The 144179-nt window shown below is 39.3% G+C and overlaps 4 long non-coding RNA genes across 5 annotated transcripts; all 4 read left to right on the forward strand.

Annotated features, from left to right (window-relative positions):
• Window positions 1–13496: 13496 nt before the first annotated feature.
• Window positions 13497–56972, forward strand: LOC135181267 (uncharacterized). Of its 2 annotated transcripts, XR_010304799.1 has the most exons (5): window positions 13497–13531; window positions 26607–26715; window positions 49118–49261; window positions 54710–54815; window positions 56875–56972. It is a non-coding gene; the product is annotated as an uncharacterized LOC135181267 (long non-coding RNA). The 2 variants fall into 2 exon arrangements; XR_010304798.1 differs by lacking the exon at window positions 49118–49261.
• Window positions 56973–103878: 46906 nt separating this feature from the next.
• Window positions 103879–113303, forward strand: LOC135181045 (uncharacterized). The gene is made up of 3 exons (XR_010304673.1): window positions 103879–104012; window positions 109053–109136; window positions 113212–113303. It is a non-coding gene; the product is annotated as an uncharacterized LOC135181045 (long non-coding RNA).
• A 4416-nt stretch (window positions 113304–117719) lies between these two features.
• LOC135181044 (uncharacterized) lies at window positions 117720–130949 on the forward strand. Its single transcript, XR_010304672.1, has 4 exons — window positions 117720–117802; window positions 118847–119142; window positions 121731–121814; window positions 130798–130949. It is a non-coding gene; the product is annotated as an uncharacterized LOC135181044 (long non-coding RNA).
• Window positions 130950–133976: 3027 nt separating this feature from the next.
• Window positions 133977–141814, forward strand: LOC135181043 (uncharacterized). The gene is made up of 4 exons (XR_010304671.1): window positions 133977–134141; window positions 134743–134918; window positions 136752–136914; window positions 141672–141814. It is a non-coding gene; the product is annotated as an uncharacterized LOC135181043 (long non-coding RNA).
• Window positions 141815–144179: the final 2365 nt, after the last annotated feature.

The following is a 144179-nucleotide window of genomic DNA, read 5'->3' on the forward strand; positions in this document are numbered from 1 at the left end:
TGTAAGTAATCTGATTCTTATAATCAGAGTGATAATTCTTCAAACTCTTTTATCTTGTATCCTGTCTTCCTGCTCCCCTTCCTTTGAAGTCATCTTCAGGTATACTCAAACGTTACTGTACTTGCAGTACCAGTGTCATGCTTAATACATCCTGGGGCCTGACTTTATCTTTACAAAGACAGACGATTCTTACCATCTGTTCATCAAATTACCATTGTCAGAGGATGGAGTTCCCAAACTGGGATGTGCTATATGGTGCATTAGAGCTGGTCTCTAAAATATGATCTCTTATTTGGAAGTAAGCAAGATAAAATAGTTTCCCTTTGTCACTGTACAGTAGCCTCATGTATACAATTCCTTTCATTTCTAAGGGAAAAATGAACTTAAGAATTTGATTTTAAATCTACTGAGTTAATGAAAACAAGCTTGTCAGTGTTAGCAGGTTACAGATTTGGAAAGGAATTTAGAGAGTACAGAGAGGGAATTGCCATCTGAGTAATTTCTATTCTTACAAGCACTATATGTAACACTCACGTTAGCCATGAAACTAACCCTGCTATTAACGTGGCCATGAGATGATCTGATAGTCTGTGTTTTTCAAAGTGTGAAAGTAAAAAGCTTCCTTTGAACTAGAAATCAATGGAGATAACATTTCCCTTTTCCCTTGCTATGGCCTGGACCTCTAACCCCAGAGCTGGAACCTAGGCTCAAGTAGTGGAAAGTCCTTGACTGGTGGCAGTGCAGAGAAAACCATCACCTGTTCAGTCACAAACAACACATAGGCTTACAGCACTGTTTGTTAAATTAGATCAGCTAATAGTTGCACAGCGGAGTTTCAAAGCTTCACAGCACAGTTAATGAAGGCTTTGTAGATGCCGCGTCCCCGCTGAAGCCTTGACCTTTGGGTTTAATATTTAATGTAAAAAATCTAATGCTGCTTGGACTTACCTGATTTTCAGAATAAAAAGGAGTAGAATTGCTAAGAAACGGGCACAAATTTTGACCTCTAGACCTGATCTCAACTTTGTTTACACCATTTAAGATTACTTCATTAAGCTAGTAGGCAAATATTCTGATTTGCAGGTACAAAACCAAACCTTAGATTGGGCTTGGAGTCCCGACTAAGTTTGATTTTTTGGTTCAGACTAGGACTTTGTGTGGTGGATTTATAGTGTGACTTAGTGCTAATCATGCTGTCACCTCCAGAACCCCAGGCTGATATCTAACCTGCCCATAGGCTAGACAATATGGAAAGGAAGGTTAGTTTTTAAACAAGATTTCTAATAACTCTCTTCAGAGGATGTGACACAGTAAGGTATGTTTGAAACATCAATACCAAAGCCAAACAAAAAAAAAAAAACAAACCATCAAAGCAGTTATTTGCAGTATCATTGCAGATATTTTAGACAAGTTGAAATATGTAAGATTAAGAGGAAATTTTAAAAAGAGGTAATTTAAATTTTAATGAAGGGATTCTAGCTCAGAAGCTAAAAAAAAAAAAATTAAAGATCATTTTGCACAGTAAAACCTCCTACTTTGCTAGCAGTTTCTTGTCATAGAGTATATGAAACCTTAATTTTTCAGCACATATATGTATGTATAACTTTATATATATGAGCATCCAAATCCCTTAATTTTCTTATCTTTCTTTCACTTTTGTAAGTGTGAGCTTATCTCAGTATGGTAGTGATACTGTCAAGTATAACACTGAGTTATTAATGTTCCCCCTCAGTGATCTTCATATAGGCTCTACCTTCTATTTGCCTAGCATGGGATCATGCTACCAGCAATGTCATGTATTAGGTATCCATAGAGTGTTCATCCATGACAGTGCCATGCAGATACCCACATTGCCTCTGCATGGGATATCAGAAAGCAGCTGCTATAGCAAGACAAGCGAGAATATGAGTGCCGGTGAATCTTCCTTTGACAGTTTTCTATCCCCTAGCTCTTGACAAAGTGGGTTTGTGCTGGACTACCAGACTGTGAATGATGGCAGCAGAGCTATAAGCACCGTGTTTGCTTCTAGATCTGCACAGGCTCCCCACCTTTCACTGTAGAGGTGACAATGAGCCACTGAGCAGGGAGTAACACTCCAAGGTGCTGCAGACATTTGTTTGCCTGAAAGACTCGGTGCTACCCGTGCTCTTCTGCCTTTTCACAGCCAGCCTGAGGCCTAACCATCTCACCTCTGACTAAAAACCCCCATGACATTTAGCAGAGAATGCTGCCCATGTGCATTCTCGGCAAGTCCACCGTAATTTAAGCTCATACCCTTCTATCCTTGCTAAAACCCCAAATCATTGCTTCTCTTTGGGGTACTGGAATTTCTTGTAGCAGAAGGGTATCTGATGGTGTCCTTCAGAAAGGCGCTTCAGACCACTTCCTTTACCCTGAGTCCTGTATTGCCAGAATTTTTTCAGCATAGTAAAACTATTTCATTCATTATCAGGAGCTTAGTCATCTGATTCTTGGTGTTGATGCTGCCTTTCAGAACAATGGCTGGCTGCCACTCTCTGCTTCTGCAAGAGAGCTCGGCTCAGGAATCTTTCTGTGTTTCTTTCTTTTTAATATCCTTGGCCTTGTCGTGGGAATTGATTTTTTTAAATGTCCACCTGGTATGTTTTCTCTTTGTTAGAAACACAGACCAGGTGTTAATTTGTAGCAACCTCACTGACTTCAGATGATAACAAGCTCAGAAAGGATGAAAAATCAAAGTGTGCCCCACCATGCCCAGAGGAGCAAAACTGTGTGGGGCAAATGTTCTGCTGCTGGAAAAAAAAAAGTACCTAGAGGGCACACTACTCCCCCCTTACCATTCCTTTAGGTACCTGCTCTTGTCCTGGTTTAAAATGATTGGCAAGACCAAAGGACCCCAGGGAAAGAAACAGATAACAAGAATAGCCCCACAAAGCTGTGTCATGCGTTAGTTGTCAATAAAACAAAACCAGGGCAGCACAGTTTTGATCACCTCTACTCCATTCTCTCTGACCCTTTGGGGAAACCTCAGATCACATGTATTAGCTACCAGGAGCACGGTAAGAGGTGAGCTGAGCTGCCTTTGCATGTGGAGACCAATGTGAATGCAAATGAAGAGTACTCTGATCAAAGCCTTCCATGATGGGAATATGAGATGTGGAGGATCCTTGGGTCTAAACACACTTTTCTCGGCCGAGCTTTCAGCCCAACACTCTCATACACATAGCTAAAAATAGCCTGAGGAGTTTTTGTTTTACTTTTTATGCTTGGAAAGGAAACAAGAAGTATTATGATCATGAGCATAAGTAGAAATGTTGGATTATAAGCTTCTTGGCCACAATATTAACAGCAGCACTGGTGCTAGGTCATGTTTTTCTGTTCTCTGTAGTACAAAGGACTTGTCCAAAGTATCCTTGTGTTTCTTGTCCATGTGAGAGATGCAGGCCTGTTGGCTAACTTTTATTGACTGAGCCTCACACAGAAAATGTGTAGTTTAGTTTTTTTCTCTTTGAAGCTGAGCCTGAGAAATACTTAGGTACCCTGTGTACAGGACAGCATGGCACACAGATAATGGGGCAAGCTGTCATCAAGGCTGTTAAATGCCAATCAGCTAAGCTGAATTCATACTAGGTCAGCTTAGTGGTTTGTTGACAATGCCTCTCATTACCTGACTGATATAGCTGCAGAGAGCTCTTCAGCAAAATTCACTATTATTACTTTATCCTGATTTTTTTTTTCTTTATAAAATTAATGAAGGGCAGAACTGGAGCCCAAACTTGCACTTTTATGTCAGTAGTCCATTCCCTCAAACTGTCCTGACTTTAAAAGACATTAAAAGGGCAACGAATCTCACAGAAGCTGATGAAGGTATTTAATATTTTGGCATAGATTTTCATGGTTAAATGATTAACAGAGATATGCAAATTACTGATGATCCAAGGTAACTGCACTATTTCTGCTTGCACTTTTGATGAGAGGTGTCACTGTGGGAAGGAAATGAGTCACATGTTTCTAAAAGGCCAGGAGAGACCAATTTCTGAACAGTGTGAGTACATTACTGGCAAGACCACGACAAGAGCATTAAACAGAGGAACAGATCAAACATGCAGGCAGATGAACTGCAGTAGCAAAATACAAGACACAAAGATGGACTTTCCCTCTGATCCGATGAGCTGCGTGTTTCTCACAAAAACAGCAGAGTGGGTGATTTCCTGAGGCTCACTCACAGCAAAGCAAAAGCAATAGTACTGTGGATTTCCTTGTTGTGTGATGTACATATTGACTTACTTTCAATGCAGAAAATTCTTTGTGACACTTTGTGTGGCAGAAAGACTACCTGCTACTTCTTTTCTGCTACGTCCAGCAAATTGTTATTTGCCTATGCAACTTCAAAGAGAAACATTCAAAGCCTTTAGAAGTTGTCATTACCACCATGGAGAACATAATGAAAAATTCTGGAAGAGCTATGATCATAGAGGATGGGAGAGAAAACTTGCTTGCTCTGGAGCCTGTGGAAAACCTGACACTAAACTTAGAGACACTATTAATTCTACATTGTTCTCCCTTCAGATATGCTGCCTGCAGGTTCCCTTGCCTCTCAGTATGGTCACTGCTTTCCATACAGCTGCCATGACTGAACAATGTACATACACATGTACTTCCTTTGATTTCACTTATGTTAAAATCTATAGCTTTTAGTTTTGTCCTGAGAATTTTATATTTAACACCTTCTGCACATTACCCAAAATACTGGGTCACAGAATGGCCATTCTTATGCTCTTGCTAGGAAAGCAGGCATCAAGATGCAGTGTTGTCAGTGATGAAAAAAAAAAAGAGATGAAAAAGCAAAAATAAGTATGCTGGAAACTGACTGAAGAGAGATGGCACACAAAAGAAATTCTCAAGAAGAACTCTCCTCAAGCTCAGGTGTTCTGGGCTCCTCAATTCAAGAGAGATGTTGACATACTGGAACGTGTCCAGAGAAGGCTAACAAAGCTGGTGAGAGGCCTGGAACACAGCCCTGTGAGGAGAGGCTGGGGGAGCTGGGGGTGTGCAGCCTGGAGAAGAGGAGGCTCAGAGGTGACCTCATTGCTGTCTACAACTACCTGAAGGGAGGTTGTAGGCAGGTGAGGGTTGGTCTCTTCTCCCAGACAGCCAGAAACAGAACAAGGGGACACAGTCTCAAGTTGTGCCAGGGGAGGTCTAGGCTGGATGTTATGAAGAAGTTGTTGCCAGAGAGAGTGATTGGCATTGGAATGGGCTGCCCAGCGAGGTGGTGGAGTGACTGTCCCTGGAGGTGTTCAAGCAAAGCCTGGATGAGGCACTTAGTGCCATGGTCTAGTTGATTGGCTAGGGCTGGGTGCTAGGTTGGACTGGATGATCTTGGAGGTCTCTTCCAACCTGCCTGATTCTATGATTCTATGATTTTTTTTAATATTGACTTCTGATAGAATACATTCAGCGGTTAAAAGAATGTGACAGGATTCAAGGGAAATATCCTGCCTATTTCAGGTACATGATGGATATATGTTTTGAATTCCATGACTGTTTATTAATCCTTTCTTCCCATAAGAGTCATAGAGCATTGACTTAAACTGACTGTGGAAGTGGTTTGAGGAATCCCTACAGCTGTTTGTTTAAAAGTCACAAAGCTACAGTTCATATTGCAAGGGAAGAATTGCAGTTGCCTTGTGCCTTCTGTATGCTCCAACCTTCCAGAAGCCAGGGAAATTTAGATGTCTAATAGGAAAAACAAAGCCAAAGTAAAGTACTTCAATTCCTGTTCTAGAAGCAAGTTGAAGTTAATTACTAATAAATATTTCCCTTGAAGTCTGTGGATATGAATTTGCCACCCTCAGACATTGACCTCATTGCCAAGGTGAACGTAACCCAGATAATTCATTGTTTATCTGATGGAATGCTGGAATGGAACTCTAATGACAATCTTTTCTAATTCCAATGGCTGTGTAAATATCATAAAAACATACAGTAAAAATCTGGCTTGGTTCCAGGCATGAAAATATTGTCCTTTGTGGTTAATCAAATGAAGAGAACGGGAAGACTCTAGTCTCAATTTTGAAAAAAACCCAAACATTTAGCAACAGGAGGCTACACTAATGTTCATTTTCAGTACTGCCCATACTGTTAAATCTGTGTTAACATGCTGCATATTGGTCCCTATCTCTGACTTTGATTGTTGTGCCTTTCATCCTATATCTTAGAAATGTTCCCCTGACATCAGATTTACCTCTTAGAATACAGTTCTTAGCCATAAAGTCATGTCAAAGGAGGACTGATAAAATAGAAGACAATTCAAATAAAATAATACATTCAACAGCAGATAACAGTTCAGATATATGTTTCTTATCTCTACATTTCTTCTTCTGCTGTGACTAATTTCTTCATCTTTTGGCCTGAGTTTTCCCCAAGCAGAGCTTATGGCAGTGCACATTGTAGGTGACACAAAATCCCCTGGTGGATTTTACCTTATCTGTCTTTTGATATCCATGCTATCAGATTGTGTCTGAGCTAGTTTTCCTATTCTAGTCAACTCAAATGCAGTCAATAGAATTTAGAGTATGATTGATCTGACCAAAAGTTTGACTACTTTAGGATGAGAGGAATTGAACCTTAAAGTCTTTTGAATTTTTGACCTTACCTCTAAAGGATATGAAGAGGACTCATGGCCAAGAATTTAGATGCACAAGCCTACACTGTATTGAGATGTATCCCCTCCCAATTGACTGTAATGGGTTGTCAGTCAGTCTTTGAATATACTGAGGGTCTTAGAATCATAGAATCAGTCAGGGTTGGAAGTGACCATAAGGATCATCTACTCTACACCCTACCCTAGATAGAATCATAGAATCAACGAGGTTGGAAGAGACCATTCCTACCACAACAAACAATAGCATACATGACTTAAAATTCTTTAATATTGACAACGTGAAAAAAAAAATAATTACTTGTATAAGTTTTGTTAGTGGGAAAGGGAGGACAGCCTCAGTTCATCTTTAGCAGTTGGGTTCATGATTTAAACACCTCTCCTGGGACAGTAGTAGTCTTATGTTCACTTGCCTTCTTTTGATGGTGTCTGTAGGTCACTTAAAGATGGCTCCTTTTGATGTTTCTTTGATTACTTTTGTTACCACTTCATGTTCTTGCTGGACAGCTCCTTTTTTAAAGTGCAGCAGAGACAACAGGAAGACAAAGAACACCCTGCTCAGTCTAATGATCCTTTTATTAAAAGGACAAGTAGATTTTTAGTGTAATCTACCATGGCATGAAGAGAAATAGAGCAATACACTATGCCAACCATCCAGTGTCGTATACTATGGTACTTTCTCCCTCTACTTTTACCTTCATGGGTTTTACCTAATTGATTTTGGGGACTGTAATCATTTCATCGAGATTCAGATGGTCATCTGTTTCTTAAGACCGACTTAAAGTTTTACTTATATAAAGTCTTACTTGTTTGTGAATGCCTAACACTTAGTATCATGTCTCACTTAGTGCCATGGTCTAGTTGACTGGATAGGGCTGGGGGATAGGTTGGACTGGATGATCTTGGAGGTCTCTTCCAACCTGCTTGATTCTATGATTCTATGATTCTAACAGATAGCTTTAACTTCAGTTGTGAAATTTGTCTTAATGTAAATAACTAATTGTACTTTGCTAGTTGAAACAGAAAGATTAGCACAGATAAGACACTGCCCCTTATAACAGAAAGGTTGGAAGATTAAGCCTGAGTGCACATTTGAACTTTAAGGAGTGGATCACAATGTAAACACATGATGAAGTATTCTCAGCAAGGGAATAGCTGTGTAACAATATTTTCAATCTGAAATATGGCCACACAGGATGTAAATGCAAACCAGGCTGATGGAAGTCAAAATCCCCTCCTTCTGAGAAGAACAAAATGACATTTGTGGAAGAAATGTTTCTGTTCCACTGTGAAGTGGATGATGGATGTACAATATGAAAACGACAGGGAAAAAATCCAGAAGGAGCTCTATACTGTAAATGCTCTTAAGTGCACTAGTTACATATGTATATTTAATAGTACATAAAGCAGGGACAAAATCATGCTGCGGAATTGAGTGCATCATCCACATCGGGCCACATCTGGAGGAAAGATCTTGAGGCTAAATGAGAACATGTCTATAGTTGTTGCTATTATTATTAAGAACCCACTGTGAGAACATTCTTTCTACACATTTTTCCAGTGCAGATATTCCTCCCCAGTCCTCTTCTCTATTAGAAACACAATGTCTGGATGGACTGATGGACTGTGCCAGTATAGTGGCTCTTACAGAATATGTTATGTTGATACTCAAAAGGCTCTGAGAAATCATAATGATAAAGTACAAGAACTTTATGTCTCTATCTGTGTGAAGGAAATATGTTGAGCAAATAGGTATGAGATTAAAAAGTAAGACTACCCAGGTAGATTTTCCTATGCAAAACTAGCAAGACTGAAGAGAAATACCTTCTGTGTCTCTAGGCAGGCTGTGTCACTGCAATACAGGAGCCATTATGTAACTAAGCAAGGATGATGGTGGTTAATGGCTAATTGAAATGGTCAATCTTCTGTTGCTTTATCTACAACATATTTTTGAAAGTGGTTTGATAATATTTTTTGCTTAATTAGAGAAGCCTTCTCTAAATCATTTTTGGTGGAAGCTGATTGACTACTGGTAAGAATCCTGGTCAAAAGGATTTAAAGATTAGTGAATATGCCCAGTCTTTCTGTGAGAGGTGCTGAATTTTTATGCATTTCAGTTTGTGTTACTGTGGCTACTTAAAACACTGCCTGGAAAAGAAAAAAAAAATAAAAACCAAAGAAGAGGTTGGGCAAATTCATGGGCAACACATCAATTAGGAACACAAAAGAAGCAACATGTCCCTAATCATTTGGCTGAAGAAGCTGAAGAAACATGAGGTGAACAGGCCACAGGATCTAGGTGGATTCCTTGTATAGCTTCTCCTAGTGCCCTGCAAGAAACAAACTGCTGAGCTAGGTTATTATGGCCAGCAAGGCTTTTCTTTTGTTGAATTCTCACTTGCTATCTTTTTCAGTAATTTTCCATTCAAATGGTGAGGAACATAGTAAGTGGCATCTGGAGTCCACTGGAGTGCTGTCTTTCTGGCATACTACTGAAGGTATTGAAGGTATGCATTGAATTTCCTGGGGTACTGCATAGGAGCAGGAATTTATGTGCAAAACTTGCTGAGACAATCTGGAGGACAGCTTGAGGAGAAGAGCCACTCTCATTCAGCGCCATCCAGGCAGAATCCCTCCTGTGAACTGACACCCACAGACACATCAAGGCTGTTTTCTGGAGGGACAGAACAGCTGTTTCACTGCAAAAGAAATTCCAAGATGAAGTAACAGTTACAACACTTACAAAACAGACAAGGATAGTCAGAGGACCAAGACACATCTCTGGGACCTGAGTTATCTGAGACTCTGAACATAACTGAGTTATGTTTCACCTACACTATTAGTCTACTAATAGTCTGAGTCACAGAAAAAGGATCCAGACAACTTGCAAAGAATTAGAGTCAGTGATAGTGACACAACTGAGTTCTCTCACCATTTAGTGACATGGGCTGGCATTTGGTTAAAACTGAGGCCTCTTTCTTCCATTGTCCTGCATGGTGCTGGGAATGAATAGGCTCCTGGGGTTGTGGCTTAAGGGGATAGAACAAAACCAAGCCTCACACAAAAACCCAGCACAAAAATCTGTGGCAGTTTAAAGGAGGAAGTGTTGAGCTTCCATTATGGGCTGCCTCCATGTACCAGGCAGAAGAACAAAAGCAAGCTCAGGTGAAAGCTCCAGCTCCTCATCATAAACATAGCAGGGTGAGACTGAAGCTGTTTGTAAATGCCTGAGACAGTAGGAAAGGAAGCCAGCAGGCAAGGGCCCCTACAAGGCAGCACATGGTGTCCTGCTCCTGTTTTTTCTCAAATCCACATGTTCCTGTGGCCTTGGTAAAAATGGTATTTAAGTGGCTAGTATGATTTAATTGTGTACATATCTTTTCAAACATTACCAATGTGCTCATTTTACATGCACTCTTTTTGTCCTTCATAGAGACAATTTTCTGCGTGGTCTTGTGGCTCTGCAGGAGCATAGGATTGTAAGGTCTGCAAATAAGCTTGCCTGGAGACAAAAGTTTTTTATTAAGGCTTTCCATGAGGCCTCACAACCTTCAGAATTACTATGAGACTAGTGTTGTCAGTTGACTCAGAGAAAAGTCAGGATGAGACTATTTGCTTCCTCATGTCTGATTTATTGCTCTATTTTTCAGACTGCTGCTCTCTTAGGTCAGGAATGACAATATGTGTTTCAGCATGTTTTTGAGGGAAGTAGAGGAACATCTCTGACTGTAACTGCCTACATATTCAATCTTAAATATTCAGTTCATGATCCTGTCCTGGTAAAAATTGCAGTGTAAGGAAGCCCTGATAGATCACTCTTCATTTTTCCTTCTCTTTTCCAGTAAAAAGTATTCTGCCTACAATACTGATTGAATCTCTAAAATTATCTGCTTCCTTCCTGACTTTATAGTTTCCTATTTGATGCATATTTGCTTTCATTTTTCTCTGTAGGTTTGAAAGCACTTGTCATGTAACAGTGACAAGAATTTGCAATAGATGTTAAGACCCTATTATTGTTTGAGTAACAGAGAAAGCAGACATTTATATACACTCTCAGGAAATAGTTATTCAAATTTCCCTTTTTCTTTTTTTTTTGAGTGCAAATGGTCATTTCTCTTCAGTAGGCTGAAGAGAGACCACAGTCAGATTTGACTGAGTTTCAGTTGGAAGCTTCACAGAATCACAGAATGTTAGGGACTGGAAGGGACCTCAAAAGATCAGCCAGCCAGAGCAGGATTACCTATGCCAGATTGCACAGGAATGCATCCAGGTGGGTTTTGAATATCTCCAGATATGGAGACTCCACAACACCCCTGGGCAGCCTGTTCCAGTGTTTTGTCACCCTCGCTCTGAAAAAAATCTTCCTCAGGTTTCCATGGAACCTTCTATGCCTCAACTTCCACCCATTGACCCTTTCCTGTCATTGGGCATCACTGAGAAGAGGCTGGCTCCATTCTCTTGGCCGCTTATATATTTATATACATTGATGAGGTCAACCCTTCATCTCCTCCTCTCCAAGCTAAGGAACCCCAGCTTATTCAGTCTCTCCTCATAAGAAAGATGTTCCACTCCTGTAATCATTTTTGTAGCTCTGTGCTGGACTCTCTCAAGCAGTTCCCTGAGGTCCTTCTTGAACTGAGAGGCCGAGAACTGGACACAATATTCTAGACGCAGCTTCACCAGGGCAGAGTAGAGGTGGAGGAGAACCTCTCTTGATACTACTAACCACAGCCCTTCTAATACACTCCAGAATGGCACTGGCCTTCTTTTGGGTATAGTAATGTTACATGTAGTGATTTCATAGAAATGTCTGAATTTGCTACACTGAAGCACAAGCTATGGGATGGAAAGCAGGCCTCTGAGCTGGGTGAAAGTGTGAGATCGAGGTGCCTCTGAAAGGAATGTAGTTTGTGTAAAACAAGATGCCTCAAGTCTAATCTAATTGCTTTATGGCCTTCATAGCTGGGTACAACTTGGTGCCTGTTTCCTTACCTAGATGCCATAACTGTCTCCTTAGGATTAAGTTGACACATTCTCTGAAGATCTAGATAATATAGTCCTGCTAAGTTGTTGTGTCTTGTTAGAAGATAAGAAATACATAACTAATGTATCCTAGCAATTAGTGTGTAATCCTAACACAAATATATGTAACCAATTAGAGTCTAACATGATTTGTAACCCTGTTGTGTAGCCTTCTCATAGAAAGTATATAAGCCCATGCTTGGGTGTAATAAACTGGAACTTGCTTGTATCAAGTTTTCTCCCCTTCTCTTACCCTATTACCCATGGTAATCAGCCTGTGGCAAATGGTGACCCCAACATGAACATATTGCTGGCTCATAGTCAATCTTCCATCCACCAGGACCCCCAGGTCCTCTTCCCTTTCACTGCTCTCCAGCAGGTCAGTCCCTGGCCTATACTGCTACATGGGGTTGTTCTTTCTCAGGTGCAAGACTCTACACTGATAAATCATACTCTGTTCACATGCAACTCAGGGACTGTCAACTTCTTAAACTTCAAACCAAGAAATTGTTCATATGAATTTTCTGGAAGATGAACTGTTTGATATTCTGGTGCATGTTTTAGTCTAGCCTTTATGTTGGGGGTCTTGTCTGCATGGCATGTTTTCTTGCAAGCTATTTACTATATTATTTATTTCTAACTCAAAATCATTAATGTCTTTGCTCTTCCACACTTCCTTGATAAAAAGTCTAACAGAGAAACTATGCTTTGTTTTGTGCTCAACTTTACCAGTTTTCTGATAACAAATGATTGCACTTGTAACAGCCCACCTTGTGGGGGGTGGTGTTTCAATAATATGTTTGCATGTCTGCATCCATACTTTGGAGAATCCAAACAGGGACCTGAGCGTTTGCAGTGGAACAAAGGAAGCATGGTAGCAAGTCATTGAGAAGCTTGGTTTTGCATGCAGAATCCCTGAATTAATAGAAGCGTTGATTTCTAGAACAAAAGCAGCTTGCTTTGCTGATTCATTTAGGAATGACTTTAAAAGCTTGCCTATTAGCTGCAGTAGGCTGTGTCCAGAGAAGAGCAACAAAGCTGGTGAGAGGCATGGAACACAGCCCTGTGAGGAGAGGCTGAGAGAGCTGGGGGTGTGCAGCCTGGAGAAGAAGAGGCTCAGGGGCGACCTCATTGCTGTCTACAACTACCTGAAGGGCGGTTGTAGGCAGGTGAGGGTTGGTCTCTTCTCCCAGACAGCCAGAAACAGAACAAGGGGACACAGTCTCAAGTTGTGCAAGGGGAAGTCTAGGCTGGATGTTATGAGGAAGTTGTTGCCAGAGAGAGTGATTGGCATTAGAATGGGCTGCCCAGGGAGGTGGTGGAGTGACTGTCCCTGGAGGTGTTCAAGCAAAGCCTGGATGAGGCACTCAGTGCCATGGTCCAGTTGATTGGCTAGGGCTGGATGCTAGGTTGGACTGGATGATCTTGGAGGTCTCTTCCAATGTGGTTGATTTTTTTTTTTAATCTTCCTTTCCTCTCCATCTCCTATTTTCCCATCTTCTTCCTTTTCTGTTTGCTTCTTTTCCTCTCCATCTTACTCTTTCCCCACATCTTCCTCCTTTCCCTTCCATTTCCTTCCTTTTCCCCAATCTTCCTCTTTTAATCTCTGTCTCTTTTTCCTCTCCATCTCCCTCCTTTCAGCACCACCTCCCCTTTTCCACCATATCTGCCCCTTTCTCACCTGACATTTCATTTTCCCCTTTTTCCCCCAAACCCAGAGCACCTGGGTTCTGTTGGGAGTCTCCTCCCACCCCAGGTGTGACCACTTTGCCCTCCCTGCCCACTTCCCTTTATAATCTGCCTCGGGAAAGGCAGAAGCCCCCAGCTTGCCCAATTGGGCAGAGGATCCTCCTCCCAACATCACTGGTGAGTCCTCATGGTGTTCACTGGGTGAATGGGAGTTGGACAAAGGCCGGGGGGCCTGGTGGCCCCCCGGCAAGGCAGGCTAGACAGTCAATGGTCACTCTAACATCACCCATGGGTGCTGGCTATTGATTTATTCAAATAGGAATACCAATCAGCTGCAAAATTTGCAAATAGTTTCTTAAATTGTGATTTTCAGTTGAAAAAAATGCAAATAAGGAAAGATTTCTCATTTTTAAGATAAAACTACTTCTTATTTTGAAACATCTCATTACAAAATTGAGTAATTTTATTCATCAAACCGCCCATGGGTGATATATTCCAGGTTGAAAAATGCATATCCCATAACTTAAAATTATTTGAGAATGAGGTTGTTTTGTCTACACAAAAAAAAAGAGGGGAAAAAGGAAAAAATACTTTTGCTAGCAAAGGTTTTTTTGGTTTTGTTTTCTTTTTTATAGTTTTTTGGGATTGGGTTTTTTTGTTTGTTTGTTTTTTTAGGTTTCTTAAGTTTTCTATAAAAACCTGACTTGCCTTTACAGGTTCATTCTTCTTTTATATATTGCCTTTTTGCATGGACTTCAGTTTAATTTTTATCTTGATTGCTCTGATTGGAAGTTTGTATTAAATTCGGTGATTTTTTTTTTTTTTTCCCCCCTTGTACTAAGAAATGTGATGAAACAAAGTGATATGGCCCAGGGTTCTTCTTTATACTCAAACTAGAATGAGAAGGGGAAAAAACAGATGTGAACTGAACTGGAAGAGAAGTCACAGTGGATGTATATGGAAAACTTGAACTGAATTCAAAGAAACCAGGACCTAAAAGAAGCTTTAAGCCAAATCTTGTCAAATCAGGCTGATCTTCATTATAAACATACTCAGTCTCATGATCTAAACATGATCTCACCCATACATGTTTAGGGAAGATGGAACTGACATTTTGCAACAGATTCAAACATTGTTCCTGGGCAGTTTTGAATTTGTTGGCCATTTGGAGGTCTGTGAGCTAGGTAGAACCAGTAAACATAGCGTAAAGCATATCAGACATATCCAATATGCAAATTGGCTATCAACAGAAACCATCCAAAATTCAAGAACATTATTACACTGAAATTGGGTCATTTTGTCATGAGAGAGCTCTAAGAGAGATTATATCATTTCCTGACATAAAAAGAAACATTTGCGTTCTTTGATGATAGCAGAGTTGATCGGTTTCAGAGTGTTTCGGCTTTCTGGCATGCCAGTAACATGAGGACATGTCATTAACCCTGTAATAAAAGAACCAGGCTTGATGAAACTTAACCTTCTAGAAACTCTGATTGAAAAGCAAAGTGTTCACTTACTGTTACTTGCCTTTGTATCTAGCAAGATATTTTTTAGGGGCTGAATTAGTTGTTAGTACTAGGAAAAGAATCCTCCTCTCTGACTTTAAAAAAAGCCTTTCTTTAAAGAAAACATCTGTATTTTAAGGAAGCGTCTGCAGAGAACATATATTGTACAACCTCATATCCAAAGAAATCCCAACTGCAGCATTGTAGATGAAAAACTTGAAATCAGCCCATGGGCTCTGAACTTTGAGTCTTTCTGATTGGCTTTGAATAACTTTCTGTCATTTTTGTTTCGTTCCTTGTGATTTCTAAATGTGTTTCCTTAGAAATGACCTTGGATTTTGATAGTCCTGTTCTAGGAGAAGGTTTTGTCCCTGTTTACATCAAAGATTAATATGAAGAAAGCTAAGACTCAATCTTTTCTTTTGTGAGGTGAGTTAGTCCCAGTTACGCGCTTATGCCTGTTTTCCACAAAACAAACTGCTCACAGTTTTAGTGAGAGCTAGATAAAATACAGCAGTTGACTTCTTAGGCCATTTAGGTATAAGTCTTTTAATACTCAAAATAAATCAAAATACAGTAATAGTTACTTCAAAATCGTTTGGAATACTGTATTTTTTTAATCTGCAATTTGAAGAGAGAGGAGGTGGAAGTGTGATCTACAGCCTGCCATTATTCTTCAATAATTTAATGAATCCAAAGTATTTGAATTCTCAAACTCCCTAATTTTGACTATATTTCACAATGTGATGTCAAATCCTTAGGAAGCCTAGCCCAGATGAATGTGATCACACAAAGGAAAAGGCACCTCTCCACTTTTGCTTGGATTTTGTTTATATGAGGTGTCTCAACCAAAACTCTTCCCAGCTGCATGCATGTTGTTCTGAAACTCTATATTCTAAGGCATTTATTTCTACTACTGCCTAGTCAAAATAATATGTGCACTTTCTGACACTAATGACTGATCCATAATTGTATCATAAATTTTTAATAGCTAATTTTTTTCCAAACAATTGATCTTAATGGGATAACCATTCTGACACTGTCTCTAATCTCAGCTGAAGAGAGGGAGAGGGGGAAAAATGCTTAATTTTCGTCCTTATGCCTGACATATTTCATGACCTAATCAGATTGGTTTTCTTTCAATTAATATTGGCTCTGCACTAATTTTTTTTCTATTTGCAGCTATTAATGAATAAATTTAATATCTGAATCACGTTTTTTTTAAATTGGCTAAAGGAATAAATGTATAGCTGCATTCATAAATGTATATCAAAGCTACATATTCTACCTTGGTCTGCATGCGAAATTTCCATTACCACTAATGGGAGATAATGTGGGTGTTTTGAAGGCAGAATGTACTCCATGTAGTATCCACTAACCTGACCTTTTCCTATTACTCCCGTTTTCCCTTCTTTGTACACTGTTTGCTACTGTAACACAGCATTTGAGTTTTAGGAAATTTACTGAAAGCAACAGCAAAATACCTTTCTTACAACAGAAAGATTTTGCAAGACACACAGTGGGTAGATCTGTACTAGGAGAGCAAATGTGGCAAGGGCATAGACCAAGGCATGTTTGGCCAGATGTAGATAACCTAAATTGCAGGCACTAATGTTTAAACAGATGAAGGCCTCCTGAATTTCTATTCCATGGTTGGGACCGCATATGATAACAAAAAAGGTCACGATTGCTACTAATGTTGATGGTAACAAAGCAATGTTGGTGCTGTGGTGGTGTAGAAAGATGTCCATGTGGCAGATAAAAAATACAGAAAATAGGGCCATGTTAGAGCCATATCTTAGGAAAAGCTAAATAAAAGTTCCTCTATGTCAGTGAGTTGTTCACAGTTTTTCTTACCACTAATAACATAAGAGCCTTTAAAACCCCCTAATTTTCTTCATGCATCCCATGCTTTCACTACACCTAGTGTCAGGAAGTCACTGAAGAGTTTGCAGAACTTTTACCTGTGTAAGAACCAGAGCTAAGGCAATTCTTCATTTTGTCTGTATCTAGTGGTTTTCTTGCTTTTAATGTTATCTGGTGTTCCTTCAGTTTCCTTGAGAGAAAACTTATGATAATGAAATGGATGAGATGGTAGCCTCATAGTCAAAAAACTTGGTGCAAAACATTCTGCAAGCCAATTTCGCAAGTCAGCTGTGTTCCCACTTGCACTGTGATGCGTGTATAGCATGATGACAAAAGAAATGCTAAGCAGCTTAGTCAATGAGAATAGCATTATTGGGTTGTGGGTTTTTCAGTGCTGTGAAATGGGCTAGAGGAAAGTTTAGAAGAAACATCTAATTAAAAGAACCCCAAACTCAAAATAACAATCTAGAAGATAAACCAATAAGAACTTCTCTAATAACAGGTGAGTTTGTCACCGGAATGTACACTCACCTGCTCTTTTACTGTGTCCCAGTTATTAAAGTCATCAGAAAGGGTCATGAAGATGTGTACTTGAAGAGGGTGGAGGAAGGTTCCAGGTGGCTGCTAGTTGCAAATGTAAAGTTTTGGGTACCCTAAATACATAGTTGCCCTGTGACTTCTAGTCAGGTTTGGATGATAAATGGGGTTATTTATTTTTGAAGATAAACAAATTTCCTATCAAGTGGTGATTAATAATCTCAGGATCAATTTGCTACAGAAAAAAATGCAAATGATATAAAGCACTGTTAGTATCCTTTAAGATGAGAAAGGATACCTAGTACTGAAATTGTCAAGGGTTAGGGCTGAGCCTGAAGCAAAATGAGTAATAGATGCTCTCTACTGGCCCCTAATCCCTTCCAAAGGGGAAAAGACAGGTAATAAGGAAGAAAGACTTATGGATTGGAAGAGAAAACTAAAAGAGCTTTAATGGAAACAATAACAATAAAATGAAATATATGCAAATAAACACAAAACCAATATAAACCTAGGCACCCTCATGGCAATTATGTCGCCATCACCACTGGTGCTGTGTTAGACACAAGGAAAGTCCCAGACTTGTTGCGAACCAGACTCAAAAGCCTGATTCTGCAACAAGATTCAGGCACTCATATGTCAGGATCAAAGGCAAAATGCATGCAGTCCTCCTTGGATGCTGTCCATTGAAGAGGAGAGCTTGGCCTTGTAATCCTTCAGTTTTGTACTGATTATGAGGCATGTGTAATGGAATCCATTGATGGCCAGTTTAGGGTCACCTGTCTTGCCCCCTTCTCCCCACAGGTACAGCCTTTTCCTTTCTGAACCCCTGATGTTGTACATGAGACTGGGCAGTGACCTTGGTCTCCACTGGAGCAAGTTTAAGCAAGAATCTTTCTGCACTCCAGTCCTTGGTAATGAGTCTGCAAAAAATTCACCACTAGCTTCAGATAGTGCATTTAGAGACTGAGATGAAAAGTAAAATCACCGAGTGGAATTAGTTCTATTCCAACTCAAACTAGGACAGAAAAGTTGAGGCACTGATTATGGATAAAGCACCAAGCAAATGGGAAAAATCAACTTAAGCCTTTTTGGCTCTAATAAATCTTCAGACTGTGGTTAAAATCTGTCGTGAGGTAGTACTGGATTGTGTTGTTAACTCCACCTAGGATTGATCTTTCCATCTCTTAGATATAATAAAGAAAGAATAAAAAAATAGGAGAAAAACATAGAAGTAGTGGTAGAAATATTGAAGTATTGTTTCAAAAGGTGGAACAAACAGCAGTGTATGCAGGCATCAGTGGAAGAGGGTGCTGGTACAATGATGCACTGCATAATTTATTTGGAAGAACTGCCAAAGGAAGGTGGCATTGTGATAGAAAAGTTCTTGGTTTGGAGGACTTAACTGGAGTTTTAAACCAGAAGAAAAAATTCCTATATAGAATCAACCAGGTTGGAAGAGACCTCCAAGATCATCCAGTCCAACCTAGCACCCAGCCCTAGCCAGTCATCTAGAGCATGGCACTAAGTGCCTCATCCACTCTTTTCTTGAACACCTCCAGGGATGGTGACTCCACCACCTCCCTGGGCAGCCCATTCCAATGCCAATCACTCTCTCTGTCAAGAACTTCCTCCTAGCATCCAGCCTATACTTCCCCCCAGCACAACTTCAGACTGTGTCCCCTTGCTCTATTGTTTGCTTTGGATCTGTGCCTTTCTTTGGTCACTTCATTGTGGTCCTTGGAAATTAAGTATATTTTTGCTTATAAGAGATAGACCTCATTTCCTCTTGAAATCTTGAGCTACTGTGGCATCACTCTCCAGGGGAACATATGCAAACAAGTTACAGTCATCTCTTGCCTAGAGTATTGTCATATTTCATTTGGGAAATTACATGAGGATATTTCATAAAGAAGACTACAGTCCTTACATTCCCCTATGTGAATTGCATGCCAGAGTGCTCCCATTAGACATCAAATGAAAAACATGTCCAAGAGATAACATACAAATATATATTCAATATCTCAACATTGTTCAGCTTTAAGTACCCCAAAGTCTTAATGTGTTCTCTTGGATGGAGACAGATGTTAATGTCAAGAATCATGTTGAAAGGATTATGCTGGTATTTTATATACATAAATGACACATTTTTGTATTGCTGCCTGTGCTCTTTAAGTGCTGAGGAAATAAATAACTTAGGTAGAGGATGTGATGCTTTTTTTATTGTAATATAGTGTATAATGTGCTGGGACCAAATATTGTTTTAATGAAAATAAAATATTCCCAGTTCTTCAAGTCTGCATCCATCATTTCTGATTCTGTTTGAACATTTTCTTTCTGCCTCTTGCATGAGCACCTCTCCTGCCCTGGGACAATTTTCTCAGCATAGAACTAACTTCCAAGGATTCATTTGCAAGGTAAGAGATGATCCAAACCCTCACACCTGCTTCGGACTCATTCAGTCATCTGTGTTAAAGTTTAAATGACATTTATTTGTCAGAATCACAGCTCTTGATGATTCTGTGAGGACTTTGAAGAAGGGGAGGTGCTCTACCATTGCTGCTGAAGGAATGTTTTATGTCTTCAGCAGAGGCTCCAGTAGAGTATAAAACAATATCTGGAGGACACCTAATTAATACAATAATGATCAAAGTCCATTCCACAGTAACTATGCTGGAATTTCTTGAGGTAAAGGGTCATCAAGATAGATAAGGATCAACCATGTCAGTGCTAGGAAAAAGGCACCACACAGGAATAAAACCTCTCCTCTGCCATGCATTATGTGACAGCTTGTTGCATGCTAAACAATGCCAAAATATGCTTAATTATCCATGGCAAATCTGTCCATAGTTTGGACTGACTGTTAAAGAAGGTAGGGGTTTCACCATAAGCACGTCTACAAGAAAAATCGTGGTTTGAAATAAAACATTTAGTCAAAATTTCATCTTAAGATGTGGAAAAGAAAGGGTCTAAAACCATTCAAAATGTCAAAGAGTGTCTCCAATGTGTATCACAGAATCACAGAAATATTCAGGTTGGCAAAGAGCCATCAAGTCCAACCACTAACCCTACCATACAAACTTCACTCCTAAACCTTATCCCCAAGCACCACATCTAAATGATGTTTAAACACCTAGGGTTGGTGGCTTAACCACCTCCTCGGGCAGCCTATTCCAATGCCTGACCACTCTTTCTGCAAAAAAGATTTTCCTAATGTTCAGTCTAAACCTATCCAGCCACAGCTTGAGGCCACTCGGCTCTTGTTCTGTTGCTGATTACCTGTGAGAAGAGACCAGCACCAACCTCTCCACAGCATCCTTTCAAGTAGTTGTAGAGAGCAATGAGGTTTCCCTTCAGCCTCCTCTCTTTCAGATTAAACAGCCCCAGCTCCTTCTGTCACTCTTCAAAAGATTTATTCTCCAGTACATGGCTTGCAGCATGAGAGGTGGTGCTGAGTTGTCCTACAGGGCAAAAAATGGGCTTAAGCATGTCCGGTCTGATGTACCTGCCTGTCTGCATTGCAGCCAGAGGCGGGAAAACAGGACAAAGGGAACCCAGACAGCCGAGTCCGGTTTGATCCGGTTGCCTGAGAGGGGTTTCACGGGGACCACGCCCCTGTCGCGTGCGAGGCGTCTGCGCCCCCCATTTTGGGAAGAGAACAGCCTGTGGGTTCTGCCATTTTGGGGTCTACTTGGGTGATTGCCAGAGGTGATCGGGTGATTGTGGGGCCAATGGGACCATTAGCCTCGGCCATTACCCTATAAAAGGGGGTGAACAGGTGAATAAGCTGCTTGTGTGCTCGTTCGTTCCTCGCTCGCCTGCTGCCCGCCCGCCCGCCGCCTCAGCCGCCTCAAGCCGCCTCAGTCACCTCAAGTCGCCTCAGCCGTCGTCTCAAGCCACCTCAGCCAGCAGCTAATTCCACTTCGCAGCCCACGTGGAATTCGCCACAGACATTAGGACTAGTGAGTATTCTTAACTCTTTGTTCAAGTTGCTAAAGGATTTAATTTACCTCACAAGCGGTGAATGAAGCCGCCAGACTCTCTGTTAAAGACATTTTCTGAAACCTGTCAAAATTCCATTGTATAGAGGCATTCTGTGAAATAGTTCTGCTAACCGCATCAAAGAACTTGTGTGGAGAGTTGTAAATAAGTTTGGGGGAATTATTTTGTGCATATTAATAAATTATTTAATAACTTTTAAATCGGCCTCATTGCATTTTACCCCAAACTCAGATTTCAACTAGCCCCCTTCATAACAGAGGTGACGGTGTGGCCAGTAGAACAAGGGAGGTTGTGGAAGTCTCTTCCAACCTGGTTGATTCTATGATTCTGTGTTTATTTGGACAGAGACTACAGCGAAAAGTGGGCATTGAAGGCCTTGTTTTAAGATTTATACTTACCTGTATTACATCTTTCACTTGATTTTTTCAGTTTTGAGTGCTTGCCTTTGCAGTGTCAGGGTTCTTTTGAAAGGGTGTCTGTGCATGAAGGAGAAAGAGTGAATCTTCCTAGGGTTTTAATAAAGAAAATAAAGAATCAAACACAAATTCCATCAGGTAGCAACTGGGTGGCGTGCACATGCACCCTTACAGGCTTGGTAATCTCGAGATCCACTGCACAGGCTTCTTGCCTCTTGAATTAATTGCTGGCTGAAATTCTCATGCTTTCTGCTGAATAGCACTAACAGACACAGAAATGTTTCAGACATTTTCCCACTGGAGGTGTATGGAATGTTTGCTGGTAAATGTGAGGTGTAGAACCTGTGGAGCTTCAAATAGATCTGTCCCATTTTGTCTGAGTGGTACTTGTCCTGATACATGATGTCACATCTGACTTCTAAACTCTTGCTGTGCTGAATTTTGTCCAGTTCATGTTGGACTGGATCCTCTGGCACTGAGCCTGGGCTTAGCAGTCACCTGGGAAAACACTGAGTTCACAGAGAGAAAGAAAGAGACTTCCTGGCCTCAAGAGCTGGCAGCAGGCAAGGAAACACAACCGGTGTGGAAGGAATTTTTATGCATGCAGCTGCCAACTGTCTCAGCTCTTCTCTGAGCATGGACAAAATCAGGAACTTTTTGGAAGTCTACAAATGAGAGCAAAATCATGCTTAGTCCAGAGTTCACTTTCCACTTGTTAAATGTTGACTGTCTACCACAAAACGTCTTCCAGTCAGTGCTATTCTAACAAAACATTGTAAGTTTTTTATTTTTCTGAGATGGACAATGAGTGAGTTCTACCTCTGAGAAGTGTCTTTTTTGAGGAATTAGTGAGGTATTTGGCATGATGATCTCTTTGAAAATTCATTCTAAGTTAGATACCAAGTCTGAAAAAAATTAGCCTGAGTGGTTGCAGTTTGAGGGAATTTTAAGCCACTGAAAATTAAAATTTATTAGGAGTGTTGGTAAATTTCAAGTGTAGGTGGTGTGAACACCTCCATTAATGATACACGTGGAAATTCAGCAGCTAGCTACAGCAAATGAGACTTGTGTGTTGTTGGAGGGTTGGGGTATTAATATGCATATGGAGAGAGTGAAAAAATAAAATGCTTCTTTCCATATTTTTTAATGAGACAGGATCATATATTAGCAAGGAGAACAGACATGCTTAAGAAATTAAATAGAACAGAAATAGGAACAACTCTAGCTTTATATATTCCCTTGACAAATCTCTCGAGTTTTTATGACTGTGTAATCCAGCTCCTGTCACAGTTTTCTTTCAGACAATTGGTTTTGTGCATAGTTATTAGTCTGATGCTGCTAATCTCTCATTTCTGCAGGAGTAAACTCAACTGCTTCTATCTGAATGCTTACAATTTCTTTTAAAAGGACTTAGTATTAAAGTGGGAGATCCAAATTTAAAAATGATGCTTGATCTTTTTATATATTCCAGGTGGCCTAGAAACTGGGCAGTATATGGGCAGTATTTTCCATCTTCATCTTGTAGAAGACAACTAATAACGTGCAAATTTGTTTTTTAATTAATTAGTCTGATTTCCTTCCTCTATATTAGTACAATTAAACATAATAGATCACAGAATCAGTCAGGGTTGGAAGGGATCACAAAGATCATCTAGTTCCAACCCCCCTAGCATGGGCAGGGACACCCTACCCTAGATCAGGCTGGCCACAGCCTCATCCAACCTGTCCTTAAACACCTCCACGGATGGGGCTTCAACCACCTCTCCTTGGGCAACCTGTTCCAGACTCTCACCACTCTCATGCTGAAGAACTTCCTCCTCACATCCAGTCTGAACCTACCCACCTCCAGCTTTGCTCCATTCCCCCTAGTGCCCCTAGATGTAGGTCAATGCATCTCCCATCTGCGGAGAGGGCAACTTGTTCCCCGAGAGGACAGGTTAGCCTCCCTGTGGAGCTGCCTGTTTTTCCCTGTTAATTATAGAGGAGGGTCTAGATGATTTATGCACACCAGGCAGACGAGTTTCAGATGGATGTATCTGATGGAGATGAGACACAGTAGCTGAAATTATCTTCCTTCTTTCTGTTAGCATGATATTACATAGACATCAATATTTTGTTGTCTTCTCAATGCTCCTATCAACAGTTACAGGCTCAGATAGTCTTTATCCTGGTTTAAGATCAGGTACTGAGTAGATGCACCAACTGAAAACCTGACCTCTGGCTATCCAGAAACCTAGAGGAATACTCTTTCTCTGAGTCCTCTCTTCAGCATTGTGTGCTTTTCATCACAAGACATTCCTTGCTCACCTACTCAAAGCATAGCTCTACAACATTGTCTGAAATGGCTTGTAGCCTTTGAGGCTTCAGTCAGATAAAAATGATGTAAAGGAGATGTGTCTTTGTAAGAAAAAACTGCCTTTGTGAGCAAATTTTCAGGTAGACCAACCTAAGCATAGTAAATATAGAAATGTTCCTACTCATTTTAGACTATGACTTTTTGTTTCTTTCCAGACTCTGCATCTTAGTTTTTCACATTCATTCTTTTTAACAGCAAAGAATAATAAGCATAGTTTCTTTCACTAAACAACAAACGATGCTACTCCTCTTCAGACTCCCTTTGTAGTTCTTTTGAATGCATGTATCAAAAGACTAAATATCTCCTTCGTTGTTGATATCAAACCTGATAACCCAGGAGCCACACTTTTTTCCCATCATCACTTTCAGATTTTTCTCTCAATAGTAAGGTCACTTTCACCACAAGAACTACATGATCCCTAGCTGGGACCTCCAAGGTTACTAATTGTTTGAAGGATTATGGCACTCTTAGGCAATCAAGCAGAGTATGTGACTATGTTTCAAGAGACTTTTGGTGATTCAGTCTCTGAGTTTCCTGCAGTCAGTGTTGTGTTTTCTTCAGAGCACATGAGATTTGTGACTGCTTTTCTCAAACCTTGGTTAAGCAAGTCCATAGGCTGATGGACAGATTATTGTCCTATCTAGTCTACTCACCACATGGCATCTGAAACACACCCTGAGAAATCATGAAATGGTTCAGGTTGAAAGGAATTTTTAATATCACCCACTTCCAATTCCCCTGCTATGGGCAGGGATAACTTCCAGTAAATCAGATTTCTCAAAGCCCCATTCAGCATGGGCTTGAACACTTCCAGGGAGGGGGCATCCATGACATCTCTGGGCAACCTCTTCCAGTGTATCATCACTCTCAAAGAAAAGAACTTCCTCCTTTTATCTAATCTAAATAGTCCCTCTTTAATTTAAAACTGATTTCCCTCATTCTATCACTGCATTGCATGATAAATAGTCCCTCCCCATCTTTCCTGTGGGCCCCATTTACGTAGTACTGGAAGGCAGGTATATGGTCTGCCTGGAGCTTTGTCTTCTCCAGGCCGTACAATTCCAACTCTTTCAGTCTGTCTTCATGTGGGAGGTGCCCCAGCCCCTTTATCAACTTCATGGTCTTCCACCGGATTCGCTTTAATAGGTCTATGTCTTTTTTATGCTGGGGGCCTGAGAGATGAACACAGTACTCCAGCTGGGGTCTCATGAGAGCAGAGGGGAGAATGACCTCTCTTGACCTTCTGTCCACGCTTCTTTTGATGAAGCCCAGGATGCTGTTAGCTTTCTGAGCTGTTAACATGCATTACTGGCTCATATTCAGTTTTTCATCCATTAATATCCCCAAGCCCTTCTCCAAATGGCTGCTCTTAGTTGTCTCTTTGTTCCTTAGGAGAAAGGCATTCTCTCTGCTTGTCCTGTTTTTTGTTCAAAATATGCCAGCAGAGGGAAGGCTTTTTTCCTCACGTTCTTCTGAAGTGTTATTCAAAGACCAAAAGCACTTATGGACATAATATTGTTAAGATAGTTCTCATTTCACTTTCCCCAGGCCTCTATTTGTCCACTGCTTGTCTTAGTCATATATAAAATGAGAAAGAAGGGTTGTCTGTGCTTGATTCATTTTCGGATGTGTCTGCCACGGCAGCGTAATAAATAACTTGCACATTTTGTATCCTTGAGATGAGAAATCAATCCACAGAGGCAACTTTTAGATATTTCATCTAGAATAAGTATCCAAGAAGGAGAAAGATTAAGTGAAATGGAGAAGCAAAGAACTTGTCTGTCGCCTGTCACCTTGCTTCATGTTTGTTGATTGGATACGACCAGAGGAAGCAGCAGCGTTCAGCTGCAGGGTTCTGTCTGGGTGGAAAGCAAAGGTGAATTCCCTGATTCACTACAAAAGCTCTCTCTATTTTTTCCCCCATTTGGATTATTGATTTCTCTGGCATGTTTTAAGCATCTCTTTCTAGCTACTGCTTTTTTTGCATCCCAGACTCTGCCTGCCCTCCTCTGGTTTTTCCACACTCTCACAGGCAAAGAACTAAAATGCTGAGATATCTGAACACCAGAAAATATTGTAAGAAAGAAAGAAGATGTGAGTAGAAAGGAAACTAAGGCAATAACAGGGAATGCAATGCTTTACCTTAGGGTAAGTAATGTGAAAAGTCTCTACTGAATTTAGGATCACTCCCCTGTTGGTTAGGCAGACCTTTAGTCTTCTACTGGTTTTTAGACTCCTCAGAAATCTCATGGTACATGACTGTGTAGATGAAGTCTTTATTCAAGGAGAGAACAGTGAACCAACACTTCAAGAGTCACTGTAAAATACTGTACAGACTATCCTGTCTTTCTGGATTGTTTTTTCTCATTCTTAAGATGTGTGTGAAAATTCAAAACTTATAGGCTTGTGGAAAACTCAAAATCAAAGAACAGTGCTTGCATGAAATCATGTCAGAGGTGTGATGTTTTCTCTTTCTCCCCCATACATCAAGATGAGGTTAAAAACTCCAATCACAAATGAGGGAAATTTTCCTCTCCAGTTTTTCAATATATTTCTTCATTTTTTTCTTCTAGTTCCTCCTGATCACCCAATGTAGCTGGGCCAAGAAGAAACAAGAGAAAAGAACTATGATGCCCACAACAATGGAGTGTTGCTAGAAATCTGATGTCTTGAGTTGTCATGGTAAGTAATGCTTCAAAGTAATCAGTGCCTAGAATGGACTGACACATACAAGCAAAAGAAAAATGCTAGAGACTCCTGTTTCCTATCTTCTTCCAATTTTCAGAGTGTTTGCTTAACGTATTCTTTGCATGCTATTCTAAAATATTCACACTGATGTTCAGGGAGTTTTTACCAAACAGTTGAAAGCTCTTTTGCGACTGATTTTGTCTAACTCATCTCATGAGTGCAATCTTTGCTGTTTGCCAGACTTACCTCCTTTATCAGAGAAAAATGTGGAAGCAGCATTTTGGAAATGTTATATAGGAAACCTTTGCAGTGTAGTTAAGTGCAGTGCAAAGTGGCTGAAAACACTGATCCCTAGAGTCACAGAATGGTTTTGCTTGGAGGCGACCTTAAAAAAGATGTATTTCTAACTTTCCTGCTATGGGCATGGACACCTTCCACTAGGTCAGGCTGATCAAAGCCCCATCTCACCTGTGCTTGAACATGTCTAGGGATGTGACATCCATGACTCCTCTGGACAACCTGTTCCAGTGTCTCACTACTCTCTAAGAAAATAATTTCTTTCTAATACTTAACATAAATATTGTGGCCTTCCAATATCTGAAGGGGGGCTACAAAAAAGCTGGGGAGGGACTTTGTAGGCTATCAGGTAGTGACAGGACTAGGGGGAATGGGGCAAAGCTGGAGGTGGATAGATTCAGGCTGGACACGAGGAGGAAGTTCTTGAGCATGCGAGTAGTGAGAGCCTGGAATGAGTTGCTCAGGGAGGTGGTTGGGGTCCCATCCGTGGAGGTGTTTAAGGCCAGGCTGGATGAGGCTGTGGCCAGCCTGATCTAGGGTAGGGCACCCCTGACCATGGCAGGAGGTTTGGAACTAGATGATCCTTGTGGTCCCTTCCAACCCTGACTGATTCTATGATTCCAAGTTTCCATTCTTTCAGTTTAAAGCCTTTACTCTTGTACTGCATGGCTACATGACCTTGTAAAAAGCCTCTGTCTTTTTTTGTTGCCTCCCTTTTAACTATTGGAAGGCTGCAATAAGGTCTTCTCAGCCCTTTCTCTTCTCCAAACCTTTCAGTGTATCCTTATAGGGGAAGTGACCTGACTCCCTCATCGTCTTTGTGACCACCCTCTGGACCTGTGCAAGTGAGTCCACATCTTGACATGTCTCAGGACACCTAGCTCTTCTCGAGGTCAGACATAATACTTTACAGACCTTTGGTAGCTGTAACACATTTGACACCTAGCTGGCATTCAGACACCTCAATACTAGCTTTTTTTATCATTACCTTTCTTTGAAGGGTAATTTGAACAAAATGATGTCATAGTGCTGCAGAAGTTACCAGCTTTTTCAGCATCAAGAGCAGAGAATTTCTTAAATTGTCCTCTAGTTAAAAAAAAGGTAATAATAAAATAGCATCTTAAACCCTTCAACACATTTATTGAGCGGTTTCATTTAAAGGAACTTTCTAATTGAGGGTATTTGTGTTTCACTTTCACATTTATAACTTCAGAGTGGTGTGGTCATTAAGAATCTACAAGTTTCCAGTCTATTCTGATTATATTTATTTTCTGTCTGTGTGTAAATGTTGCAGTCAGTTTCAGCCCCCTTCTAGATGCTGCACAAACTACACAGAATGCCAATCTCTAACGAGCTAGTTTATAATTTGAGATATATTCTGGTAATGAGTAAATTTCCCATTAGTTTGTATGAATCCCTGATTCATTCTGTAACTTCTTAATTTCACATCAGTTAATCATCTGATTATTAGTTTAAGATATTCACAGTGGAAAAAAAGGTTTTTAAAAAGATGAATAATTAAACCGGTTTGAAAAGTAGCTGTTCCTGTACAGTTGACAGGAACCTCTACTGTTGCTGTTACTGTGGGAGAGGGATTGCAAAATTTTCTGCTTTCTTAGAGGGAGAGGAAAAAACAATCTCTATTTGCAAACTCATCTTGTGTCCATTGAACTGAGTGCTATATTGGTAGAGCTCTTGTAATCTGTCTTCTGAGTTAATTTACTAAAAACATTGAAATGGACACATGGAGGGGGAGGGGGGAAAGACAGTGCAGGAAATCAGAAATTATTTTAGCTTTTCCTGTAGCAGGTTTCTTTAGTCAGTTATCAAAGTCCTCCACTATGCTGAAATAAATGACTACTTTGCAACAGAACAAGGGGACACAGTCTCAAGTTGTGGTGGGGGAGGCCTAGGCTGGACGTCAGGAGGAAGTTCTTCCCAGAGAGAGTGATTTGCCATTGGAATGGGCTGCCCAGGTAGGTGGTGGAGTCGCCATCCCTGGAGGTGTTCAAGTAAAGCCTGGATGAGGTATTTAGTGCCATGGTCTAGTTGATTGGACAGGGCTGGGTGCTAGGCTGGACTGAGTGATCTTGGAGGTCTCTTCCAACCTGGTTGATTCTGTGATTCTATTCTATAATTCTATGAATTGCAACTCCTTTCTCTGAGCAAGAAAGCAAGAAGCACAGTGTGCAGATGAAAAATAGGGAAGGATTGTGTCGGTGAAATCATGGCTAAGACCTGATCAGCAAGCTAACTGAAACTTAATCCCTGTGTGTTCATGCCTGATACTGCAGCCACTGGGAGTTAGTCTCACATTAGGACTTCCCAATTATGCTGTTAGCAAATGTTGATACTTTTTTGAGGGTAAAGAAGTGGACATTAGGAATAAAGCTCATGTACTAGACTACTTTTACTATCTGAAATTTCTTCTCTGTTTCACTAAAAGAAAGAAAAATGTTCAAACCTGCCCCAAGGAACTCATTTACTTTGAAGTATGGACTATTCAGCTAACATTAGTTTTGAGTGGGTTTTCAAGGGGCTCTCATTAGTTTGGATTCAATGGCTATTCTTTGCTTACTTTTGTATTCTAAGCATTCCCTTCTATGAGACTGACCAGAGCTTGCCCCTTTTTGGTGTCTGACATGCCCAGCTAGAACAAACAGAGAACATCTGGATCACCTATTTTACTAGCTGTGTATACTCCACTTCCACCCTATTTTCCATCTACCTAAAACTCACCCGGTGTTTTCAATTGATCTTCCTACTAATTTCATCCCTGAAGGCTCAAATCTGCATTCAGTGAAGTTGGTATGAATGTTATATGAGAAAGTTCAAGCCTTTAGACTGTGATTTAACAAGGCACTTAAGCACATGCCTGGCTTAGCACACAAGAACCTTCTCATTGAAAGCAGCAGAAAGATTGCTACCAGACTAATTGGGAACAAGAGTGAGCTATGAACCATTAAGCAGCTGCTGAATTCCACTGCAGCAGTGACCATATTTCAGTGATGGGCTGGGTGTGAGCCCTGTGAATAGTTTACAATGTGCCTGGGAACCTTAAGAATGAAAGCAGCTCGATACCAACTGCACCCAATATTAGAATTTACCAGTCTAGACAACATAACTGCTGGTCCACAACCACCACGAAGCTTATAAATGGGAAAATGGTATTTTACCTCCCCAAACTCAGGACTAATCAGTGAAGACTATTTGTCAAGAGTCTCAAGAAGTGGAAATTATTTTATGTGTCTCTCTGTCATCTGGTGGCATGGGACGTTAAAGCACTTACTTGAACGTACTTATACGTGCACAAACGCACGTTGACATATGGGATAGTATACATACCTCTCCTTAACCTAGCAGGGCAGGACTAGGACTTTGCTCTGATCTTTGTCTTCCAATGTTCCAGAAAAAAAAAAAAAGTAGAGAGAAAATACTTCCCAGTGCTTTGCCCCATAAAAGCCAGAAAATTTGATAAAGAATTCATCTGCAGATACTGTCCAGTCTCATTCCTCCAATGTACTATCTGGTATTCCTTTGGGAGGTATGTGTAGGTGAGTGTAATATAGTCATAGGTAAGTTGTGCTGTCTGGTATTCCTTTAGGAGGTATGTGTAGGTGAGTGTAATATAGTCATAGGTAAGTTGTGCTGTCTTCAAGCAGATGACTGCAACATATGTGAGAGGCAAACTGGTGGAAAATTTATTGTGTGATCATAGACAGGAAAAGATAATGCTCAGTTTTGTAGGTTGGTGCGATTCTCCCACTGCCTTTTATGCTTAGTTCAATGTATGATGCTTTTAAGGCTGAGATCCATACCCCTCAACCAACTTTATCTCTTGCTTGCAATAAAGCATCCTTACATGGTAGGGAAAACACACAGTGCTTTAGGCCACGGTTCAGTGAAGGGTTCTCATTAGTTAGCTGTGATTATACTGCCTCTTCCACCTTCAGGCAAACACGAAGTCATGACACCGCCAGCGTTGCACTGCTGTCCTCCTCCAACTCAGTAAGTCCCAAGAGACAGACTGTGACTCCAGGTTGCAAATGCATGAAGTATAGCCCAAACTCAGGTGATGTGAGGCTTGCACCAGCTACCCAAGCCCCGTACAATGGGATGGCCCTCTGGATTCATTTAGGACAGCTTTAGTGTAATGCAATATGGACTGCTGGCCATGTAATTCCCATTCCGTGCCTCTACATGTGCTAGGCTGGGGTTAGGCAAAATCATTTGGAAACAGTCACACTGCTGTTGCTGCTGCTTACCTCTAAAACTCTAAAAAGCTGTAGACTAAACCAGTCATTCACTGGTCTCTCTCTTAGTCATCGAGGACTATGTGTGCAATGTCCACAAAACAGTGTGGCAGCACTGAGAGAAGCTACTGTGCTTTCAGATCACACAAGAAATTGTGTCCATAAGTAGGCTGATTTTCTTCTTAGAAATTTATTACTCTTAGTGGTCATTTATATAGGATATGTGTGCTGCACCTCTAATACAGACCTTCTTTATCTGAAGTAGTAGCTAATGTCTGTATGTCCTTTAGTATGAATCAGCATAAGAAAATGGCTGAAAGGAATTTCTGATTGAGGCTTTTCACTCTAAACTTACACATTAAGACTTTTAGCTCTGCCTGACTACATAATTTGGTACTGTGACTGACAACTTCTGTTCAAACCTCTGTCTACCATGAGATACCTCCATGAATTTACTCCTTGTTTGGGCATATATAGGTTACAATAATACCATGGTAACTGCTTGAGTAGTTTGAAAAGTCACTTCTGTTGAATGGTTTCATATCAGGTGAAACTTGTAACAACACTAAAAAGCATGCAAAAGAAGCAATTTCAGAAGGATCACAGTATTACTCAGGAAGGCTTATTTAAAAGAAGAGGTAATGTGTTACCTTGAAGTGAAATGAAACTCTCCTTTATAGGGTTACACTTTGACACCAATAGAGTCAAATTGCTCATTGGTCCAAAAGCGTCAAAGCGGAAATTACTATTCATGATGTTCCTGAGATGAAAGCTGAGAGCTGGAGAAGAACAGAAAAATAAACCCCCAAACCCCAACTTTATCACTTCTGCAGAATGGTTAGACCAAAGAAAGCCATCCGCAAACATTCTTAAGGGTTTTGTTACTGGGAACAGCAGCAGCTGACTGCTGGAGGAGGCTGTGTCCTCAATTTTAAAGCAGAGCATTGTCTTATTTGGTCTTTTGCTTAATGCTGTACATAAAATGTCCAGTGCTTTAGAGCTTAGGAAGTGTTTAGGGGTGTTTGTCAAAAATTTGGACAGAAAGTAACATTTTTTCTGCTCTATTGACTTTAATGAACACACCTAATGTTTGCTTGCTAGGCAAAGAAAAGGCTGTTAATTGGCTTTACTTTGCACTCCTATAATTCAGAAGATAGAGGATATCTGGTGTTATAGAAACTATGTTTTCATGTGGAAATGGGAAGGTAAGGAACTATAAACTCAGAACAATTCCAAGTGAGCAAAGCATAAACAAAGTCATGGAGTGATGCAAGCTCATTGTAACTGATGAAAGAAACTGAGAAACTGGTCTCTAGTTGCGTCAGGAGCACCAGGTGGAAAAATAGAGCATTCTGCATAATTCTGATCACTTTGAGAAAAGCATTTCCTCATTTTCTCACTTTTCTCAATATGCCACCAGTTGGGCATGTCGAACTATGAGTGTTGAAAAGTTTCCTTGTTTCTCTGGACGACTTTCAAGTTCTTAGGCTGCCTCTGGTCGCTATTGTTCAAGTTTTGAGCCAGAATATTGTGCTTCTGCATCATGTCATGTGCTCTTATTTTTAGCTTATTTGGCAATTCCTGAAGTGTTTTTTTTTTTTTTCCTAGTTCTCCTAATTTCTTTATAATGGCATCTGTTGGGTTGGGGCTCAGTTTGGGAAAAACAATGACTGAGATTTTACTGTTTCTGAGCGTTCTAAGTGCGTGGCCCTGCACAGATAACTAGACAGAAAGTCACAATTTCACTATTCTATTGCTGGATGACTCGGGCTCTTTCCCAAAACATCATTAGACACTTACAAAGCTAGTTTTCTACCAAAATGAAGAGATGTGGGAGACTTTTGACATAAGACCTCAGACTTGGAAAGTAAACATATGAATATTTGGAAGTTTACTCCTGACTATGATCCAGTAAGTGCTGTCTTGTAACCTACCCATCACAAGTAGTCCTGTTAAATTGTGTTTACCTCACCATGAGTGAGCTGGGTTATGACCTCGGTATGGACACAAGTAATGAGTAATAAAAACAGGTGGAAGGAATGTTGAGACAGGGAACATCGTGATTGTGTGTGACTGCTATCTGAGGGTTTGAGTTTGTTTGTTTTTTTTTTCTTATATGATTAACCTGGTAAATATTAACTAATGGAAGCTAAGCTAACTTGAAATGCTGATACGGTCCCCTTTTCACTTGCTTATCACTTAAGGAGTAGTTACTTGAATAGTAATGATTTAATCTGTATCAGTTTATTTGTGGGTTTTTTGGTTGTTGTTTGTGTTGTGTTTAATTTTTTAATTTGCTTTTATTACTTTTGTAATAGTTGAATCGATACCAGTCTATTTGTGGGTTTTTTGGTTGTTTGTGTTGTGTTTCATTTGTTTGTTTGGTTTTCTTTTGTAATAGTGTAATCTGTATCAGTTTATGTTTTTTTGTTGTTGTTTGTTGTTGTTTCATTTGTTTATTTGGTTTTCTTACTTTTGGATTCTTTGAAACTGTGACATAGAGAAGCTTTGTAGGGCATGAGAATGGGAATAATATATTCTACTTCATCCCAGAAGTGTTCTCCAGGAAAGTTGCTCTGATGAGAGGCTTTGGCCTTTGCAATTTGGCAAAGGATGGGCTTGGTACACTGAGTACGTAGGCTGGATGTTAGGAGGAAGTTCTTTGGATTTGCCATTGGAATGGGCTGTCCAGGGAGGTGGTGAAGTCACCATCCCTGGAGGTGTTCAAGAAAAGCCTGGATGAGGCATGTAGTGCCATGTTCTAGTTGATTGGACAGGGCTGGTGATAGGTTGGACGGGATGATCTTGGAGATCTCTTCCAACCTGGTTGATTCTGTGATGATTCTATGATGAGTCTTTTGCTGTCTTTGTACAAACGTGGCCAAATTATGTGTGACTGAGCAAAATTCTATTCCACGACTGAGGCATTGTTAAAGATCAGGGGTGTCAGTTCCTCCTCTTGACAGAGCATGCCTCATCCCAACAGTGAATGAAAGCACACATTTCCAGGCCTACAAACCGAAGCAAGACTTCTTTAGAACTGGTTTTCCTTGGGTCTTTCTCCCTGGAACTGTGGTGGCAGTAGCCATGGAAAATTAAAGTGATTTTTTCTTCTGTCAGTATTCCCTCTGTTGATGCCGTCGCTGTGAGTGGGTCCAGCAGAACCAAGGTTATTAGTGGAGATGAGAACAAACTGTGTGGTACCTTTGTCAGAAGGAATAGATGGATCTCACTAAGAAGTCTTAAATATGAGAACACTGAAACTTCATTGGAGATTCATCCAGAATTTAATCTAGTTGCCAAAATCAGTGTGGGTTTTGGATCCAGAAAACTAAATGAATTTTTGTCACTATGTTTAGCTTTCCATCCTAGCACATGGCATATTGCTTTACAAACTACGCAGAGGAAGGCGTGGGTGCATTTGTCACCACTTTCTGGGTGAAAAGAGACTTCTTTTTATAACTCACACCTTTGTTACTCCGTGGAGAGTGAAAGAAAAAAAGGGACACTCACCTTTAAGAATTTCAGGGAGAACATGATCTGCAGCATTTGCTTCCTTTAGCTGGAGTTTCTCCAGCTCATCAAAGCCAACATCCCTTCTGCAAATAAATGCCAAGGGATCCTTAATTAGCTAAAATGATCAGCAGTCAAGACCTTGATTTTCACTTACTCTGAAAATAACACTGTGCCCCTTAGCACATTACTGGAACATTTGCACTGCACCAATAGAGAGAAAATAGTGCCAATTATTTAATCATACATTTCCTGCTGCTTCTTGTTAATACATTTCAAGTTGAGTTCATCTTAACAGCTGGAGAAGGGCATTGCCATTTCTACAGTTTGTGGTAAGGGAATTTATGCTTTCTTTGAAAATTATTTTGTAGGGCTGGTTCAGAGCTTTTGGATTTGTTCACTCAAACGTTAATACAGCAAACTCTAGTGGTCGGTATGGTGCAGTGGAAAGAGTGGAAAAAAACAGTCCTAATCTGTTATGATTTATTACTATCCACAGGTGAAACTAGGGCTCCACCCTTTGTGCTGTTTTTGTACACCACAGACTCCTGTTCTCAGCCTAACACTTTAACACCTGCATCGACTCTTTATGTCCAACAATAGTACAGCTAATAAAGGCTGAGCAAGATGTTTGCAGAAGTGGCAGTGAAGTGTTCTGAAATCTGCAAGAAGCTATAGGACCAGTGTACCAGCTACCTCTATGAGTGTGCCCACAGCAGTGTTCCATTCCTGCAGCTCCCAGGGACAGAATTCTCCCAGCTCCAGCCTTGCAGATCAGCTCATCTTTATTTTAGGTGTTAAGCCAAAATTAATCAGAATTTAGTGTCTTCAAAGTGTGCTCTGATCTTCAGATGCTCATTCAATGTGACTCAGTAGCATAGTAAAGGTGGAATGAGGACTCCTTAAAACAGCTAATTGTTGCATCCTGCAAGCAAGATGTCCTAGTGTCAGTGAAGGCTGTGTATTGGGTGCAGCAGGGATCAGAATGCTGTGGTAGAGTTGGACACAATGGGAACACACTGCCAAGGGCCAACTTCATGGCTCTGCACAAAGGCTTGTGACCTATTTTAGCAGTTTTGTTTGGTTTTGATTTTAACTGGCAGTATTAAAGTGAAAAAGAAACCCCAAAGGCAGCTATAATGAGAGCCAAATACTCTGGTGTGAGTGTAGTTCTGTCCAAATCAAGAGTGAGATCAGCTTAACTCAGAGCTACACATGTAAGCTATAGATGTAAGGTAGTTCTCTCCATATCTGTAACATGTCTACTGGAAGAAATACCACTGTTAAGCAGAGTTTGAACTTGAGGACACCATATCTGTCTTTTTGTCCCTTATGTTCCCAGGTTGGACAGTGCAAGATCAGTTTATTTTGGGAGAGGAGTAAGCATTGCAATTTCCTCTTGTTTTGGTGCTACAGTTTAGCAGCTTATCCCTTTTCTCACCAGCACTGAAGCATAGGAGCCATTTTCCATGATTTTTAGCTTTCATTATAGATATGAATCATAGAACAAAATCATAGACTCATAGAATTAACCAGGTTGGAAGAGACCTCCAAGATCATCCAGTCCAACCTAGCACCCAGCCGTAGCCAATCAACTAGACCACGGCACTAAGTGCCTCATCCAAGTCTTTTTGTTTTAACACCTCCAGGGACAGCGACTCCACCACATCCCTGGGCAGCCCATTCCAATGCCAATCACTCTCTCTGGCAAGAGCTTCCTCCTAACATCCAGCCTAGACCTCCTCTGGCACAACTTGAGACTGTGTCCCTTTGTTCTGTTGCTGGTCATCTGGGAGAAGACACCAACCCCACCGGGCTCCAGCCTCCCTTCAGGTAGTTGTGGACAGCAATGAGGTCACCCCTGAGCCTCCTCCAGGCTGAACACCCCCACCTCCCTCAGCCTCTCCTCATAGGGCTGTGTTCCACCAGCTTTGTTGGCCTTCTCTGGACATGTTGCAGTATCTCAACATCTCTCTTGAATTGAGGATCCCAGAACTGGACACAGTACTCAGTCAACCACACAGTAAATTTTCTTAATGTTTCTGCTCCACCCTTGAACAACTTATTGCCATGGAATCCTGCTAGTATAGTAAAGTTTTTGTGAGGATATCTTAAAGCCTCCTAGCACTACAGTGATTAGAAGAAGAAAACATTTTTATCCTCAGTTTACAGACATGAAAATACATAATTTTATTAAAAAAAAAAAACTTCCTCAGCATCATCACACAACTAGTCTTACATTGAGAGTTAAAATGAGAACACAAACATTTTGTCTTCCAGCTCTCTATTTATTTCCATGCTTAAATAAAAAAAAAAAAAAAGATTAAAGTAAGGAGTTCAGTTAAGGTTTTTTTCTGGAATGCTATATATAGAGAGTGCTTTCAAGTAAGAGGATTTTTTGTCTTTCTTTCTTTTGTCTTTTTTTTTCTTTTCTGCAGTAAACCTCTATTTCCTGCTTTCTTTGAAAAATTGTACTATGAGTTATCAGCAAGAGGTCACACATTCTACCATTCAGCAGGCGCTGCCAAACCTCTACGTGTTGCTCTTTAAAGCAGTATCTTGCGTGTTCCGTTTCGCACATGGCCTCTGGTACTTGTAGGTCATACACAAATACAGTGGTGGTCCTTCATGACCACAGGAGTTTCTAAATCACTAGGTTTTTCACCCTCTCCATCTGTGTGACTTATTCTGGTCATTTGCAAAGAATGAGCCTGGCATACTTGATCTCTTGCAGCTCAAATGTGCAATTGTTAGGTTTGCAGCTCTTTGAAGCATTGCTTGTAACTCAGTTTGGGGGGTTACTATGAAAGAGGTGTCTGCCTTCAAGTCCCATTAAGTGCTAGCAGTGTCCATGAAAGGACAACTATTGAAGAAAGTGAGTGTAGGGCAAAAAATATTTAATATCTGATAATTTTCCAGCCTCTACATCAAGTAAGTAATGATGCTGTTTCCTGATGTGAGTTGCACAGAGCCCAGAAGTAAAGGTATGGAGAAGGGAGGGTATAAAGGAAGAACTGGAGGTAATTTTGAGCAATAGGATCAGTGTATTTTCAAATCCTTCTGTGTCAAATTTGGACACAGAAATGACTGGATTAGAGAAAGTAGTGGAATTCACTGGTGTTCAGGGACCCTCTTTTGCAGGATGCTTAATGGCAAAAAGAAGATTAGTAATTGGAAGATTAGAACTGTAAGAACTAAGAACATCCATGCAGATTAAGAAGAACTGCAGGATTTTTAAGGCAATATTGACATATACTTCAATCTTAATGCATTCTCTTTCACAGAAAGTGTAAACGAAGACATGGTTTTGTGTTTGTTTTTTTTAGACTTCAAGTTATTCATCTCAACCATATAATTAACTTATAAAGTCACTACAAAACCTTGTTGGTTCAAGGGTTTCTAGCGTCCCTTGTGCTGCATGTTTGTAGGTATAAACATGGGCTATCTACATACTACCTCAGCACAGGTCAGTGTTGGTCCTGGTGCCTTTTAGCAGCTTGCAGAACATTTGAAGACATGGCTGGTGACATTTGCAAATGAAAAGCATGTGGACCCCAGTGGATTAGTACACTGGTCTCCTGCTTTAAGGTGTCAAAAGAATTGAAAGACTTTGTAAAAATGCAAGTGAAACCAAGACTTATTTGGTACTTTGAAGCACCATGATGTGATTGATTCTTATGCCTTTTTTTCTGTGATATTTAATCTTACTTACACAGGAAGTTTGCACAGAGCTACTGCAAATTCAAACTCACTTATCAGAGCAAACTGTACATCTGCTTGCTATGCGTGTGTGATGATAAGCCCATGAATTTACAAGCTGTATGTGTGTTCTTGGTTTCCTACATAGTACCTTAGATCCATGGTGGGGCTCTCATGCATTCACTCTAGCAAATAAATTTTCCACAAGTTTCCTACAAGGCCTCAAGTGAGATTAAAGTGTGTTATGTCTTTGGGAGAGAGCTTATAAAATTATGTATCAAAAGAGGTTTTGGAGAAACTCTTTTTGTCTGTTTTGATGTTGATACCTAGTTTTAAACACAGTAACACAAATAGGGTAAAATTTCACCCTCTGTAATGTTTCTGAAAATTTGTCAATTGACTTCTTATGTGTCTATGATTCTATGATTCCATCTTGAGATGGGACTATTGATTTTATAATCTGATCGATCATATCAATCATATAATCTGATCTCCTTGCACCTTTTAATGTCTTTTGCATCTTTCTTGATAAAAGCAAGCCTTCCAGAAAGGAAGCTCATTTTTACTTGAAAACTCTAACTTGAGAATAAACCATTGTTTCTTCTTAAAGTAGTACTCCATTAGTTCAGAACCTGTGCAATTCCAAAGTGCCCACTATTTTTCTTCTGGAGTTGTTCAGCATCAGCTTCTCTTACTGTGACTCTATGAAGGCTTATTTGGACCTGAGATACCTTGAGTACTGTGTCCAGTTCTGGGCTCCTCAATTCAAGAGAGATGTTGAGGTGCTGGAACGTATCCAGAGAAGGGTGACAAAGCTGGTGAAAGGCCTGGAACACAAACCCTGTGAGGAGAGGCTGAGGGAGCTGGGGTTGTAAATAGAGAGATTCATTCTAATTTCTAGTTTGGCTGAGTCTAATCTAGGTGATTTTCTTAAGTGTGGGGGGACGGGTAACACCCAAACTGTCACAATATGCAAGTGTTAGGATCTATACCTTCATCACTCTGGACTGGCCTTCACCACCCTGGCAGTTACGTACTTAGGAGCATCTGAGGCATTGTATACCTCAGCTTGATCTTCATCACTATTTGCCTGGGAACTACCTCCAACAGATACTGGTTCAATGTTTCCTTGGACCTCCTTCTGCTATTGGTGTACTATAAAAACTAAAAAAAAAACAACTAAACAAACAACAGGAAAAAAAGGCATTTATTGACGTGCTTTATTAGACTGTGAAGATTTTCTGAGAGAATCAATAGAAAATCCCTTCATTTTACTAATTAAAACAATTCAAGTGACTTTGTGACTATAATTTCAAGGACAGGCTTCAGTGAATGGCAGAGGCTGTTCTGTTTCCATAGCATAGAACATAGTAAAATCTTCATTCACAGTTTGTGTCACTAAATACCACAGCAATAAAAATGTAATACCCATTTGTTTAGCCATATGAAGAATCCAAGTAATTAAGTAGCGTGTGTCTTCTTTGCTCTTTACAGAAATACATTGTCAGATAAGTCTGTAGCTTGTTCTTAATCAGAAATGGCTCAGACTTGAAGCATAGTATCCTTATCCCTTGTAACTGGGATTCCTTTGTCACTGTCAGAATGCCCTTCCTTGGCTACAGTAAGCAGCTAAACAGGCCGTTAAGTAAGATCTGGTGTTTTATTTGACTTTGTAGGAGTAGTATCATCTCCATGTGGTCTGTGAGTTCAGAATCTTAATTTCCTCTTCTGTGCAAGAGCCTGTAATTCCCCCATTGTTTTTCAAATAAAGAGAAAGGAGTGTCCTTTAAAAAGTTCACTAGGATGAATCATGTGGTATCACTTTTACCTGACCACATCTTACATCTTGGTTAACAAATAGAAATTTCCCCAAGTCTAACCTTTCTCCATAGCTGAGGTAAAATACAGGGTACAAAACAGAAGTTACATCTGCTTTCCTTGAAAAAGAAGCAGACTTTGTAACCATCAGCTCTGAAGTAGAGGCGAAAAAAAGCATTTGTTGGTCCACCTTTCCGCTATTTGCTTCTACTGTACTTTCACTGTCAACCCAGAAGCTTCCTCCTCAGGAGACTCTTGATCTAGATCCCAATAATCACCTTAGTTTTCTACTCCCTTGTCTTGTGTTCAGGAATTTATCCTTTATTTTGCCTTGGTCAGTTGTGGTCAGTGATGTTATATTGATTCTTAGGCAGGAGAGGAACTTCTGAAATTAACCATGAATGGTACAAGTAATATCAGAGACAATTTGCAAAGAATTTGCTAAATGAAACAGATGGCAGGATCTGAAACGTATCTGAATGCTGCCATTTGAGGTAAATGCATTTTGGGATTTGCTTCTCAGGGGTTTGGACATCTTAGAGAAATATCATTGTTCTGCTTTTAGCTTAGCAATGCCTTCTGCTAGGAAGAATAAAGTTCCTTTACCCTGAGCACATAACTTCACTTCCTTCTTATGTATTTGGTAGGGAAGTCAGACAAGAATTTTCTCTCATGCATTACACTTTTCCCATAACTGCTTTGCACTTACCAGTGTTTTGATCTGAGAAAACAAAGGTTTAAGAGAGAAATTAACATCACAGTCTGACTACTAATTTACTTTGTGTTAGGAAACAGTTTCTTATTCTTAAGATCTTCAAAACAAACAGAAAGTCAATCCATTTCCTAAACGAGAAAGGAGACAGATCGCCACTCTGGTCTCTGCAATAAAAATGATGCTACTCCATGCAGGATAGTAACAGCCTGATCTTAATATGGCAAAAAGAACTCTACCACAGGAAATGTGTGCTTCTTTTGCTCAATTCATACTCTAACAGACAAAGGTGCTCAAAGTCTGAACTGATAGGTTTATTTGACAATGATTATCTACCAAAAGCAATTCATTAAATAATGTGGGGAATTTCCTCTTTACTTTCACTTCAAATTTACTCATAGATCTCACAGATGCAGATCTCTCAAACATCCAAGAATGTAAATTCCTTTTGGAAAATTAATTTCCCTTTTATTGTGACTCAGACTTACTCAGTCCAATCCAACCTATGCAAACGCACATGCAGTTTTATACTAGCATTTGCGAACAAGCTGAGTTTCTTTGGCTGTTTACTGAGACTTGGCAGTTCAGTTCCTTGAGGAAAAAGGGAAGAGATATTCAAGTCTATTTATGGCTTGATTTTCAGGCATGCTGAGTACCTCCTGTGGACTTTGAGTGCTGTTTCTCTAAAAATCAGGTCATCAATGTGATGCTGGAAGGAGAGAGCACAAGGGAAAAGAGAGGCTTTGATTTTCAAGCACAAATGTTTATATGATTTGGGGAAGAAAACAGAATGAATAAAGAACTCAATTTTTAAAGGCCTTGTTTGGAGCTAGAGCTGAACTCCATATTTCAGACTTAATTCACAACTTAGAGATGCCTGTGTGCAGAAAAACATGGATAGCTGTCTGTTGTCTAGAATAAGTTGTTAGAGATGTCCTCTCCCCAGTTAATTTGCTAGTGAATGACTAAGATATTTATATGTTAGCATGTGTCCATCACTGGCTGGAGAGGTCGCTCTCCTGTCTGCCGCAGCTGCTTGTCGCTGTCTTCAGCTAGAGGTTCCTGTCCTCCCTGCATGTTACTGAGCAGCTGCTTACTGGTACCAGTCTCTAAGTCATTCAATCGAAGTAGACCAGGTAATACATTTTAAAAAGTAGGTCTTTGACTAAAATGCAGCAGGCAAGCCACAGTCTGGGGTTTGAGCAGGGTTGTATTCTTTACCAGAGGCAATATCTTGCCTTACTTAGTTTTTCAAGTCTATTTTTGACCCAGAATTTCTCTCTCTGTGGCACTCATCATTAAAACACAGTGGCACAGAGAGCAGTTGTTACAAATCCAAACTAACTTCCCCCGCCCCCCTGAAACTTATGAGTGTTGGTTCCTAGTTGGGCTACACCTCTACAAAATACAATCACATTGCAACAGCACACTTGTTCATTATTTATTAGGCATTAAAAAAGATAGTATATACATAGTAAACTTTTATTCCTTCATCATCTTCTAAGGCAGGCTTAGAGGTCATACTTCCAAAGATACTTCAACTCACGGAGTTTTTTGGCATCTCAAAGACACTATAATTTTAGGTAAGTTGCATTGTATAAAAGAGTTTTATTAAAATGAAAGGAAAATAAAAAGAAAAAATAAAAGGAAAAGGAAAAAAAGAAAAATAAAAATAAAAAGAGAATGAAGAAAAATTAAAATAGTAAGAAAATTTTTTAATTAAAGAAAATAAAAATAAGAAAAAGAAAAAAGGAATAAAAAATAAAAAAATTAAAATAAAAAGAAAAAAAAGAAAAAGAAATTATTTTAATTAAAAATAAATAAATAAAAATAAGAAAAAAAAATAAAAAATAAGAAAGAAAAATAAAAGAAAAAATACTTTTAATTTAAAAAAAAGGGAAAGAAAAAGACAAAAATAAGAAAGATGAAAAACGAAAAATTAAAGAAAAAGATAAAAAAGAAAAAGATAAAAAGGAAAAAAAGAAAATATTTTTCATTAAAAAATAAATAAAAATAAGAAAAATAAAAAAAGGAATAAAAAGAAAAAGACAAAAATAAGAAAAATAAAAAAGAAAAATTAAAAAAAGAAAAAGAGAAAAAGAAAAAATAGAAAAAAGAAAAGAAAAGGAAAAGGAAAAAGAAATGCATTGTGCTTTAGGGCTATATACCTTTTCTATCTTACTGACCCTTGGAAGATAATAATAAAAATGTGATGGGCTTCTAATTTTCCAGTGTAATTTAATATAGACATATTCCTGCTAAAAACAGCTCAGGGATTTTTGTTCTTCACTATCTCCTAGATGTTCTTCAGTATCTATGGGAATTGAGTATTCGGATCCCTCCAGTAACTCTGGATTCCACCGTAAATATTTCAGTTCTGAGGCTGCTTTTGTAGGTCAAATTCCCTTAAATGGAACTGAAGCACTTGCTATCAAGGAAAAAAAGTTGTTTTATTTAAAAGAAAATTAGACTTTTTTGCCAGTTTCCTGCAAATACTTTAGCTTTTGGATTTGGCATAAAAGCTTGAGTGGATAAAACTGTTTCTGAATCTCTGACCTGCATCCCAATCCTGCCAAGTGCATTTGAAACATAAATTCCATTAAATGAGTGATGAGTGATCTTAAAGTAATAAATCCTTTCTTCAGCTACTGATACATTTTAAATAAAAAATTACTTTTATCTGGTTATTGGCTGAAATTGTTTTGAGTCAAATGTTGCAGTTCTTCTGGCTTCATTCATTGTTTTCCTCAAGGAAGACTTTCGGCCATCTAGGTGCCTGACCTGTAAGAATTAATGCAAAATGGATGTAATGACAGGCAAATTTCAGCAAGTCCAATATGCTTAGGAGGGCTGCATTCTCTTCCTGGTGGTGTTCTGAGAGACTGTGTGCTTTTGGAAAATTCAGTGCAATTTCCAATGTGCTTTTTTTCACTTGAAGATGAAATTCCAGATGTTTTTCCTCAAATATTTCCAGACATACAACACCTGGCAACACTGGACTTCCCAGCAGAATCCACTTTATTACCGAGATTTAGGCAAAATTCCAGACAAAGCCAAAGCCAGCTCTCAGAACAGTCTATGTCATGCTGATTTTAACTTGCTAGAGCACAGTTACCAGGCACAGCGAATAGTGCCAATCATTATAGGTGTTTGTACTTTGTCTTTACACATTCTTGCCATGAGTGAAACAGTTAACCGTGTTGTTACTCGCAGTGAGATCACCAGACTTCACTGTTAATGATTAGTGAAAAACAGAAAGATGGGTCCCATTTATAGTATGTCATTCTTGGAATACTCGGGCAGACATTCACATGCCAGTCTCTTCAGATACAGGGCTACACTCAGACCCTGTGAGAGCACAGTACTGTTGTCATAGCAAACCTGAATAATTAGAGCAGGTCTAGACACAGGCAAGAAAGTTGTGCTATTTGTTTTTAAAAACAAACCACACACACTTACTCCCCTAAAAAAAAACAGAAATCCAAACAGATAAAACCCCAACAAACCAAATTTGTAAATCCTCCAAGATATTAAAACAGGAATGAAAGTCAGAAAATCTAGGAACCCGGAAATTCAAAGTTGGTTTTACTGTCTTTTATAATTGTGGATAAACAATAGGTGGTTTCAGCTATTCTATTTAGAGAAGCACAATCACTTGCGTATTCACTACATTCATTTTCTTCTTGTTTCTTTTTTTCTTTTTCCTTTCCTTTTTCCTTTCCCTTCCCTTTTTCATTTTCTTTCTGTTTTCCTCTTCTTTTTGTTTTCCTTTTTCTTTGTCTTTTTCTCTTTTTTTCTTTTTCTTTCCCTTTTTCTTTCTTTTTTTCTTTTTCTTTCCCTTTTTCTTTCTTATTTTCTTTTTCTTTCTTATTTTCTTTTTCTTTCTCTCTTTCTCTTTCTTTCTCTCTTTCTCTCTTTCTCTCTTTCTCTCTTTCTCTCTTTCTCTCTTTCTCTCTTTCTCTCTTTCTCTCTTTCTCTCTTTCTCTCTTTCTCTCTTTCTCTCTTTCTCTCTTTCTCTCTTTCTCTCTTTCTCTCTTTCTCTCTTTCTCTCTTTCTCTCTTTCTCTCTTTCTCTCTTTCTCTCTTTCTCTCTTTCTCTCTTTCTCTCTTTCTCTCTTTCTCTCTTTCTCTCTTTCTCTCTTTCTCTCTTTCTCTCTTTCTCTCTTTCTCTCTTTCTCTCTTTCTCTCTTTCTCTCTTTCTCTCTTTCTCTCTTTCTCTCTTTCTCTCTTTCTCTCTTTCTCTCTTTCTCTCTTTCTCTCTTTCTCTCTTTCTCTCTTTCTCTCTTTCTCTCTTTCTCTCTTTCTCTCTTTCTCTCTTTCTCTCTTTCTCTCTTTCTCTCTCTCTCTCTTTCTCTCTCTCTCTCTCTTTCTCTCTCTCTCTCTTTCTCTCTCTCTCTCTTTCTCTCTTTCTCTCTCTCTCTTTCTCTCTTTCTCTCTTTCTCTCTTTCTCTCTTTCTCTCTTTCTCTCTTTCTCTCTTTCTCTCTTTCTCTCTTTCTCTCTTTCTCTCTTTCTCTCTTTCTCTCTTTCTCTCTTTCTCTCTTTCTCTCTTTCTCTCTTTCTCTCTTTCTCTCTTTCTCTCTTTCTCTCTTTCTCTCTTTCTCTCTTTCTCTCTTTCTCTCTTTCTCTCTCTCTCTCTCTTTCTCTCTCTTTCTCTCTCTTTCTCTCTCTTTCTCTCTCTTTCTCTCTCTTTCTCTCTCTTTCTCTCTCTTTCTCTCTCTTTCTCTCTCTCTCTCTTTCTCTCTCTCTCTCTCTTTCTCTCTCTCTCTCTCTTTCTCTCTCTCTCTCTCTCTCTTTCTCTCTCTCTCTCTCTTTCTCTCTCTCTCTCTCTCTTTCTCTCTCTCTCTCTCTCTCTTTCTCTCTCTCTCTCTCTTTCTCTCTCTCTTTCTCTCTCTCTTTCTCTCTTTCTCTCTAATGCAAACCCCTCCCTCCTGGCTCCCCTAGTTTGCAGTACTTATGTTAAAATATTTGGTATTTTAAGGCAGAATGATATTGCTCACCCTCTCCACCCACATGTCTGTGGGTTCTGAAGACCAGTCAGTCAACAAGATAGATTTGTTTATATGTCTTCATTCTCCTCACCCCCACAACTGTCTACAAAAAAACCCCAACAGGATGAACCATTGTTCTTTAAATGAGCAGTGATGTAATGGTGTTTGCTAATAGAGTCTCAGTGGTATTGTGATTGCAGGACTTTCCATTAGAGGGCCTTTGCTGGGTCTTCTCCAAGAACTGAATTCAAGTGTAATCACCTCATGTGTTGCAATGGAAACAGCCCCAGAGTACCACTCCACTGTTTCAAGTCAGACAAGCCTAGGAAATGAGGAAAAATGTTCTGTGTATTTTAATACTGATTTCCTGCAGTTCTTTTCTACACCTTTCATTGCCATGCAAGAAGTCCTCATGTTTTTAAGCAAGTACTGAGTTGTTTAAGAGGACAAGGGTAAAATGCACATAAACTTTTGCAAAATAAAAGGAGGGAAAAAGAGATAGAAATGGCAAATTTTGCAAAGTACTAAACACTGCTCTAGTTTCCTGTTACTACAGACAACAAGAACTCATATAATCCCCTTCATAAACTGAACAAGCTCCATCCTCAGTCTGCTTCTATTACTTCATACTTATTTTGGAAAGCTGTTCAAGAACGTCACTACAGTGAATAGTGGAAACCTTGTTGTTATTAATCTGCAACTGTTGAAGGCCAGATGAGTTTCTGCCTCTGTCATTTCCTACTGATTTTCCATGTTGTACTGAAACAGTCCATTGTGTTTCTTAGAGGCTCTCTGGGCTCTTTTCCTAAGTGTTCCCATTTTCTTCCATGTTAACAATGTTTCCTGATTTTGTGTCATCAGAAAATGTTGTTAGTTTCTTGTTACTATATTTTGGCCATATTTTCAGTTATAAATGATAAATATTTTAAAAACTCCTTCTAGAGGAACTCCTTCCCCATTTAGCATATTACATGGGTTTATCTTCTTTAACTAGCTCCTCATAGGAGAGAAATACAGTTCTTAGTGAAATAATAATAAATACTGTATATAGAAAAAAATAGGAAATGTGTAATGAATAGATCACTTGTCTGAAATCACATTTGATACTGCTTCACAACAGGGAAAGGATCATGAACGTTTGGATATTTCACTTTCTGTTTGATCTCTGTGTTGGCAACGCCTTCAAGTGCTGCTCTGGCAATTACAAAATTGAAACTAGTTTGCATCCTTGAGTCATGAATGGTCAGTTTTCCTTCAGTCAGGCTTGTGCTTCTATCACTTTAATAATCAATTCTGTCCATGAAATATACCCTGATGTATTGAGCCGTCAATAGTGTCCCTTCTGAGCATAAATTTTGGCATACTAAGCAAGTCCTCGCACTCTTCCAGGCTCCTTTTAGAAATGAAGCACTCTCTTCCCCTCAGTATTGTTTTCCACTAACATGTCCTGTATTTTCTGTAAAAGACCTGGGGATTAATATTTGTGTCCAAGATTTCTGTCTCACTTAAATCCAATTTGTACCAACTCTAACCTGGGTGAGTCCAAAAATCTTAAGTCTTTCTACAAGACACCATGAACTGAATAGTGTTATCTATTTGGTCCAGTAGTATCCCCAGATATCACATCCCTAGAGGTGCTAGACTTACTGCTCATGTATTAAATATATGCTGTGCATGTCTCAAGTCTGAAGAGCTGTGTAACATTTAATTCATTGCATGCATATCTTTTCACTCCATGTAGTTGATCTGGGAGATTTGAGGAGGAATAGGGCAGTTCTCTGTCTCAGTAGAACAGGAAGAGATGATGATGCCTGAACACTTTAACTATATGTAACATACTAGCATCACCTCATCTAATATAACTTTGGTTTACTTTTTCTTTTGTGAAGTCCCAGTGTTGTCAGAATCTGCTGAAACTGATTGACAAAGTAGCAGATTTCATCAACTCAGTCAAAATGTTTGCAGAGAGGTCATTAACTGAATACATTAAAAACCCCTATTGATGCCTTGATTCTTAGCTAGTCCTTTACAGTTTTGCATTAGCTCTCTGTGGCTGTTTGAGCTAGGTGTCTAGCTCAGACATAAAAATATTCAGAACAGAGAAAGAAGTAGAAGCTCTGAGTGGAGAGGTGAACATTCTAGGGATAGGCCATATAATAGCAACAATTGATAAGTTAATTTAAATTCATTGGAGCATCAAGAGCTTTATGTCTGGAAGCACAGCTTGTACCTTCCCCTGTCTGCTTCTGCTGCTTTGGCTGCACCCACTGCTATCTTCCCCCTCGTCACTGCTTTTGCTGCTTTGCCACTGCTTGACCTCTTCCCCATCTTCATTAAGGCCATTATATTTCTGTGTTAGTTTTTTTCTCCTTACACTGTTATATTTAAGCTACAAGAAATGCAATTTCATTTTTCCCTGACTTTCCAAAAATTTGTGTTATAGTGAATTTATCCTACTGAGGGAGGGATCCACCCTAACCAGGGACTCTCTCCAATTTAACCAAGGGCTACAGCCACATACATATAAATCCGCTGCAAAATAATTTCAGTAATAAACCTGCTTTGTTCATAAGTGGTATCACTTGGTCTTGTCCCTATTGATAAATATGCTACCTGAACTACAGTTGCATGTATTCTTTTAATGGTCATTTTGTTCTAATGGAAAAAAAACTTCTTGGAAGATGAAAATTTGAGCTAATACCATAGAATCATAGGACCATAGAATCAACCAGGTTGGAAGAGACCTCCAAGATCATCCAGTCCAACCTAGCACCCAGCCCTATCCAGTCATCTAGACCATGGCACTGAGTGCCTCATCCAGTCTTTTCATGAACACCTCCAGGGACAGTGACTGCACCACCTCCCTGGGCAGCCCATTCCAGTGGCCTGTATGTTGTTACAGAGTATGGATAAAAATGAAGGGAAAATAATTTTTTCAGAAATCTTGTTCATAACATCCTAGTATTTGTTGGATAGTGGTTGTACAGAAGTAAACTTTTCCAGATCAAGCAGAAAGATGTGATTTAATCTTTTTTTTCTTATTTATTTCAATACAGACACATTGACTTCTTTGACTTTTAAAAGCACTTTGCATTGATCAACTCTTCTTTCTCTAGAAATATAATAAATGAATTGAAGCGAGGAAACCCAATTTTGAAGTGTTGAATTTGAGACTCAGCATGTGAGAAAAACAGGTTGGAGAGAAGGCTCATTTAGGATAAGATACCCAGAAGCTCTTGTTTTAATGTGCAAACATTTTGGTAAGTCATTTGGTGAGTTTTGTTTTCAAAAGCTAGTGCTACTATGACTTACTGCAAAAGAGCTTTACTGGCATCAGGCAGAGAGCACTACTATAGCAATGTCTCCGTCCAGCTGAACTATGCTTAAATCTCTGTAGCCTTAAGCACTCTTGAACCACTTCAGTAAACATGGTTTTAATATAAGCAAGGACTGTATGACACCAAATCAGTGCCAGAGTTTGGAAAATAACCCCTGACTACTGGCCTTCAGCTCTATGTGCTAATTAACACAAACATTTCCTCTCTCATCTAGCAACTTAGGATTGCAAGGGATATAAAATGAAAGCAGACAGCTTGTGTTTGCTATTTTACTGACCTGCATCTTGTAAAAATTAGTTCCAATTGGACTTTTAGTCTAAATTCCATATTGCAGAGATCACTGTTCTTGGTCAGATACTGTTCTGATTCATTGATGTATTCTGTTTTTCCTGGCTTTGTATTAAGGGAATTATGTCTCGTTGAGTTGTGTAACAAGGACTGGGAGCTGCGCCTTGGCTGAAGCAATGCTCACACAAAGACACTCAGCCCCTTTAAAGCTGCTTTAAGTCTGCCAACTAACCAACAGCACTTTTTTTTTCTGTTTTCTATTGGCTGTGAATGGTCATTTATTGACACCAGTTTGTTCCTCCTGACAGGAAGGGTTTTCTTGAGGATAATACAACATAGACAGGGTGTCTGAGCCTCTCCTGGGCCTCTTCATAGCAGTCTTAACCAGCAGGTTTCAAAATGTTTTCATTTTATGACTCCTGAATATCTTCAAGGGGAGTGCAGACCTCTGTGTAAGAAATGTAAGCCTCCAAAGAGGATGCTTACCACAGCTGACAAACTCTTCAGGTGACCTCTGGGCTTAACAAGTTGAGCAAGGCTGGCCAGACTCAAAATCTTATATAAGAACTGACATCCATGTAGAGTCTTTTCAGTCCAAATGTTAAGATGAGAGAAGCATTTCCAGTGACAACTTTGTGTTTTTATTTAAAAGGCTGTCTTCCACTAATGATATGTGTGCTACATTAAACCTTTTGCTTTATCAAATTATTACCACAGCAGTGACTTTATAAATTCCCATGCTATCAAGACTTTAATTTCTAAATACACTCATTGCTTTCTAAGATTTTGAATTTGTGCAAAGAGTGGAAAGAGTGAAGTATAGTCAAAACCACAGTGGCAATGGAAGGACCTTTCCTTTCTTATGTGATGTACCTATGCGAGAAAAAGGAATTTTCCTGTTTCTGGTTATAGTCACAGTTCGGGAGCCCCCAACACAAGAAGGACGTCAAAATGCTAGAGTGAGCCCATAGGAGGGCCACAAAGATGATCAGAGGGCTGGAGCACCTCTGCTATGAGGACAGGCTATGAGAGTCAAGGCTCTTCAGCCCAGAGAAGACAAGGCTTTGAGGACACCTTGTAGTAGCCTTTCAGTATCTGAAGGGAGCCTACAGGAGACTGGGGAGGAACTATTTACAAGGACAGGATGAGGGGTAATGGGTTTAAATTAGTAGAGGGGAGATTTAAACTAGATGTTAGGAAGAAGTTCTTTCCAGTGAGGGTGGTGAGACCCTGGAACAGGTTGCCCAGGGAGGTTGTGGATGCTCCTTCTCTGGAGGTGTTCAAAGCTAGGTTGGATGAGGCCTTGAGCAACCTGTTAATAGTAGTAGGTATCCTTATCCATGGTGGGGAGTTGGAGCTAGATTATCTTTGAGATCCCTTCCAACCTAAATCATTCTATGATTCTATCATCTGTCACACATTAAACAAGGCAGTCTGCAACATCTTTCACCACAAGTAAATCTTTTGTTTCTGCATCCAGGCAGAGGTGTGCAGTGGCATTTTCCTGCACATACCCACACAGCTTGCCTTTTTGTGGGTGCCAGTAGCCTATGTAATTTTTTTAACCTCTTCTCCCACCCAAAGAACATATGAGTAACTTTTCTGTTCTGTGATGGGAAAATAGGGCGGCGAGGAAATCTTTGTCTCAGAGAAGCCACAGACTGGGAAAGCAGAGGACTTTGTAGGCAAGGTAAGGAGGGAAGAGTTGTTTCCTTTTCAGGCTGAAGTTGTTCTAAGATCTCAATCTGTTTCTAGATGATAAGATCATTCAGAAATCTTTCAGGTGTTCCTGGGAGATAAAGTCCTACAAACCAGGACTCTAAAGGTGGCTTGTTGTACAGACTGTTATTCTTAAAAGACCACCAGTTATTTCTGTTTTGAAATTTCTAGAAACAAAAATTAACTCCCTTTTTGTTGAATGTGATGACCTGGGAGATTACAAATTGTCCTTTTGCAAAGAAATCATCAGCCACATTGCTGGCTTTATCTCTCTGCTCAGTGTCTCTGCAAAAACTGTGAGGCAGGGATATTTTTACACTACCTTGATGAGAAGGAGGTGAGATGAAATAGAGAAGGACTTATCTCTTGCTTTTGGAAACATTATGATGTTTTGTTTGTCTAAGTGCTGATGGTCAGAGAGGGAACCTGAAGCCCCAGTCTCAGGAGAAGATAAACCATTACCTATTTCAACACCATTGCTTTTTAAAACTTCCTTGACTTCAGCTATATTTTATTTCCATGGACAAGGATTACTGACTCAGACTCACCGTTGATTTTTCATCTCCCAGAGTTAAAATAAGCAAAGATCACACCATACTAGGCTGAGGCTGCTTGTCCCTGGAAGACCATCTTGCTTTAAGCAGTGGGTATATGCTTTGCTATTGACTGGAGAGTGAAAGTGAAATCTAAGTACTATAAATTACCTGAGCTGATGAGGTATTAGAATTACTCACTTAGCCAAGCAAACCTGTGCTTCTACTCTAAAGTCCAAATAAGGACTCCATTGTAAAAAGTGGTCTGAAGTATTTTATCAATAATTGAATTGGTCACAAAAATAGACTCATATTTGGTTGCTGCTGTGTGCTCTTAATCCTCCAATAGACAGATGTCAGTGTCTGTGGTAAAAAGTGATAAAAAGCTCTTTCAGATCTTGTAGATTGATATTGCAAATAAATCCAGACTCTTGTAAGCTCCTCTCAGCTAGGCTTCTTTAAAACCTTAGAAAAGCAGTTAGCACTCACAACATGCCATGTTTGGTCGTACTTAGTGTAATATGCCGTTTGATGATGGAAAGTCTTCACGTGCAGTTTCCTATTGAAGACTTGTAGGAAATTATCAGGAACTTTGAAGAACCCATTTCCCTCCCCACCCCTTTTCTCAAATGTAATGCTTTTCCTTAAAAGATTATTTTCCCACAGTGAGTCCTAGAAGCTTCTCCTCTAATCATCCCAACAACTGTTTCTCATAAACTACATTTTCTGAATTCTATAATTAGCAAGGCTTGCAAGGGGGAGGAAGGGGACTTTTGTTTATAAGACATAATCAGTTTGAGTTTTCTTCTATGAATGACAGTGAAGCATGGGGGTTTGGACTGGGAATAAAAGAGATATATCTGCTCAGCAGCAGTCGGCATTGCCTAGCACCAAAGCTGATGTAGAAGGGGGATGAAATTTCTGATGCATCTCCAGCCTACTCCATTAACAAAGTTTCAGATAATTCTTCCCCCATACTTTCCAGTAACCTATAACAGCCTCTAGCAGCAGTATTTTGGTTTGATTTTTGCTGAAATTTGTCACATAGTCCAAATACAGAGGCGAATTAAATAATCCTGGATATGTGTTCTGGTCTATTAAGTTAATCCTTACACTATATTATGAGACTATTTATTTTCTCATTCCCTATATTGCAGCTAGCAAAAAAATATTAAGCATTGATAAATGTTAAATGGCTTTTTATATTAATCACCTGGCTTTTTTTCAGCTTCTGTAAATGTGTGTTTTAACCATAATGAGTGGAGGAAACAGCTAACCCCCGAGTGTGTAAGGTTTTCCTATTCTAAGCAGGTTTGAAACCAATTAGTTTGCAAAGCAATGAAACCACAACAGCAAATGACAAAAACATGTTCAGCTGGAGAACAAGCACTACTAGTATGGATCAATTTCAAGAATGTTTTTATTTTGTGTTACCTGACTCTTATCAGGTCAGTTTTACTCAGGTTTCCAGAGAATAACAGCTTTCTGTTTTTATCTATAACCCCACATTAAATTGCGAAAGAGAGGAAAAAAAGGAGATAGTAACTCAAAAAATAAACAGAAATGTCAAATAGTAGTTAAATACTTGTTAATAAAATATTTGTGTCTGATAGAATGGGGCTTCTTAGTTCAATGTTATCTGTTCTACTTCTTCTGCTGGATTAAAATTTTGATTACAAAACTGTGCATTTTAAAAGAATCACTATAAATGGTCTCTTGCTGTTTTAACACAACTCTGAAGCCCAGAGCCTTGGAAATTGTTGATATTGGAGGTCAAAATCAGGAAATGGTCCTCTGATTTCTGTACTATGACTAACTCTGATTCAGAGCCAACTTGATGAATAATTTATCATCACAACTACTTTTGATCGAATCTCCTGTGTTCAATTGCATTGCGAGAGATTTGTGTTCAGATCTGAAATCCAAGAAAATGCTATTACAGACAGCTGCTCTTTAAAACATTCCTTTCATTAACTGCTGATTCTTGTTTTTCATCAGCAACAGTTTTTTACCCACTCCAGTTCTTCTACTGATACGTATCAAGAATCAAATATAGAACAGAGCTATTGTGATACTGAGCAATCTCATCAGTGATACTATCTACCACTGAAAGCAAAAAGGTTTTGTTAATAAAAATGGACTTTCTATCTTTGAATTAATTTCAGTTTTCAGAAAAATGAGGAAATGCTACAGACTATGACAGGATTTTGCATTTCTGCTAATGTGATTATCTGCTTTTAGTTTTGCACATACACAAAGTTTTATATGGACAAGAGATAGTAGATTCATTTAACAAGACCTTGTTTTGTGCTAATAAAGTATATTCTGTGAATCAATCTTGGAAGGATAAGATGTGAAAGCTTTCAATAAAAGACTGAAAGGAAAAGTGAAGACACTGTGATAAGATCTATATACATGATGCACTTGCTGCTAACAAATTAACACTTCCCCTCCTGCATATATTGCACTCACACACAGAAACAAATGCTAATGCATTTGAATACATGATTTTAATTAACTGGTCACAAACACTGCACTGATTGCATCTGGGGGCCAAATTTTGGTGAACATAGGTTATATGTGCCTTATAATCCTTGGAAGCACAAGATGCTTTTTGCATGTAAATGTGCTAGTGGGAAAGGGAGCCCTCGCTTATGCTACCAGCAGGAACGTTAAAGACTGATGAAGCCTTGAATGAGGTTTCTAATCATTATGTGACCAAGAGCATTGATCCAGGAACTGAGCAGCAGCAGTGAAATTATTCTATCTCAGGGTATGCATACACCAGACAGTGAAAGTCCTAATCTATTCCTTGATTTTTTTCTGCTAGTTATAAGTCCCTGCCCTTCAGTGCCGCATCTGGTGTGCAAACTGATCCTGCTCCATCACAGATCCAAATGAGCTGGAAGTGGTCTAATCATTTCATCATCACCCATGTGAGTAATAACACAGATCATAAGTTACCTGAATGTGATGTCACACATTGACCTCTGTGTATCCTGTAGCTCTTCGGTAGGCTAAACTTTTTTCCTAGCAGAATCCTCGTTCTCACATTTACTCCAGATATAGAGTAACTGCAATTGTTCTGCCTTTCTGTGGGTTTGCAGTGAAAACATGTCATGATTTTTCTCCATGATGATTTCTGGTGTGTGCTGTGTGTTCTCTAAAGTACTTTTGAGTTTGGGTGGGATAGAGTTGTTTTTTTTTTCTTTAAGTGATTGATTCCAAAATAGTTAGAAGCTTTGGAGAGCTCAGCTTGTTTTAGCAAAGAGAAGAAACAGAGAAGGGGTCTTAAGCTCTACAGGAAGGGAAGGTGGTTGCCCTAATATCACAATGCTAGTGGAGGCTCACTGAGCTCTCATATGTCTATTGCATATGTCTATAAACTGGAAAAATGTTTTGATCACACACACAACATGGGTGAAAAATTCTTATTTCTGAGTCCTGTCCTAATATGTCAAAATCTTAAAGAGGCGCTGTAGAGTCTGATACTTTCTTTACCGGTAGTTATTGTCATTGGGTTTTTGGTACCACCCCAAACCAGTAAACACAGGTACAGAGTGGGTGTGGGAAAAACATAAACTGAGATACATGTTTGGCTTGTTTCAGGTCATCTGTAGGAGATGCCATACACAATGTTCCACCACTGACTAGGAGGATTTTGACATACTTCGCAATTTCAGTTCAACTCATGACCTCTCTCTTTTCCTGCTATATCTTCAACTGTATAACTGGTTAATAAATACAGAAGGATTGTGGTGCTGCAGTGCAAATCTCTGAACTACAGGCCTACTTCTGATGAGAACAGGCAGCCGCAGTAATCTCAGTCTCTGTCTGGGACACTTGACAACTGTTGGAAGCTGTCTGAGGAATGAAAGGACAGAGAAAGACACTTACTTGGCAGGAAAAACAAACTGATCAAAAGAACTGATTTTCCTCAGCTGCTTGTGGAGTTAATGTTTCAGACTTTGTACGAAGGCTTCCACAGCAGCCAGAGCATATCTCTCTCTCTCTGTATATACATACATATATATGTGTGTGTGTATATATATATCTGTAAGTATGTGGGGAGGGGTGTGTGTATAGGAAATAGTCTGCCTAAGACACCCTTTTTGTCTGTGAAAGGAAGTGTTTGAATTAGAAGGAGATTCTTCCAAGGATAAAGCATCAGGGACAAATTTATATATGGCAGTAGAAAGTGCTTTCTGAACTTCATATAGGAAGGGGTCTGAGATGCAGATTTTATAAACAGACCCCTTTGGAGCTCTGAAGAGAGGATTTGAAAAGTCAAACACATCCAGGCCATGCCTATAAAAGTAAAACTTACACTGCCCAGAGCCTTTTAAGCAGCAGACTTATTTCAAACAACAGAATACTATGGCTGTTACTCTTTTCCTTTCTCCTCTGTCACTCTCTTTCTCTCTATGTAGAGACATGTTGGCAAAACTAGCCCCTGACTAAAAATTCTGTAGCTTAGAGATTTTATCCATTACAACTATAAGACCCACTACTGAAACCTTCAGTGAGAGGTTACCTCATTAATAGTTGTTGCTAAACAGTAAGACAAGAAAGTCAGATATCCAGAGATGAAGACCTCTTTCCTTAACTTAACAAAGTGAATGAGCTGGATGGACCAGGCCTCATTTGATCATCACTTAAGGAATAGCTGGGTGTTTTTCTTCCACTAGTGGAAATGTATCATCTTAGAATCATAGAGTGTTTTGTGTTGGAAGAGACTTTTAAAGGTTATCTAGTCTAACTCCCCTTCAATGAGCTGGGACATTTTTAACTATATCAGATTAAATGAAGCCCCATCTCACCTGATGATAAATGTGTTCAGGTAAGGGGCTTCTCTGTCAGTTTTTCACCATCCTTGTTGGTAAAAATGCCTTCCTTATATTTAGTTTAAATCTCTCCAATTTTAGTTTAAAACCACTACCCTTTGTCCTGTTGAAACAGGCCTTAATGAAAAGATTGTCCTTATCTTTCTTACAGACTTCTTTTAAGTACTGAAAGGCTACAGTAAGATCTCCCAGAAGCCTTCTCTTCTCCAGGATGAAAAACCTCTACAGTAAATGAATAAACAAAGTTAATTCATATGAAAATAAACAATGCTAAAATTATATCCAAGATGATGGAAGTGGACGCTTGTGGCAGTGTGCATTGGATAGAGAGTACAACAGCAAATGACAAAGGATGTTGAAAAGATCTGCCCACAAGGAAAGTTCTTCTGTGAGAATACTCTATGCCACTCTTTGTAAAAGGATTGGAGTGTCACAGGACCTGTTGGAGTGGAGTGATGACAAGATGAAACTGGGTAGCAAGCAAGAGTCATGACGTCTGGCAGCAAGCAGTGAAATGACAACATAGAAAACATAAAGAGCAGGTGCCAGGAGAGCTGTCATCGAAACCAGTTTTATGGTCTGTATCATAGCAAGAAGCTTTGGTCTTATCTTTATTACATAGGCCACAGTTATGAGTTTCACCTGCAATACAAAGAGTTTGATTTAACCCTTTTTGAACTCTGTTTGCAAATGTTCGTGTATGAGTGGTGAGTCTCTGGGTTTGAGCTGAGCTCCCAGGCAGTCATGCTTTAAGCATGCCAACAAACAGCTGACGACTGCATGAACTGTTTCGTGCTTTGTCTCCAAATCACTTAAAAAACAGGTAAATAACTCATTGTGCAATTATGCAATTAAGAGTTTAAGACAGAAGATGATACTAATATGGGAAGAACTCCTGATAAGACTGAAAGGGAGTGTAAGAATACTTCCTGGTAGCAAAAATATATTTAATTCCTGTTATTTGCCGCTGTTGTCAAATATTTGACATTAATATTTCTACTACTGGCCATAGGAGAACTTATGAGGGCATTGATGCAGTATTGACCTGTTTCCAGTTGATTGGACTGGGCACCACAAATTAAGGTCTAGTTGAGAAGGATCCAGCTGAAGTCTATAGGGTCTCTGAATTTTTTTGGATCGTGCCTCCACTTTATAGCATTGTTTATCCTAAGTCCCAGCTCCATGATGGAGCAGGAGATGAAGACACGAAATGCAGCTTTTGATGGCTGCAAGAATCCAGAAGATATTCCCAGTTGCTTTCAGCAAAATTTACTCTCACAGTCCTTCCAAACTAAATAGCTCTGTATTTCCTAGCATGGTGGGAGCTAGAGATGTCTGTGAGTAAACACAGCAGAAATTGGAGATGTTTCCCCTCAAACTCCCAAATCAGAGCCCTTTAATATATCAATAGTGCACAGCATCTTTTTATTCTGCAAAGGACTTGGAAAGTACATCTCTGAGTTGAATGCTTCTGTGTCCTGACAGCTTTGCCAGTTCACAGGAGTCGTTAGCCAAGCAAATAAGAAGTGCACAGTTCCTCAGGAGGCACATAAACATTTTGCTCCACATTTGTTTTTTGTTGTTTGTTTGTTATTGTTTGGGTTTGCTTTGTATTTTTTATTTCACTAGAAGTATTTCAGAGAAAAGAAAATGTCACAAGTGTTGCAGTGGCTTCACTTACTGCTGTCTCTCCTCCAAAAGACAGCGAGGGTTAAAGATGCACGGCCCTGGCCACTTGTGAGATTTGGCATGCTACAGTCAACAGCTGGTATAGGCAGTTAATTAGTCCTGCACCCTGCTCAAAGTTCAGTCTTTATTGGCAGGGAAAAGCAGGCTGCACCAGCCCACTTCCCTCTTTCAATTAACAAAGGCCTGTGCCATCAGATTACCTTGGCAACATGCCATGGCATCCATGTCATTTGCCTGCCTGAGCTTTGCCATGGCAACAGGAAAGCTAACTTTGCCAGAACAGCATCTGGTCTATGGGTGGCAGATTACCTGCCAAATAGATTTAGTGGCTGCAAAGTGTTGCCAGTTGCCCCAAGAAAGGAGAAGAAGAGGAAAAACCTTGTGACTAAACATGGTTATCCATTTTATTTTTCCTTTCTAAGCAAAGGTTTACAGAGGTACAGCTTCTGATTTGTGGATAGAGCATGTCTTTATTCTGTCTGGCCATGAAAGCCATTAAACAAAATAGACTTTATCTTAACCACAAGGTCCTCTGGGCATTACAGAAGCAAAAGACTTTGTGGAGGACTAATTTCTATTATGCAGTAACGAGGCTGGTCTTGATAGAGCACTGGTGGTTTTTCCTTCCGTTTTATCACATCCATTTTGTTGTGTTGACACCAGAGAATTGTGCAATCCAAGAAACAGGGGTCCAACTGCTTATAAATGGCAGGGAAAATCAGATCAGAATGTGAGCATCACATCTAGTTGTAATAGTCTATAAAATTCAAGCACAGACAGTAGCAGAATTCTAAGAAGTGTGAGACTTTTCCAGCAGACTCTGTTTTTAGTAGAGACTGAAGCTTCTGGATTCATGGCAAGATTCAGTGAGAGTCAGGACAGGACTCTGCACCTAGGCCAGAGCAGCCCTCACTGTCAATACAAATCAGGGGATGAGGTGAGGGAAAGCAGCCCTGAGGAAAAGGACTTGGGGATGCTGATGGACAAGAAGCTGGACATGAGCAGACAGTGTGCACTTTCAGCCCAGAAGGCAAATCGCATCCTGGGCTGCATCAAAAGATGTGTGGCCAGCAGATCTAGAGAGGTGATTCTGCCATTTCGCTCTGGTGAGACCTCACCTGGAGTACTGCACCCAGATCTGGAGCCCTCAATATAGGAAGGACATGGACCTGATGGAGCAGGCCCAGAGGAGGGCCATGAAAATGATCAGGGGCTTGGAGCACCTCTGCTACAACATCAGACTGTGGGAGCTGGGGTTGTTGAGCCTGGAGAAGAGGTTCTAGGGAGACCTAATACCAGTCTTCCACTACCTGAAGGAGGCCTACAAGAAGGCTGGACAGAGAATGTTTAAAAAGGCCTGCAGTGATAGAACAAGGAGAAATGGCTTCAAACAAGAGAAGAGCAAATTTAGGCTGGGTGTTAGAAAGAAATTCTTTACTGTGAAGCTATTGGAACACTGGAACAGTTTGCCTGGGGAGGTGGTTGAGGCTCCATCCCTGGAGTTACTCGAAGTGAGATTAGATAGAGCCTTGGGCAACCTGACCTAGTTGAGGATGCCCCTGCGGACTGCAGAGGGGGTTGGACTAGATGACATTTGGAGGTCCCTTCCAACCCAGACCATTCTTTGAGGCTGTGATTCTGTGATCCTGGCTTGTATGTGAATAGTTGCTTCATGAAGTTACAAGCTTGACAGAGGTTTCATCCTACATCTGCTGTGGTATTCATCATCACACAGACCTAAATCTTGAGATTTCCTTATCCTGTCAGGAAGAGGAAAGAACAGAGTCCTCCCAAAGACAGACTCTATCATTTTATATCACTTTATATGGTCAAAAGTCAGGGACCAGTCACGCTGTCAAAAAACCTGACTCCATTCTGACACCTTGAGGGCAGCAGAGCTGTCTCATTGAGTTGTCCAGCCTTTGCTTAGAGACAGATCGATCCCAGAACGTGTGGGTGCCACACATGAAGCGTGATGCCTGCAAAGTGAAGTCAGAAATGTCAACATTTAAACAACGCACACTGGTCCTTATTTTGAAAAGATGTTAATGTTAGTGTCTAAAGCAGAAGTACGTGTGTTGCATATGTGCTTCAGAGGAGTGGAGTTGATCTGAAACTCTGTCACCTGAAATATACTTCTGAGCCACGCTAGGAAATCCTAATAAATCCTTCTGGCTTAATCACTAAGTTCTCTGGGGTGTGGAGACATGGACAAAAGCAGCATGCTAAATGACGTTCAGGATATCAGAAGTCTACGAAGCTGAAACCAAGTATTTGTTATCGCTGAAGCATTTCTCTTTGAAGTTTTCTTGTGTTATGCTTTGTAAGAAAAGCTTTGTTAGGATGTAGAAGTTGTTTCATTATCTATGAGGCTGGAGAGTCATCACACTGGAGTTAGTAGGAAGTCACAGGGGAAATTATCCACTAGTATGGGATGTGTTTTTGTATGCAGGCTTGAATCTTTCACAGCCTGAGAGCACTGTTTTACTTTAAATGATAATACATGGTACTCTGTTTGAGGCAATTTTGATGACCCTGCAAATTCAAAGTGCTGACTCAACAACTCACTAAGTTGTCTCATGTTAGGATCTCAGATTAGTAGTCCACCTCTATAACACACATTATTATTTGTCACCGAGAGCATGTCAGGGACACCATCCACATTGCCAAGGAAGTTTTAATCCAGAATTAAGTCAAATCCAGATCAGTAACATTAATATATTTTAATTATCAGGCTACTTTTTTGAAGGATCAGCATATTACAGTGCCAGGAAGTGAAGTGACACAGAAAATAATATCCAAGTGAGGTGCTTCACTCTTTTTGAGATAGGAAGATGGGTTACGCATGATTAACACTATTAATGAAAACCAAATTATATTAGGTCTAGATTTAAAGGCTGAGTGTCAGCAGAGAGAATTTACCCCAGAAACCAGCACTTCTTGTTTACTTATGACATGCTTTCTGAATCTCAACATTATTATCAAGAGAAATTTTCAATGACTTTTCTAGTGCTATTGGTTCTATATTCTGCTTCCTCCTATTAATAGGACAATAAAAATTTTGCTTGATCTGACCTTTGGAAAGTTCTCAGAATGAGTAGGAAAGTGGAATTTTCCAAGGTGATTACTCATTCCTGGTAACAAGTGAAGTGATGTAAATGTTCCCTCAACCCTACCTCAGATGTTTCTTGGATATTGCAAGGTGTAAACAGGGCCATTTGGGGGCTGAGATTAGGTGGTAATTATTTCTGTGGTTAATGTCAAGATGTTTATTACAATAACATGTAGAAAGTCTGATGCTATAGATGTAGAATCATAAAATCAGTCAGGGTTGGAAGGGACCACAAGGATCATTTAGTTCCAACCCCCCCTGCCATGGGCAGGGACACCCTACCCTAGATCAGACTGCCCACAGCCTCATCCAGCCTGGCCTTAAACACCTCCAGGGATGGGGTCCCAACCACCTCTCTCGGCAACCCATTCCAGTCTCTCACCACTCTCATGCTCAAGAACTTCCTCCTCAGATATTTACTGGTTATCATCTGCAACTACTAATCGTAGTTCATTCCTGTCTAATGTATGTGGTGCAGTTCTAGGCTTTGCTACATGCTTCTTTCTGTGATATTGAACGTATAATCTGTTCCTGCACATTGTGTAAGGAAGGCAATACCTTAGACTTCTCTTTTAATGATTTAATGTGCAGCGTCTGGCTATAGAATTTTGTTCCTGTTTGACACTCCTCAGTGGATTATAAAAAAATATAAATATTTATTTCTTGGAAAAGAAAAAAAATTTTTTGCCCTTTTCTTTGTGTGCTTTCTGTGAAGCCAGTGATGTTTTTTCTATGTGAATGACAACCTCCATACGCAGTTATCAAGTAAGAATTGCAGCGGGGACCAACATGAAGCAAATACTACACAAAGAGGGGGACAGACTTCAGTGAGTAATCCAGACATCCCAGATTTCTTGCCCTCTTCCTCCATGCAGTCCCTGGGATAATTCCATAATTTTGCTTAGGCTGGAAAAATGTTCACCTTGCAAGCACACTGTGTTGGATTTCAGTTTTATTTTTAGTCAAGTGGATTTGCTGTCTTTTATCATCTTATTTTGTTATGTTAGCAGGGACACAGAAACAGAACTGAGTTTTGCTGATGTTCCAGTGGACTCTTGCATACATAATTGAAGTTCTCTTGCTTATGTCATGTTCTCATTCATCCAGTCAGTGTTTCAAAGGCTGCCAGCTCTGCAGGCATGCAGCCAGTTTTTGCATTTACTACTGGGGTTTTTTTGCTGGCTGCCAGTCACAAAGGATAGTGATAAATGGATTCAGCACCACCTAGTAGGATTAACCGAAGGCTTAGATTCATTCTGAAATCTCTTACTGCTAAAATTAATTGCACTAAAATTAATTATGCTATGTTAACCACTGAAGAACAGGCCAAGGTGAGGAAAATACCCCTCTTAATGTTTACTGCAGTATGGAGCTGAAATAACCAGTGGAATTTACAGGACACAGATCCCTGCCTTCTTTCAGCCGTCACTAGATTTTGGTCTTGGAGACCTTGTCCTACACAGTGGCTTCCATGATTCAGGTCAATCAGGACAGAACCTGTATGATGATCTGCAAAGCAGCTTGGAGGGCAGGAGACTCCTCATATTCTAATAAGTTATATCAACTCAGTTGGAATCCCACTTACTGTTTTGCAGGATATGGTATTGGAAGGAAATACGTTAATACATAATTCAGTGACTTGCTTGCTTTGCAAACCTAAGTGGTCCTGTGCAGCTAAGAGATTGATTGCAGTAATTCAGATCGGTCTCTGCTGAAGAGCAGATGAAACCTCAGTGTAACACCATACTGAAGTCCTGAAACTCTTCACTGTCAAAGCAGCAGATTGTAAAATTGTTGACACAGTAGAACCTGCTGTGGTGACATAGAGATGATGACTGACCTCAGTTAAGTTCTGTTAGGTCCATATATTGTTACCCGTAGTGCTTAATAGCAACACTATTGGATTAGAGCTCCTTTTGGAAGTTCTGTACCAATGTGAATAACACTGGCAGAGATTCTGATCTAGGCTAGAACACAGGATGCAGGTTTAACAGTGATGAAATGTCAACAAAGCCATAAGGGTTACAATGTCCTTGCAAGTGATCTGACTCCTTCCTTTTGTGTCCTTTTCTGCATTCCGATAGAGTGCGAGGCCTGTTTACAACACACAGACAATCAAATTTCCTTGATCAGAAAACTTTCAATTGAAGGGGAAAATGTAACTTAAATCATGGAGGAAAGAGATGAGTAAAAATAGAAGAAAAGTAAGTTTTCAGAAACATTGCTTAAAAATGAATGGAATATCACTCTACCCTGTTGTTTTCCGATCTAATCCAAAAAAGTAAATGATGAATTTTTTTACTAATTCAGAGAAGGGCATGCTTAATTTATCCTTTATAGTGTGCTCACATGCTTTGCTATTTGTGAGTGGATATAGAAATCTTCCTTTTAAATGTGCATCTTTTGTGTCTCTCCTCTTTCTTCCTTTTTCCAGACTTTGCTCCTCTTTTGCCATTCCCTGTCTTCTCTGGCACCAAAGTGTGTGTAGACCCAGTGCCGCCAAGGACAAGTGCTTTTACTAATCGCTTTTTGACAGTTGCACAGATTCTAACAGTGGCTGAATTCACTGTCACATTGCTTATGACACTAAGGATCCCAAAATAGAAAGAAGGGAAAAGATCACTGAACCTTCTGTGGTTTGAAACCAACATATTTTGCCCAGCCATAATTGACATATGTTCAAAACTCATCTCTTACTTTCCAAGACTCACTGTATGCGCACAGAAACTTTATTTTCTATAAATTTATCTAATCCTTGATTTCCCAGCTCTCTCTCTCTTTTTTTTTTAATTATTCTCTAATTTTCAGATGCTGCTCAAAATTTTTATGTTCAGCTATTGAATCATCAAAGTATTTCTGCTCCAGACCTGAGATCTTGTCTTCACTAAAGCAAACAGAATTAGTGTTGTTCCAGTGCTAGCATTGCCTTTTCAAATCCTGTATCAGCCTCGGATGTCTTTTGAAAGAGAGTGAGTGGACAAGCTTCTGGAGCACCCTTTCTCTCAGCCAGCCTGACTCACCTGTGAGTAAACTTGTGGCTCAGCCTGATTAATACTGGGGAATGCTATGTTTAGTAGCTTAGCCTTTTCTGACTCCTGGCTTCCAAATTTACCTATGATATCTGTGTAAGATCTTCTCAATCAAACTGAATCTGCTAATTAAAACTAAATTACTTTCTGTATATAGTTTGGGGGTGGGTTTTTGGGAAAATAAAATAATTCTATCTTTATATATATTCCTGACTCAGCCACATTAATTCCCTGCCTTCACAACACTACCTTACCACAGATGTTGCCTTGTGCCCAAGGAAGATTGGAGAGTTGGCCAGGGGGGATTAGGAAGCAAGTGGATTAATCACAAAGATGGGAGGTTAGGTTAGAGAGCGAAGTGCAGCCCACAAAGCCTAGAAAGCGACTCTGTTTTCTGTGTTTTGCTTTTCTTGTTCATACACATCTCAACAAGCCTATGAGAGAAGTAGACGTCACCATTGTTTTCCTTTCACAGACTGTAATCTAATTCTTCTCAGCAAAACATTCCAGCTAGCTTCAAACTAGCACACTCTCCAACCTGCACAAGAAGGCTACAAATGCCTAGGGAGAACAGAATCTTTAATTTGTATTAGCACTCAGCAAATAGCCTATTTTTATTGTATAAAATGTTTACTCAGCGCTCAACAGGTCCAGCTCCATATATATAACTGATGGTCCTGAAAAAAAAAAGGCTGATTATGATTTCTTTTAGCACCTGCTCAAAGACCAAGACTGCAGGACAGAACTTCTAAAGAGATGTGGGACATAATACTTTCCAGGTCAGCACCATTACAACGATCCTTCCTAATTGATTAGCTGATTTGTAATTTTATAGTATTTACTTTGTGCCTTCAGAGCTCTTGATCAACAGGGTGCTCTGGTAAAAAGTTTCTCTTTCATTAGAGAGACCCAAGTTTTGCTTTAGGTAGGCTGGGCTGTGCAAGCAGAGATGCTTTGCAGTGATAGGTGAGATTCTTTATTAGGAGCTAATGAACACTGTACAAACAAAATTTCCTGTGCAGCTGGGTGAAGAAATGTCTCATTTGGGGGCATATTTACCAGGCTATTTCAGCCTCTGAATCAGGCCATTAACTTGATAGTGTCTCAGAGTACATAAAGTCAAAGCATTTGTCCTCATATAGCCAAGTGGAAAGAGGGAAATGCTTCCAGAGGGTGATTCTAAGTGCTTGCTTTGGTTCTTCATAGCTAAGCAAAGCAAATCTTTGTCCTCCAGCTATATAAATTTTAAAAAGTTTTATGGAAGTTTCTGTAGGTTCTGCCAAAGATGGACAAGAAGAACCTTAGCCATCTTGTATGGGGAAAGACTAGTCTGGCTTGCCTAAGATTCTTACAGGAGTTCCCTGCTTCACGTGGTGTGTCTGGGACATAAGTGGTTCCTATTACCAGAGAGCATGAGGATTACTGTAATTGCAGAATCACAGAGTTGCTGAGATGAGATCTTTTGAGATCTCTGCTCAAACAGAGACAGTTCACATTTAGTTCCATTTTGTGTTTGATAGCCAAGTTAATGTTGTGTCCTTTGACTGAATATAGTAGGGCTAAATGTAGAATCACAAATTTGCAAGATCACATTCTTAAAATCTGTGTGCTGTGTCTCAGACAGTTTGTGACCATTTTTAGGAAGAGGCATGAAATCTGGGAGGGAAGGAAGAGGAGAAAACATGGGAAGTCTGACAACACATTTCACCCCTGCTTTCTAATTAAGCTAATAAGCAGGTGAGCTTTTGGAGTAAAATTGCTGTTCCCTCACTGCTTAACTCTCTACTTCAGCCTGTCACTTAATGGTAGAAATTCCTTTCCAGGATGTTTTAAAAGCAGTTGATCTTTTAAGTATAGGAAAGAAAGATTGCTACAGCTGTAGTAGTTGGCCTGTCATTTTCTCTTTTTTTTCCTCTCAACATTTAAAATATTTTTTTCAGAATAGATGGTCTTAAATTCACCATGCCATGAAGCTTGAGTAAGAAAAATAAAGCACTCTGTTTCCATTCCTTTATGTTATGCATTTACCCTATATTTCTATGAAAAGCTGTGTGGGTGTTGAGAGAAAAGACTTTTTAATGGAGACTTTTTTTTCTTTCTTTTTTTTTCCCCCACAAAAGCTTTTATTCTTGCTTGATTTGATCTAAGTGGAAGCTAATAGATCAACTGAGTCTAAGGATTCTATTGTTGAATAAAATACACAACACTTGAAGTTAATAACTATTTTTATAGCACATGTTACTACTGAAAGAAATAATGGATCATTTCAGCTAATTCCGTAACCCTTATTTTAGGTACATGAATAAGATTTCTGATTTTAAAATAATATTTAGCCTCCAACAAATTTCCTTCATGCCACTGGAAGCTGATAAGTACTTAGCATGTAGAATTAACAGCTGCCTAAAACCATAATCCTGCAGAGATTTATGTTTTTAAAATGTTTAAAACTTCACTGTGCATTCCAGAGCTTGGTTTTCAAGTCCATGTGTTCAGCATGTTGGCATTTTGATTACCCAATTGGTTTCATTTTCCTTTGCTATAAGTTTGCAACCTTTAATGCATATTAGATAGTCTATGATAAATAGCTGTAATTTTATTGGCTGAAGAGGACATAACTGATAAGTAAGGTGTCACATAAATTAGTAGTGAAAGTGCCCGACTTTGAATGCTAAAAGTAGCAAAGCTGTAAATCTCTCCATCTTTATATATTTATATATGAATCAATACACAAGCCAGACCCAGGAAGTAAAAGTCAGGAGCAATTAACTTCAGATCAAACTATCTCAATACACTGTGAAGTAGGAACTAACTTGTGTATTGTGTTGCATCCTACCATGGTATGGAGTAGTTTGGAAGCAGGTCTATTCATGGAAAAAGCAGATGTCTCGCTGCCATTTGTAACACAGTAGTAAAGTAACTCAGCAATCCAGAGTAACTTCATAATGAATGTAGAAATGTCTATTTCTAAAACATTGAAGAGGAATATTATCTGTTGTTCCACAGGAAAGCTTTCCTTCACTTCCATCACTACAAAACAGAAATTCTTGGTGCAGAACTGATTTTTCTCAGGACCTGCTGGTCTTCCTTCACCGACCCCAGTTTAAAAAAATCAGTGTGTGTAGCTGAATCCCTAAACCATACATTTGAAATATACTTTTTTTGTGCCCTGTAAAGTATCAGTAGGGGGATTTTGTTTGGATTTTTTATGTTTTGGGGTTTTTTTCAGGTGAGATATTAAGGGGGAAATAGGAATTTGTTATATGGAATCTTAGAATGATTTAGATTGGAAGTGACCTCAGAGATCACCTAGTTCCAACCCCCTGACATAAGCAGGGACACCTCCCGCTAGAACAGGTTGCTCAAGTCTTCATCTAACCTAGCTTTGAACACCTCCAGAGAAGGAGCATCCACAACCTCCCTGGGCAGTCTGTTCCAGTGTCTCACGGCCCTCACTAGAAAGAACTACTTCCTAGCATCCAGTTTAAATTTCCCCTCTGCCAGTTTAAACCCATTACTCATCATCCTGTCATTACAAGACCTTGTAAATAGTCCCTCTCCAGCCTTCCTGCATGTCCCCTTCAGATACTGAAAGGCCACTACAAGGTCTCCTTGAAGCCTTCTCCTCTCCAGGATGAAGATCCCCAATTCTCATAGCCTGTCCTTGTAACATGCCAACTTCCAGCTTGCCTTAGTGGTGAAGTAACATAAGTTAAATTAAACTACATTAATTCTGAGTAATATCCTTAAAAAATAGTAAAGCATTGTTGTTAGCTAGTGAAAAATGCTGAAATAAAGCATGTGTGAGGCTGAATTTTCACATCTGAGAACTCAGAATTTCAAAGAAGTAAAAGTGGTGGTGAATATTTGCATGTCAGTCAACTTGTGTCTTTCCTAACATCACATACAAAAGTCTGGTCAAAAAAACACATCTCCTGGTTGCTGTATTTACATTTTAGATTCTGGAATTAGCTTTTTCTGCAGTTGTTAAGCCATGTCACCAAGGTTGGAGGTGAGAAAGTCTTATTTTTTCTTTATACTCATTGTGTTCCACAATTAATTTTGAGCTTTTATGCTCTCAGCAGCTCTTGGTGACAATAAAATACTTCCTCTTAGTTGTTTAATGGTATTAAATAAAACAAAATAAATCAAGCAAACCTAAAAAAATCCCCAACCAACCAACAACAACAACAAAAAACCCAAACCAGCCAAAACCTCAAGAGAACCCAGCCTTAAGATTGGTAGGATGTTTCCTGGTGTAAAGGTCTGTTGTGGTTTTTTGTGCAAGAGTGCAATAGACTAAGATTGTTCTACTTTACTCTTTTTCTAAGGAAAAAGGGCAGTAAAGTAATAACTCTCTCACTAGATTAGAGATTAAAACACAGAAAGGTTGTATTTAAAGATGTGCAAGAAAAGAGTTGGCATACATAAATACTTAACACCTGATACAGATACAGGATACATGTAAAACAGCAAATCAGCTCCAAAACTTGTTTAGAAATGGAAGTCTGTAAATCACATCTTTACCTTGGATGATGCTGATTTCTTGACCCAGCCTATATAAGCTGACCACACAATGACCACATCCTGTCACCCAAACTTAAACACCAAATTTGAGCTGAATTTGTTACTTGTTTGGGTTGCTTTCAAACTCTGATTTTCAGCAAACAGGTTATTCATTGAAAAACATGCTCTGTGTAGTCTGTTACTCTAATGTAATAGGATGTAAAATTCAGCCTGGGTGAAACAATGCATTTCCTTTTTCCTTGTTCTCTTTCATGCTCTGGAGTATCACGGGAATGTTGCTGCGGGACATCTTTAGCCTTTTGCCAGCTGAATGATAATTGCTTCCTATCTCTCTGAGTCCTGCATTGACGCTCTGAGCTTCCTGTGAGGTCTCAAACAACCCCAAGGGCCTCTTCTGCCACCATATGTATGTAATCACAAACTGAAAACTACTCTGCTTCTTAAAACACAGGGCTGCCACATGATATAACTGTCTGCAGATAGCACTGAAAAGCACTTGGATGCATCCTTCTAGTAATTTCTCTGATTATCCTTCTATACTTTCTTTCTTTAGTTTTGGCTCACACATATTGGTATTAATATAATGCAGGATCAATACTAAGTCTGTCAGGCAAGGGTTCCATCTCAGGCACTTAACAGCATGCCAGACATTTTCTGTGTTAAGAGAGATGTACCAATGCATAATCAAAATAAGTTTAACTGCCCAACTATAAAGCAGGTTAAGTTCTGTAAACTGTGCTTAGGTAGGTAGAATCTAAATACTTAAAACTTTATGGAGGTATTTACACTTCAAGGATCTAAGAAGTCTAAATCATAAATAGCACTGTCCTAATTGGACTAACTCAAGGACCAGTGCTTATCATCAAGAGCCTTCTGGAGCCTTGCATGCTATTGCAAGGATGGATTTTTGCTCATGAAACAGTTGCAGATCCACTGTTGTTAACATTCTTATGTTGGAAGGTAGCCAGAAAAAGATTTAAACTGATAATAATTTAAGCTTAAACAAAATGTTGAAATAAAATCTGATGTGGATTTTCTTCAAGGAGAGCTGAAAAGTGCAACAGTGAGGTTGGAGTCCTGTAGAATTGTCTCATCTACCTAAGATAGGACCCCTGTTTGGTGCTTTTGTTTGCAAGTTGTGCCAAAGCCCCCATTAGTTTTATAGGAAACAGAAGCACTTCTGTTTTCCTACAGTAGTTAAAACCAGAGTCTAGCCAAACAAATGCGTACTCCTAATTTATAAAAGGATGTGGGGCTCATTCTACCATTTGTTTTCTTAGTTAAGTGATATCTCAATATATTATTATTAATAATTTTCCTAACATTTACCATCCTTTTTGCCACTGAATGAACAAAAGTGTGTTTCCAGTTTTTAAATGTGAGTAATATGAGTCAATCTAGGTAAAGCTATGACCTGTGGGTTCCAGTAAAACCAGAATAAATTATTTAGAAGTCTAATCTGTAAAATATAAATTCCTAGTTTAAAAACAGATCTAGGAACACATTAGATTTCGTTTCAGAAAAAACCCACAAAACTATATCTGAGAACAGCATTGTCCTCAGAAAATGGAGGCAACAACAGAAGGAAACCCTGATCCAGCACAGACTGCCTTTGTGAAGGACCTCTGACGAGTCAGGCTGTGCCAGACTTCAAATTATCTCAACTTCCAATTCTTCTTCTAATTCTTGTAATGTGGAGTAAGAGTGGTGAAAGGGTTTGTTTGGCTTTGTTTGTTTGTTTGATCTGCAAACTGTGTGCCTCAATTAAGACCTTATACAAGGCTCACATTTGAAAATGTGCTCAACACTCCCACTGTGACTCTTATTAAGAAAAAAGTTCACTCCAAGTGGGCAGAATAATGACTTCTCCGTCAACAGCAGTGCAATTTCTGTTGTAAATGTAACCTTAAGTATATTTACACTTTAATCCTTTCACAACATGATTTCATTAAGCATCTGGGAGTTTCTTTTTATTGTTTAAATTGCTAGACATGGATTTTTTTTGTGTGCGTGTACTTTAACTGCCTCCTTCCTCATGCCCAGCTCAAGGGAAAAACAACTTTGCATATGTTTTCCCTCTTCTTTATATTTATGTCAACATTTTCTTTTAACAACTTTGAAAACATATGCTCTTTTCAGAGTTATTTTCATCAGGAGATCTAGGTAATGAAATGATTAATGAGTGCTGATAACTAGCAAGATCCATATGTATAGATGCTGTTTCATATTGATAACAGTCTTTTAGTGATGGAATTATATAGTGATGGCAATTGTAGTCCAAAGGCAATTTTTGCTTCTGAATAAGTGGACTTATTTGTAAACCAGATGACAAGTTCTTACTTCAACAGACTAGTTGTTTGGTATACAAATAGAATTGTGCATCCCCATTCCCTTCCCCTCCCTTCCCTTCGTTGCTTGATCAGTGAATATTGTTTTCAGCCATGACAGGAACTTTTACCTTCCAGGAGTTTAAGTTTGCCTGTAAAATGGAAATCAAAGGAAAATACCAAATTTTTGCCAAGCCACACAGCTAAGTCACTGTTCTCTATGATATATCAGCTGTAGGGACTTCAATATTCTATTCTGGGCTTGCAGTATTAACATAAAATTATTAGTAGTGCTGGTAATACTACTGCTAATTCAAAATATCGTGGGAAATGAGCATCTTCTGTTAAAAAGATGCTCCTAGGTAAAGAGGATGTTTATTAATATGAACTGCCAGTATTTCAAACAGAATGCCAATATTACAAATATGCCAAATATTTCAAAAGAAAAAAAAAGTATACATATAATAATTAGATTATATCCTCTGAGGGAGCACATTGCCACTTGAAATGCATTAACTCTAAGTTTGTTGTCACTATGCTAATCTTTCCTTATCTTCTATTTAGCAGAAGGAATTCTTCATCCAGCTGAAACTGCCAGATTTTTCTTAGAAATCCTCCTTGTAGAGGAGACTCTAAAAGCCTAAATTCCACAGAGTGTTTTGTCTTGCTAATGACTTCAGAGCACAATTGGATGTCCAACTGTGCATCTTTGTACTTCAGCTGTTTTGGGACTGATTTAGTGCACAGAGAGAAAGCAGACAGCTACAATTACGTCTAAGGGAATCCTCCCTCAGAGCATGTGAGGGGACAGGAGTACTGTTGCTCTAGCAGATCTTGTTTTCTCTGCAAATGGCAGTAGCTAAAGAAGAGGTTTAACAATGAGATAAAAGGTTTTCTCTAAAGTCATTAAACTGTGAGGAAATGTTGAGGGTCATGAGTTGTTACATAAAAGGAATTAATGAGCATGAGGTGGGAGGTAAAGATATTAATGGTTTGCTGACACCTAAGTTATAAAGCAGTCAAGTGCCCTGACTGGCAAAGAGTGTCTGCATTTACGCAGCAGATTTACATTTTGAAGATCAGATAGCTGCATCTCAATGTTTTCAAGTATTTCACATTACCTTTCACCTATTGTACAGTGATAATTGCTTATGCCGATTAAGACTGTGAAGACATAAATCAACTCAATCACACTATGTAGTGTTAATCTATTTGTCTTTATATGTTTCTCTACTGATTTCTTTGGGAAAAGAAAGGTCATAGGAGCACCCTGAACCAGAAAGTCCATAGTATTGAGATTAGAGGTAAAAAGCAGAAACTTCAGTCAGTCTGATGAGACAACTAGTGAGGGAAGAGAGGGGACATAATTAAATAGAGGTAATAATATGGACTTAAAAGGAGAAAAAAAAGGATAATAATGTATATTAATACCACTCATCACATGCTAGGTTGTCCAAGAAACTTGTAGTTTATTGTAACATGAAGATACAGAGAACAAACTGTCTCCACAACTGCTGGGAACACCTGTCCTGCTACAACTTCTCCTGATGATAAAGTTTGAGTCAGGAGAAAGCTCTTGAAATATGTTGATTTGAACAGCAAGTACCAGTCAGCATAGGAGACAGCACCATGCCCTGGATGGATTATTTGCAGACAGCAGCAGACAGAAACCCAAACAAGTAAGGCTGTTCTGTCCTCCTCACTCGAAGGCAAAGCACTGGAGCAGTGCCATTCAGGTACTAACCATGTTCTACTAGAACTCAACACCTCCTTCCTTTTTCCTGTCCACCGTTTCAAATCTGACCTCTAAACTCATGTCCTGAGTGCAGGATTTTTTTTAATCTCTTGATAATCAGCAGAAAAATAACCAAGATCTTCCACTAATTACGTGCAGAAATGCCTACATTTTGACTGTACCAGTTGGGGTACATCACAGGCATTGGTGATTTCACTTGTACTTGCTAATTTGTTACTGTCAAGTATCAGTGCTGGAATATGGTCGTTTTCACAGAAGATGCCAATTAGCTAGAGGCTAATGAAGCTGTTGAATACAGAGAGAGCATTTTCATTATTGAGACTTGATAAGATTAGTGAGGCAGGACATTTATTTTAATTTCTTCCAGGTGGCATAAAGCCTTGGATTTTGATGTTGTTTTTGTTTGTTGTTTGTTTCTCTCTAATTTAAGAAGAGCTTGTGGTTTAGAAACTAAAGACCCAATTAAGCTGCTTGTCAAAAGCCACAAAATACAACACAAGTAATTCTTTCTGACAAAGCAGCCTTTCAGAGCAGGCTTCAGCCTCTTTTAAGCATGAAATGAAAGGTCTTCTGAGAAGCTTCTTGTCTTAGAGAACAGTCTAGCACGGGCAGCTCTAGCCCCTCATCAGAGAACTGATACACACACTGTCAGTGCTGGCATATATAGGTAATTAAAAAACAAACAAGCCAACAACAACCAAAAAACAAACCCCAAAACAAACATTGTGAGAAACTTGCAACCTTTTTCACTGATGGGTATGTTGTAATATTGTGTGCATGAAACGTAGTCATCAGGGGTTCCAAATACACAGTGTGTCATGTCTGAATAGTAGCTGTGGCAACTGCTTACATAGAAGAGGAAGACTAAGAAGTTACTTGAGCTATTTTTGACTGTCTTGTTAGTTGAAAACAAGGGGTGGGGGGGAAATGTGTGAGCTGCTCGGAGAAGTGAAGGGAGAAAGGCAGAGAGGAGAAGGGGGAGAAGTGCAATCCAGCACTCACTATCTTTTAAGTCTTGATACCAGAAAGGGAATAGAATAACAATATCACAATATCCTAGGACTAGCAGGTCCATCCCCCCTGGGATGGGCCTCTGTCCCTATGGTTTTCTTTAAGGGGGACCCTCAAACTACCACAAATGCTAATAAAACTAGTTAAAAGGTATTCATCTCTCTTGTTGCATCTGAATCACCAACAACTACATCATCTGAAATATATAACAGTTTAGGAATCCACCTTCATTTCAGTCACTAAGTGCAATGAAAAGCTCCTCTTATGCATTCAGCCTTGTGACATACTGAGTTTGCTTAACAGGGCTTCCTATGTAGGGTTTATACTCTCTTTACATTCAGAATAACAGAATAACAGAATGGTTTAGGTTGGAAGTGACCTCAAAGATCATCTAGTTCTAACCCTCTGCCATAGGCAGGGACACCCTCCACTAGAATGTGCAGTGACTGTCTTCATGCTGGTTCTGTTCTTCATACAGAGTGAAACATACAGGTTTCCTCACCTTGTTTTCTGCTTGAACCTTGGCACATTCGCCCTATGTTCATCACCACCCTTGTCACCAGTGGAGCAAGTGGTCCTTAACAGAGTCAAAGCCAATCACAAACAGCACCATGTCTTCCACATGTGCCTGTTTTCATCCTGCAGCCTGGCTGCATTCTTCACATGTTGATCTGGACACTCACACACAGTGGAGAGATGTTTTTACCTCTACATTGAATTTCTTTCATAAAAAAAATTATTTACTCCAGTATTGGATTTTTATTCCTTTTTAACATTTCATTCCAATAATTCTCCTCACATGTTATCAGTGCATTTTCTTTTGCTGTCTTATTTTTAATTCCTTGAATATGTCCTTTCTTAGTTATCAAGAACCCGTGATTGTTTAAAACCAAGGTGGTTTTCTCTTCTACAGCAGCCTCTGAAGTTTGTTGTGAGTTTGGGCTTTGTTTGTTTGTTTTCATTTGTTTGGGGTGGGGGAGGTGTTGGTTTGTTTGTGTTTGGGTTATATTTTTAAACAGTCAATAGGATAAAATTTGAAAGACCTATTTTCCAGTGAAAAAGAAAAACATCCAGGACTGAACACTTGCTCTTCAGAAATAGTCCACTATATTTTTGATTACAGGATGTTCAGAACTGTATACAACCCAATGAAGTCAAGGTCAGACATTGCTATAATGAACTCATTAGTTCAGTTTAAGGTTTTAAATCATGCTTCATTTCCATTCTACTCTGTCTCTCTTACCTCTTAGCTTAATTTATATTACCTTTTATTTTTTCCTCCCTTCACCAGGGAATATTAACTTGGGTTCAGTAGCACTCCTCAGTGTTTTCATTGTAGAGGTGAATTTCAGGAAGCTGCTGCTCTCATTTTCTCTCCTCCTCATCCCCCCCCCCATTGAAAACCTTATTACTTCTGAGGACTGAGAAATGCAAAATGGAATGCTGACCTGATGATAGACCTCTCTGTTTTGCTGTTAGGATATTAATTCCATGATCATGAAATGTTTTGTCTGCCACAAGTAATTTCTTAGCTAAAATATAGCAAGATGTTTCTACTCTCCTGTTATACTGGCAAATGAATTTTCTAAGAAACACAAATTTGTTAAAAGATGTATTTTAGGCACCCTTTTATTTGCTGGAAATTCTTGATTTGATGCAAGCTTTTCTATTGTCCAACTCAACTGCCCTTTGCAGGAGTGGTATTGTGTAGATCTTCAGCTGACATCTTAGAAACTTGGGAACTCTTTTACACAGTTCTGTGACATAAGGCTTAGAGATGAGTGATGCTATTTAAAATGTACTTATTTCATATCTTTGGGCAATGTTCAGGTGCTCCTGTTCATGTACACTAGAAGTACTTTAGCAAATTTTCCTCTGTTTGAAGCTTAGTAGAACTTAGGCAGACATGCATCAGTGCATGACACTTAAAATTACTTTAATTCTTACCCAAGAGACAACTTTGGCTATTCTTGATAAAAAAGACTAAGAACAGGGTTAAGAACATAGAGTATTTTACTCATAGCTCCTTTTTCTCTTGATGACACACTAAATGCACACCTGTCTTTATTTCTGTATGTATTTATAAATACTTATATATCTATTTGTGGAACATAGTACACATGTATTCTATATATAATTTGCATTTAGGCAAACAGGATTTATTTGTGTCTATATAGGTTACTGACTTTTGACTGGAGAGAAAGCATTAGAAATTCAGATTGGCCAGTTAGGAATCACAATTTGTATTACTGTATTCTGTTTTAGAATATACTGAAGAACTATTTTTGTAAGCTTGCAGTTGTGATTACATAAAACAGTATAATCTCTATATTTTATGATTGTGGGCACCAGTCACAGTTCCTAACTAGGCTTTTAGAAATTAGTAGGAAAAATGAGTTGCCAATACATGAATAGCTGAATGGTGATCTTCTAATACAATAGTTGCCATTAGCAATAGCACTTCCATTACAAAGAATTCAGAAGTACATAGGAAGGTATCAGTCTGCATAACAAGCATATGATAAGGTGAATGGGATCTTTCCCCAACTTTAACAATCTTCAGCTGGATTTCAGATCCAGCCAATTTGGCAATTATCTCTAGGTGGATGTACATGTTTTTATATTGGATACTGTGCGTTTAACAATTTAGCAACTGATCTCAGCACCACGGTGCTTTGTACAAGAATCAAAAGAATAAGTCATACATCAGAGGGGATAAGAGCTGAAAAAGTAAGAATTCCACATATATAGCCAAATTCATGTCAACTCTCTCAAATCTCTTGCAAAAGTGCTCCTGGAGCACTACTTTTTAATGCTTGCTACCATGATACAATGAAGTCTATACTGTGCACATGAGGTCCAAAACTCATATGAACTTGTAGATAAAATGAGAGCAATCAGGCACTTTGCATTCAGATGCTTCAGCTTTCTTATGTAAATTCTGCCAAAATATAAGAAATGGAGAAAACATCCATCTATGACATTATCCTTTGTCTTCCTCTGAGACCCCTAAGGATGAAAAAAGCCATTTCCTCTTGTCCTGTTTCTTGTTACTTGAGAAAAGAGACACTGTCCTTTCAAGTGGTTGTAAAGAGTGATAAGGTCTTCCCTGAGCCTCCTTTTCTTTGGGTTAAATGACCCCAGTTCCTTCAGGTGCCATTGGTAGGACGTGTTGACATATCTGTGTATGATTCTACATGGACATCTGCAATTTCCTAGAGGCATGAGAGAAGAAGAATCATTTCTTCACAACCTAACCGAGTGTGGTGAGTGAAAAACTACTTGTGAAACAAGGGATGTCTTACTAAAGTATATTCTGGGATTGTTTTTTAGTAAAAAACAATCATCAAGGTCAATTCCATCAAAATTATATCAAGGTTTTTGTTTTGGATTTAAACTGAGGTAAGTGTATTTTGGACAAGATTTCAGAAATGTTATGCTATTGTACATACATTGTTACTCTACCTGACAGGAAAATAAATACTACAGCCCCATCCCTTACACGGGATATGTCAACCTAGCACAGGTAATTGTTACTAGATTGATGAGCTATGTAATATAATCAATTATTTTTGAATAAGCAAGCTATAAATAACTCTCCCAAAGGAGGATACCAGTGGGACAGATTCAGCCTGTGTTTAGTCATGCTGGTTGCAGTGGAGCTCTTGCATGTGTCCCCTTCTCTGAAGGCTTATTTCATGTACTTGCATAAAAAAGAAAACAAACAAACTAAGCTAATTTGACAGAAGTTTGCATTAAGATTACTGGTTTTCATTCACAGTGCAGAAAACCTCCCCTGGGAACAGACAGAAATTTAAAATAGCAACACAGCTCACATTCTCAAACTCTGTAAGAGAGACTATGATGTTAATCTTTTAAAAAGTTCTCAGAAGTACTTTTTCCTCATTATTACCTCAGCTGGATGAACTTTATACTCACGCTTCAGCAAAGTGTTCAAGCACTCGAAGACTAGTTTCCTTGTCTCAGTGGATTGTTTTCTGCGACTATTTTTGTTTCCTGTACTTTGTTGGTTAAGTGTTTCCGGCAAATAAGATTCAAGGAGGAGTAAATTAAATTTCAGGCTAGTTTCTGCAGTTCTACCACACATTCTTGCTCTTGCTGGATGTATGGATGTCTATGCTTCAGCATGGTGGCAGAATACACTGTGTTTCATGTAAGTTCATGGTGTTACTCATTCTGATTTGCCTCATGGCGCAGGGAAGAGGGGAGAGGCAGAAATTTCAAACAGTGATGAATGTTCCCATATTCTCAGCCCAATCTGATCAGTTGGAGGTGAGAACAGTCAATTCCTCAACGAAAACCAAAATATTTCAGATATTCTCATACGTTATTTCATTTGAGGAAATAAGGGGAGAGTTGAGATGATTCAAGAGTGTCCTTGGTTTTCAACTTTTGTGAAACTTTATCTCAAATCACCTGCTATCAGTCTTTGAACAGAAACAAATTTTAAAGAAGCAGTAATCCTAGAGGATGTTGCAAGCTGATCTTCTCTTTAGGCTGTTCTAGAACTACGTCTAGCTTCCATAGACTCATCTACCCATTCAGTCACCATTTTCATGTCTGTTCTGCGTGGAAAGAGTTTGCTAACATCTTGTGTATGCAAGGAAGTGCAGTTTATCACACCTGACCATAAAAAAGACTGACACGATGGAGGGCTCCATCTGTGTGTAGGGAAGAGTCTAAAGGAATCGTCAGGTCAGGACAGCTATCCAAGTAGCGAAAGACTGCACAGGAATCCTTGTACAAGTACTCCAGTTCAGTGCTTGACAAGTTAAGTAATCAAGCCCTTTGTTTAAAAATAGCCACAACATACTGAATCAGGAACCGTTTGAAAAAGTAGCTTAGTGAATGGGGTGTCAAATATACACCAATTTCTGTGCTCAGCATGGAATGTGAAGACAACACACAGTCAGGATAACAGCCTGTTCCTAAGCCCAAGCAGCACTGCTGATACATTGTAATGTTAGGATACTACTCCACCTTCTTATGCCTCACCTACAGCCCAAGATAAGCACATTTTGCTTCTTTTTCAAGTGTTGTGAGATCTAATGAGTTATGTATTAAAAATAAATTTAAAAGGAGGAAAGGAACAGCAGAGCTACTAATATTGCATATTTTGTCATGTTTACTCATTTACTTTTGAGACCTTTACAAGAGGACAGTAGTAGAAGAGAGAGTGTAGAAAGCTCTAAGTTATTTACTATGTCATCTTGAAAGATGAATCTTGGAGGCTTTTAGATCCTTGTAGTGCATATGTTTCTTTGAGAGTGTAAAGTTTTGGAAAGATGGTCAAGTGATCTCCAGCTTTTACCTGCCCATCTAGCCAAATTTCTGCTAGATCTCCAGATTAAAGCCTTCCTCTTGCTTCCATTCTCCTCAGAGTAATTCTGTTGATCTCCAAAGGATGCAGTTAGATGCCATTTTCCCCTGCTCCAAAAGCACTGAAGAGGAAAGCACTTTTATTGTCTCAGGAACTCCTTTATGTTTAGTTTCTATGCTGAGGACAGAATATTTGTGCAGTTATCAAAATAATATCTATCTCTTATTATACCAGATGCAAGTCCCAAACAAGAAGAAACAACTGCACTAGTGAAACAGGAGAAGACATGGTGCTTCCACTAAAACGCACTAAGATCCTTAGTAAGGTCAGATGCTGTTTTCTCTGGGGTTCACAAATGACCTTTTCTGCAAATACCAAAGCAGAGATTCCTGTGAATGTGTGCAGGTGAAGGATCTCACTCCAGTTTGTTTTAAAATCCTCTTCCTAGATGACAGAGCATTCTTCTGTAACTTTAACTTTCACACTTCTTGGTCTGCTTTCAAATGCAGCATCTATGATCCCAAAGGATCTCAAAGTGCTCTGCAATCATGGACAGAGAAGTCTATTTGCCTTTGAAGAGCTGCACTGATTCTGTTGATGTAGTCTGCAGACTAAAAAGGTCTACTAGCCTTTGATCCTTCTAAGAAACTTGGCTCATGTTGATAAGTGATCATAGATAGCTCTAATGGGCTTCATGGTAACACAGCCTAAAATGACAACAAAGTAACATTGACAATTAAAGTACATTGATCTTTTTTGGACTCAGGTGCTGTTTCCTTAACTGAATACTTGTACTTCATTTTTAATGGACATATTTGGTATATTTAAAATTACGAAATCTCAGGTCTGTCTTAACATTCAAGTGCCTCTTCAAGCCAAAGTGGCAATAAAAATAGCAGAGGAAAACATTTATTTCTGATTGAGGTTTTTTTGCAGACAATTTGGAAACTAATTTTTCATGTGAATCAAGATTTTTATTTCTCCTTTACAATTATGTTTTTCTATTTTAAATATTTTACTGTTGCCCTTTGACTTTTCCTTTTTACTTTGGTAATGCTTCAAGAGAAAACTGTTGAAAAGTAGAAAAAAATACTTGGGTCTAATCAAAGAAAAGAAACAGTAAAAAAGGGATAAACATCCTTCCCCCTCATCTGTAATGTGAATTAAGTTCACAAGGTTCCACTCATCAAGGCCATCAGGGTGCTCATGGAAGGCATTCTTTCCCTCAGGTGAATCAACTGCACCACTCAGCTTAATGTCATCTGCAGATTTGCTGAGGGTGCACTTAAACTCACTACCTAGTAATTAATGAAGATATTATATATTTGTCCTATCACAGACCCTTGAGGGACACCACTCATTACGGCTTTCCACTTGGACATTGACATTAAGTCTTTGGATGAGGACATCCAGTGAGTTTTTATCCTTCTAGTAATCCATTCATCAAATGATGATCTCTTCAACTTAGAGGCAAAAATGTTGTGAGGGACCCTATCAAAGGCCTTATGTCTGTAGCTTTTCCCTTATCCACTGATAGAGTCCCTTGTCCACCCAAATACGACTTAAACTTTTACAGTGGTGTTCATGGTCCTTTTACAAAGCAGTATCTAATGAGTTCTTAAGACATGCCTCGTTTGGTGAATGTATCATTGTATGTGTTTCACAGAAAGAAAACAGGCCAAAAAACATGAACAGAGCCTGCTATTAGCAGAATTTGGTCATCTGGGATGGATGTTAGGAGGAAGTTCTTCACAGAGAGGATGATTTGCCATTGGAATGGGCTTCTCAGGGAGGTGGTGGAGTTGCTGTCCCTGGAGGTGTTCAAGAAAAGACTGGATGAGGCACTTAATGCCATGGTCTAGTTGATTGGACAGGGCTGGGTGATAGTTCGGACTGGATGATCTTGGAGGTCTCTTCCCACCTGGTTGATTCTATGATTCTGTGATCTGTAGAACGAATAATTTCCTTCTCAGTATGTCTTATTCATCTCCCATTCTGATAAAATGAGCCCCTTGTTCCTGTTTCGCAATACATATCTGTGCCTTTTCAATTCAGTCCAAAATTGATCTTTCACAAACATCTAGGAGCAATTGCTGGAGCCAGATCTCCTTCACGTGTGTTCACACTCCTCTATTCATTTCACACATTCTCTGGGCCACAGGTTTGATTTATCAGATTTAGTGCCTTTGCCTTCACAATTCCGAAAGCTGTTGGCCTCACCCACATCTCAGGTCTGTCTCCTTTTGCTGTCTTTATTATACACTTTTACAGCTGCCATCAACTCTTCTGAAGAGTGGCTCAGTAAAGTGGCAAGGCCTCAGTGTATAGAAGTGCAACAGATTGCACTGATCTGTTACTTGATAATGAGCTGCTCATTGTGCAGTAGTTCAGGCTGACGTAAATACTTCTAGAAGGAACCATATCTTATATGGTAAGAGAATTACAGGAGATAGCTGTATTTGGGCTCACTGCCCAGCACTGTTGTTCTCAGAGTAAACATTTCACTTTTCTCTGCTTCCAGTCCACAACCAAAATAGGAGAGCCTTGTCTAAAATTAACTGAAGAGACTCTTTCATCCTAAGAACATTTAGATTTGGTATTTCAAGTAAGTGCTTTTAAAAAAGTAACTTTGCTTTGTAGCAGTAGTCTCTTGGAATGTCTGGGCTGGATGCCCTTGGCCATATCCACATGAGGTCTTTGTAAGTGGGAAATTATCTTCATTTATCCTTCTTCTTTTTTTTCCCTCTAATTTTAAAATACATTGGCTGAAGAATTGCATTTCAAACTATGTGATATATCTTCTTGAGGCTTTCTTTGTCTATTTATAGGCAGGACTTGAACGCCTTGTTGTGGGGACAGAATTGGATGGATATAAAATAGAAAAACTACAATTTCAGCATCAGTTCATTTCAGGTTCTAATCTGGATTTGCAAAATATCTTTCCACATGACAGCTATCTCTGTTTCCTTAGAAAAACTAGCACAACCACTGAAGTTTTTGCTGTAAGTACCTCAGAAAGATAGTCTCTATAAACTTAACTGTACTTGCTTTTCAAAATTCATTTCCTTGAGAAAGGAAAAACGGCAATGATTACTTAAAATGCTTGATGGCCCGACTCTTGTACCAGTGAAGGCAATAGTAAACACTGTACTGATTCCTATGGAAGAAGGATCAGGTTCCTAGATAGCTACACAAATATTTACCGGGCTGGGAGGAGCCTGGTAACACTCTCCAAAATAAAGGTTGCAATATAGCCTTAGTTTATAACTTCCTGTTCTCACATGTTAATAACTTCCTTATGCATTAGTCTTTTTGGAAATTCTCCATGTTTGGTTTCTGCCTGGAGGTGATATGTGTCTTTGGAACAAACTCACACCACACTTCTGACCAGGCAAGCAGCCAAAATGGCTGAGATTTGTTGCTTGGTCTAGAGGTAGTTGTCCTTGAGGACTAGCACCTTCTCTAGAACAAGTTAAAAACTAGAATTGCCAAAGCCCTTAAATGTTTCCAAGATCACTTTTGAGCCAGTGTTGGTTTTTTTTGCAAGAAACGTGATTTTTTCACATCACATTGTGACTTCTGTTTCTTGTCTGAAGAAAGCAGTTCATTTAAATTCTCAGTTGAGTCTCCATAGGGGTCAAGAAGTGAATGGATGATTCATTCTTAGTTTCCTCATTCATTCATGTGGGTGGGGGAAGGTTAGTGGGAGAATATACGGATTGCTTCTAGAATACCTTGTCTTCTTTTCTTAAATAGTGTACATTTCCTTCTGCATTTGGGGGAGTTAGCCAAAGAGAAACTACTGTTTGTTTTTAAAACAATACACATCAACTATTAAAAATCTTCTGAGTATTTTGAAAAGCTAGAAAGCTTTCTGCCTCACTCTGAAAGGTTCCAAGTTTCTTCAGAAATAAAATAAGTTAAAGGCACTTGTCTTTCCTTTTTCATTACAGACACTAATATGAAAGCTGCGAGTACACAGCTTTAAAGTTGTAGGAATAATACGTTAATTTCTCTTTTCCTATTTTTACCTCTTCATAGGAATCCTGTCTCCAAAAAATTTCTATCCTGTGGGGTTTTTGACATTTCAGAAACATGCTGTAACATCTCTGTATATGATAACAATTCTAAACTGGAATGTATGGTATTTCCTCGTTCCCATTGAAGAACTCAGACAGGATATTGAATCAGACACTTTGAATCTGCCAAGTTCTCTCTTTTCTTTGTCTTCTATATGTGCAGTGTCCTGAGCTTTGTTTGACACAGAGACTGTGGCAAGAATATGAAAATACTGGGATTTTTTCAATTTCTAATATCAAGTAAATAAAAGAGGAAAATGGCACAAACAGAATAACCTTATTCAGAAAAAAAATTATACCTACAGTTTCTAATTCTGACAGATAACTCCGATGACAGAAGAGCCTTGAGTTTACTGGGGAGTGGACAGATGCATCCACACAGGTATGAGGTCTTTCCAAAACGTTAAGATGTCAGTAATCCCTAATCCAAAAGCTGTGTGATCCTTCTGTCTGAAGCAAATGCAGCCTACCATTCATGATGGTTTATTAGCTTGGAATCATGACTGTGTCAACACAAATGCAACTTCTAATCGCTTCAGAGAATAAGCAGACGTCAGTCCATGGCACATCTCACAGGCATATGCTAAATTTGACCATTGAAGCAATCACTGAATGTATTTTCTCAGTTCAACATTGAATAGAACTGCAATCCATAACTGAAGGTCTCCACTGTGAGGCTTGATCTAGCAAAATTGTTCTGGTGTAGTCCTAATGGAAGTACATAAGAGAGGGTCTGATATTTTGCTAACACAACCGGAGCTAGTTTCAAGTGCACATGAAGTTAACTTGATACAGCACTCAGCTAATGCATGAAGGTAGTGGTGGTCAACAGCTCAGTGACCAGATGGAGATCAGTGACAAATTATGTCCTTCAGGGGTCTGTACTGCAAATGATTGTCTAATATTTCCATCAAGTGTACCCTCATCAATTTGTAGGTGACAGCAAGCTGAGCAGTGTGGTTGGTACACCCATGAGATGCCATGCCATCCAGAAGGACCTGGAGAAGATTGAGAGGTGTGTCCATACAAACCTTATGAGATTCAACAAGTCCAAATACAAAGTTATACAACTGGGCTGAGGTAATCCTGAATATCAACACAGGATGGGGGAAGAAGGGATATAGAGCACCCCTGCAGAGAAGGACTTAGGGACTGTGGTGGATGAAAAGCTGGACATGACCAGCAGTGAGCACTTGGAGCCCAAAAAGTCAGCTGTATCCTGGGCTGGATCAGAAGAAGTGTGGCCAGCAGGGAGATGATTCTGTGCTCTGGTGAGACCTCACTTAGAGTAAGGCATCTGGTTCTGGAGTCCTCAGGACAGGAAAGACTCTGTAGGAGAGACATTGACTGTTGGAGAAAGTCCAGAGAATGGCCATGGAAATGATTAAAGGGCTGAACAACACTTCAATGAAGAAAGATGGGGTTCATATTGGAGAAGGCTTCAGGAACATCTTGTGCAGCCTTTCAGCACTTAAACAGGGCTTATGAGAAAGGTGAGGACAATTTTCTTCAGTAGGGGCTGTTACAATAAAACAAGGGACAACAGTTTTAAACTAAAGGAGAGTAAATTCAGACTAAATGTAAGGAGTAATTATTTTTTACCCTGAGGGTGGTGGAACATTGGGCCAGGGTGCCCAGAGAGGTGTTAGATGCCCATCTCCAGAAACATTTAAAGCCAATTTGGACAAGTTCTGAGCAACAGGATCTAGTTAAAAGTGTTTCTGAACATTGTCATGTGGTTGGATTAGATAATCTTCAAATAAATATATTTGTATATTGTAATATTTATATGAAACAGAACAGAATGTACTTCTCACTGTTTGCTTGCGCTATCTCTGGTAGAGCAGGATTGAGTTCTTAGCTGAGACCTCAATTAATTTCCTGCAGTTGATGTCTTGAGCCACGAGATTGCACTGCCAGTATCACGCTGATCAACAGCAGGAGTAGTGTGAGGTGAGATAGGTCACCATGGGAAAGGTTGAGAAACATTATCTCTAACTTCTTACACTTCAGCTTTCTCTAGAGAGTTGTGGAATATGACTATAGAGTTTCAGTATTCTGGCCTATACAGATGAAGAAAACCTTACAATACTATAGCTGGCTGAACCATTTCTCTGACATATGCTACAAGCTCCTCCGAACTAGTACTTCTCTGGGTTCAATCATTAATCTCTCTAACTCTACACTCAAGTCTCAGATGTTTCCATATTTGTTTCTTCCTGTATCAAAGCTCTCTAAACTTGCCTTCCTCCACATGGCTTGTTGTCAAAGACACCCATCCATGTAGTTGAAAATTAGCTTGAATGTAAGGTGAACTCTACACTTAAAAAGTGCGTAGTTTTCTGACCACATAAGATGCAAGCCAGTGATATTAGGTGTTTACAATGTAGACATCTATACTGGGTAAAACTAACATATTTAGTCAAATTAAGGCACTTTATGGAGAGTGGAGATAAAAATGGGCCATATCAACTCACTTAGTAATATTTTATGGAGAAAAAAATAATCTAAGCTTGTTTTACAACTTACCTGTTCAGGAACCTGTTTATAATACTTAACATTTTTAAATGAGGTGGTGTTTTTGTCATGCTTTCAGGTCTTAAATCTTTTTGTGCTGGACAAAAGAGGTAATTATTGAAGCTTCATTCCTCAAGTAGGTAGTAACAGCCTGCAATCAGATCGTCCCTTAGCATTTTCTTTGATTAAACTAAACAAATTGAGTTCTTGAGTCTTTCAGCAAAGTATGTTTTTAATCCTTTCATCACTTCAGTGCTTCTTCTCTGAAATCTCTCCAATTTAGCAATTTGGAGCCAGAGCACTATATGTGATTGTGTGAGCTTTTATTTTCTTTCTTTCTTTTTTAAATTTTTTTTTATTTTCCCCTAATCTCTTTTTTCTTTTCCCCATCACAAAACCCACTGACATCCAGCTCTTGGATCTTTCCCCACCAAATGCTGATATCAATCTGTGTGTTCCTAGCATGCTTTCTTACGCCTGAGTGGAAGAGTGTTAACATGAGCTCAGCATTTGGCTGGCTGCCTGGGCTGACATGAACTTTCCCCTGAAATCACCACATCAGGACTTCCACTTGCAGTGTCAGGGTTGGAGGCAATAGCGGTCTGAATAAAGGAAGGTGAAGAAGAAGCAACTACAGACATGTGTCTGTCAAACGAGCTAGTGATAAAGGAGTGTGTCTGTCACACCAATAAAAAGGAAAGGAAGGGTGACTGAGTGAGCTGCTTGGAGTTCTCCTCCTGTACAGAGAAACCCGAACTAGATAGTGCTGCATTAATACTCTAAGAGAATGGTAATCTATGTAATGTAAAGTTGGAAGAGATTATTGGAACATCCAGACTGCCCCCTTTTCTGTCACAAGCTGTTATTTTTCACCCCTTTGTTCTTGTAATTATCCCAGCTATTCATGAGTGGAAAAAATCACTCAGGAAAGTAGCCAAAACCAGTTCTAACTGGTGTCTAAGAGCACTCTCTGTAGACCTCCTCCACAGTCAGCAGAAAGGAATGATCTTCCTCCAAAAGGTGCCTCTCTCTAAAGGGAAAACTTGCATTGCTCTCAGGAGTGTCCTAGTACAACAGTCTCCAAGTTTGCCCATCTTAGATAATTTTTATGGAAAGGTAAAGTCAGTTTGGACCTTCATCTTGGCTTGGAGATATGATGAGTTTTTCCTTTGAGGTCTTTACCCAGTAATTACTTATTCTGCTGTTTTGCTTCCTTTCTAAAGTATCCTGTCTTTGATTTTCAACTATGAACTCCAGTTACATGTCTCTAGTAAATTGGAGGATCCTTTATAAGCAACATTTTATTCCTGAGGAAGAAGCAAATTTACTTCATACTGGAGAGAACCAGCCTTCTCTTGTTAAATGAGGGTCTGCCAACTACACGTAGGAGATGAGGAACATTTTGCAGCCACTGCCTCTTACTGTCTGTGTTGAGATCAAGTACTATAATGGTGTACCACTCTTATCTTCTACTAAACTGCTCAATATTACTTGGGAAACTGAAGAAGGGCCAGCCTGTGACTGGCTGAAAAGAACAGTGTATAGTCAAAACTGCCTGTTCTGCAGTTGTGAAAACATGCTACATGTCTAAGTGCTCTAAAATAACATAATGATTTTTACTTCCCTTGCTCCTTATCATGTTACCCTTGGATGAAGACAGTCTTGGAGAAGATCCAATGGACTCCTAACTAAAAGTTTTATTCCTGTTAATAAAGAATAAGATTAACATCAAAGTACCTCGCAGTTCACAGCAGTCAGAGGCAGGCAGAGCCAAGCTGAGTAAGGATGTCTCTTGAGATCTGCACTGACCATCAGCCAAAAGCAGCTTTATGAGGTTTGCTCATGGCCTCACAGAAAACACAGTGTAACAAAGAATCAGATCACTGCTTCCTAAATTCCACAGTAATCCCTAAACTTTGGGTCCATTCTGTCTCAATGAGACATTAAACTGTCTCTGGAGTTACAGCTATCACTAACTTAACTTTTTTTTGATTCTTGAGTACTAGCCTATGATCTTTGAAATGCCTGGTGCTCTGTTTGTCAGTCCTCACAACCAGTGGAAATTAATAGCAGTGTCTCACAAGCTCTGATCTCCAGCAGGTCAGGGAGCCATGCAGCAAAGTCTGAACAGATATTGCGTGCACTTCCTAATGAGCTGCTGCCTGAGTGCACAGTCATTAACATCACTGTGGCATTCACCAGCTGCTACTTTGAACAGCTCCTGAATGAAAGGGTCAGCTGCACATGATCATGTCAGCTGAGTCAGTGATCCTTAATCCACTCTCCTATTGAAATGTAACTCTGATGCACATCCTCCTACTGAGCAGAGAGCCCACCCTGAACAGGTGCTGGGTGGCTCAAACAGATAAACTCTTCTTGAACAAGCACAGAGATATGCTTCTGGATCCAGATACTAGAAATCTGTCAGAATAAACAGAAGTTTTCTTGGGACTGTGTGTGTATATGTATGCAGCATATGTCAGTGCTCTGCAGACTAGAGACAGTCCAGTATAGCAAGAAAGGAATATGGAAAAGTAACTTTTCAAAGCACGTGTTGGGTGGCCAACTTCTGGCCCATCCTTTCACATCCAGTCTTGGCACTTTGTCCTTTCCAATGCAACAAGAGCTAAAAGCTGAAGATTGCAATGGAGGAATGGAATGTACTAACAATACTCTCCCCCCTAGACAGTCTTTTAATCCAAAGTCTACTTTATACCCTCGAGACTGTCATGCTCATCTCTGTAAGTGAGCTGGGGCTATCTTCTGTTATACTGTCAGCACCTGGTATAACACATAATTCATAGCACTGTTAGCAGGATAGTTTTTAACCACAAAGGAAAGAAGCTGGACCTATTAATAGAGAATATTCATGCAGACCAAGTTTTTGATCTGTCTGCCACTTTCTGCTCCTTTACAAATCACTGTTCTCATAGTGAAAAAAATGACTCGAAGTAGACATTTAAAGGCATATTCTTAAGGATGCAAAATGGTAACACTTTGACATTGTGATCCAGAGCTGTTTCTGTAAAGTATTGACATAGTTGTAAATCTCTTGGTTGGAAAGGGGTGATAGTTGAAGAAACCTATAGATGAGCTGAGATGCTATGGATTATTTATGTTGCCACTACCGAGAGAATATGAAAATCAGAAAAAAAAATTGATTTTCATTCAGAGTTGCTAACTTTGAAATCATTATTTTCTGTTCAAATGCTAGCATATATTAGACAGACAAACAAGCCTCCTAAAAATCCAATGCTCTCTACAGCCAGAAAAATTCCCAACCTGTACGTCTGTCCATGATCTTTCAAGAAAGACCTCTAACAAATTCAAAGAAGGAGATTTACAATTCATTTAGCATCTTAAATAATAAATCATGAACTAATGTTTTTATTTTATTTTATATTATTTTATTTTATTTTATTTTCAAAATGCCTTTCAGGCAACCTACTGCAAAGATGTAAAGAATCTCATAGTTCTTGCAGAGATGGGTTTTATCCAAAAAGTCACAAGGACTGTTTAAACACTATTAAGCATATGGATTCTATGACAGCCTTTTAACAGGCTTAGACTAGGAATGCAAAGCTTAGTCTGTGAATGGCTTGTTTTCTCCTGTGTGAACACAGAGGTATACCTCTCCATGTCCTCTACTGTAATATTAATAATATTGTCATCAAGTTTTGATTCTATAGATATCATCATCTTCCCACTCAAGTTTTACTTTTCACTGCCTTCCTTCTACTTCTTTTGACATCTGGAGATCTTGTATATATGGTTTTAGGTAGCCTGTTGCACCTTGTCTTTAGAAGAGAAATGAGCACACTATCACTGTTTGTTTTCCACAGATGCGAGACACTTTAGGGTGTCTTTTGTGAACCAATCAAGAAACAAGGGAGATGCCATCATGGCTATAAGTCATTGTTGTGCCTTTTCTTCCTGGAGGCAGTTGCACTTTAGCTCAGTTTTTCTAAGAACAGTCCAACCAAGAATCAATTCAGTATATTACTAAAATGGACCTATCACTGACCTGTCCTACACCTTAATGAGATTTTTGAAGATATCCTAATGAAGACAGTCTCATATGCTTTTCCTGTGCACTTGTAGACAGAAATATTGGGAGGTATCTGCCTTGTATCACTTTCAGATAACATAAATAAGATGAACCAAGGAGTAAGAGGATGAGTCCTTTGCCTTTTGCCCTTCACTAGTTAAAACCAGGCTTCCTGATCTCTCTGTAATTAAGTGCTCCAGAAATACGAATCCAGGTTGAGTGCCAGTTGAAATAATAGTTTAAAATACAGTGGGTACAAAATTGAGCCTGATAATTGGTTTAGACATGAGTCAGTCTGATAGACAGTAACCTGGGAGCTAAGGAGGAATACAGGTTTCTGAGAGGACAGAAGGAGATGAAGAGGAAAGCAAGATAAAATGTTGAAAATGAAGCAGAAGGATATGAAGAAGAAAGGCTAGGCAAAAACCATTGTGTGAAGAAAGTGGTGTGGAGTTGAAAAGGAGCAAAGGAAGGAGGGAAACACTATGAGGGTCAGATCAGAGTGGGAGAAGAGGAAGATTAAGTAAAGCACTTTGACTCTGGACCAATTTCTTTGTCCTTTTCTTTGGCCTTTGGAAGGCACAACCAGAGCTTCAGGGTCTGGCAAATTTGCCTTCCTTTCTTCCCCTGTAGGCTTCCTAAAATCTAGTGATATATGCAGTTTGTAACTGATGTAATATAAAAGCACTGTGTATGGCAGGAAGTGTTTGCAAGATTAGGCTTCTATAATAGCAAGGTCTTCAGAGCATGGACTAAATTCTCAACTGGCATGTACTGAGGGAGATCCATTGAATCCACATACTCTTTGGTCTTGAATTAAGTGCCAAGCATATTAGTAACTGAATAATGACAGGAGAATCTCTTTTTTAACTCCTGGAGGCCTTATCTGGGTCCTTGAGCTCAAACTTTTTGTCTCTTTAGAAATCTAAACTACGTTTGTTCCATTCTTACATCCACTGGAATTTGCAACATATCTACTTTGTAGTCTGGACAAAGCTTGAATATTTCCCCAAACACAATGTGAATCAAACCACACAGGAATGTTTGTAAAGAACATCTTGGACCCTTTGAAAACATATTCAGTTCACAGAAGCACTAATGCATTCCACATTTGGTCATTAAACACTAATTGGTAACATGCTGTGGATGAGTTCACTCTCTGACCAGTCAGTATTTCCTAGGTCACAGCACTGCAAGACCTTAGTGCCCTCATGTGACCTGCCCTTTTGAACTTTAAATCCTTCAACTCGTCAGAGAGCATTAGTAGCTCATGCCACTTTGGTAACCACAGGCATATTTTTCTCTGGATGTTTCAAAGTTTGTTTGGTTTCTCCTCCAATCCACTCCCACCCCCTCCTCGCTGATGATGCAGGATGTCTTGGAGGCCTAATTGAAGGCTTCAAAGTGCCTGATAGTTTATTATGAAACTATTGTCCTTGGTAAATGTCACAGAACTCATGTTTTATTATATTTATAACCTTTTTTCCATTAGTCTGCCATTTCCCTGATAAATTATGACCTTGGTTCTATCAGTTTAACCAGGCTGGTTTTATATATAGCAAATGTGTGCGTGTGCAAAACACCAGGGAGAAGCAGGGAAGTAGCCAAATAGCTTTCTGTGAAAACAGTGCTTGTACTGGCCTCTCCTAGAGTATGGCAAGCAATTTAATGACTGACAAGAGAAGAAATTAGGGAACAAATTATGCCAAACATTCAAGTCTTGGGTGGGGTCTCTGACTCTCGTGGACATAGGACAGTACATTGAAGGAACGTAAGCCATTTTACTTAGCTGTATAAAATCTACTATGGTCTGAGTTTTGGGACAGACTACACATAAACTGTATGTCACCCTTCTGATCAGCTCAGAGGATGGCATCAACTGGATCTCTGCAGGAATTTGGAGATAAATGATCTGCACACACTAGTGTAAAGCTAGAACTGGTCATAGAAACATTACTGCCACAATCCCTGGATACTTTCTAAGGAGTCTGCCAAAAGTAACTAAAAAAACCCTGTCTTGTTACCAGCAGATGTATATCTGAAATACTGAGGTCTGCACCTCACACAGCAAGTGTGAGGGCTGGGAGCTGGGCAGTGGTTGGTGCTTTCATTCGAGGAAGAATGTAGAGCTGTTCTAAATGAACCAGTAAATGAACCAGTGCCAGAAATTGTTGCTGGGCACAGGAGCAAGTGTCTGTGCATTTAGATTGTTATACTAGTACTGGGCACATTAATTTATTAGTGCAGACTTAGCTAGAATAGCTGAGCTCTGTGCACATGTACTTAAGGAGCAGGCTGATCTCTCATTTGAGAAATGAACATTTTAAACTGATATTGGTCTTGCTTTGCCTCCCCCTGGAAGTGGGCAAGGTCAAATTTATTGAAGTCTATCAGAAGAAAAATGCTATAAAAACCGGTGTTGGCCTTATCTAAAGAGCATTAAAAAATAATAATTTGGAGTTCTTTCTATGCTTCAGGATTTGAAATGGTTCTGTTTTCAATTCCTTTAGTCAACCTCTTAAGTAATTCTTACTGCATGTGCAGAAAATTTTTAAGATAGAGGACTTTTTCAGAAGACTTATGTCTGTATGAAATTTCACTTCTGAGAAAAGAAAGAAAAAAGAAAAAAACAATTGAATGGAAACATTTTATTTTTAATGAGAATTTTACCAGTGGTATTTATTAATTCAGATCACTGAAACTGGTCTTTTGCTTCTGCTGTTTACAACCCTTCCTGTAAAACATCTATGCATATTGTATAGATTTGGTTTTTTTTCCTCCAGATGAGCAAAGGCAGGATCTATCCTGTCCTTCAAGGACTCCATCCTCATACTTTCACCCCTCCTACATGTCCGTGACAATATGTTAAGCCACTGGAGTCATGTTCTTGGCAACCTCCCCACTTTTCAATGCTTCGTTCCCAATTCCCACGTAAGGGCTGACAGACTTTGGTGACCTTTTGCATCAACACTTGTTTACTAAAATTAGATTATTTTTCTTCTTGGCATATAACCAGAGAGATTATACTTCTCAACCTGTCATCCATGTGGAGCAAGCAGCCCCAGAAACTGATGATGCAGAGAAAGAAACTTCTTGATGAAGAGTAAGAGATGCTCAAGGGGAAAAAAATCAAAAGGAAATGAAGTTCTAGCAGTTTGTATTCATCTCTCTATGGTAAGTGTACATATTCATATATGATAGTAAGTGGTGGTGTCAGCCACAAAAGGTTGGGAGGTTAGATACAGGTCAGATAAACATCTAGCTATTTAGCTGTGTCTCAAAAGTTCATTTGAATTTAAGATTCATGGAAGCCAGTGGTAAAAGTCCAATAGCATTTCAGGGGTGCTGCACATCTTTAGCTGAATGGAGACAACACTCAGCCTATCTGAATTTCCTCATGATATTTCAATGGCTGGAAGTGAAAATTGAAAGGATTAATAAAGGAAAACCTTCAGTGTGATATTTTGAGGAAAAATGTGCTCCAAAACCACTTATGCCTAGAGATATAAACAGTAAAGGGTACCCTCATTCTAACCTGAGAATTATATTACACTTAGACTTAAATTAAGAATTACAGTCTCATGACTTTTATCAGTGTATTAGCACATATGAAGCAATCACTCTCCAACAAACTTCACAGTCTTGCTTGTTTTGAGATCTAAGAAGGTGATAAATAACTAGCAGAAGATGGAAGGAGATTAGCAGAAGATTTTAGTAGTTTGGTATTAGCTATACATTTGGTTTTTTCCTTACTTAAAGAGACCTAGGCTACTACCTTTTTGAAATCAATAAGTCATTCAACTTCCCTTGGAACTCTTGGTGTGTGTGAACTGCTCGATCTCTCTTTTCTCAGTGGATGTGTTGACATGAAACTTGATGCTGTACATTGCTGCACTTAATGAGTGACTGGTGTGTCAGTGCTTCAGCATCTGTACTGTTCCTATCTCCAGAAGAGCCATTCTTAGAAGTAGCTGTTCCAGATCACTCTTCCTTTAGATCACCAGTTCCAAGAGCTATTGATAGCATGTGTTAACTATATCACTCTATGCTGGACTATACAATGTCCTTGACTGCTAACATTAAATGGTCTCTAAGACAGCCTTGCATAACTTAAGGAAAACAAGCAAATTATACTTTTGCGGGCCATTTACCAGTAGAGGTGATGGGTTATTAACACCAGCACTCTCACTTGGAGCATCTAGGTTGAGTGCCCTCAAGCGATAGTGCTTGAAGATGCATGCAGAAGGAATCATGGAATCATAGAATCAACCAGGTTGGAAGAGAAGAGAGAGACTGTGCAGTCCTTCCAGCAGGGCTGTGAGTGTGATTCTGCCATGACGTATGAGCAGCCCAATGCCACTATCCTCTCCAGCAGGTAACATCACAGGGAAGAACACTAATCGTGTGACTGCTTCGCTCAGCCGAACAGCCCACATACTTTTCCTATGTGATGCTGTGGAAAGCAGAGTGTAGACCATCAAAGCCTGAAGTTTTCATTATATTCATGTGGTTACATTTGTAGTTGTGACACTGCAAGTGACGTAAAAGGAGAGAAAAAGGCTGCTTTTTCAGCAAGATGCAACCACAGAGATATTTCTGTCCTTTGATTTTAATCTCCCTTCACAAATACTCACGTATAACTAGATTCAAGCCTCTGCTGGGACAAGAAATATTTCATGTTCCTTAATCACACTTGTTGCAGCATGTTTATACCTAAAAGCATGATCATAGAAACATAGAGTCAACCAGGCTGGAAGAGACCTTCAAGATCAGAGGAAAAGAGGAGGCTCCCAGGTGACCTTATTGTGGCTTTTCAGTATCTGAATGGGGTCTACAAAAAAGCTGGGGAAGGACTTTTCAGGATATCAGGGAGTGACAGGACTAGGGAGAATGGAGCGAAGCTGGAGATGGATAGGTTCAGGATAGATGTAAGGAGGAAGTTCTTCACCATGAGAGTGGTGGAACCCTGTAATGGGTTGCCCAGGGAGGTGGTTGAGGCCCCATCCCTGGAAGTATTTAAGGCCAGGCTGGATGGGGCTCTGCTCAGCCTGATCTAGGGTAGGGTGTCTCTGCCCATGGCAGGGGGGTTGGAAGTAGATGATCCTTGTGGTCCCTTCCAACCCTGACTGATTCTATGATTCTGTGATCATCCAGTCCAGCCTATCAAATCAACTAGACTACTAAGTGCCTCATTCAGTCTTTTCTTGAGCATCTCCAGGGACAGCAACTCCACCACCTCCTTGGGCAGCCTCTTCAAATGGCAAATCACTCTCTCTGTGAAGAACTTCCTCCTAACATCCAACCCATACCTCCCCCAGCACAACTTGAGACTTTGTCCCCTTGTTCTGCTGCTGGCTGCCTGGGAGAAGACACTGACCTCCACTTGGCTATAGCCTCCCTTCAGGTAATTGTAGACAGCAATGAGGTCACCCCTGAGCCTCCTCTTCTCCAGGGTAAACAACCCCAGCTCCCTCAGCCTCTCCTCATAGGGCTTGTGCTCCAGGCCCCTCACCAGCTTCATTGCCCTTGAAATCCAGACAGCAGCTTATACCATCTTAGAGAGGTGAAAACTGGGATCTCTAACTTGGAAAGAAGGAAAGGCTCTGATCTTATCCTCACAAATTAAACTGACAAGCATGTCAGGAGTAGGCTAACTTGACGTTCTCACACTAGAAAAAATAATGAAGTTGTTTTTAAATGAAGATTTTATATTTTGACTTTTTTTTTAGAATATTTTTGTTGGAAATGCTGTACTTCATTAATCATAAAAAGCATCAGACCACTGCCCCCAAAATCTTTCAGTCAGGTAAAACACTGAAACAACTCCTGTGGGCTAGCTGACCGATGTTCTTCACATTTCTGCACCTCCTTGTTCTTTAACATATGGTCCTTGAGCGTATTATGTGTCCCATGACAGACCTTCTTACAGACTTAGGCACAAAGGTGGTCTCCACTGCATTTTTTTCCACTCTTCAACAAAAAGATCACAGTTCTTTAGAACACAGGCTACTGACCAGGAAGGTTAACTTATCAGGGGAAGTATTCTACGTTCTACAGAAAGCAGTAACACTTTCAGTCAGAGTATTTCAGGTTTTGCTTCTTTCCTAAAAACGTGAGCTCTCTTGAGAAAATAACTGTTATGCTTTATTTTTAAATCTTCTTTATGTGCTCCTGCCACTACCTCCCCCTTTCTGCAGGTAGGAGACCACTTGTTCTCTGGATTTCAGTATGCTGTCAAAGGTTTGTTTTGTATTTCATTTTCACTGAAAATTGCAAGGGAGTGCAGTGTTGCACAGGGGCAGCACTGATGTTTCATTTTCTTACCATCTTTAGTCAGCAGTGTTGTGACTGTACACAGGTATTTCCCCTTTTGCTTTTTCCTAAGGGTCCATTACATGTATCAGTAAGTTTGATACAAAGGCAGTTTTATTGCTTGTCTATGATCAGTGAAATCAACTGGATCCTTGCTGCTGGATTCAATTGGATTTGGGGCTCCTCTTTATAATACTGGTCTTTTTAATGTGCAGAGTAAGTCACAAGTAAAACTGGCATCTTGTTCAGCAAGATCAGCAACTTCTGCACTGCTTGGGTATTCCCCTTTTGTTGCATCAAATCTAACTGCAAGCAACTCATAACTCACCATCTCTGCCTGTACCTACTCCCTCTCCCCACTCAGAAATTTTGCTCTTTTTCTAGGGTTCTGTTTTGACAGCTCTGGTTCCAGCCATGGGCTGTCCCCACTCCCAACAGGGTGATATTTTGCATAGAAAAATGCATACAAATATGGACTGACCTCAGAGTTAACTTTGGGAAACCAAATATATTAATTCACTGTTTTCATCTTTAAAAGAAATTTTACAGTGACTACAGATTACGTTTCAGTAACATGCTTCACACAGATTCCTCCAAGCTTTTTTCTCCAGCACTATTCCTTGAATGAATACTGGTTTTAATATATGTGACATATGATGTCTCTGGCTGATCTAAACCAAAGGAATGTAGCCAGTACAGGTGGTCTAGAACCCATAATGAGAGGTCACCATCTTGTTATCTGCCTTCAGGGGTCCTCGGCAATTCTGGGTACAGTCTTGCAGTAACAGAACAGTTACAATCAGGGTCCCAAGTTTTGAATTTCCTGAGCTGAACTTTTTTTTGTTCTATGTAAGGTGAGGATGACAAAAGTGCTTTTGTTGTGATTCAGTTTAGCTGTTGTCTGCGAAGGAAAGAAATCCTCAGTGATGTACCCCCAGAAAGCAGCAATTGTTAGTTCCTGAATTTGTCTGAAGTTTCATTTAGTGTTTTTCATGTGCTGGCTGCCTATCCCAAGAGTAGATATGCTTTATATGTAGCTCTTCAGGTGAGATGGTTGCTAGATTAGAACTTGCAAGACCTGAGTTCAAGAGTGTCTTCACCACAGGTTTCCTGTGAGATTCTGCAGAAGATACTTGGGTCCAGTCCTCTGCAATATTTATTTTTTTGTCTTCTGCTGAAAAAAAGCAGGAACTCAGCACAAAATACCTTCACCTTGATTTTCCTTCTAAGGGTATAATTTTTCTTTACTGTTTCTCAGAAAATGCTAATATTAATGATTAGCTTTTTAAACTTCCAGGGGGAGAAAAAACCAACAACGACCAAAACCCCCCCCACACCCCCACCCCCCACCCAAACCCAACAACAACAGCAACAACAAAAAAACCCAACCAAAACCCCAATAACCAGTATTTTGTGATCATCTATCTGTAAAGTACTGCCCATTTTCATTGCATGTGATCAGATCTCTAACTTCATTTAGGGGGAGGAGTTTTCCAGTGTCCAGTGAAGGTGAGTGAATGATGTTTCTGGCAGATCAGAGGAAAATGTGAGTGTTGCATGTTGAAACCAAGGCACTAATAATTTACTGGGTGAAGTGACAGTACTATGAAGGCACTTTCCACTGAGTTGTTTCTTAAATGCATTTTGATTACAAGATTCCATTGTAATCTTCTGAAGATGGTACTTTTTATTCTTTCCTTTAAAACTTTATGGGTTTGATGTAAAGGTAAGTATTATTTTAAGAAGCAGTTAATATGTTTTTAATGAATCTTGCTTAATTTTTATGAGCAAAAAATGTGATACCTTTTTTTTTTTAAGTGTTGTTTCTGATTTTTTTTTAAGACTACATTTTAAGATTAGAGTGACTTTTGCTTTAAAAACATTATTTTCATTAAACTATACAGTGATGGGGTTTTGTGGAGAAAAAATATTGTCTTCAGGCAAACAGCAGTGTTCTGTGTATAAAAACTATTCCAAAAATATTTGCTTGAGATAGATGAGGGTTTTTTTTCTGCTCTTGCTTTCAATATGATTCATAAAATGCAGTTTCAAATGGTCTTGTATGCATGTAGGTAAGCCTAGTGACAGCCTGAGCTCCAGTATAACTGGGTAATCCAGCTATGACATTTCAAACAATGACCTGTGTAGTAGCCAGGAAGACACAATGACCTTCCCAAATAGCTAGTGGTCTTAAAATGCAAAGCAAAACAGAATGGGAGATGTTTAAAAAGGACCACAAATCAATAATGAAGTGAATCATGTGTGGAAAACCTTTCCCAAGTATTATATGAAAACAAGAGAGCACAGAGATCTGTACATGCTAGAAAGAGTTGTATCATCTTAAATAAGTGGATTATAATAGAAGATATGGGGCTGGACTTTTATGTAATGATAAAAAAAGCAAATGACTTCTTAAACTTCAGACTCCTCCACTGCAGGTGGGAAATACTGCATTATCTTTCCCCTGGTGAAGCATTTTGAGATGGACATAGAATAGGCCTTAAAAAGCTTCCCATTGTGAAGAAAAAGAGGTGGGGATCTCTGTCAGAGCTCTCATCTGTGGTCATCAGTGGACAAGGGTATCCTAGGCAAGTGATCTAGCTGAGAAACATTCATCCTCCCATTTTTTTGTGTGTGCATTAGAATTTGAGGTTAAGCGTGAGAAGCCTTGGTGATTACAAAACACTTTCCTTGAATATGTCTTTTGATCTCTGGCCTTCAAATTGCATAAACCTTTTTCCTTTCTGAGAAGTTTCCGAGTTCTTAGAAACAACCAGCACTCAGCGAGGCTGCTGCTGCTGCTGCTGCTGCTGCTGCTGCTGAACGTGTGCCGTAGTGAAGCCATAAGAAAGAGAAACTAAAACTCTAGTTGAAGGTCAGAAGTTTTTTGGGTTTTTGTTTTACGTGTAAGAAATCTGTATTGGTAATTTTTATTTCCTCCATTCCTTCATCCGTTGTGTCTAGTCAGCTTGAGGAACAGACATGGGCTTTTATCCAACAGTGTGCAACATGATAAATATGTGTTCTGTTATAATGCTTGCTATGGTGTCCTCTGGAAATAGACTTAAACAATGACAACTATACTTGGCATTTGATTTGGTCGGCTGGGCTGTCTCGGAATCATAAAGTCCAAGCAGGATTGCTGCAAGGCCAGGAAAGGTTTTTTTTTCCCAGCAGAATTTATTTTTTCCAGCTTTACTTTTGTTGATCTATCTCAAATCACTTGTCAGGAATCCCTCTGTCTGCTCCTTGTGGTTATGATATAAAACCAGGGAATGCTGCAGCGGGAGACCTCCCAGATGAAGCATTCTTATCTGGTTTTGGTAGAAGCAGGATATTTTTGCATGTCAAATGCAAATCTACACCTTGGAGTCTTGCAGAACAATTAAAACCAAAACAAAACCCAAACAGACTAAAAAAAACTCTTAAAAAACCCTAACCCTAAACAACCAAAGAGAAAAGGTTTCTTTTAACTGAATTTACAGTATAATGTAAAATTTAGAGTTCACATTATTCAGAAATGAGCCTGGCAGATGCTGATTGTATAATGATGCTGAGTGAGGGGAAATGATCTGACCATACACCTAAGAAGTGAGTCATGATACATCATGGACTTGTTTATAATATGGAGAAGTGCTGTATCTCAAGCTTTTGTATATATCCCTCCAACCTCTCACACGGAGTTTGTGGAAGCATTTTCCCCACCTACATGTGGGCTGTGGGCTTCACTGACATAACACAGGATATGGTACCTGGCTATGTTACTGTTTGTTAAATGCATTTCATGCTTATCTGGAAAAAACATTTCTAAAGACTCACTATTTCTATTTTTCCTTTAAGAGATTAGACATAATGAAAGATCTCAGGAAAGAATCTTTACAGTGTCATTTTCCTGTGTTGACATCTAAAATCTTAAGCTTTATATGTAATTTCAGTGGCCAGTAACTTAGGAAATTGCACACTTTCATCTCTTGTTGTTTCCTAAGTCACCGTAATTTAGGCTTCAGCATATGTACAGAAACAGCCCAAGTACCTGGCTGCTGCTTAAGAGCAGCGGAAATCCACACAGGAAGTAGCACAGCATCGAGGCATTTGACCATGCCATTGTCTTCAACAACATCCTGCCGGGCATACGCAGCAGCAGGACTTCAGCCATGTGTAGAAATTTACAGCTGAAATAGAAATCATTCTCAGATTTGACCTAGCTAGCTAATTCTCAGATTTGATCAGCTAAGCCAGTCTTTTCAGCTGCTCAGTTTTAGATTTAGATACTTAAATTGTACTAAAGTCCCACACAAAGCATGTAGATCTTCCTTTTCAGCCTTGGACATACTGGGAAACATTCTTTAATACGTATCTACTTTTTGTGTGAGCTATTTTTAACCAAAACAAAAAAGAAAGAAAGAAAAAGTCAAAGTTCATCTGGTTTCCAAAGGTGCTGGTCATCACATTAGAGAGTTTATCATCACTGAAAATCAAGCTTTGTTTATTGACATTGTGGTGTAGGGACTGGGGGAGGGTTTTCAGAGGTTAGAGATGTTTTACTCAAAGGAAACTGCCATTAGTACTTCTAAAATCCCCCTTGTTTCTCTTCCTACACACGTATATCTACTAATCATTAACCCCTAAACTTAACATAGCAAATATGTTTGACATGTTTTCTGGAAGCAACTGCTAATTAAAACATTCTATGGAATGAATTAAGTTGAACCTGTAGTCTTGCTTTCTGTTCCACTAGCAATTTATTTTCATATTTCTTCTAATGACCTACTAGTGATCACTACTACAGGCAGGATAGGAGGACTTCTGACCTCACCCAGTCTGGCCATTTGTACATTCCTCTCCTTAGCACTTCTGCTGTCTCTGGATTATGCGATTAATCAGTTACAGAGGATATAGAGATTGCATTACACTAAACAGAGAAAGATGATGTCATTCATTGTTATAAGATGGAAAGGTCTGAAAAAGACATAAGTAGTGAGACTTTCTTCTCCATAAGCAATATGCTTAGGACTTGAGAAGCTGGACTACGAGGTATTATTAAAGTAGAATGAATTAATTTTCCAGATGTTACATCATCACTGAACCCTAGGTATGTTGGAGTCATGCAGAATTTTACTTAGTGAAATACCTTAAGCTTATGTGTATTGTAGCCTGCATTAAAAAAAAAATAGAGAGAATTGGCTGATTAGGCTGATAAAATTTGTATTTTTTGTAAGCCTACACAGCCGAGGTGCACATCTGATGCCTGTCATAACACCTGTCTAGTTTTCTTTGAGCATACTCCCTGTTACCCCTAGGATAAACTGAAGACATTTTGAGGAAGTAGGTAGACAATAGAGAAGTGTCCCATTGCTCCAATCAATAGGTTCACTTCTGTATTTAATTTTTCTGTTGATGGTAAATCAGCTGTTAAAGCTGTCATTTTAAAGTCTATTTGCACCTTGACTAGAGGAAAGACAACTAAAGTGAACTGGTCTTGGGCATTCTCAACTAGAAGACAGGGAAACACATTCCTGAAACAGAAGCTCTAGTTTGTTTCTTGGACTAACTAGAAGAGCACAAAAATCCCAAGATATTTTATTTACTTTAACAAGCAGCCCTTTAGCATTCCTGTTCTGATGCTTTGATGGAAAGTTATTAGTCTGGCTTAAGAGTTGATTGAATTTTTGACACCTTGAAATACTGAATTAATGCTCTTTAGTAAGTAATATCTTAGTATCTTATCGGGTTACCATTATTCAGCTGAGCTTCATTCTTTCAAATATAGATTTAGAAGACCTATGACTTAAGGATTGTTCACCTTAAGTCAGATGCAATTACAGCCACAGATCTAGAGAATGATTTATTTTTTCACTTGTATGCAAGAAAAAAAGTATATGAAATACTGAAAAATATTAGCAGTATGTTTGAATCAAATGAAAGGCAATAAGAATCTGGACTTGGTTATGCATGAGGCATTCTCTTTTTCTTGGGAAATGGAGTTTTCAGCAATTTTGTAAATGAGGAAGCAGCATCACATGGTTTGCATTATAATTTATCCTACCAGCTTTCTCTTCCAAAATGAAGTACTCACTCTAAGATACTATATGTTTGACTAAATGTGGTGGAAAAACAAGAACAAAATATTGAAACCTTTGTGCTCATGATTAGGCCAAATTGATTCTGATCAAGTAGAGCTTTAAGAATTCCAGCTATGCTTCAAATTTCCCATTGAAGATGAATGGTAAAGAGATGAATCCACTATAGTCATCAAGATTTTCAAAACAGACTGAGGTAAAAAGAGTGATTCTGTGGTTAATACAATTGATTTAGATCTCAGCTCAATTTCAAGTTTGAATGATCTGATGTTTTATTTGATTTTAACATCTCTTTGCCTCAGTTTCCCATTAATAAAATAAGCAGTGATTAAATCCTTCTTTCTCTAGGTTGTCACTCTTTCCAAGCAGGAATCCACCCAGAACATGTACACAAAAAGGAAACCTTTGACACTTATTTGGTTTCCAAAATATCTGTTATTCCTCTTGGAGCGTGGAGTCTCTGGCAACAAGTGTGCTTCTCCCTAATCCCACGTTTAAACTCTTCTACATGGAGTCTGAAGGCTAAATTAAAAAACAATATGGGTGCCAAAATCACAAATTGCAGCACAATACAGTCTTCTCTAGGTGGTAGCTGGAGGAGTGTATTGTGGCTGTTTGAGCTGATCTTCTAGCTCAGACATAGGGGAGAAATGAACATTCCAGGGATAGGCCACATAAATGGCAACAATAGATAAATTAATATAATTTCATTGGAGCATCAAGAACTTAATGTCTAGAAGCATAGTTTGTTCTCCCCCTTCTCCCACTGGCTTCGGCTGCTTCAGCTTCGCCTATCTTCCCCGGCTGCTGTTTTGGCTACTGCTGCTTCTGCTGCTTCGCCGCCGCTTGACCCCTCCCCCATCTCCCTTAAGGTTATTGTATTGTTTTTTTCCCTTCCTTCTTTCTCTAGTTATTATCTCTCTTTACATTGTTATACTTACAAGAAAATACAATTTCATCTTTCCCTGACTTTCAAAAAAGAAGGGTTTTTGTGTTGTGCTGAGTCCACTTCTCCCCGGAGGGAACCTCCCCCAACCCGGGACATCAATTTTTGGCGCTTTTTCCAAACGGAGACTTCTCAGGATCAGCTCAAACAGCCACATGTCTAAAGACTACAAACAGGTGAGTAATCAGCAATGAACTTAAGAAAAAGGATATAGAAAGTAATGAGGTGAAACAAGCCTCTGATATTTAACCTTCTGTCTAATAAATACAAGTCCATAAAACACCAGGCTATGCCTAATGTACAGACATGAACACTGGGCAATGTATAAACTAATTAACACAGATTCACACTTTCTCCTGTTTTTGTGACAGATTTGGAAGAGATATGAACACATATGTTTCAAAACAATTTATGGAAGTGAAGAAAGAATATTCACACAGATCACGTTCCAGTCATGACACCATAGATGATGTCTGGAGGATACCAGGTGCCAGATACAGTGATAGGAGAAGGCGGAGGTAAAAACAGCCTCTTGGCTGGTAGCTTATTCCTTGCCACTCATGCAAAGACACCAATTCCTGCTTGCTCACAGCAATGATTTTTACATCATTTGGAAGTGATTGTTGATAGCTACTCTTATGAGCAGGTGACCATATACAAGAGATCACAGCTCTGAATTTGTAATGACAGTAATGACAGTATTGCTGGCCTGTATCAGGAATAGTGTGGCCAGCAGGACCAGGGAAATCGTTCTTCCCCTGTACTCAGCACTGGTTAGGCTACACATTGAGTAATGTGTCCAGTTCTGGGCCCCTCAGTTTAAGAAAGATGTTGAGGTGCTTGAACATGTCCAGAGAAGGGCAACAAGGCTGGTGCGTATGTACAGTGTGCAGTGCGTGTATGTAGTGTGTGCATAGTGCATGCAAGTAGCAGGTGTCAGATGCTGCCCTCTACTGCACTAAATTAGACCTTCCCATCGGTGAACCATCAGCAACTTGCTTAGATCAATGTCCTTCCTCTCTGAAGATCACTGCAGGGGCAATAGTTGTCATCTGTGAAAACCTGCCTGAAGGGCTGAGTATTTGTACGTTTTGGGATTGTTCTGGGTAGACTGAGCATACAAAGGAATCTGAAAGCTAAGAACAACACAAAACGTGTGGGTCTGGAAATATCTGAGGACAGAAAGGATAGTGTGCAGAGGCTGTGCAGAGAACTATAGAAGGTTTGGATACAGGAAAAGATTTTTTTTTAACCTAGCCTTTGTTTGGTTCAGATTCCAAGTGGTTGCCTACTAAGAAGGTGGTACTGAAGATGGCTTAAGTATAGGCAAGTTTTGGTTTAGAGGGGGAACAGCTGAACACTTTCCAGACTCCAGGCCAGCAGAAGACCTTGCAGGCTCTCTGCTGTTCATCCACAAGGCTGTAAGAGATTACAGCACTTGTAGATCTGCCAGCCACTTTGCTCCTCTGAATGCAGCCTAACCTGAGTTGCAAAAAAGTTCAGCCAGCTGAAGCCGTTTAAAGCAGATTTTTGCTGGCTTGGTTCATTCTGATGCAGATGATTTAAATGAGCAAATTTGTTGCAAGCAACAAGGTGGAGCTGTCGAAAGGGCAGTGAGAAAAATCGAGCGCTGGGCTGAAGAATGTGAGATTACAAAGTGCAATCACAAAAGGACATCTACTCAAGCCTCAAAGACTGTTTTGATAAAAAAAGCTCCTAATCTAATATTTTCTTTCCCTAAAGAAAATAATTTGCATGTATATTTGTGGAAGAGTGCATGTGCAGTAAGAATATGTACACGAGCCATATGCCTGGACAAATTAGAGAGTGCAGAAAACAAACCATAAGAAATTAAATTGCTCACAACTACCCCTTGTCAAACCTTCCAAACTGGAATGCTCATTCTCTTCAGAAATTATTATTTAAGACTTCTCACTTATCGTGCACATCACAGAGTCACAGAATGTTAGAAGTTGGAAAGCAAATCATCGAGTCCAACACCCTGCCCAAGCAGGATCACCTAGGACAGGCTGCACAGGCATGGATCTAGTCAGGTGTTGAAAGTCTCTTGAGAAGATTCTGTGACCTCTCTGGGCAGCCTGTTCCAGTACTCTGTCACCCTCACTGCATGTGGTTGAAAAAGACTGAGACAATCAAATACAGAAAATACATAAAAGCATCATGCTCTGTGTGAACATACTGATTTACTGATACCACTGACAGTGTAAAACTCTGCTAAAAATCCATGGATAGCCAGGACCTTGCCAGTGACTGGTCACTGATTTTAAACGATTGAACAATTTTTCCTAATAATATTTCTGACCTAATAATAATAATAATAATTCTTCCAAATTTAGCAATAACCCTCCCTGTGATTCACATCTCCCATTCATTATTCATAGAATCATAGAATCAAACAGGTTGGAAGAGACCTCCAGGATCATCCAATCCAACCTATCACCCAGTCCTATCCAGTCAACCAGACTATGGCACTAAATGCCTCATTCAGTCTTTTCTTGTACACCTCCAGGGACGGTGCCTCCACCACCTTCCTGGGCAGCCCATTCGAATGCCAATCACTCTCTCTGCCAACAATTTCCTCCTAACATCCAGCCTATACTTCCCCCAGCACAACTTGAGACTGTGTCCCCTTGTTCTACTGCTGCTTTTTATATCTATGAGATTAGCTGGTCCTGGTTTCAACCTTTAAAGACACATATAGGACATACCTCAGTCATCTAAGAAAAAATCAACACATCTGTTTCATGGTTGGAAGCCTGGTCTAGAATGGCCACTATATAAATATGATCACTAAATGAGTGATTAGATACAGTGGATTTTGGTTGTGCAGAGCCTTCTATGACCAGCACCTCAAAACCTCTTTTTTTGTTTTCAGACCAGTGACCTCTGAGAAAACATGCGCAAATTGTGGTGTTTAGCTGCTATGCCATTGTTTGCCGGGGACAGTCAAGTTACACTTGCTTAGTGACCAAGAGGAAGATATTCTTGCATTAGCACTGTAAACAGAATGTGGCTGCTTTGTGCCAGTAGGAGTTTAAAGCAAATACAAAATATGAAGGGATCTTGTTCACTCAGACTAACTTTGCAGACACCTCTTCTTCATTTCATGTTACAAAGGAAGGAAAAGAGCTTGGAAAAGAATAATTCCTGTGAATGCTTGGCTTTGGCTCTGTGTAATCAATGTGAAACTACTTTTGTTTGTTGGCTACCAAAATGGTAAAAGAGAGTAAGAAAGTTTGCTTCATTACAGCTCAAATTACTGAGTGCAGTTCAAGGAGGGTCAGGACCTTACAGATATTCCATTCAGACATACAGATGCAAAAAATAGGCACTAAAAAAGAACAAAAGGAGATTATATAAACAATTTAAAGACCCATCTCACACATGCTATTAAAAGAATATGTTCTCGATGGCAATGGCTTAAATCACTTCTGCTGAGGTTGTAGCAGTAGTAGACTGAATCCTCTGATTTAAGAGAAGCTAGGGTTTTTTTTTTTCAAATAATTTTGGGCTTACTGATAATGTAGTAAATTTCTGGAAGAAGTAAGTTGTGAGGATGAACAGTGTACTCTCTCTTTAGAAAATCACCCATCAGATTAGAGCTCTACTGGTCTAATACAGGGTCGATAAAACTTGCCTAGAAACCTAAGAGGGGAGGATTCTGCAGTTGCTGTGATGTTTTTAAAAGCTATGTGAGGGTCTATGAAACACCTTGTACAAATAAATTCTTATTCTTTCTTGGAGAAGTTATGGGAGACGCATTGATACTTTGGAGCTGTTTAAGGGAATTGTTTTAATTCTGATAGCATGCACAAAAATTTTCCTTTTGTTCAGAGCTGCATTAAGCATCCAACTTGTGCCTTTAGGAACTCTTTTCCCTTTATGCTAAATAATTAGGACAAAATGCTTTTGTTATAGCAACATGTGCTGTTGTGGATTTTGCACATTTATCAGTCTATATTTCCACATATCAAGCCCTTTTGTGCTTTTAAGAATATATGTGTACATCAGAAGCACCCTGCATTTGTAGAAGTCACTGCTCACCTTATTGCTTACTTACCTTTGAACCATATTTGTGGTGTGCATAATACTCCTTCCCAGTAACAATAAACCTCTTAGAATTTTGTGCTGGATTCACATTTGATATTTTGGGCCTGTCAACAAGATTGAGCTTAATTCAAAATTGCATTGCACATCACGTAACTCTCTGCCCCTGTGGAAATCAAAATAGACTTAGTATAAAATATTACCATGCTGAATCTGTAGCATTACAAGATTGCATCAAGATAGTTCTAAGTGACCACACATGGTGCAGTGAAGCAGGAGAAGTAGCCAAATATTTATAGTCACACAGTATTTCCTAATAATGTGCTGGGACACTGGCTTCTATTGTCTAAGAAGGAATTGTGTCACCTATTTAATAAAATGTCTGTTTGCATTTGTTTATTGCTTGTCATGTAGAATTTGAGAGTGTATTAATCTGCTTGTTGATGTAATTTTGGTGTTCTTTTGCATACCACTGAAATGCAGCCACCTCTGGGGAGACATGGCAGCTGTGAGTGGCTTAAGGCATTACAATAGTGTGGGAACCAAGTGAAGAACTGTGATTTAGTGGCAACCTGGATTTTTAAACAGCTACTGCTCAGTATGTTCTTTGAAATAATGACTTTACTGCTTGTTGCAGCAGCTGCTGGACTCTTACACTCCCATAAGGAGAAAATTAGAAATATCTAATTCCTTCTTGATGTTTTGTTGTTGTTGCTGCTTCAGTAAACCAGCTGGCTGGGTTTTCTTAGTTGGTTGGTTTTGTTTATAGAATTAAAGACATCATAGTGATAAAATATTTAGGAAAACAGCTACTAAGTGGACCCACACTTCATAGATGTTGTCTTTGCTACTGGTCAGCACTTTTTAAGTGTTTTGCTCTCTTGTTTTTCTTCTACTGCAAGCCTCATCTCTCACTCTTTCAAAGAGTCAGAATCTTTGAGTTTTTCACAGTAAATCCTTTCTTATGCTTCTTCAGATCACTGTGGCTGATGTCAGTATTCACAAACTGCTCAACCCAGTAATCAGTCTGGGCAGCTGGAAATTAATATGTTGTGATATAAGTCAATGGAGCAGCATTTTGTCACCAAAACTTCTCAAACTTGAACCAAACCATCCTAACCTAGTAGTAATAACAGTTTCAACAAACATGGTATGTTATGTTAGGTCTATCAGTAAAATCTATCAGTCATTTGATCTATTTATTGTAAAAGAAATGTATCCAAAGGGCTAGACCTATCAAGGACTAGATTTTGGATGTTCTGCCATGGGGTGGAATCCAGAGAGTTGCAGAAGGTCTCTGAACTTAACTACTCAACAACTGGGAATGCTGATGAAAGGAAAAAACAATATACAAAAGCTAGGATGCCAATAGGAGAGCCACCTGAATAAATATTTTATGATTGTTTTTAAATACCTAATGAGTTCTTGAATATTCATTGGAAAGGTGAAGCAATTTCAAGAAGCAAGACTCAGAGCATCTTTTTACACAGGACTCTACAATCCATCTATTCGGATGCCCTACTGAGAGCACCACAGCTTCCAAGCTGTAAGTCCTCCTTTCATCATTCAGAAAAGTAAGTTTAACCAAGTTCACCAGAATACACTGGAGAGCAGTCATTCTCTGCAGAGTCTTGTTATTGTTAGAGAAAAATGCAAAGGTCAGCATTAAAAAAAATCAGAGAGAAAATAAGCATCCAAGAGTTCAGTTTGTATTTAGAACAAATTAATCACCTGCAGAACATTCAAATACTTAGAGAAGTACATTTTTGCCACATCTATAAGGAAAACAACTACAATTTTCTGAGTCTGATAGGTGAGAAATAAATTTAATTCATTTTTGTGGTAGTTTGGGAGTTTCCCTCCCCCCATGAGATTCACCAGACTAACTTAGCCTGCTGGAAGTTAGATATGAAGCTATATTTTACAGCGACTCCACCACCTCCCTGAGCAGCCCATTCCAATGCCAATCACTCTCTCTGGCAAGAACTTCTTCCAAACATCCAGCCTATACCTTTCCTGGCACAACTTGAGACTGTGTCCTCTCGTTCTGTTGCTGGTTGCTTGGAAGAAGAGATAACCCCCACCTGGCTACAACATCTCTTCAGGTAGTTGTAGACAGCAGTGAGGTCACCCCTGAGCCTCCTCTTTTCCAGGCTAAACACCCCCAGCTCCCTTAGCCTCTCCTCACAGGGCTGTGTTCCAGGCCTCTCACCAGCTTTGCCACCCTTCTCTGGACAAATGGTGTTTTAGGACAAACAGAGCAACCTAAAATAAAGTGTTTAGAAGTTGATTATCTAATGCATCTCACTGCACCTTTGTCCTCTATAGGAAAAGAGTACACTTGGCTATTTTATTTCCCAGAAATAAAGCAAAGCGTGTGGAAAAAACAAAGGGCAAATGGCTACTAAGCATTTTCGTTCTGTTTAGTGGAGGAGTTAACTTTGCCAGTTCTGTTTGTGTTCCACAAAGCTGCTTTTGCACTGAGCTTTCAAAATATTCAAGGAGTTCTATTGAAGATTCCCATTTCAGGTTTCCTTATTAAACAGTGTGTAATTGTTCTCGGATAGGTCACGTCTTCTAGAGATTACCTTTGGGGGGAGGAAGTTGTTAGTGGAGTAGCAAAAGGGAGATAGCAGATTTATAGGAGGAAGAATCTAAGTAGTCTGCCTACACAGACTTTTCGGTTTCCCCACAGCCTTTGGCATATAATATATATACACTGGAAGAAATCCTGCTTCCACTGAACTCAGTGGGAGATTAAAAAATATTTCCACCAGGCTAATATTTTCCTGAGGAATTCTGCAGTGAATGTAAGCCATCATTCTTCAAGACTCTAAGGAACCTCTAATAGTAGTGTTGGTCAAGGAATTTTCCTGCGGCCAGTTCGTTTAAGGTATGGTAGAACTCCACATAGAGTGACTGGCTCCAGTCCTACCAGCATTATAGCTTCTTACAATAGTGCCTCATCTTGACAGTCTTCCCAGCCCCTGAAAGAGTTTATTCAAGACTCTTTCTGGCATTTCTGAGCAGGCCGAATCATCATCCCTTCAAGGACTGCTCACTACAGGAATTCTAGCACCTTATCTTCATTTATCTAGGACATGACACTTATGAAGACAGGATGTTAGACTACGTGGACCAGCAGTTTGGCTTTATCAAATTATTCTCATAAATGTTTTATCAGTGTGATGTAGAAGATGTGTGAAGCATTTCTCACTTTCTGGCAGAAACATGGTGCCACTATGACCACAGAGAATCACTGGCAGTTCTGGGATTCCGTGTTTCACTGATCCATATTGGATCTGCACATTTTTATCTATCCAGACCTCATCTCTGTTCATTCTACACCTCTCCAACATTTCCTTTCTGTTAAGCACAGAGGCTGGAGATCTTTTTCCTTTTAAATTTGCCTAGTGCCCAGGATAGATTTCAGCTATATATTCTCAGCCCATATACCTGGCAATTCTAGTTCCTTCTCTGTTACTTGCCCATCCTCCCTTCTGTTTGCAGCACCTCCTAATTTAGTAGTAATGTCAGATTTAACAAATGTGGCATGTGCTTCTACTTTAAGTTCATTAATAAAAAACCTGAATAATGCTAAATAACATTCCCATCCTTACGTCACTTCCCCACAGTGTGATGCATTGCTGCTTAAATTAAACCACAGCAAGTGCTCCCTTGCACTCTACATCCCAGTGCTGAGGACATGCTGCAGTGCAAAATCATAGATAAAAGCAGATTAGAATATTCTGATATCTTGGGCTTAGTTAAGTTCCTTTGTACCTTTTAAGTAACTTCAGATGTTTCTTTGCACCTTTTAAACTTGGAATGCAGGTGTGCAATATCTTAGTTGACAGGGGAGTCATATTAATAGGTTTGGCAGTGCTTGGAAAGTGCAGATAGAGCCAGTTGTTTGACTTTGGGAGAATGCCTAATGTTTTAGTAGCAGTTCAGCTTCTTTTCAAGAAAATCAGTGGTCATTTAGGAGGTCAGATGAGAAATGTTTCATCAACAGAGTACTGATGTTTCTAAGAAGGAAAATTCTGTATCCTTAAAAGTGATTTGCTTATCACTATATCTGAAATTATTCTAACTTGTATCTCCAGTCATCAAGACATGAAGTTTGAGGGTACTGTCAGGGTAATAACATCTCTTTCCTCCCTGGACACTTTGCTGGGGTATAAAGCTAAATAACTTCCAAATAGCTGACTTTACCTGGGATTTCTCAGTAAGGTCAACCTCTTGTCAGACAGCTATTTTCTGAATGCAGCCTAACAGAGAAATTTAACGACCTCTATTTACTTCAAGTAGAAATCCATCAAAGGGACAATTAGCTAATTTTAAACATAAATTGGTTCCCTGGTGGGAAGCAAGCTTATAAATAAAGCATTTCATTTGTTCACTGAACTAGACTGTCATGCAAGTGAAATTGCTGACTCCAAAACAGAGAAGTAATTTTAAATGTTTACAAGAATGAGTTCAATTTGGCAAACTTTTCTGCCTTAAGTGCCCTAAGTGATGGACTTAGAGGAAGAAAGTGGCTTCCTTGCCACTGCTGATGAGTTGAAGCCAGGCTCAGCCCTGCTGCATTTACATCATCTGCTAAAAGAAGGCAGCCCAAGCTCTTTCCAGTGATTCTGTTAGCAAGCAGCAAATAGTGCAGACAAGCAGCTCCTCAGCCTTCCAGCTTGCACGCAAATAACTTGGATGTTGGCACCACACATGGAGGAAAGAGTAGATTTGTGCTCCAAATTAGCCTGTACAAAATTGCAAAGTGTTTGCAAGAAAGCTGCACTGAATTCCTGTGGTTTTCTCTTTTTTTCCTGTCACTATGGAAGATGGGTACTTTTAATCTTCACTGCCATTAGTTTTCCAGTACAAGACAATTTGCTGAAGGAAAGAAAGTTTCTTTCTGATAGAGTCATTTTGCCTCAGTTTCCTAAGTGTGTTTTTTGGTGGAACTTAGATTTCCAGAAGAGCAAAGGTAGGAAGGAAGGTCCACATTTCATGAGGCTGCCTTTTGGCACACATTGGGGGCTTTAATTTTCTTTCCAAACCAATATCTCTGAGAAGCAGCACATGTGCACATCATGTATTGCCAGTACTCATCAGCACAGCTTTTTGACAGTACTAACTTTTAAATGGGTGAATATATGAGAATAACCTGAAGGTATTTAAAAGGTGACAAGGGAAACAGAGAAAAGTAGAGACACTGCAGGCCAGTTTCCAGTCCCATGAGATATGGGAACTGTGAAAATGTCTGATGAGACCCAAGTGCATTCTCAAGCAGAGAACATGATGGAGCCTTCCTAGGTCAGAAGGAGGGCTCGGGAGGGAAACTTTATGGCTGTCTTCACTCTGTTTGAATAGAGGTCTCCAGTTTGCTGTGTGAAATGTTATCAGATTGGAGATTAATTGCTTCTAAAGGCAGCCAAGTAACTGCTAAAGGCAATAAAAAGGAGAAGAAAAGATCCTTTAAGTAGTCTTTAATGATCTTCTCCTGCACATTGTTTCACTTTGCCAGATTAATGTAGAATCACTTGCATAAATGTGTGTGTGTGTGTGTGTTTGTGCATGTGTGTGGCTGTGTGTGGTGAGATTGGACTTGCATACATGGTTTGGTCTCTAATGCTAATTTTCTTTCCTCAGAGCAACACACCATGATTAAATCAGCTCATCTCATCTAAACTTGAAGCAAAAGATACAATTGTTCCCACAGCTGGAAAACAAGAAGGCTCTGTGCTGAGGTAGGTTGTCTGTGTTCAGTGGACTTTTGGGACCTTCATCGTTCTTTGGAACAGGTGGCAGAGAAGTTCAAATTGTGACACTGCTTTCTATTTTCATGCCTGCTAAGTGATGCTTCATGATGAAGATTTCTTGAAGAAATATAACCTTGATGGGATTTTATGGGGCTGTATCTGACATGTCAATGCTTTTAAGCATGATCTAGTAAACTTGTGACTCAATGTAATTTAAAGTCCTGAAGTATCAGATCTTTTTCAGCTGTGGAAACTGAAATCTTTCCAGTAACCACATGGGAGGAGAAGACACTAGGAAAACGCAATATGCAATTTTTGCCAGAGGCAGCAAACATAAGATCGTACTTTTACCACAGCTTAGCTGTCCAATGTCTCATTAATAACTAATAAATATTCTTTGTTATATATCTTTATTCATTTTTAAACCACAGAATTGTATCCTAGGGAGAAATAAATCTAAGGAATATTTCTAGTAAGACAGGTGAGCATTTTCTTTCCTTGACTCTTTGTACAGTTTGGGTTGATATATACCATCAATGAAATGAATGGTCACTCTTCAGAAGTTACTGGTGTGCTAGAAGAAACCAATAAATGCAATTATTTCAGTCCTTATCTGGCTCACATTGACATATAGCAGACTTATAGTTAATGGAGTTACCTCCATTTACAAACCATATACAGGCACAATCAAGTATAAGAAACATTTTCACTGATCTTTTTTTTTCCTTCAGTAAATCTCAACATTGAGGACAGAACAAGTCTGCTACAAAAAAAGAGGCTAAGAATAGACCATAAAGTATGTTTGGTAGAAGAGGATTCATACTTCCAGTATTTTGTGGAGAACCACAGCTGTGGTTCAGCACACATTCCCATAAAATGATTATCAGATGCAAGTAAGCAGTTTCCCAGCAGTATTCTGTGGTTCAGAGTTAGCAGCTAGCAATTATCACCACACAGCTGAAGTCATTTCCCTGGGTTTGCCCCATTTTTTCAAACAGAGTGAAACACACCACAAATTCTGGAAAGCTGAGAAGATAAGTTATGAGGCCAATGCTCAACTAGGGAAAACTAAAGGAGAGAGAAATAATTTAAGGCATGCATATGAGGCATACAGCCACATTCTATCTTCTACTGTATCTTTATTATGACAAAAGCAAAAGTTGTTTTCATTTTTTTCCAAAGGAAGACCACACACCAGCTTCTTCCCAGTTTGCAAATTTTATGTCTTATTCCCACTCTGCAGGAAGAAATAACTGAGATATTCATATCAAAGCCACAAGCTAGGGTCAAAGCAAGAATGATTGTTTAGAATCATCCCTGGTTTCAGTGGAAAGAAAATCTGCCACTCTCCAGTTTCTCTTTACTGGCTGATTTGATCATGTCTTTGAAGGATAACCCATTAAGAGTGCTGTATGGAGATGACTGCCAACCATATCACATGCTTGTTCTGGATCGTACCCAGGAGGCTCAATCTGAACTGAAATCAAACACAAGTCCTTTCAAACTTTATTTGATCAAATAATGTGTTCTTTAGATGGGAAACAAATGATGGGAATAGACAGGGTTTTAAAGGTTCTGGTGTGAATGAAGATACCTGTCTCTTTCACAGGGGTCGTGCTGCTTTGGGTGTTCATTGGCGTACCCATGCAGGGAATGCTAAAACTACAGTTTCTGCTGTGTCATCTTCTGAAGATGCTTTTGGCAAGGATTTGACCAGAAAGAAAAATGTCAGTACTCTGAATTAACTGTGTGTTACAGAGGCAAGAAATGTGGAAAAAGAAAGCAAGCTTCTTGAATTTTGGCACAAAAGAAGGATATCTTACTCCAGCTAGTCTTCCTCAACTGTAGCCCTGGTCACCGAAGGCAGAACAGCGTCCTTGTATGGCAGCTCAGGGCACCTAAATCAGACATCTGCTCAGAATTGCCTTCTAGAAGAATCTCTGCTTTAGCCGTTGCCTGTAAAGGGAAAAGAGCAATCTCCACCAGATGTTGTCAACACCTCCTGATGGTACTGTCACTCTGAGGCGAAGTCCCATGGAGAGTCTAGGGAATAAGATCACTCATGGCTTCTTCTGTTCTTTCATGTGCATCTTGCACTTCATTCACCTGTGCACAAAGATTCTGCTTACAGCTGTGAGATTCCTGATATTTACCATAGTGGAGCCTTTGGATTCAAGTGCCAAATTTATCCTCCATACCATAGCAGAATACAGATTTCATTCTGTTATTTCTTGATGGATGTATTATCATTAAATCTCAAAAGATAGATCAAGATAGAAAGAAACATGATCTTTGACTTTGAAGCCATACAGGAACGTTGTAGACCTGATAAGAAAAAGAAGCAATTATTCTTTTATGATCTGAGAAAGTATTTACATACTCTACAATATTAACAGGCAAATGTATTCTTTAAAAAATGGCAGAAGATAAGAAAAAGAGCTTTAGGAAGTACAAATATTATGGTCTAATCCCAACATCTACCCTGCTTTGTGATCACAGGAGTTCTCAGGTACTTCCCTCATTTCCTAAAAAGAATCATTAATAACAGTTGTTATTTTTATCTAGCTCCTAGACAACACTTTTATCCATCAATCTCAAACTGTGTTGTTTTGTTTTGCAGATCTGGGGCAAGGGCTGTGCAGGGATAAGCAAAAGGACTTGCCCTTTTGTAAGCCTGTCTTTGGAACAGGACATCCTTCTCCTACATCTCAAGCTACTTCTATACCTGCTAACCCCTACTTTGAAAACTCCATTCCTATTCATAGTGGGTTCTGAAGTAAGTTAATTAAAGTTTGAGAAGCCTTCTGGTGCTGAGTTGAAAGAAGTGATGTACAGTTAAGTGTGTGGTAAATATTTTATGTGTTGTCTCCATAAGACACCAAAGATTATTATATCATGGCTCAAAATACTAGTAAGAATTTGGTTGACAGAAGAGAAAAAATGTTGCTTCATGACTGTTCCGTATAGCTGCTCAACAAAAGGATTTTCCAACCAACAGAAGAAAAATAAATTTTAAAAAAGTATATTTATTTCAGGTCAGTTAAAACGTTTTTACTTTGATAAACAAAAATATCTCACAATTAAAACCTTTTTACTTTGATAAACTAAAAATATGTCATAGATAGACCTGTAGCATGACCTTTTAGATTAAGAAAATCTTTCTTTTCTGTATGATTTTCTACTGATTTTTAAATAAGTATAATAAAAATCAGTAAAGATTTTCAAATTGTTTCTTTGTTACAGACAAAAAATGGCCTGAAAGTGAGACACCCAACTCTTTTCTTCTCCACTCTTCCCATTGGAGATGATTCTTGGTGGTGACCAAGGAGATGAAATAAGTATTCCTGCCACTTGGGTTGCTTGCAAATGAGGCCTTCACACATTTCTGTATTTGTGTTGTTGATTGGGTGGATTTACCCTTTGGCCTTAGACACTGGAACAGGGCAGAGAAACAACTCCAGAACAAAACTGAGAAAGTGTTTGAGAGAATTCAGTTCAGTTTGTGGGGAGGGTGTTTGAAGGGCTTTCATTCAGCTCTGTTCTACCCACAGAAGCCAAGGGCTAAGAGCTGTACAGTTACCACATTTTCACAAGCAAATTGCTCATTTCCACTGGGAAATTTTGCCCCAGTGTAATGTGATAGTTCATAACATATATGAGAGATTCCTGGAGAAGCAGCACTCTAGTCCATCTGGCTTATCTGCTGTATAATTAAGTAACTACTTCTCCAGCATATAGATCATGTATCTTATGAATAAGCATGAAGGCATCCCCTTCACTGATCACTAGACTTTGTCTTGCACCATGCAGAAGCTTTCCATGAAGTTTTGTCTGTTCAATTCACTTCCCAAATGACTTCACATGCAGCAGAAGACACAAGACTTTCAATTCTTGACTGTTTAGTGCATCCAAAATACCGAAGCCAGATATATGTTCTTGTGCAAGCAGCAATCAGTCACAAACAGAAACAAAGTTCTCTGGAAATTTTCCCTTAAATATCTTCTTTTTTTAACAGTTCTGAAAACCCTGCATAGCATTATAGTAGTGGAAACAAAGATAACTAAAATATCCAGTGATGGAACCTTTTTCTTACTGTTGCTGTTTCAAAAAGTATGAGACAATTCATTTAGGTACAAAGAAAACCTGCTACTCTTATACATCCAGATGTTTACTCTGTAGTATGTGCTTTTAACTGCTCTAAATACTTCAGATCTGCCCTTTTACAACAGTGTCTAAATCACTGGTTCTCTCCCTTCCATATTTTTATAATAAGTACTCTAACCTTTTCTTATCTGTGTGTTGCAATGATTTACTTAGTTCTAGTTAATGAGATACTTTTGTTTATATTTCTATTTCAGGATTTTTTACTAATGTAGTTGCTGTTTAACAGTAATAGTGATAAGTGGATCCAAGTACATTCAATGTGGTTCGTTTGGCCTTGATATCAGTGTAGCACAGATTCAAAAGTTATCAGAAGTGAGGTAAATGGAGGCTTTATGGATCAGATTACTCAGTGGAATGACATCCTTCTGATGTCACCAATGAATTTCTCTCCAAATCTGTTACAAGGAGAACCTTCAGAGGTTTTAGCTGAAAATTCAGAGTTTTGGATAATTATTATAATAGGTAAATCACACCTGCCTAGTCATTCAGCTGGTATTCCTGTATATGTACAACATCTGTTTATGAAGTTCGTGTATAGTGAAGTTTTCATTTCAGTATGTTATGCCAAATCACAGGTGGAAGAGGGCAAAATGCAACAAAGGCTTGAAATATTTAAACAAACCTCTTACCGTCCTCTGGCTGACATCTAAATACTTGACAACCCTGCCACGGCTTTCTGTTGGAATTTCCCAAGGTCTTAGGATGCTCAAGAAGATTATGTCAATCTTTAAAGCAACATAGGCTCTCATTTGCCACAAAATGGAGACCCGTAGTGTTGAGCTACTTGGAGTGAGATTTTCCCATAGGGTGCTCTGGTTAAGCATCTATTGTGTTTTACCTTTCTTACATGTAATGGCTGCAAAAAAAATATGCTTCTGGGTAAAAGTCAAGTAGTAAAAGAAAACTGAATTAAAAGCAGTCATTCAAGGTGGATAAAAGCTAGTGTAGCCCAGCTTTCAACAGCCACTTCTGATTGCTAGTAAAATAAATTTTGTCTTTCCTTCTGTGGACACATCAAAAAATATCCCTTTTTTAAATGAAACTGCTTACTTTTCTCACACTGTTTGGTACTTACCATTACTTCTAATTCTTCATCAGATTTTCATGAAATTAGAGGTTATTAGGAAAGATCAGATGGATAGCTATACACACACACACACACACACAGAAAATGATCAAAGAAATCTCATTTCCTTACAAGCCTAATGTTAAAATAACATTTTGGAATTTCCACTCCAGAGTTTTGATCACTTTTCATTACAGGATCAGGGATGAAACTTGGCACTGCTGTCTAGAGTCATTTTTTATAGACAGTGGAATTATTGTTTACCCTCCAATGAAATGTTTCCTCCTTTTTCTAGGCCTTGCATGAGAGGTGAGAAAATCATTCAAGAGCAGAAATCTAAATCCCATCATGGTTACCAGAATCCCTCTGCCTTCTGAGAAGTACTAAGGGAGTCGTAGGTGACAAATGATTGATTTGACATGCTTAATCTTTTCCTTGTGCATAGATATGCATGAGCATGTTGCAGTTTTCCCACACCAACCCACTGATTGCGGAAAGTCCACCTACCACAGGTCCACAGACACAAGGCTTGTTCCAGACAAGATAACAGAACAGAAACCCTCTGCAAGATGATCAACAAAGGACCAAAAGGTGAATGCATAGCAATTTCTCTTCTAGTAAAAGAACTGAGGGTTCACAGTGCACTGTACAGACAGGAACTCTGCTATCTGCTATAAAATAAAAGGTTTTCACGCATAAAGTATTTCCAAGATAACAACAAGTGTAACCACACAAAAATAAGAGCCAGCCATGGTGTTTCCTCTGAACAGGAGGATAGCTCAAAAGTATGTTAAACACAACTAGTTTCCTCCTACTTCTTACCTTGTGTAAATTTCTTCTCCACCTCTGGCATACATCATCCCCATTAGTTGCTCTCCTTCCCTATAGCAGAGCTTCCAAGATGAAATTAAGGCCTTTGTGACTCAGCACCTGCTCCAGGAAGGAGGAATTTATGCAAAGATGGGATCAACTCTCTCTGGCATGAGCCTTTCCTCACACTGTATTCCTGCCTCTTATTTTTGAAAAATAATTCTCTGTCCTTCTTCTACTAGGCACAACACATTACCTTAGCCAAGGAACGTGGCTAGTCTCGAGAGACATGGAAGTTGTTCATGAGTATCATCTAGCTTTTTGACAACAGGATGCAAAGATTTCAATGACATCAGAAACAACAAGCTAAACTTTTCCAGCTGAATTCAAGCTGGAAGTTGTAGCCTGTGTCTTGCAGTGGGAAGACACAGATTTAGCATGGGCAAAGTGTGTGCTTTGTGCACAGAGAGGAGAGAAAAATCTCTCTTGAGTACATAATCCTGGGGAAATGCTTTTGCCAGAAAAGTGCTGTTGAGACATATGTGAAAAGGTGTGTTGCTGCAATTCAGTTGAACAATAGTTGAATTGTATCAGAGACTGTTCAGATGGAGTCCTGAAAAAATACAGATCAGCAGCTTTAAGGATGGTCCAGAAAAGTGCATATGCTGATGAAAACTGACATTCAAGAATGCTTTTAAAACCTCAGACTAGGAGGTCTGATGTCTCCTTAGAAAAGTTGATGAGCTTTTCTTCTTGTATCTATCACCTATGAAGTGAAATCTTGCAGAAAGCAGATTGAACCTCATTGACAAACTCCTGGTTTTCAACCACCCTTTAAGAAAACCAGCTGATCAAGCAGAGCTGAGAGATGTGTTTCTAGCACCATGCATCCAAAAACTAAATTTATACTTATTTGAAGTTCTTCTTCTGAAAGAAAATTGAACTCTTTAATTTAAAAGCATGAAGCAATGCCTCTTGAAACTTTGCCTAAAGCATTTCGCGAGAGTTAACTGGAATTAAAAAGAAGAAAAGGTGAGTCATGAAATGGTGACAAACTGTATTGAAAGCTTTTATTCAAAACATTACCCTGGCTATTGAAAAACATGACAGAAAATGTTTCTGAGTTAGAATTAGGCTGCCCAGGTCTATAGGCCAGGTAAAATTGTTAAAACCACATGACAAACAGTAATTCCAGCTTTTCATTGTTTTTTTGACAAAAAAAAAAAAAAAAGACAAAAAAAAAAAAGAAAGGAATCAGTAAAATATTTATGGCAAAACAAATTCAGAGAATTTGCAGGAAACTTGTGGTGTGAGTGATTTGCCATCTGTATGTTAATTAATAAATAAATAAATAAGTTTCCCAAGCACATCCGCATCATCCCCCTTCGAAACAGAAGATTATGCAAACACCTTAGAAAACTAAACTGATGAAACCTGACAAGAGTTCAAGTCTTACATTCCTTGAGCAAGAAGTTAATAAATTTAATGTGCAGTAGGACAGAAAGTAAAAATCTGTGTTCTGCAGCAGCTTGTGTTCAAGAGTACAGATGGTGAGTAAGGTGTCTGAAGTTAAAAGGAATAAAATGCCTCAGAGACATTACTTCAGGCAGTGTATTTTTAGCCTACCTAGCAGGGGAGGGAGGAAAGAAAAAGAAAGAAAGAAAGAAAGAAAGAAAGAAAGAAAGAAAGAAAGAAAGAAAGAAAGAAAGAAAGAAAGAAAGAAAGAAAGAAAGAAAGGAAGGAAGGAAGGAAGGAAGGAAGGAAGGAAGGAAGGAAGGAAGGAAGGAAGGAAGGAAGGAAGGAAGGAAGGAAGGAAGGAAGGAAGGAAGGAAGGAAGGAAGGAAGGAAGGAAGGAAGGAAGGAAGGAAGGAAGGAAGGAAGGAAGGAAGGAAGGAAGGAAGGAAGGAAGGAAGGAAGGAAGGAAGGAAGGAAGGAAGGAAGGAAAGCAAACATTTCCCAAAGTGTTTGGGTTTTCTATGATCTGATTGACACAATCAACTGGAAATTCTTAGGAAGCTGTCTTTAAGAAATATCCAGCTTGGTGCAATTACTCAGGGTTTCGAGAGTCACTTGCATTGATAGCACATATTCCATATAAATTCCTGAGGATGTCTTTTACAGTCTTTAATGAAACCATACACAGACACTGAGCAAATGTTTCTGAGCTTAGGAACCAGTCAGACTCAAAATAGTCCATACTTGCAGGTGAACTACAAGTAATCTTATACCTTCCCTGAGAACATGGTATGAGAATATATGAATAGGTGACTCAGGTTAGACAAACTCAGTGATTGAGATGGATACTGAATGTCTTTATCATTAAAAAAAAGTCTCATCCATTTCTCTTTTTTCTCATGATTTCTTTCCAGCCATCTTTGGAAATCACAAAAGCTTCCAGCATCGATGGTGTCCAGACATCAAGGAGTTCTTTACGTTTATGAACCCACTGCCTGGTAGGTTGATGTACTAGCTGTTGCACTGGAAGAGACAGTGAACAATAACTTTCTATTCACCTTTGTCTTGTCATTCATGCTTTTCTAGATCCCCTTCTACTCATCTTTTTCTAAACTTCAAAGTCCTGCTCTATTTATTCCTCATATGGAAGATATTTCACACCTCTGATTACCCTTGTCATCCTTGAAAACTTTCCTAGTTCTATTATGTCCTTACTGAAGGTGTTGGAGGAAGGAAGGAAAGGAAAGTATCTAAAGTTGAGTACCATAACAAAAATAGAGGTGTGCAGAGATTTTACAGTAGTGCAACACTTCTGAGTTTGCTTCCCATTCCTTTCCTAATACACGATACTGATGTTCAGTTTGTCTTTCTGAAGGCTTCTAAGTGAGGAACTGACAATTTTACTAGGTTATTTATTCTAACCACAAGATTTTGTCTCCTAGTGACAGCAATTGTTTCAAAACCCGCCACTTTGTTTACAGATTTTTTTCTTATTGCTCACCTTTGCTGTGTTTTTACTTACAGTCATAAAAAAAAAAAAAAAAGAAAAAAAAAAAAAGATGAAAAGGTAATCTTTAGTTGTGTTATCACAGAAAAATCAGCCAGTCAACATGATCATAGAATCATAGAATCAACCAGGTTGGAAGAGACCTCCAAGCTCATCCAGTCCAACCTAGCACCCAGCCCTAGCCAGTTAACTAGACCATGGCACTAAGTGCCTCATCCAGTCTTTTCTTGGGGCGGTGACTCCACCACCTCCCTGGGCAGATCATTCCAATGCCAATCACTCTCTCTGTGAAGAACTTCCTCCTAACATCCAGCCTATACTTCCCTTGGTACAACTTGAGACTGTATCCCCTTGTTCTGTTGCTGGTTCCTTGTTCCTTGTCAGAAGAGACCAACCTCCACCTGGCTACAACCTCCCTTCAGGTAGTTATAGACAGCAATGAGGTCACTCCCGAGCCTCCTCTTCTCCAGGCTAAACCCTCAGCCTCTCCTCATAGGGTTTGTGTTCCAGGCCTCTCACCAGCTTTGTTGCCCTTCTCTGGACCGTTCCAGCACCTCAACATCTCTCTTGAATTGAGGCACCCAGAACTGGACACAATACTCAAGGTGTGGCCTGTCCAGTGTTGAGTACAGGGGAAGAATAACCTCCCTCATCCTACTGGCCACACCGTTCCTGATACAGGCCAGGATGCCATTGTCTCTCTTGTCTACCTGGGCACTCTGCTGGCTCATCTTCAGCCTACTCCCTACCTACTGATGTAATATGTTGCATCACCCCCTTCATTTGGATTGCCAGCATATCTCTGGGACTACCTTGACAATTTGCTTGGGATTCAGGTTCCTTGGTGGTGGGAAGGAAGGACACCATTTTGCTTCAGGCTGTGTCAAAGCTGAGGAAAGAGCTGACCAGATGTTTCCCTCCCATGAGGCAGCAAAAGCTTTTATGAGGGTTAAAAAAAAAATTAAAAATAAAACTTCTCTGGATCTTATTATTTCTCAACATTTTATGTTAAGTATTGAAAAGAAAAAAAAAGGCAGGTGACTAACCAGGGTTGTTTGAAGTCCAGCTGGTGCTGTTTGGAAGAGGATGTGTCGCCTGTAGTTGTGAGGTGCCGAGGTGAAGTGGCAATTTAGAGGGTGACTTCGTAATAAGTCCAGTTTTATAACTTGAGTAGTTTAGCCTCTGTCAAACACATATCACCTGCTGTCCCTTATCAACCCTACCTCTGATGTTTTTGATTCACTCAGCTCAGCTCATTCTTACCATACAAAACAGCATTGGTGGGCCTGTTCTCATAAAAGCAGATCACTAAGACCCTTGAGGCGCAGGAAACCAGCAAATATATGTTTAAAAAAAGAGAAAGAGAGAGAGAGAGAGAGAAAAGAAAGGGAAAAAGCCATATGACCCAGCACAGGAAACAAATCTAATGAAGGAATGTCCTCGGCTTTCACAGGAAATTATTTTCATTTTATGCCATTTTCTGCCTCCATAAAAAGTAACAGAGTTGACCTCCTGTGCTCCTACCTAACCTTTCAGCATCAAGGGCCGGAGAGAAGTGTTGCCTCGACCAACAAGATGTTAATCCATTTAGAGTGTAACAGAGAACAGACTCTTTTCATCATGGGCAGCTTAACTGTCACAACACAGGCAATGTTTTCTGAAACATAGCTTCGTAGTGAGTGGGGAATATTTTCTACGTTGTAACCCAACTAAGATGTTTAAACCCTGCTGCTTTTTTAGCAAAAGTAGTGAATGTTTGCTTCCTGGCAAACAGATTCCAACCGGGACACTCAGGATCACCAACTGTTGGTTTGTACCCAATATCATAGTGCAAGGCAGTTGCCAGTAAGGATGGTAGTTTAACCTGGCTCTTTTGTCATACATATCTGCTGATTCTCTTTGATTTTCACTTAAGGCAGGAGCTGGAATAGAGTTTTTATTTTCATCTTCTGCAGTCCTCACCTTGGCTCACTCTAGCTTTGTGCAGGATCTCAGTTTGTTCCTGCATGACAGAGCCTGTATCCACATCTTTTATTAGCAATGTGATATCTAAGGAAGAAGTTGTATTTGGTATGGTCCTACTCAAAGAAAGGAAACCCCTGTGTCTCCTTAGGTAGCACTGTTAATGCTGGAACAGCCAACGATGCAAAGTCTCCTGTTTTTTTTGTCATGGTAGAGGAGTGCAGTAAAACGACTAGATGTCACAACGTTAGTTCTTAAAGTAACTGCTTCTGGAGACAGTTTTACAAAATGCTTTGGGTCAGGAGGTGAGTGCCCATGCCCACTCTGTTTCATTATCTAGAGATGTTAAAACTCCCTCAAAACACAGTTCAAAGAAAATCTTACAGGGAATTGATGATGAGCTTCTAAAAAATGTTACCTGAATCGTATTCAGTTTCTTTCTGCAACTCTCAGACTAACACAAGTGTAATGAATCTTTGTTAATTAATGAGTTTAATGAGTGAACAAAAGTCAACCAATCTCTCTTGTTTCAGAACTGCTAAGCAGAACTTTACCCACTTATAAAACTCTGAGTCACAGCCTCCTGCTAATAACATGCTTTTTGCTTTGAAGAGAATAATTAAATCGTCACCACATTCCTTTTTCTCTGTATAACTTCCTGTGTGATATGAATTTAGATCAAAACATGCCCTTTCTCCCCTAAGGGTTTTTTGTTATATCACTTTGGACAATGATTTCATGAATTACTTTTTTCCTTAAAGGCATACAAAACAAGTAAGAAAGTTAGCTGCGCTGATTGCTTGAACCTCAGAAAGACTGGATAAGCCAGACACACCCTAATATTGTACAACTGTGTTAGATAACACACAGATGGGTGCAAAGCTTGTTATAAAGTAGAAGCTGTAAAAGTATGGACCCTGACACAATGAGCGTAACAGGCAGGTTAGCTTTGCAGTAGAATGAATATATATACAAAATAGGAAAGGAAAACTACAGAATATCCAAACTCTATTTAGCAACATAAGATCTAACTCTAAGATCCATGTGAATGTGAGGCTGGGTCAAAGATGATTTTTTGATGTAAAATTGCTATAGGATTCTAAGAAGTGAAAAAGCCTAAATGAAAAGATAACTTCATTAGACTTTCTTTCTATGACTGTGGAACCTGGGTCATAAAGAAAAAAAATGTATTGTAGCTGGTTAATATTACCATTCGCTGGATTAAGTAAGGCTATTGAATGTAGAATGTGGAGAAAGATCAGAGGCAACCTGAGCCTCATAAAATGGTGATAATGGGTGACCTTTGTAACCTGCGTATAAACTGGTCAAATGTCACAATGGGAAAAGGTTAACAGAAGCAATTTCTTGGTACCTTAGATGATTGCTGCTTGGAATAGCTATTAACCTACTGTATTTCCATCTGCCGGTGTGTTTTTAGTTCAAACAGGTAATGTATTATTACTAACAGCTGCATATCCCATGTAGTTGTGATGACTTTCATGGAGTACAGTGAGGTCAGAGCACTGGGGAGTGAATAAAGTGCAGAACCACATGTAATGTGACCTGATTTCTATTCCCCATCCTGCAAAGATTTGCTGAATTATCTTGAATTCTAGTTCTTTGGCTTCTTTGGGTTTTCACCTTTAAAGGAGTACTGTCCACACATTGGTCTTTGGGAAGTCCAATTCACATGTACGTAGACAGCTTTGAGATCCTCTGATGGAAAGGTGGATAAAAGTGTAAATCATTGCTATGCATGTTGAACAACCATTGTTTATGGACTGTGAGTATCTCAAAAGGATGGAGTCTTTCAGCAGATGGTCTAAGTCAGCAGTAGTGCCTCAAAGCAGGCTAAAAATTCCACGACTGAGACCAAATACGTGAAGTCCACTCAGTCATTGATATCTTGTCAGATTAATCTTCTTTAACAAGAGAAAAGCATAGACTTATTTCAAGTGCTGATGGAAAGAGTCTGAGAAGACTCAGCATAGTGGCAGGAGCTTCAGAGACCTAGTTTCACATTTGCCATGGTGGAAGATGAGAGAGAGATACACATCCTAGCTCCCTGAGGGAAGGAAACTACAAACGATGAACATTTAATTCTTGTAATGCATGACTCCATGCATCAGCTGGTCAACAGGTTGTCTTCTCCCACACAGAACAGAGACCCCTTTGTTCAACCTTATAGTGTTGCTTTGGTTGTCAAGCTATGCAGTTAGAGTCCACAGTCATATTTGTCCTTGTGCTAAACATAAACGTCCTCACACAAAAGTTACTCTTACACTTTCCCTCTGCTTTCAGCAAGCTATCTCTCAAGTCTAAACCCTGTCTGTGTAACACTTCTAAAACTGGGAGCTATATTCCTATATTTCAACTTATTATTTTCATTTTCCTTGCTTCATCACTTTATATCCCAACTGTAAAATGTGTTTGTTCCCTCTTAGGCATGTAGCTGTTAATTTAGCAGTTGAAATATCTGTGAGAGCAAAGTTGCAACCTCCACAAAATAGACTGCACATACATTTTTCATCTGTGTATGTTATTTCACTCTTTCATCTTGTGCAGTTAATGCCACCTACAGCTATGCCTTTTGCAGAGCCTTTATTTTTTAAATGTGTGAACTCAAATTCCAATCAGCACATTTGTCTTCCTATCATTTGAGCCAAATTACCGAAAGAGAGCCTTGATTTCATCTGTGACCACAGACAATTCTATTCCTCAACTCACCTTAGTGCAACCAGAACTTTTTTTGTTGAGAAGAAACATTGTCTCTTTCCAGGCTACTGTCCTGGGAAAGGAGGAAATTTGCAAACTGTTACTAATTTTCTGACAAATAGCTTTTCTTTATATTTTAAAATGGAAGGAAGCATGAACAAAGCTTTCAAATATGGTTATGCAGAAATAGGATTTCAAATCTATTTGAATCTGGTCCTACAAAACCAAATCAATGCATTGTGTCTTATACCCAGCATCTGTGTATTCTAAGCTCAAGTAGGGTCAGACTTTTCACTTTGAGAGAGATATCTTCTCTTGCTGTGGGAGTCTGGAGAATCTTCAACTCATTGTCTTTCTACCTAGTGTTTCACTTTTTTACAAGAGGCTAAAAATTTTTACCTCAGCTAGAAAATGTTACCATCTAAATGGGCAAGACAAATTCAATTCCTACATATACTATTCCATGTGCAGGTACAACTATGAATGCATTTGAAAACTGAGCCCTTAATTGTGTAAATGTTAAATTGTTATTTCATCTCACTGTTTGCTTCAGTGCAGTCTCAGAGCCCACATGCCTAATTTTGGAACATTATTGTCCAAGAGCCACTGCAAACTAAAAATGAGAATCAATGTATCATGCACTGGGAAAAGACTTGACTGGATTTCTCTCTGAACATATGGTCCACTTGTGTGCACAGTAACTGTGACTAAACCAGAACAGCACTGCTTATCTCCACCAATGTGCCTTGCTCATGTAGAAGTGGGTCCATATTCACCAGATATGAGGTGCCAAAATCCTCACCCAAGCTCCTTACAGATTAGTATCTCTACAAGGCACAGTGCAGTGCTGTTCTGGGGAGTAATTTCAAACCCAGAAAGCAGGAAGGCCTTCAGACTGAGTAGCTTGGGCACTGTGCCCTGCTAATTATACTGATACCCTGAAATGTCTCCCTGCACTGTATGTGCAGTCCTCACACTCTCAGGCTGCCAGAGCTAAGACCCAGGAGTTAGTATCGTTCTTTTCTCTTTCTCCTGCAGAGCTCTCAGGTAAGGAGAAAAATCCTGCCTTATGGTTCTCCTTGTAGATATGTGAGTGGGCACTGGAGAAGCTGGAGCAGTTTGTAGATTCTAAAGTGGGTCTATATAATATGCTGCTCTTCAAGACAGAATAAGCAAATTTATGAGAGAATATAAACAGAGTGCCTATAAAGCTGATTTAAAGTCACTTTTCAGAGGACTGCTCTTTAAAATATTTAGATTTTTTTTTTTTAACTATTTTATTTGATATCCTGGTTTACAAGTGCCTAACAACCCCACATTTTCCTGCCAGCATCTCAAACTTCTGCTGTTTCAAACTGTGTTTCAGCAATAATATCAGCTGAGCTTTATTTGGTTCAGTTTACATCTCCTGGAAATCAGGTGAACAGGCAGAATGAAGATGCCAGTAGAGCAATGAACACATTAGTAGTGAGTAAAAAAAAACCCTCCCATTAAAATAAAAAACAATAAATAAATAAATAATCCAAATTATACATTTTGTGGAAAAGAATGTCAGTCCTGAATTGGAATGGAAAGTCAAGACTGTGAAATTTTACATGAAAAATTGCTCATTTCTCTCCGTAGTTACTTTGCATTATTAATTATTCGCTGAGGTAAAGTCTGAAATTTAAGGATTACACATTTCATATATATCCTCATTGTCAGATGAGAAGGGTTACACTTCATAGAATCATAGAATCATAAAATCAACCAGGTTGGAAGAGACCTCTAAGATCATCCAGGCCAACCTATCACCCAAGCCTGTCCAGTCAACTAGACCATGACACTAGTTGTCTCATCCAATCTTTTCTTGAACACCTTCAGGGACAGTGACTCCACCACCTCCCTGAGCAGCCCATTCCAATGCCAATTACTCTCTCTGGCAACAACTTCCTCCTAACATCCAGCCTTGACCTCCCCCAGCACAACTTGAGACTCTGTCCCCTTGTTCTGTTGCTGGTTGCTTGTTCCTTGGCAGAAGAGACCAACCCCCACCTGGCTGCAGCCTCCCTTCAGGTAGTTGTAGACAGCAATGAGGTCACCCCTGAGCCTCCTCTTCTCCCAGCTGAACACCCCCAGCTCCCTCAGCCTCTCCTCACAGGGCTGTGTTCCAGGCCTCTCACCAGCTTTGTCGCCCTTCTCTGGACACGTTGCAGTACCTCAACATCTCTCTTGAACTGAGGAGTTCAGAACTGGACACAGTACTCAAGGTATGGCCTGACCAGTGTTGAGCACAAGGGAAGAATAACATCCCTTTGCCCTACTGGCCACACTGTTCTTTGTACTTCTTCAACTCTGTGTCAGTGTCTCAAGGACATAATGAAATAACTCCTAAAAAATAAAAAAGAATCAGTATCTCAGTTTTATAATGTGATAGCCATTGGGTAAAAAAATGTACCTGGGAAACTGAAGTGAGGTCACATTATCATCTTTTTAAAGATACCAACTGTTAGCTGTTTCTGCTGAGAGCCACAACCCCAGTAACTGCTTGTTTTGTTGTTTCTGCTGTTCAGAAAAGGCAAAAATGGATTATTTTACTTTGGATTGAGGTTTTATATAAATTGCAGCATCTCGGAAGAGGAGATGAACCTTGTTAAAATGTGCTAATGAGGTTTCGAGTAATCATTACCTGCAGTTCAAATCCCTGCTCTGAATCAGCAAGACAGTCATACTGAAAATGGTTACTCCCTCATGAGCAGCCTAACCTTGCTTTTTCATCTGTCATGAGAAATTCCTCACCTGTCAGAGGGTGTTCAACTAGTTCAAAATGCTAAGACAGCTGGTGTGACAGAGGTGATTCCTCATCTAGGGTAGCATGTTGAGTTCAATCCACTCTGTATTCACATGTAAATATTCTTACAAATCAGGCCACTGTCAAGACAAAACAATGAGAACAGCACCTAACACAGGATTGGTGACTTCTCTTTCGTTACAGACATCCAGGTTAACTTCCCCCAGGTGGGACAGAAAAAAGAACATGGGTTGTTTCTTTATACATCTCAGAATTTGACCCCTGAGAGACACTTGATTAGAGAAGATTTTTCAGTCATTCCATAAATTAGACTTTCTCTGTTACCCCGTCCCTCTTTCCCCAACTACTATTCTGCTATGCAGAAAAAAAAAAGCTTATTAGTAACAATGCAATTAGAATATAAATTTATTATTAAGTCCACTATTAACTAATTAATTAATGTTAATAATTATGAATCAATAAATTAAATTCAGGGGAATTATAAATAAAAAAATAGTTTATGGGGAACCAAAACAATAAACAGTTGTTCTGTTCTTTTTCTCAGTTCAGAATATGCTTGGTGTTTTCTGTTGGGTTCTGTGTTTCAGCCCATTTTCTAGAAGACAGCAAGATTGGTTTTCATTGAGCAGTCGTGGAGGCAAAACGCTGTGGCTTGTCTGACAGCTTCATCTCGCAGCACCTCTATGCCATAAGATTAATAAGCAGTGAAACAGATTTCTTTCAACCTATATGTTGCCTCTGACATCAGTCGTTGGTGGCAACATTATCCAAACATATGGCAATAGTCCTGACCTTTGCCTTTCACACTGTCTTCATACAGTAGTAACTAAGCAATGTGGAGCTTTAATTACACTGTGGTATGGCCCATTATAGATGTTTGTCACAAACAGATGAAAAGCAGATACTGGAGTTCCTCATACCAAAATGGACTTGATGGGATTTGAGTGGAAGAGAATTTGTGTTGTGGTGAAGCAAAAAAGGTAAATATTGTTTCTGCTGCTTACAGGAGTTACAGACATGCTGGTGGCTTGTGAGAGGCTGAGAACGAGACAATGTGACAAACCTGTGCTACTCAATCATTAGCAAGTAAGTGGTGGTGAAAAAGATGTACAGTTAAGAGCGTCAGGTAAGCCTCTAGGCAGAATATTAGTGTCAAACAATGGGAATGCTGTTGAAAGAAGGTGAAAATTAATTCAGAGGACAGCTCATTAACTGTCATTCATCTCCAAACAGTTCTTTGTGGTAAAGGCTCTGCCCAAGCAACACATTCCAGATTTTCAAAACAGCAGCCAGATTTGAGACCTTCAAATCAACAGGCATCACTGCCAGATCACTGAATAGTCATTCTTAAAACCCTGATTTAGTTTCAGTTGTTACTTTTTAAATCCACATGGTTTGCATTAGGGTTAGTCCAGACATAGTCAAGACACAGTCAAGACAAGACAAGACTTTGATGAGTGAACTCATCAAAGAGCAGACTGAGATAAGTCACACAGAAAGGTGAAAGTGGCCATCAAAGATAATGGAAGGTTTCTAGTACACATAATCTCTGTAGACTAGAGATCTTGAGATTTAAAAACATTATCAACCTCCTGTCTTAAAGTGGGTTGTGAATATTTTACAATAGTATAAAAGAAAAAAGACATTTCCATCTGTGATGCCCTTCAACACACACAGTTTGGAGAAGTATGGGGTCATAGGTGATTATTGACTGTGCTAGACTTTCTTACCTCATACAGCAGTGGTAATACTTTTCCAAAACTGTGAGGTCCTGAAGTACAGCCACATAAAGAAGTACTAATGAACAAAACCAAAACCAAACAGTGAAAACAGAGATGTTTATGACTGCCTGTGCTTGCCCTTGAATTACTCGAGTTTCACACTTAATCATGTATGTTAAATCTGGTGACATGAAGAGAAGATTCCTAAGTACATATGGGAAGAGAGGAAGCTCTGTGATTCTATGTGACACAGTCTCAAGTTATACACTGGATGTTAGGAGAAAGTTTTTCACAGAGAGAGTGATTTGCATTAGAAATGGCTGCCCAGGGAGGTGGTGGAGGCACCGTCCCTGGAGGTGTTCGAGAAAAGACTGGATGAGGCACTTAGTGCCATGGTCTAGTTGACTGGACAGGGCTGGGTGCTAGGTTGGACTGGATGATCTTGGAGGTCTCTTCCAACCTGGTTGATTCTATGATTCTTTGAACAGTCATACTGCAAAGACTGTAGACACTTTGACTATTCCCCCAAGACCAGAACACATTTCTGAAAATATAAAATCAGAAGAGTGGAGCCTGAAGCCAAACTTGAGAACTTGCTCATCTGGGGAAGATTGAATCAGCACCTGAACACTGTGGTTCAGACCTCTTCCTAAAACATAGCAGCTGACTTCCACCTGCCTGCATCTCATGTCCTCTTCTCACATAACTGTGGCTCCTTTGCTTGTTGTGGCAAGACTTCACCAGACCTGTGAGATGATGAAAGATAGATGCATTATGAGTCTTTCCTAATGTGTTATTCTGCTGTATGCCTTTTTATTAGAGCCTAAAGAAATTTAAACTGAATGACTCAGAGTTATTAAATCATTACATCTTATCTCTTAAATAAAATCATAGTATTAATAACTCCAAGTTTCAGTGATGTTTAGTAGCATTTGCACAAAAATTATCATGTTAAAATTAACAGCTTGACTCTGATGATGTGTGATTGAGATCTGCTGCTAGTCACTGCTTGTTGCAATGATTGAATAGCTGAATTTTCCACCATCATTTACACCTTCTCCAAATGATTGTGATGATTTTTGGTTTCATCCACCCTACAACATTACATACTGTGTTAAAAGCTGCTGGATCTTCTCTTACTCTGAGTAGGAAGCTGCAGAATAACATGGTTACCATCAGCAAAAGAAGCTTATAGGTTAAGGAGCCAAGACAGTGAAAAAGTTTTCTTGGGGTTTTGTTTCTTTGGGCTCTTTGGTTGGTTGGTCTGTTTGTGGCTGTCTCAGTTTAGGGACTGGCAGACAGGAAGGATGTTTACTCCCTTTTGGAGATTAAAAATGAAAATACTACACACTGATTGGCACTTTAAAGGGAGATTCTATTTACAGGTTCACATGTATAGAAGACAATCAGGTAGAATGAACACAATCACAAACTAGGCCCAGTCTATCAGACTAAAACCTTCTAGAATCCTCCACCCCTTCCACCCTCAGCAGAACTGAGAGTAGGCCAAAGCTGCCATCCCCACCTCAAGCCTGCAAGGCCTCAGCAGGCTGCATGGTGCAGCTCAGAGTTCCCTGCCAGCTAGGAGCCATCTCCCCGACACAAACCAGGAGATAAGTAGGAAGTCCTGGAGAGAAAAGTGAAGGGAGGAGAGGCAGGGAGGAGAAGAGAGCAATATCAGCCTTATAAGCTATGATACTAGAGAGCAGAACAGAATAACAATGTTACAATACCCTGGGACCACAATGTCCCTGGGGACTCTGTCTCTTTCTGGAGGACTTTGTGGTCTCAAGGGAACTTGGGCCCCCAAACCGCCACAGTGGCATAAGATTTGTCTTAGAGAGCTGGACAGTGGAGGAGTCAATGTTTGCAGACTTTTATAATTACCTCTCCTGTGAAGACAGACTGAAAGAGTTGGGGCTGTGCAGTCTGGAGAAGAGGCTCCCAGGTGACCTTATTGTGGCCTTCCAGTATCTGAAGGGGGCCTAAAAAAAAGCTGGGGAGGGACTTTTTAGGCTCTCGGGGAGTGGCAGGACTGGGGGGAACAGAGCAAAGCTGGAGGTGGGGAGATTCAGAGTGGACATGAGGAGGAAGTTGTTCAGCATGAGAGTAGTGAGAGCCTGGAAACGGTCACCCAGGGAGGCAGTTGAGGCCCCATGCCTGGAGGTGTTTAAGGCCAGGCTGGATGAGGCTCTGGCCAGCCTGATCTAGGGTAGGGTGTCCCTGCCCATGGCAGGGGGTTTGGAGCTAGATGATCCCTGTGGTCCCTTCCAACCCTGACTGATTCTATGATTCCATTATAATTTGCTATCTTTGTTGCTTGTAATACTTGAACAGTGGGTTCAGAGACTCTGACAGCTGATTTCAGCCCTGCATTCTGCTTGAAAGTGTAATTTCTTACTCTAACAAGAGTAATCTGCTATTGCTCCAAGTTCATCTGAAATATCTTGAAAGTCCTCAGGAAGAGAATGCTGCATGAAGCTTCAACCTCAGTTATTTTACAATGGCAATCTTCTTGGACCTAGAAGCTGCAGTTGCATATGCATCTGTGGAGGTATGCCTTCAGTGCAAGTGAGATACATCCACATCGTGAGATCTGCAGCTGCTGGATACTGTGACGTGTGAAAGGGTAAGGTGTACAACAGCCCTGTGGCACTGCAATAGAGATCTAGACAATCTGTCTTTGTTAAGAGTCACTGAAATCAGTAAGGGTTCCTCCTTGAATCTGCTGACTTGCAACTCTCAGAGAAGGAATAAAAAATGACCTCTTCCAATGATGTCACTTGCCACAGGAATAGTCTTTCAGATTCACAGACCTTCGGTGACCAAAAAGATTGGTAAACTACCTAGAAATAAATCTCCTTTAAAAAGGAAATAATCAGGTTGCGAGGGTTTGGTTGTTTGCTTGTTTAAAAGAGAAACAAAGAAATGAAAGATTTAGTTAACCAGCTAGGGCAAATGCATGTAACAAAGTCTCAATCACTTTCCTCTTGATACAGCTCTCATTTGAAAGAATGGAGTGCCCCACATTACTGACTTTTTATGTGTGTGATACCTTTGACTGTAATAATTTGTGACTGGATTTACTTTTTTTTCACTTAAAATGAAGCACTTAAAAAATCAAGACAAAAAAATCCCTTTTTTTTGTTTTGTTGTTTAATTTTGCTTTATTTTGCAGCCCCCCCAAGAAGAATAATTGTTTCTTATAGCTCACTATGAACATTTTCAAGGTATTTGTGAAGAGGAGCTATACTACTAATCCTGATTTAACAAAACAGAAACAAGAGGTTCAGATTTTCAGTGAAACTTAAGACAGCTGTTGCCTGCTGATTTCTGAATGTCTTACCCAATGTCAAGAAGATTTTGTAAGAAAATGGAGACTTGAACTAAACTGATCTTGCATTCAGTTGAGTATCTTTTAACTGCTTTGGTGGTCAAATTTAATGGCATTTTGAACAATAAATTTTAAAATATGAATATGTAGTTATGTTACTACAAAGTTCTCAAGTTAAGAGCAGCAAACACAACATTGCATTTTTTGTTCTCAGTGGTTTATAAAATAGCAGCATCTTTCAAGGATGTAATTTTTTTAAAGTTCAGTACATGTTTAAATGTAGGCATGTGGGAAATTCTGGTGATTTAGTGGCTGTATAATATATTTGCTCTACAAGGGATCCTAATTCGTGACTAAATTCTGTGGGCTAAGGAAGAGTCTTTGCAATAGAAATCTTTGCAACACAAGTGAGACAAAAAGAGAACCAAAGACACTGCAAATTCTGGTGCACACAAAATAGTCTGAGCATCTAGACATAGAATTTCACATGGTCAGCAATGTGTCAAGTAGCTCTATTGTTTTTAATATTAATTTAGTGTACAGGAATGGTTATAGTTTTGTGGGCTTTTTTTCCTCTTGTTCTCAGTTATTAATTTGTCTGAATCATACACACTTAATGAAATCCTGCTTTATAGTTCAGGCACTGAGCTCAGTGGGGTTGTTTTCCTTTATGCTTCAGGCATATCTACAATATCTGGCTTGATTAATCTGTTGCCTTTGTATGGTTTATTTAAAATGTCAAATGAATTGTTAATGTGGGAAAACATTCTGGGCCAAATTCATCTTCCAGCTACACCTGTGCTGCCTAAGCAAAATCCTGCAGCTGTAGAGAGAGAATAGAGTTTATAGCTCATTCAGAACAAAGAAAACACCCAAACTGTGGATTGTCAAAGTTTGTAAGAACTGAATGATTCTCATCAATACTAAAGGGAGAAGAAATTTGGAATATGTTGACTCAAATTTAGAGGATTAAAATCTTCTCTCTTTCAATGATCTCGTACCCACAAATACCTTTTTTTTTTGCTTTTGCTTTTGTTACATAAAAACTCATTCATGTATAGCTGTATTTGCATCTTTCTTATGCTATTTTGAGGCTAATTGGAATATTTTAATGATAAAAAGTAGATTACAGGCTGTGAAAAGGAAGCAGTGGTGATGTCTACTTCACTCATAGGTTTGCTGAGATGCATAAAAACAAGAACACAAACGTAGATAAGACAGTGTCTGTCTCCGTCTGTCAGAATCTGTGTTTCTCTTGGGCTTGTATCTGTGTAGCACAATTCATCTTTCTGCTTCTAACCTCCCTTGCTGATCCTCCAAACTCACCTTGCACATAAGGCAAACTCTGGGATAAGGTATAGGGATGGAAAGAAAGTGGAAGAGTGGTTGGGAGCCCTTCCTGGGGACTCTGATTTCTGGGAGGGTTGTTGTGTTTCTGTATTACTTTTAACTTATCTATCTCTATATATGGCTGTATATATTGTAGATATCTGCTTGTATATGGTGCTAAGCTGTAAATATAAAGCTTTATTCCTTCACACTGACTGGGGGTTGGCGAGGGTGGCACAGGTAACTCCTTTCAGCCTGAAATATTGATGAAACCACATAAAGCAAGGCATTCTGTCTGTTCAACCCAAGATCAGTAGAATATCCTCAAAAGATAAGAATTATTTAGTTCATATTAATAGCTCATAATTTCAATAACAGTGGTAAGTAACTTCAACTGTTCACAGTAGAATTCCTTTATCTTTCCGTGGCACTTTACATCGAATGAACTACTTTTGATTTATCCCCCATGCCTCTGTTCTGGGGTTTGTTTGTTTGCTCATTTTGTTATTGTTGTTTTATAGGTTGGGGTTTTGTTTTGTTTTGATTTGATTTGATTTGATTTTTATGTTTCCATAGAAAAATGGTGATGGCTGCAGAACCACAGCTGAGGACACAATGCTAGATGACCGAACACATCACAACTTTTGCATTATTTATGTGTGCATGGTCTTCTGGGAGATAGCAACACAGGAAGACAGAAAATCTGTCACATTTGAAGTAGCCTGAAGAAACTGAACAGGTAATGGAAATGATCTAACAACAGGAGCACAAAGCACCAGCAAATTTAGGAATAACTCTCATAAACCTCCATGCTCCAGTAGCTAAGTGCCAAACTAAGGAGCAATCTAAAGAAAATCAATGGATGTCTTCAAAAATGTGATTCATCCCATCTTAATATCTGAGACAGATTAAATGAATCATTTGAGTTAGATTTCTCAGCCCACTGAGTTTGGATAGAGTCTGGGTCACTAGATTAGCTTCAATAGCTACCTGAAAAGCATCACATCCTAACTCGCTTACTGCAATCATCATTCACTGATTTTGCAGAAGAGTCATATAAAAGTTCAGTACCCTGAATCTCAGGAGTATCTCTCTGAACAGTCCTGCAGAAAATAAAGAAAGGTCTTAAAAGCTAGTGCTTAACAGACTCAAAAGGCAGAAAAATCAGACCATACACTACTAAGTTTACCACTAAAATTTGAAGTTGAACTCAATGATATAGGTCATTTGCGTATTACAATGATATCATTTTTTGCTGACTCAACTTTTTTTCAGAGGCTTGTATGTTTGTTTAGTTTTGGTTTGGTGGTTTTTTTTTCAAAGTGTATTAATATTCACTTTTGAGCTTAGCAGTATTCTCTGAAATTACACTGGAAGATTGTACCTACCTGTACCTCTTTAAAAAAAGCATTCCAGGAAAATTCCATATATTGCTTTCTAAAAAAACTGAGAGCAAATCATCCACTTTAAAGGATGGCATTTCTGCTGACCTAGCAAATTGTCAATGCAAGATTTGCATGATCAAAGCACATAATGCACACCTAGAAAAACTGGTCATCACTAACAGGGATTCATATATTTGGGAGCTGAAAATGTAATATCTTTGCTTCATCTGCAAACAAATACTCTTGCTGGTGTACCACTGCACCATGATCTAGCACACACTATGCCAATACAAACTCAGCTCAGTCCCAGCTTCACATCCACACCTGAAGTAGAGGTTTTGTGCAGAATAAGCCACATGAGTGCAATCATAATATGCAAATTCATACTGGAGAATACAAAAAGATTTATTCTAAAGGACAGCCCTTTGCTGGTGCTTCCAAATGGAGAAGGTCTTTCTTTTTTTCTTGGGTACTCCTGAATCAAAGATTGATTTTCAGGACAGTGGCAAACTCCATATAGGTGTTTTGATCAGCTCTCACTGCAGGTGTGGAGGCACATGGAGACTGGGAACTTCAGAACCTTTGCAGTGAACTACACTTTGTTTTCTATACTTAGCACTAAGTTGCTTAAGTTTAGTTTCCTCTTTATTTTTCCTCTCAGAAAATATTAAGTTGAATCTTGCCTTGTTAAGCTTATATATACTGTTTCTGTGTAGACTGCACAATCTTTTGTACAGTTGATATGGCAGCGTAACCTGAGATAAAATTGTCAGCTACCAGTAAAGAAGAGTTTAGTGATTTGAGCATCCTAATTGGGAATTGGCTTGTCTTTCCATCCAGACCCTTGGAGACCCACTTCTCTTTTAAGATTTGACTTTTGTTGAGATAGATGTCTCAACTAGAAGTCCTCGGAGCCTAGAATTCCTAAAATGGCAGCATAGGGAGGAAAGTTCCGCCAGAAGAGGAGCAAGAACCTAACTGAGATTCAGGGAATTGCCCCACAGAGAACCTTGTTCAGAAAGATGACCCTCTTCAATTAGATAACTTTGAGGATCAGAAGCACAAGTTTAACAACCCTGGAGACTGAGATAGTCAAAAGTCGCCTAAGCAACAATGTCAGTGAGAGCTTCCTGGCTCTGCTCTCCATATGAGGTCCAAGTCTGGTGAGAGGGTCAAAGGGAGGAGTTCGTATTCATTTGCTTGTTCAGTCCTTGGGCTGCCATCCAAGGCCAACAGCAAGAATGCCAGTGGTGGTAGAGGTTTGTGTGATGTGGTGTGGCCTTTCTACTGTTCCAAAACTGTCTATGCTTTCCTTATTCTCTTGTATTCTTGGAAATTCCAAGGGTTTACAAGAGGGTTAACCAGAAACATTCTATAAACCAACAGCATTCTTCCAGAATTACATTTTGCTGCCTGGTAGCTACCCACATCACATCATGTCCAACGGCAGTTGACTTCTGAGACTGTGTTTTTGAATATGCCTAAAGGTGCTCAGTTATGTGGTTTCCTGACCACAGTGATCCCTAAGGACTGATGAGCAGAATCAGCTCAATACAGATTTCACACTGTATGTAAGTAAATGCTCAAACCATAGAGAATTTAGTGAAATTTAAGCATAGGCTTATTCTCAGCTCCCTTTAGCTGCATTAGTCATCTCAGCTACTTTTGGTTAGTACAGCACAGGTCTGACAGCAATTTGAAGACCCAAAAAGAGTGGCTTGTTTAAATATCCTCAAGGTGCAGAAAGAATCTCAACAGTAGGCAGTATAGGCAATACTGCAGTGATTGATAGGATACATGGAAGTTATTAGCTTATCGCCAGACAGAGATAGTTTGAAGAATAGGTACAGAATTACCAAAAGCAGATAGAGGGATGCTAAGTCAATTTTTATATATGCCTCCTCCAGCCCAGATTTTTCTAGGCATCCAAAGTGAATTATTCCTGTCTAACTTACTTCTTCAGCAAATGCAGTTAAGTATAGAGTCTTTCTTTTTGTTCCTACTTCAATTACACTGTACAGCCTCCCTAATGATTTTTCTCTTAGAGACTATTAAGAAGTCACTCGCTTAGAAATATAACTGACTGCAATGATCAGTTCCACTACCCAGTACACTAGCAAGGAAAGGCATTTGTTGTAGTAGTTTGAGAGATATGTCCTTTGAGAACAGTATTTTAAAGTGTTCACCTAAATTACTGCTGTGCCATATATACGACAGGTTTAAACTACAGCAGCTGAGAAATTATATAGATGAAAAATTACAGGGATATGATCTTTTTGCGCTGGTGCATAAAGATTTAATCTCCTGGTTTATGTTCCCAGAACACAGCAGTTGTGTCAAGATAATAGTTAAAATGATGCTCAGAGGAATGTTTCTTGTGGTTATTTCTCAGAGCTTTGATGTTTTCTTTGAAGGAAGTGTCTTTTATGGAGTACAGGTGCAAAGCTCTTGTGGTGGCCCTTGAGTGAGCAGGCAGGCAAAGGAAGCAAGTGACCACTGAATGGCTGACCCAAGCACCCAGTATATGTCTCAGTCCCCATATTCTAAGAATGCCTCATGCATTTCTGGTTAAAGTAACACAGATAGCTACTAGAAAAATGTTATCATTCCAGGAGAATTCGACAGACATTAGGTCAAGAAAATGCTACAGATAATTCTTCTGAATCTTTGTAATAGACACAGAATATCCTAACAACTTTCTGAAAAATCTAAGTACTGCAAAAATATAACCTGCAGAAAATCTAATAGACTAATGGGACTGTGATAATAACATTTTTGTCCTGGAGTAAAAATTATAAACCAGTTATATCTACCCTTTGTGATTATTCCACTTAGAGTTGGTAAAGTTAAATATGTAGCCATGAAACCATAGCTTTTGATGTGATACTTGAGGTACCCTTGTTCAACATTCCAGTTAAGTTCCTAAGTATCAAGAAGCTGAAGAGGATCTAGGAGGCACTGGGTGCAAACACATTCTATATACTATGACAACATAGGTTGATGCCATCTTTAGTGTGCAGGTGAAGGGCACTGAGCCAGCAGAGTGAAGTGACTGTGCCTGTGTGCAGCACAGTCCTATGCTACCCTCTATAACAGAACGATGTACACTTTTCTGGCGCTCTGTGGCTCTTAATTGTTGAAGAGAACTTTGACAGTGTTCAGAAGAAAGGTCAAACTAACCTGAAAATGATAAAAATTTTGCCCATGGAGACACTTAAAGAGTCTTATCTGTTTATGTGATCATAAGAAGAATAGGAGAGAGCAACAAGCATGAACCAGAGACAGAAGAGTGGGTACTAAAAAGTTTTGATCTGGAATAGGAAGGCATCATATAATACAAGAGATAATGCACAGATATCTAAGAGGGAGGACTGTTAATTAGTATAACAAATCACTGACAGCATGGGAAGCTTGACTTTCTGGAATACATTTTCAAGATGAAGTAGAAGCAAAAATTAGAATTTTCATATAAAAGTAGGTGGTACTCAAAAGACTGTAATACACCAGAGTTGTAGGTAAACAGTCTAATGGTACCACTTGGTTTAAAACTATCTTAATTCACTTATCTTAGTGACACAATCTATTTATTTATCTCCTTCATATAAAAAAGTTTGGTGTTAGTTAGAAACACCATTTAAAAAAATAAAATATCTTTCAGTGAACAGAGTCAAATCCCAAAGTAACTACCTGATACAGAATCACCAGAAATCTACCATTGACATTCTAGGTACTACTACTGTAGATAGTTCTTTTTTGTTGCATATATAAAAAAAAAGCTTTTAAGTGTGATTTTATTTTTCTCCTAAACTGTAGTCCTCATATAAAACTATTGAAAAAAATCAATGAGCACAAAACCAGAAAAAAGCTGTGGCATGTTGAGCCCTCTACAACTTACAGGTTCTTCACAGCATACTGAAATCACAGAATCACAAAATCACAGAATTACTGAGGCTGGAGTAGACCTCTGAGATCATCAAGTCTATCCTGTGGCCTAACACCACCACATCGACTAGATTCCCTCATCCAAGTCATCAGTGCAGATGTTGAATAGAAATGCGAGCATGTGTCCTACAGATCTCATTCCAGAGAGAATATCTTTATTTTCTTCTAGGAAAACGCAGCATTTGAAGGATGGACCTCTTAAGGACACTTTGGATGTACCACTGTATAGGACTGAATCTCTGCTATTCATCATGAAGATACCTAATAAATATTTTTTTCTTAAACTATATGCATAGTAAAGGAAACTTAAAAGTGCATGCTGCACAATATTAAAAATGAACTATGAATGTCCAGTTTTTACTGTGGGGACTCCCTCAGTAAACTGCAGTGATTTGGCCTAAGTCACCAAATACAGTGGTGCTCTATCCTTCTGGCAACTCTACAAAACTCTCCTTTCCTTTATATATAGAATTCTTTCATGTTTCTTTGACTCTGTTATGCTCAAATTGTGCTCAGATCTGTGAGACGTTCTCTAAGGTTTCTTTTCTATATGTATTTTTTCTAAGTATACTGCTGGCAAAGAGAGAAGGAAAGCTGGCCAAAACTCAGGTATTGTACATCTGGAAGCTGGTTTTGCAGACCTGGGGCAAAATTCTGGCCTAACTGAAGTTAATGACAAAACTTCAATGGGGCAGAATTTCACTCCTGGGAACTAAGCAAAAATATCTCCACCCTTACAAGCTGAGAACAGAAACTTTTTTTCAACAAGACTCTATTTGCTACTACCTATTCTGCAATAGTTGTAAAGGAAGTTTTGACGTCAGTCCAGTTAATTGTTCAAAGGAAATAACAACAAAAATAATGGTAAATTCAGTTTCACCAACTTATAAATACAGAAACTGATTACTTCTTGTACATAGAAAAATAATAACAAAACCTTACACCTATATTGCAGAGACCTTTTTGTTACTGACTTAAAGTGAGGCTGCTAACATTCTATTGTTTTTTTTTCAGATGGTGCATATATACTTATCTGTATTGAGTTTGGAACAGTTGATTACAGGGTTAAGGCAACAAATGAAAAGTAGCACCCTTTCACAAAGTCATAGACAGCCAAAACCTGATCTCCTACATACAAACATGAAACTGTCTTCGAACCTCAGAAAAACCTCAGAGTTGACTGGGAAATAAAGCTCCTTTTTATTTTGAACAAATGTTAATTCAAAGCTAAATGAAAAGAAACACCATAATTGCATCTAAAACTTATATGTCTGGGCCTCATTTATATGGAATTTTCCAAAATCTTTCAGTTCTAAGGACCTGAAATCACTCTGTGCCTCAAGACTACAAGGCACTACAAGGCATTGTTGAAACACAAACTTTGGCCCAAGCCATCATAACAAAAACAAGACAAGATGTTTGTCCAGATGTTCCCTATTCCTCTATTTTGAATTGCAGACCAAAAAGAAGATCCTTTTGCTCTTTGCAGAGGGTAAAAGTTGTGAAAGCTTTGAGACCAATCACTAGGACTTCAAAATACCTGAGATTATCACTCTTGAATTAAGGTCCAGCAAGGTGGCATGCAGCAGCACCAATCACTGCTCAAGTCCAAACAAAGATGATATGAGGAATTTATTTACACAGTCATTGGGCGGTTGTGCAGATTCACAGGGAAAACCCAAAGACCTGCCCTAATCCAGGATATTAAATCACATTATATATTTCCATTTAGAATGCAGGGTTTTGATGTTTCCTCTCCCTCTTTCATTTATTTTTGTTTGCTCTCTAGTCAGGTTCCCAAGATACTCACCTCTCTGCTTCAAACAAAGCATTTTTTCAGGTGTTGCTCCTCTGGTAACCTCAGTTAGTAATTGATTCACATATATCACTTTGCAAGATGGCAGTGCTAAGATTACCATGAGGAGGTACAAACAAGGAAGGCTATAAATTACAACAGCACATTCAGTGGGCAGAGAGAATCACAGCACCGCAGTGGATCAGCTGCGGTTTTGCTTGTTTTCTCATGGTGTTTTGAAAAGAGTGATACCAACACTCATCATGTTCTGAATACAGTTGAAGCATACTGAAAACTCATGCTTTGAAAATAGTTACCCGGTGAAGGAGCCAAAATTGGCATATGGGCTTTTCAGATTAGTTTGCATCAGACAATGCTGGGACTTTGTGCAGATGCTGCTAAATGCTGTATTTGTGTTTTAAAGTTCACCCAGAAATAAGGAGAGGGGTGTGAATCTGGATGAAGTGAAGACTCAAGTATTCCAATAAATGGTTTTGCATCTCTGTAGAGATGCCTATAGTGTTAGGAGAGCATTTCACTTTGGACATATCAAACTATTGAGGCAGTTCAGAGCTAAATTTACAAGCCAGATTTTCAAAAGAACTGAGTTGTATAATTTATTCCTTAGCTTTGCTTTATTTTATGAATATTGGTTTATGATTCACCTTATTTCTTGCATTTTTCCCCTTTGATTGCTCATCTTTTTATGTTTTTTTTTTCTCCTTTTTTTTTCTCTTTCTCCCAAGGCTTTCCCATCTATGTGCTCCTCTTTGCTCTTCCTCCTAATGCATTTTTCTCCCTCCTTAGCTCATTCTTTTTGACTCAGTTACTCATTATTTTATTTCCCATGCATTCTACTATTAATAATGTATGTGAAGGCCA

This window comes from Pogoniulus pusillus, chromosome 14, assembly GCF_015220805.1.
Source record: "Pogoniulus pusillus isolate bPogPus1 chromosome 14, bPogPus1.pri, whole genome shotgun sequence".
Taxonomy (NCBI): domain Eukaryota; kingdom Metazoa; phylum Chordata; class Aves; order Piciformes; family Lybiidae; genus Pogoniulus; species Pogoniulus pusillus.